General features: G+C 36.7%; 2 protein-coding genes and 1 pseudogene across 4 annotated transcripts in view; 1 reads left to right on the forward strand and 2 right to left on the reverse strand.

The window, feature by feature from the left end:
• Positions 1 to 5,785: 5,785 nt before the first annotated feature.
• Positions 5,786 to 5,904, reverse strand: LOC114581174 (annotated as a pseudogene).
• Positions 5,905 to 20,339: 14,435 nt separating this feature from the next.
• Positions 20,340 to 112,621, reverse strand: LOC110108183 (ubiquitin carboxyl-terminal hydrolase 12). 3 transcript variants are annotated; one of them, XM_020838714.2, is made up of 32 exons: positions 112,450 to 112,621; positions 112,142 to 112,205; positions 111,857 to 111,995; positions 111,594 to 111,751; positions 110,195 to 110,460; positions 109,892 to 110,110; positions 109,713 to 109,821; positions 109,474 to 109,589; positions 107,725 to 107,823; positions 107,024 to 107,133; positions 82,369 to 82,443; positions 67,344 to 67,422; positions 67,112 to 67,258; positions 66,947 to 67,027; positions 66,723 to 66,842; positions 50,231 to 50,353; positions 49,700 to 49,774; positions 49,431 to 49,519; positions 49,248 to 49,356; positions 49,052 to 49,120; positions 48,859 to 48,966; positions 41,634 to 41,689; positions 41,362 to 41,539; positions 41,185 to 41,286; positions 41,030 to 41,101; positions 40,738 to 40,803; positions 31,154 to 31,219; positions 30,939 to 31,025; positions 30,188 to 30,304; positions 21,521 to 21,595; positions 21,351 to 21,437; positions 20,340 to 20,950 (listed from the first exon to the last, which is right to left on the reverse strand). In XM_020838714.2, the coding sequence occupies exons 1-32, from the start codon at positions 112,477 to 112,479 to the stop codon at positions 20,906 to 20,908; spliced, it is 3,336 nt and encodes a 1,111-aa protein (XP_020694373.1). In that variant the 5' UTR covers positions 112,480 to 112,621; the 3' UTR covers positions 20,340 to 20,905. The 3 variants fall into 3 exon arrangements, with proteins under 3 accessions (XP_020694373.1, XP_028556527.1, XP_020694372.1); XM_028700694.1 differs by having other exon boundaries at positions 107,024 to 107,103; positions 111,857 to 112,004; XM_020838713.2 differs by having other exon boundaries at positions 111,857 to 112,004.
• Positions 112,622 to 132,733: 20,112 nt separating this feature from the next.
• The window catches only part of LOC110108211, a 33,411-nt gene continuing 21,965 nt past the window's right edge, over positions 132,734 to 144,179 (forward strand). The window contains exons 1-4 of the mRNA XM_028700690.1: positions 132,734 to 133,075; positions 140,034 to 140,150; positions 140,229 to 141,409; positions 143,903 to 144,179. The exon at positions 143,903 to 144,179 is cut by the window's right edge and continues 39 nt beyond it. Coding sequence (XP_028556523.1) covers positions 140,104 to 140,150; positions 140,229 to 141,409; positions 143,903 to 144,179 — 1,505 coding nt within the window. The 5' untranslated portion in view covers positions 132,734 to 133,075; positions 140,034 to 140,103. The remainder of the gene's footprint in view (positions 133,076 to 140,033; positions 140,151 to 140,228; positions 141,410 to 143,902) is intronic.

The following is a 144,179-nucleotide window of genomic DNA, read 5'->3' on the forward strand; positions in this document are numbered from 1 at the left end:
AATGAGTTGGAGAGATAACATCTTGTGAAAGAACTCATTTGAAGGTAGTTTGTAATGGTGATAAAGGCGTGGAGTTAATAGTGACATCTTATAGTTCTAATTTTTTTAATAAATAAATGAAAAAAATAATTTTTAAATAAATAATATTTGATTAATTGGTCACTTTTGATCTTTAATAATAATAATAATAATAGTAATAGGGAGAAATCTATTACAAAAAAGCTAACGTTGACAATGGCTTGATTTGCTGAATAATACTAATAGACATCCTGATTAGACATTGGAAGAAGAAATGTGGCAACAAAGATGCCACCTTCTGATGAGAAAGTTATGCCTTGGATTCGTTTCTTCACATCAACACCAAACCAAGAAAGTAAGAAAGACTTTGGCTTTTTTATCATAAATTCATCACATTGAAGTTTAAAAGCATTGATTAGATTCCAACACAATGGACAATAATCATAAGTAGTTTATGTTGAAAATGAGCAAAAATAGCACTGCTTCTACAATCATAAAGGTAGTAGAATGCTACCTCTTTGTTGGATCCAAAAATATTTTTAGGGGACATCATGTTTTGAGAGAGATCAATTCGGGTTTGAGAGTTGGGTTTAGGTCGAACTTTGAAATGAATTTAGTTAGCCCAAACCCGTTAATTTCAACCCAAATGAGCTCAAATCAAACACTTGAAGCGTAATTATAAACATTGAGATATTGATTGGAGGACCAAATTATCTTGAAATCTCGTATGCTTATTGTCAAATCAACAGTTTAGATGAGAAGAATCACACAAACCCAAAATCAAGTCCGACATTATGAAGGGGTTTAAATGCTAAAAAAAAACTCTATGATCAACATAACTAATATGAGCCATCTGATAGTGTTCAAGCTTTTAACTATATTTATAGGGTATACTACTATAAAAATTTATAAATATGCCCCCATTCTCAACATGAAGTGAGTTGTGACCTTGCTTGAGATTTAAGAAAGCTTAAAGACTTGTAGAGTTTTGAAGCTTCAACTGTACCCCAACACTGGACCATCATTTGATAGTCGCCATCGAACCATCGTCTGACTACAACCATCAAACAACCTCTCAATCATCGCAAACAGTTCACTGCTTGACCACTATGGTTTGACCATGGTCCTCTGCCCATCATTGTCAAACTATGTTCCTCTGACCATAGTGGCAAAATTAGTCTTTTGATCATCATACCCCAACTATAATCCTCTGAATATTGCCAACCACAATTACCTGATTACAATTAGTTGATCATTATTCTTCAACTATGATCATCTGACTACCATCACCTAATTACAATCCTCTAATCACATTACCTGACAGTGGTTCTTCAACCAACTTTGCTCGACTATGATCCTATGACCACCATTGCTTAACTTTAATTCTTCGACCATCATAGCTTGACTAGATGCCTCAATTAACATTGCATGACTATTTTCTTCAACGACCATCGCTTGTCTATGACCTTTATATAAAGAGTGCTTGTATAGTAATTGAACATTCCTATAGTGACTTGATAAAGATCTAGTAAGACTGGCATGTTCATTTAGCATTTAGTGAATTTCTACAAAATATTAGAGCTATTTTATGAGCAATTTGTTGCCAAAGACTTGGTTATTTGAATTGGAAAAGAAAAGTATTTGAGTGGAAAAGTTCTTTGGGAGTGTTGTGGCACTGTCATATTGGCACTACGACGCTCATTTCTATTTTGAGTAGAAGAAATTCATTAAGGATGTTGCGACATTACCATTATGGCATAGTGATGCTCGCCTCTATGTTTTTAGGAATTGATAAGCGGAAAGAGTCTCTTGGGAGTGTTGCTGCTCTGTCGTATTAGGCATTTCAGTGCTAGTTTTCTATTTTTCAGAACAGTAGTCATCCGTTGGGGGCACTGTTGTGCTAAAAGTATTGATGCCGCAACGCCAAGAAATATATTTTCCTATAAATATCCAAATCCACCATTGCATGCCAAAAATTTCCATTTCCAAATTGAGAGGCAATGGCTAGAGAGAGAGGAAAAGAGAAGTTTAGAGAGAGAAAGTTAGTTTTACAAGTCTTTGGGCCATTTTTGTTCGATAAAGTTATTCAACTTGAGATAGATTACTTTACCCAGCCTTGATTTTTAATATTTTGTGGTTTGTGGAAGTTTTTTATTTAATTTGGAAAAATTTCACAAAAACCGTGATATCTCAATATCGCAGCAAATTTAACTTCGCAACTTTTGCTATATGGACACCCTAATTATTCTGCACAAATATGCATATTTATTTTAAATTTTAAAAAAATGTGATAAAAAATTGCATGAAATTGCTCAAGTCACAACCTATTTACATAATGAATCTTGAATAATTAATCATAATGTTGAGCTATATCTTTTACATGTAGATTTTTTTTTAAATAATTCCCCACATTTGCATAAAAATTTATTTTTACTTTTTATCAAAAATTTTGAAAATGTATTTTTTAGATAATAAATTATAAATTATAAGATATATGACTAAAATTCTGAATCCATAATTTTAATAAAAGTTACCTTCTCTTTTAACCAAGCTTTTAAAAACTAGACCGATCGATTCAACTGTGAACCGATCATAAGGCTGGTTTGATATATTATTAAAACCAGTTTCAAATTCAGCCTGACTAAATCAATCAAAACTGCCCGTTCAAACAGTTCATATTCCTTTGAACTAGGTAGTTTAGTTAATTATTTAAATAAATTAATTTAATCTATTTATAAGAAATATTAACTTAATTTTAATTTTTTAAATTTTCTTAAAATTTTTATTTATTTATAAATGAAAATTTCACTCAAGCATTTTATATGGATCCATCAATATGAGTTCTTACCTCACACAAACTCAATAACTTAATATAAACATTATCAAGTGAAAGTTCCCATGTGATGTAAAACTATATAAATTAAAATTCTTATGTCCTTAGTTTACAACATATACTATATATTTTAAAATAGTTTTTTTAATAATTTTTTATGATATAAATAGCATTTATTTTTAATTAATAATGATAATTTAATTATATATTTCATTTATTATTAATGCACTATAAAATAAATAAATAATCTTTGGCAAATTAAATGATAGTTACAATATATATAAAATGTCCTAAAAAAGTATTTGAAAAAAAACCCCTAAAAGTCTGATATTTTCCCAACAGTGGGACCTTCTTAATTAGAAATCTGTGACAAGGATGACCACCAATCAATAACATTACTACACGAATCTCAAAGATAATTCTAAGGCAAAAGTTTCCTGATGCCTAACTTTACGCTGCAGCTTGCTACAGCGATGAAACGGGGTCGGTCGGATGGCCGGTGCCGCCCTCATTAAGTAGGGCGGACAGTGGGTCCCACCATGATAACGGAATGCAGATTTTGCAGATCGGGTTGGCGACGGTCCTATCCGTGGTCCGACTACCTTCTGTACTGCCACGTGTACGGTCGATTCGTGACGTTACATAGAGCAGGTGCGGACGAAAATGCCACGCCTGTCCTTTTGGTGGACTAACGTGTCCGACACACATAGGCGCATCGTATATTTGTTTTTGGGCCCGAATATTCGGTTTTTAAGAATTTTTTTTTATAGAGAAATAAGATGAAGATATTTTAATGAAAATTGGACCATTGACATGGAGAAATTATTCTGTGCGAAGACAGGATACAGAACGTCATTCGAAGATTAACTAGAATGTATCATGGCAGCAGCACCGAGCGGTGGTACCGAGCGGAACGGAGCAATACTGAGCGCAGTACCGAGCGAAGGGGTGATGTGGCGCATTCTGGCATGTATTCGGACGACGTTCGGCATCACACAGAATAATTAATCCTTAATATTACACAATGGAGAAAAAAATATTATGTAGCCAACCCCACATAGTTGGATAAAGGCTTGTTGTTGTTATAGAAATAAGATAAAAATTTTCCTTTTTTTGTCAATACAATTTCTTTTAAAAATTAGATAATTCTAATAAAATTACAAAATGGGCCGACTAACAATCTAAGTTACCAACCCTTATTTTGATGGGAACTTTCCCAATTAGTCCCCATTAGATTCAAAGTTTCATGAGTGCCCCCAAATTGCATAAAATTTAATCATTATTTAGAGGTTATTTGATTTGAAATCAAATGGTCATAACATATACTACATGCAAGAGTTTTGATAATATTGATGTAAATTTTGATTTATTTGTAATTCACTTAATTTGAGGGATTTTTAAATACACTATAAATTCATCATCACCATCTGCCACCACCGCCTTCACTACTGTTGCAGCCACCGCTCTCCGCCAGCTGCTGCTGTCGATCACCACCACCATTTTTAAACTTTACAATGCAATTATTTTACTTCATGCCAAACAGAAAAGAAAAATAATCACTTGCATTAATTTTATGCTCTTTCAAACAATTTCTAAGCATTTCAAATACAATATATTTCTTTTTTCAACAAACTAAATAACCCCTTAATAAATAACTATGGCTTTTAGTTCCAATTTAGTAAGTTCTCAAAATCATCAATGTGTCATTACATACATATTATGGTGTTAAATATGAAAATAATTTAAAATATTACTCTGCTTAAATTCATGAACAAAATCCATTCACAATATTGAGATCCAATTAGCAAGCAAGAATATTTTGAAGTCTTCTCTTGTTCTTATGTGATTCACTTTAGATACATAGAGCATAGACATATCATGACACATTTTCATGATAAACGTTCAAACAAAGATGATTCATACTGATACATACAACTTAGGCATTCAACACAAAATTATTTCAAATTCTTATATCAAATTTACAGTAACATAGAGAGAGAGGGGTACAAGTGTTATAAGAGACACTAAAATTTTTACGTGAAAATCCTTAAATGGGGAAAAGCCATGGGACCTTACTCAGTTGAAATGAATCCAATAGTGTTTATTGTTTATTAAAAATAATGCGGCGGTAGATAAAGAACTTAGTATCTTAGCTTTGAATAAAAATCCATCACATATGCAGATAAAGAGAGATGCAAGAGTCATAAGAGACACCAAGAAATATAATAATTTTCTAACTCAAATTGAACAATCAATGCGTCAAGGGCTCGAGCCTCTTCAATTCCCAAATACTGCATTAGATTGTTGCTTGTTTGGTCGGCGATATCTGTGATGATATTAGGTTTCATTATTATATATTTTATACTAATAATTTATTAAAAAAATTACAATCATGCTCTTTTGTGTTCTATTTTTTATAATTATATCATTTATGTTGTTAATGCCCGTGTTTCATGGATAGGATGCGCACAATTATGCATGAGAACTTCAATAAGAATGCCTTGCAATCATTTTGCATAAATGAAAGCATTTTTATGGATAAATTTTTGATTAAATTTTAATTAAAACTAGTGCTCGAGTCATTACAAGAATAATTAATCATAATTTATATTACACATGTTAAAAATAAATCCAACAAAATATTAGCATTCATTCTTACAAAAAAAAATTGATAAGAAAATCTAAAGCTAATTCTTACTTACTTTTTTTTTTTGAACTGTTTCAGCTGGCCTTGTGCCTTTTTGGCCATTTTTGCTCATAAATTTTTTGAGATCGCTCTTTGCAACCTTAAGTTTTTCTTATTTTAGTCATTTCTATGTTTTTCTTTTTTCCTACCTTGTTTAAAGTCATTTTCGTACTACTTCTTTTTAGTTGAATGAAAGTGGAAATAATTTTTCCCCCCAAAAAACTGAAAGCAAGGGAGTCTTTTTTTTAGGGGAGCAGCACGAGGACTTCCCAGGAGGTCATCCATCCTAGTACTATTCTCGTCTAAGCATGCTTAACTGTAGAGTTCTAATGGGATCTGATGCACTGATGCCGGTATGATCGCACCCAAAGCTTTCATGTGCATTCAATCAAACATTATGCTTAATATTACTCTTTATTAACACCAACACAAACACTAAAGCTGAACAATGCTAAGCAAAATACTAAATATGAAAGGAATTTTAAAAAAGTGACAATGATAATAACAAGGATAAGGGACAACATGGTAGGAAAAGTCAGTTAATGCTAGAAGAAAAATATAATACTAATTCTGGACTCGTTTTTGTGAACTGTCAAACTAGATTTAAGTTGAAGAAAACAAAAAATATTGAAAAGATTCAGCATAAATAACTACTTATTCACAAAGGTCCTCAGTTTTTATTTAGAACAGTTTTTTTATCGCTTCTTAAAACAGTTTTTTAATAAACTTTTTATTAAAATATTATTTTAAAAAATAGTAAAAAAATCATCCTAAATAAAATCTAACATGATTTTAATCATTTCATTATGACAGGAAAGTGACAAATGGCGTGGAGAAATGATCAGTCATTTATAAAAATAGAAATCTTGCTGCAGGTTTCTGTTTTGCAGATTGTTGCTTTGCTATTTTCCGTGTGAATTCTGGATATGCCTATCGGTCTGCTTACTGATTTGAGATTGATGGGTTTTTCGTGAAAATGGACAATGATGACTGGATTGCCATTTTCTCCTTAGGGATGGCAGGAACTCTGTGCTTCATTTTTGCAACCAGGTTGAGAGAGTGGCAATTCCTGAGCCCGTGGCTTTATTGATCTCCTCTTCCTATTGCTTACCTTTTTGTTATGTATTTCATTTTGTCTTTGTTTACTTTGGCTTATAGTTTTGTTGTGGGGATTTTGTACTTTTCCCCTTTTTGGATCTTGTAAGCTTTGGCAAGATCTCATATTTACTGTATTTTTCTTTCTTCATTACATGTAATAATTTTATATTAATGAAAAGGGCTAAGTTCATAATTTTACCCAAAAAAAAAAAGATCAGTCATAAAGGCCTGCAGATCCAGAACTTGTAGCACTACTTGTACTAAGGATTTACCTTTTCAGCAAACATTATGAGATGATCACCGGAAGTGAATTACAGGCTTCAGCTGAAATGACATGAAGTCAGACTTCAGTACAAGTATAAATTGCATTATGCAGAAAGCGTAGGCTGAACAGATAAATAAAATATAGAGAAAGACATTATTTTCCTTAAAGTTCTTTAACTATAGTTTTATCAATATTAATACGTCAATAAAAATAAAAATAATAAAAATATCTATTTTTGTTTAGAATGCTAAAGTCACTAAAGTCAATTGTATTTTTACAATCTTCATTGAAAAGCTTAGCAAAATATCAGATCCACTTTGTTGAATATCCTCTTATTAAAAAAACTTATTTTGATCTTCATCATAAACCAATTATTATAATAAAACTTCTTATTTTTTATTTTTTCTTGTACATTTTGATTCCACCATCAACTTTTTTTATTATTATGAGTTTTTTTTCTTTTGAAACTTCAAGCACATCATTTACAACATTCTTAATATTACTAGCTACTTTTTTCTACATAACATTCAATTCCTCATGCACAAACAAAATCTTAAGATCTCGAATCTTACTCTTAAAAATATTTTTATTAATGTTCTTTAAGGTCTCCATTCTAATCTTATATTAACGATTTACCATATTTTTCATATTCTGCTCCATCATAAACTTTCACTCAGAATAACTTTACAATCTTTGCAATTTAAATGAACTAATTTTCTTATAAGAAAATAATTAATTTGAATTTTACTATATCTATTCTTATAAGTGATGAGATGCTCAGCACTTTTCTTAAATAAAGTATTAATAATTACAAAATCATAAGCTAAAGTAAAATCTAATATAGTTATACAAATCTTCATTAGTCGCTCCAAATTCAAAGTTACCATGAATGCTTTTAAAATCCTATACCTCTCTACCAACATGTCCATTTAAATCCCCTCCAATAAAAACTTTCTTCAATATATTTTAAATTAATTCTTCTAAGTCATTTCAAAATTTTAATTTTAAACATATATAAAAATCTATTTGAGGAGCATAAGCACTTATAATATTAAAATCATAACATCAACCATAATCTTCAAATCTATAGTTCTATCTCTAATTATATCCATTTTTATAATATTATACTTTAAACTCTTATCTGTAATCAGACCTATATCATTTCTAATACGACTTTTATCAGAATACTAAAATTTAAATCCTAAACTATCAATCTCCTTAACCTTGTCTCAAACCCATTTAGTTTTCTGTATGCATATAATATTTCATCCTATGAATCATAATATTAATTAATTCTATTAATTTGTTTGTAAGAAAACATATATTCCAAGATCTTATCCAAATTCTAGTTTCATAGAATACATACTTTGCCCACATCTATCTATGATGTGGGAACCCTTGACTATTTAACACTGCACCCAGACGCCGATACAGCAGCCCTTGCACACTTCTCGCTGTATTCAGGCCATACAACATGTCGCTTCCAAAGAACACCTTAGCATTAATACGATGTATTAAATGATTTATGTAATGATTATTCGACAAGTTTCATGCAGGTTGTCGTCTATTTAACATAACCTTCCACTTTTCTCATCTAGGACTTGGGACCTGACAATGACATGCTAAAAGAACATAATTTTTTTCTTTCCGAATACACCTTACTTTAAAATTGCAAATATAAGGAAACCTTTGGACTTCCACACTAACGAAATTATAGCTAAATTTTCAAAGAAAAGTTGGTTTTTATCTCTTATTACATCAAGATGACGGCAATACAAGCTCATCAAATAGTATAAGAAATTATGAAACTACAATTCAAGTTGGGGACCAGGACAGTTGTGGGACAATGACATTAACCAATAAATTATCTCTGGGTCCATAGTAGTACGCAAACAAATTGGTACAGACAATTGAGGGTTCCCAAATAAAACAGGCAAGTCTCTATAGAGAATATATGAAAAGTTTACTCCAGATACAGTCAATAACATTATGTGGGTGCCGTTCATTTGAATGAAATGACAAAGAATGACTTTTAGCAACAGAATTGATTATGAAATGCATAGAAACAAATGTCATAACAACAGCAGTACAAAGTCTATTTTGCTTTTATTTGAGCATTGAGGTTTTGGATGCAGCTCCTGTTATTATCTTCGATCAATCTTTTGAGATGTATAAACGGGTTTTTTAACCCTTTTGTAACTGTTTCAATAAGTAATGGAAAATGGCTAATTCCTCATTTTACCAACAAGAAAATATCATGATATGTTTATATCTTAATTACAAAAGCAATAGAGAACAAAAACCCATCTCCAGTACATATACAAAGCCTAAGTTTAGGTTTTTAAATTTAACTGTAGATATTTGCTGACAAAGAATACAGAACTTCATGCATGCCAGTCGTTAATTTGAAAAGTTGTGGATCTAGAAATAGTTTTGCTGTTACAAAATGCACCACTATATATTTTTCTGTTACAAACTTGCACATTGTATACACAGTGTATACAAGTCCACGTGTCATGATTTCATTGGAGTCCGGATGTAGCTACGTTCGCACTCCGCACGTAATAATTTCTCCTAAAGAGGAGCTTGTGGGATGATATTGTGTGGATGCTGAGCTTGTGGGATGATATTGTGAGGATGCTGAGCAAAAATGTTGAACTTCCCAACTAGGGTAGAGGGCACAAATGAAGAGTGTCTTCTTCTTGCGGGCTCTAAAAATTCACATTTCTGCCTTTGCTGAGAGAATTTTGGTTCGTTTGGGTTAAATTTCAGAAGAAATTGGGTTTAAGATAAATTACTACAGAAATTTCGCCCTTATTTCACGAGGACTTTTTGATATGATTCCAGGTTTTCTATAGGACTAAGCTCCTATGATTAATTACTCGTCCTGATAACAAGAGAGGACTTTCAATTAAGTTTTTTTTTTAATCTTCTTTTTTATTTTTCCTACTTATGATATTCTTTTGGCAAGACTTTCAATTAAGGTTGATCAATAGCTAAGACAAGAAATACATAGTATTTTGTAGCAGTAAATTTATATAGATGATATACCACTTTCAACTTAAAGCGGATGGTGGGAAAATGATAACGAACAGGGGCATAACCAACCCTAATTTTTAGGGGGGCAAACATATAAGGCATATATGTCGGGGGTCCAAGGGGGCAGCGCCTCTTGGCGGGGTTCGACCTGCCCGGTCAGGGGCAACGCCCCTGCGGGCCTTTTCAGGGGCAGCGCCTCTGGAACAAATTTTGGTTTGAAGGATATTTATGGAATTCAATGATGAATTCTCTATACTATTTGTTGGGGGCAATTACCTAAAGACCATAGTATTTTAAAATTTTTAGGGGGCAATTGCCTAAAAACCCTTGTAATAAAAACTAAAAAAATAATGATAGGGATAAAATACCTAAAAAATCATATAAATTTTTTTTAGGGGGGACAATTGCCCCCCCTGACCCCAATGGGGTTCCGCCCCTGATAACGAATCATATCAAGATCCAATGATTCAATTGTCTTGGGTTGTCATTGTCCTAGTATCGATAACAATGGTTGCTTTGTCCAAGGAAATATTGTAGATTGAAAATGGAAGTTTATCTAAGAGGATAAATTTAAGTTGACCATAGCTACTAAAAGGCTTTGTGTCATATCAGATGCACCTAATGATTCATCAATGAGGGTTTTTAATTATTAATAAACTTGCAGGCTCTAGCCATTGTGGAAAAACTACCAAATCAAAGGACATTGATTATAATTGCTTATAATTTTGCAGCAAAATTATCACTTAGAAGACACATACCATTTAATAACCCAAAATTCTAATTAACTAATGAACAACTAATTTCCTGATCTGAAATTGATTAGAAAACTTTGTATGCATGAAAATCTGGTTGAAAGCATTATTGTGTTGTGTTGGCAAGCATAATGGTGCTTTCCTCTCTATTTGGACGGTTCTAGTTGATTGAGCTGCGAGCTAGCTTCTTTGGTCTATAGTATTTTGGGCTAGCACTGCAGCGCTAGGCCACTAAAAATTTATATTTTTTAATATCTCATTCTACTACCCTAATTTAAGTACCCTAAGCCACCCACTAAGTCCCCACTTTTGTTGCTTGACTGGAAAGAGTGAGAAGAGAGAGAAAATCTACCGTGGGACATTTACGTATGTCGTTCTAGTTGGCAAATTAAGTTGTTTTGATCATGATAGGTAACCTTAACCATACTTTTATTTTTAATGAATTTGATTTCAAAATTTTTCTCTCTATAATGTGATAAAAATGAATTATCTTCCTATCGAGTAAACTTTCACCATTTAAATTTTGATATGCCATAGATATCTTTATTCTAAACGTTTTAATATAATCATGTTGAGATTTCATAAAGTAGTTTTGTATGCATGATATTTTATTTAAAATGATAAAAATAAAGGCATGTTGGAAATGACTTAGGAGTCCTATCTTTTTTTATTAGGTTTGATATGATATGCGTCATGTTATAGTTCATCTGACATGAGTATATTGGTAGGACGTGCATATTGACAAGCATTCTGAATATATCTGTTATAGTTCATAGAACTAATATGATTTGCATCTATTATACATGATAAGTGCATAAAATGGCATAGGTATTTATTTGCAAGAAAGGTTGGCTACAGATATGACTGATTTAGATTGGTCGAATACATTTTATCTTGTATAGGAGGCTAGGATGGATCGATGTGATTCCTTTAAATAAAGGTTTGCGATTTTATCCTCAAACATATGAAAAGTGAGCATAAGGACATTGGCTGATATGATATGTCTGATAAGGATTAATGACTCTTATGTGAATTCACCTGACTTAGTGACTTATGAATGACGAGACTTATGATTGATTCCTATAGTTTTGATCCGTCGGACATGATATGACTGATATAAAAAAATACCCCTTCATGTTTTGAATTCTTAGACGATAGTATTTGAGCATCCTTATAAGAATTATCTACACATATTCGTTGAGTACAGTAAGTCAATCAAAATTGTTATCCTAACACTTGCCAGATTTGAAAACTAGCTCCCTAGTACATATGTTATTCATCATATCATCATTAAATCGGACTTTACAAAAACTTCGTGACCATGCTACACCTCTAAATATGATAGATAATTACTTGAAAGTTTGAGTTAGTGAAAGCTAGTTTAAATGTTTATTTATATATTTATAATTGTGCCCTCTTCATTTGTATGAATAAGGTGGCGTCCCGGCCTCTTCATTAATCAAAGAAGATCTTTCTTTGAAAGATTCTCATCCCATTTTCATTTTCTATTTCCCATCTTATCAGGAATTCCCATTTCCTACATAGCATTAGCCATTTTTAAACCATCCAATACTAGTAACAAAGCCTCCCTTTTATAGTAAATGTCTTATGAGGAATGGCAATGCCATCTTTTCAAAAATGGTCGACTCTGCCACCTTAATTTCATTAAAACTGAGCTTACTTGCCTCAACTTTAATTATGATCGACTATATTGCCAGCATGAACATTATTCTAGAGACAAGTGAGATTTAGGGCATATCAAAATACGAATCATGCTCTAGCGGATGATGAGAACTAACATTTTATGAAAGAAAAGGAGAATCTCAAAGCCAATATTATGAAGGATGTAAGAGCATCATATATGATTCAATTGAAAATTTTAGAAAATATATTCCCAACAAGTATGGGTACAACAAATTTTGTTGAGGAAACACGAGATAATGCAGATGTTTTCATCCCTCAAACTCTGGAGCCTCAACCAAGTTTTTTTATTTGTAAAAAAACTGAACATGTAGAGAAAAATTATGCCCTGAAGAATAACAACAATGAAGCAAACTTCTCAGAACAAAGAAAATAAGAGGGAAACACAGTACATGTATTTTATTAATGCCCAATTTGGAGCAAAACTTGTAAGTGCAGGGTAATCAGTACAAAAGGTACTGATCTATCAAATAATGTTGTATGTACCAGAATGAAGAACACAGCTGAGATGTGATATGAGAAACCTAACTTACCGACAAAGGAAGAGAACACCGGCTTCAGAAATTTGGAAACAAAACCCGTTTGCTTTTAGAAGAAGCACACGAATGCGGTTGGGAAGCTCAGTGCGATTAGAGGAATCGACCGTTGCAGAAGGAAGCCCGAGGCTTGTTTATGTATTTGGTTACATTTGTATAATTTTTGGTGAAGATAAACAGTTAAACTTACAATGAATAAGGCTAGTTTGGGACGGTTTTTTTAACGAAAAAGCTGAAAGCCATCCTAAACGGGCAAATTATTGCATCAGGTCACCTGACGGTTCGGATTTCTCTCTGTCTACAGTAAAGCGCATGTAAAGAGCAAGTATGCTACAGTAGCTGCGCTTTTACTGTAGACAGAGAGATCCGAACGGATCTCTCTGTCAGGTGACCGGATGCAATAATTTGCCCCTAAACGCGCTCTGTTTAGTTGGCCAAATAATTAGGTCCGGTTATCGGACCTAAAACTCTATATATTCAATTAAAACTAGTCACGCCACCTGCGTTTTGGTTGCGCTTTTTGATTGCGCTTTGACTGTGCTTTAGGAGCGCTTTGATTGCGCTTTGCCTGCGCTTTGCCTGCTCTTTACTTGCGCTTTTAACACGCTTGATTTAAAACAATATTTTATTAATATCCAGACTTATCTCCGCATCTGATGACTGGATGTAATAATTTTCCGTTTAGTTGGGTTATTGCTTATTTAAAATGAAATTTTAGAAATAGATGTTGGAAAAAAGGGGTTGCTAAAATAAAGTTTTAATAATGAAATGTTGTTTGAGTAATATTTTTTAAATGCTTATTAAAATCTGAAAGCATATATTACTTGTTTGTTTAGGTGTTCAACTTTAACAATTTTGTTATAAAAGACTAAATTATTCATCTCTGAAATTTAAGAATATGTAATTATTTTTTTAGTAAAATTTACATATTTAAAAATTTATATTTTGAATATTGAAAATAAAAAAGACAGTCAATAATACAAATATACAATAAAAATTATGAAAATCAATAACTTTCTAACTTTGCAATAAGCCAAAAATTAAAATTTGTTTTTATTGAATTTAATTGTAAACTTTTACACAAATTTATTTATTGTTTGAATATTAATATTTGAAAAGTAATATTAGTTTTACTTGAATTTTGATTTATGCAGGCGTCTCTACAAAAGAAAAAGTTGCAGACATGCCTACTTCGGTGGAGGTAATTTGGACATTTTATTTTTAGAAATTGAGTCTTTGTTTGAGACGTCATAATTTTGTCTTTTTAATTTTGAAATGGCAGAATTTTTTTTAATTGTTCTTTGTATGTATCACTTTTGTAAATAATTATATTTTTGTACTATTTTCAGAAGTGTTATGATATTATAATTTCTCCGATAAAATAGTCCGCTATCTCAAATAATAATTTTAAAACTATCTTTTTATGAAATATACAAAATAATCAAACGAAGCCTAAGTTTGAGGTGGAATAAACATAAATCAAATAACTTTTATGACTGACAAAAAAATTGAGGAATTATATGAAAGTTGTTCTTCCTAACAATTAAAAGTAGCTTATTTCGACTTCTTGAAATTAAAAATGGAGGAATTAAGCCTAATCAAATGAGGCTGGAGCCTAATGTTTTTGTACGGCTTTCTTGATGTTTTAAAGTAATTTATTGGTATGAAAATTTTTAAATTAGAAATTTTTATATTACAAAATATTTTAAAAATTCCAATAGAAACCTAGGATGCAGTTTTTTTTTTTTTTTTAAGTTTTTCAACGAGCTTGAGTAAAAAAAAAAATAGAACGCTAAACCCTAATAAACAATTGTTTGTAGCCAATATACTGTTTTTAATAAATAAACAAAATGAAATATTTATTGAATAATATATATTGACGACGCAGAGCCTTTTCTATATTTAGTATTGATACACCATCACAAAATTATCTTGATCGGGCACGAATCTCGAGGCAAAAAACTAGTTGAAAACTTTAAAAATAAAATCCAAGAGCACCTGAACTCCGATTTTTCAGCGAGCTTACAGTAAAACTGAGCGTCTCGGAAATAGGAACCCAATGACACCAAATTCAACCCAATCCGAGCCCAAATGGGTCCGAATCAAGGACCCGAAGCGCTGTTGGAAGGTTCAAACCACAATCCGAGTTACCAAACGGTCTCCGATTTTAACTTGCTTATAATCGAATCGAGCAGCTCGACGAGACGAATCCAACGAGCTCAAGATTGCCGAATTCCGACATCACTAAGGCCTTCAAATGTTCAACGAACAGTACACGATCGTAGGATTCAATCTCGGCCGTCCATTCAACCACTCCCTATTCGCCCCTGATCTCGAGACTATTTACGAGCTATGCCACTCTAGAAAAACTATAAATAGAGCCCTCATTCTTCACAAGGGGGACTCAAGTGAAGAGAGAGAAGAAGAAGAGAAGAAGAGAAGAAAGGGGAAAAGGAGAATCCTCTCCTCGACCACCGCCAGAGCTCTTCCTGCCGCCTGAATATGCCGAAACTCTGCCGGATTTTCGGAAAACGACGGGATTATGCAAAACTTTGTAAATCTGCTTCAAGTTGTAATATGATCGTCCCGATTTGTGGAAGGAATCAGTTTCTTGTAATTTACAAAAACACTAGTGAAACTTTTCAGCTGGGCGTGGCCCCGTGTTTTTTCCCTCTTCTGGGTTTTCCACGTAAAAATACTGGTGTTCATTTTCTTTTCTGTTTGCGTGCTGAATATTCGTGCAACGCTCGGACGTGAATTTCTAAACTCTACCGCCGCGTATATTCTAGCCCGCAACAAGTATATTTAACGCCCCTTAACTTTTGAAATGAGTACAAACTATAATCTTGGTATATATGAAAATATTTCTTTTCTTTATATTTATTAGTGCAATATTTTATTTTTTAAATGAATTGATTAGTGTGTTTGGAGCTTTTGTTGTGCTAAGAAATATGAATTTTTTTAAAGCAATATAGCATAAAGACTTCAAAAATAAATAAATAAATAAATAAATAAAGACATTGCAATTTGCTTGAGGTATTCGGTGTGGATTTAAGCTTTTTCAAATCACTAAAGTTGACGCGATTCAAACCTCATGGAAGGCGGGCGCATACACGCGCGGGGGCTCTGGCGCCGCGCCGCAGCGGGAGTTTGTCACCGGCAGCCCGAGCGCGGGAGCGGGATCGCACACGCGGTGCCGGGAGGCGGGGATTCGTCGCCGGCAGCTCGAGCGCGGGAGCGAGTGCGTTGCCGGCAGACCGAGCGCGGGAGAGATGTAATATAAAGAACATCGGCATTGATGCGACGCAAGGGAGGCAGGAGTGATTTTCATTTTTAAAGAAGAGAGTATTTTTGAGAATATTTAACAAAAGTAAAATACATACTTTATATAATTTAAATATGTTTTCTAAAAATAATAATAAAAAAAAGGATTTCAAATAACCCCCAAGTAAGCACATACTTTGCTAAAAAGATATTTAGGCTTATTGATTTCTACATCGACTTTCTTGTACAAAAAATATATTGAAAGCAGTGACAATAAAGTAGCCAAAAGCTATCCCAAACTAAGCCTTAATTTGGAGAAATTACTCTGTGTATAATCCAGATGGGAAGAACCGTCCGAATTGTCAATATACACAATATATAAAAAGTGGGTACAAAAAATTAATACATATTATGTACAAATTTGTAAACAATGTGTTCACTCACATGTCTGGACGATTCTTCCCATCCGGACTTTGCACGGAATAATTTCTCCTTAATTCTTTATGTTCGTAGAAATGACTCCTTCTCATGTATAATTAATATTGACAAATTTATGCAATTCAAAATATATTTGATTAAAAATCTTTCTCAACCTATAATACTTAGTGGTCAGCACTTAACAAAAATAATGGTGCCATAATAAATATTTACCAATAATTTATTATTATCTTTTAAAACTTTAAATAGTTGGATGTCAAGAATTAGATGTTGATGAAAGGTAGTAATAAGATGTCAGTTAATCTTAACTAGATTGAAAATGTTCAATGATGTTAATAAGTGAATGTTTGATATCTAAACAATGACCATTATGAGGCATTAAGCTTAAGTGTTCTCCTTCAAGGAAGTAGATAAGGAAATTTGATAGGCGCATATCAAACACAAATGATTCACATATTTTAAAAACATGTTAATTAGCGGATGTCGAACATTATCGAAGATCAAACATTAAAAGTTGGACATCAATTAATAATGAAATCGAGGATAATTTTGCAACAAATGTTTAATGGTTCATGATCATCAAGTGATGATTACTCCCAATTTAGGATGTATATATATATATATATATATATATATATATATATACATATATAATTTCATCAAAATGTTCTTATCAATTTATCTTTGTAAATATCAATTCATCACAGCACAACAGCCGGCCTCATATAGGAAGGGAGAGGATAATATGGTACTTAATCTAAATTAATCCAGCACATTTCTTTTTATTACCAGTAATGTATGCCCTAAATAATTCCCATAATTGAGTAAAAATTGGTTGAACAATCCCAATGCTATGACACCATAACAATTCATCAATTGGATGATTATCCAAATAAAATAACTTCAAAATGTTAAGATTTTTTTTTTTGGCATGATAAAAACAATCTTAAGGAAAAATTCTATATAAAAGTCCCCTTCAAATTTAAGTAAAAATTCTTCAATGCTTTATGGTGTAGAATGTTGGCCATTAAAAGAGAAGCATAATGTTAAAGTAAGTATTGCAGAGATGAGGATGCTTAGGTGAATGAGTGACTTTACTCTTGGAGATAGGACATGAAATGAGAATATAAGTTAAAAGGTTTGGGTAGCTCCAGTGGAAGATAAGATTGGAGAGAGTCGCCTAAAATGGTTTGGTCACATAAAACGACGACCTTCTGATGCCTCATTTGAGAAACTAGATGTATTAGTGTGTTACATAAAACAAGCTTTTGATTTCTAGTCATACAAAATCTTTGCAAAAATTTCATGTCTTTTAAGCTAACAAGAACAAAATTGCACAAGATTGATGTCAATGAAACTTGAACATAGACCCTAACAAAAGAGATTTGTGATTTAGAAACAGTAGGATTATCTTAAGAAACCTAATCTAATTCCAACATGTTAGATAGAAGTTGGAGAATTTGATCCAAAGGGAAATCTCATAAAAAATCTTGGCTGATAGGCTTGAAGTTTTTTAACAAAGCAAGATCCCCCGTCTCCAAACATATCTTAATATTTTTTGCTAGAAAAGTTAGGTAAATAGAAGTCACCTGCGTGAAGAGCACAAAACTTTCCAAAAAAATTTCTTCCTACTCTTATTATTCATCAATGTCAATGTTATCATCGGCTAAAAACACAACTTCATCTCCTCGAGACATAAAAGAGGGAGCCCAATATTCATACAAGGTAATAAATTTGGGATGTCAAATTTTCTTGCAAAACAAATCATGTGGAGAAAGAAATTATTACGTGCGGAGTCCAGACGTATCTTGCGTTGTCTGGAGTCCTATTAAAATAGGCTACGTCGCCTGTACACAGCATATGTATAACTTTATATACATAGTGTGTATAATACACACCATGTGTACAGGCGATGTCTATTTTGACTGGAGTCCGAACACATCCAGTTGTTGAGAAGGGGGGTTAAGAGATAGGTTTTAGAAAGTAGGATAGAGGATAAAGTATGCATGCATGCCCTCTGATGAAAAGCCTCGGACATAAAATGCCTAAAAAGAACCTTAAGAGGGTGAAGATGTTTATTAGAGAAGTTGTGATTTCATTAGATATTTGCGTGCCGAAACAAACATGAATTATCACAATATTCAACTTTTTGAAATCATCTTAGCTACATTGACTTGAGAGCATGAAATGAATAAAAGTTTCATTCTAGCGAAAGCACTTGGGCTTCACATTCTTCTTGGATCAAGGGTTTGTCAAAAGAGTTTTCCCCCTTTCCCCTTTGATTGAAGGACGATGATAAGGAAATCTACTCTTCATGTAAGCATATTAACTTTTCTCGCATCTACTTCTATAATTTTGATTAAGGCTTAGATAAACTTGAATAACAATGTTAAAATCTTAAATTGTGAGCTCATAATTATTTATTTTTGCCTCTTGTAGAACCTCAATTTGATGGCATCGAGCGAACCAAAATCGATTTGAGAATTGGTGCCAACTATAATAAGTAGCTATTATTTATTAAAGAACAAACATGTCTTCTTAATTAGAGGAGTTATCCTTCTCAATCATACAAGGCTCCTTGATATATTAGGTTCTCAATTTTACTTTCAACTTCATTTATTATTTTGCATATGCTTCATTTGTTATTTTGCATATGCTATAGATCTTATTATTGCTCATAATGAAGGCATCATGTAATAGATGCAATCTCACTTTGATTTATTGATGTAAAATCTCTTATTTGTTTAACATGTTTACTGTCATAGATAATTTTTTGTATAAATCATTGTTCTATTAAATGCAATAAATGATACTCTTGTTATAAATTATATTGATTATATAATACATATTGGAAATTTACTTGTAAAAACATAGACATTATATGTTTTATATATAAGTTGATAGAACCCGATTGAATATTTAGCTAGCTGGGCCGAAAGACCCTCAAAGAGACGACTTTATAAAAAATCATTGCACTTCATTGGATTAATGTTTACCTTCCTAATGCATAGTATTTGACAAAATTAACTATAATTATATACATATAAATGTCAAGATATATAATTAAACATGAATCGAATACAATGAATAATTAATAAATTATTTACAAGAATGATAATATTATGTGCATAAACTTAAGTTTCATTACATTAATAACAAATTAACATGAACATTTACATTAACAGTATATTAGAACCATTTTAGGAACAAATCATAACATACAACATTATCATATTGATGCATTAATCATCACTCATCACTCCTATTCCTACAATTAGCGATGTTGCATGTTATATTCCTTTGTCGTTTATACTTAAATAAATAAGAATTACTTATTCAGTTTAACGTATCAAACTCACTCGTTGTTCTCTTTTCATAATAGATTATGTCAGAATGCTTAGCGAATTATCACCGCAAGAGTAGATCTATCAACCATAGCTACTTGATATTTTTAGGTTAAGTCTCCTATCATTATTTAAGTTATATTACTTACGTACACACTTTTCTTGTGAGTATAAAATAAATCTTTCTATCCCTTCATTGTATCTCATATTGTTGAGATGTACAATCTTCCGAGCTCAGGCTGTGACATTTTATTTTTGTGCTTATTATCATTTGAACATATAAATAAATTTATGAAATAACTGCACAATCATTATTGCATACACCAACAACAAATTAATGGACCTACAAAACTGTTCAAAGAAAATAAAAAAATAAAAAAAATTGTACTTCAGAAAGAGAAGAAATAAACGAGGTTAGAGACATATATCTTTTACACAAATCAACAGCTCAATTATTCGATAACAATCACCAGAATTATACAACCCTCTTTAACAAAGAAAAAGCAAAAATGGGCAAACAAATGCAAGAATTAAAAATAGAATATCCTCGTCCGAACGAGCTATATACCTATTTATACATCTCCTAAACCAAAAAAAAAAAAAAAAAACTTTCTTATGTACTAAAGTACGGTGAAAACGAAAGCCATTATGGTGATGTGAAGCCTTGGAAATTAATCAGAAAACTTATACTGCCTCTGCTAAATAATACGCAGGAAACCGAGAACAAAGCCATTCCAGCCTCAAAACAAAATGGCCTGGCCCTCCAGCGACAACAACATTAATAAACTGGGACTAAAGACGAGTCTTTCTCAGAGAAGCTATTTTTGTATTTTAGGATCTAAATTTCCCATCCCACGCTAGATTGCACTAATTTAATTAAGTATTTTAGTAGAAGGGGCGAATGAATGATCCTGGGAAATCACATTTTTACCTAGTTGTAAATTTTCACAGGCTTCTCGTATGTGCTGTGACGGTTCTGCAGAGAAACAAGTAGAAAAGCCAGTGAGAAGTAAGGATAAAAGATTGTTCTATCAAAAGCATGAATAAAACCACGAGCATTTTTTGTTCTGGATGGCACGAGTGCAGGGAAAATTATTAGGTACAGTCACCGGACGTAGAGATAGGTCCGGACACCAATAAAATACTGATATGTGAAATGTACACGTATCCGCGGAATTTTAAGTCAAACACGCAGGTAAAGCGTAGGTAAAGTGCAGGTAAAACGCAGTCAAAGCGCACCTAAAGCGCGGTCAAAGCGCAGTCCGCGTGGCAAGTTTTAATTGGATGTTCGGACCTATTTTTAGATCCGGTGACCGGACCTAATAATGTGCCCGAGTGAAGACGGACTATATGCAATAGAAAAGTGGTTGTGTTACCTGATTTACTTGATAAGCTTTTTTTGGAGCAGTATCTGAATGTTCCAATCCAAGGCATTGCTCCCAAGCCCCATAAACATCTCTTCTCTGAAAATAAATACCAAAGAAATTGTTAAAATATAAATAATTGTGCAAGAACAAAAGTAAATATAACTATGTGACATGTATACCTGAAAGCGAACAGAAACTACATCAGAATCTTGAAGATATTCATGCCGGCCAAGTACTAAGCATGCAAATTTCCACTGATGAAAAAACTAAAATTAGCTTTAACTACACAATAGTACGAAGAAACAATCCTCAAATAACAAGCCGAGTAAAATCAAGTAGTACTTAAGAAAATTATGAAACTCTTGAAAAAATTCAGTCTGGTAGACCTCGATAAAACATGAGGAGAAGAAAACAGAGTCGTTGCATTCTCGGAGTTTTGGTCACCGAGAATGCATCAGGACTATAAGAAATGGTAATATTTGTGGCCTATAGGGACAGAAAGAGAAGGAAATATGAACGAAGATGTACGTGAAGTGAGAAGAGCGGAGAAGAAAAACAAGGCTGGATAGTGAAAACAAGAAGTAGGGGAGATAACCCTGAGGAAAGCAGGGAACAGAAACGGAAAAAAAGAAAACGACAAATAACAGCATGCATGATGCAGGACATCTAAGTCTAGAAATATTTTCTAATACAAATTCAAGATAGGATGCACAAAAACATGTTAAAAACATCAAAATTCATAACCCATCAACTCTTGGGCAAAATTTTCATCTCTTTTGACGCAAATCAGAAAACATGTAAAACTCGTTCAAAACAATAATTTAAAGGTAAAATTGAAATTATGCAAAATTTATACATTGAAATAAAACTAAATAATAAATAAGATTCATATCACACAAAAGAAAATCAGATTACAACATGCTTAATCAAATCTCAATCAACGTAATAACCTATTTCAAAGTATGTAGATGGAATATAAAGAATAAAAATCACTAATAAAATAAAATAAAAATAAAAGAATAAAAATCACTAGAGAAGATGGGAGGCCTAATTGTCATCATAAAGGCTTGCATCATTCTCGAAGAATTCACATTCAACAACACATAAAAGTAAGGAAATCTGAATATAACATGCCAAAAGACCCATTTATAATTAAAACTAAGGAGCTGTTTGGTTGGCTAAAAAAAGATTGCAATGTAAAATGAATACATGATAAAAGAATGCAATATAAAAGAAATACAGTGAAGTTGTTTGAATGAGTGTAAAGTAAATTCAAGTGATTTTTTTAAGCAAAATGAATGCAGTGTAAAGTCTAAAGATTGTGGGGACTGACCGGTGGCGATGGTGGCGGTGGTAGGAGTGTTAAGATATGTTTTTAGGTCGGGTTCGGGTCCAACTTGAAATTGACCAGCCTTCAACTAATCCAACCCGAACCTGATCCGATTAGACAAACAAGTCAGAAATTCAAATCCAGACCCGACCTAACTCGCTACCCATGGGTGCGAGTAGGCGAGTGTCAAGCACAACTTTGAAAGCATTGGTGCTAGTGAGGGCGTGCGTAACCGTGAGCGGGCGAGGGAGAGAGCATGATTGCATGAGCGGGGGTGCGAGGCTGTGAGCACAAGCACGTGGAGCAGGGGCGAGGAAGGAAAGCGTGACGAAGGTGCGAGTTTCTTTCACGACTCGGTACAGGAGGGCAATGCGGGTCAAACTCGAGTCGATTTCAAGTAAGCAGGTTCACCTGAACACGATCCGATTTCTAAAATGGGTTAAGAATTAGGACATGAACCTGACCATTTGTTAAATGGGTCGACCTTAACCCGAATTGTCAGGACTAGTTTGTTAAACACATCAGCCCGAACTCAAAATTTTTGAGTTGAGTCATTAATTGACACTCCTAGGCAGCAGGTAGCAGTATTGACCAACAACAGGTGGTGGCAGTGTCCTGCAACTAGTGGACTGCTGGTAGTCGACGGTAGGTGGATGGAGGAGGTGAAGGCCGTGGCCTGCGATGATGGTGGTGGCATGCAACGGCCGACGACGGTGGTGGCCGACCGAAGCTGGCGGCGACGGTGGTGGTGACTGGCGACAATGATGGTTGCGGTCAGCGGGTGGCAGTTGTGGTAGCCGGAAGATGGTGGCGGTGGTGGTAGGTAGCATTGGCGGCAGTCAAGCAAGCTTGCTTACGGTGTAAACCATTCTCGCTCAAAATTGGGCAAGTTTGATTTATCTCAAAAATGAACTAGAATTGTTTATCCTGCATTTACTTTACATTCATTTTTCATTCAACCAAACACCAAAAATTTCAAAACTCTTGCATTTAATATACTTTACACCAATTGGGAATCCAAACAAACGGCCCCTAAATTAATAATTGGTAGTTTCACAAAAAGTCCATAATCTAGTTTTGTTGAATCACACAACGAGGGGGCCCACGACTTTGAGAGGTCAGCAATACGTGGGCTGCAGTTGGAGATTTCCTATTATGACACCAATATTCATGGGATATGATTCCAAGATTCGTGAGATATAATTCTTAGAATCAATTATATTAAATGTATTTTTTTTCTATTTATTCTCCTAGAGAGATAGTATATATATATATATATATATATATATATATATAATGATTCCAAGGAATAAAATTTGAATTCAATTTCCCCTAAACAATTTCTTCATGATATCCGAGCATAGGAAAATCCTAAGCCTTCTCTGAGTGCCAGCGGCAAACCTTCCTCCCTTTCTTCCAACCTTCAGCGGGCGATAACTCTCCATCATACTATCGTTAGAGCAATGGTAGCCCTTGCCCAAAATTCATTTTCTCTTTCAGCCGAGGAAACCTAACCAGGTCCATGGATAGCAAGATCTCATCCTCCTACCCAAATATTACCAATTTAAATGGAAACTCTAGACCTCCTCTCATCACAAACCATAGATTTAATGGGCAAATTTCTTTACAATGGTCTCAATCGGTGAGATTGTTTATTTGTGGGAGAGGGAAAGAGGACTACTCACTGGTGAAGCCCCAACTACCACTGCAAAACGATCCTCTCCATAGAAAATGGTAAATAGAGAATCATCAGATCATGTCTTGGCTCATCAACTCCATGAATATATAAATCAGTGAAAACTTTCTTCTTTATGAAACAACCCAAGAAATATGGAAGGCCGTTAAAGAGACCTACTCCAATTTTGACAAGACTTCCGAGCTATTTGCAATTGAGACCATCCTTCACGACTGCCAACAATAAGACCTGATAGTAACTCAATATTTTAATACTCTAGTCCATTATTGGCAATAATTAGATATGTTTGAATAGTATCAATAGAAATGACCAAAAGATTGTTGAGACAAAAAAAATATTCAAATTCTTGATGGGTTTGAACAAGAACTTGGATGGTGTTAGAGGACGGATCACGGGAACCAAACCTCTTCCAAATCTCCGGGAGGCCTTTGCTGAAGTTCGAAGGGAAGAGAGCAGAAGAAAGGTCATGTTAGGAGGCCTACAAGGATCTCCAAAGGTTGAAAAAGGAAATGCTCTTATTGTCCGCAATAATTGAAACTCCTCACATGTTGAAAATCGACATCAAAAGAAGGGAGGAAAACCATGGTGTAGCCCTTGTGCGAAAAGAGGAAATAAAAGAAGACGTGTTGGAAGATTCATGGAAAAGCAGCTGATTGGAAGGCAAACAAATCAGCACAAGAAAGCAAGGCGAACTCTGTTAATATCACGCAAGATCAATCCATCAAAGCTGAATCCATTCATTTCACCAAGGATCATTTAGAGATGTTGAAGTTGTTGCTTAACAACATTACGAATCAACAGTCTTCAGAACCTGCTACCAACCTACAGGCTCACTCAGGTATAAAACAGTCAAACAACCCATACTTCACTAGTTCTGAAATTCATGGGGAGATTGAAGGTGAATTTCAAAATTGGGAGTGGAATTTCTTATTATACAACCAAATAGAGTCCAATCAAAATCAACAAATATCACAAGAAATCCGAACAACGAGTATTTCCCAAAGTATATGATGGGGAAATCAGAGTATGGAAAGTTTATCAGAGGCGTGGCCGCCGATCTACGGCCACGATCACGCCGATATATTTTTAAGTCCTCATATATACTTATTTTTATTCACTTGTTTTTCTATTTGTTTTAGTTATTTTTCCCTTTTTATCCCTTACTAAATGGTGGTCATGTGTAAGCCCAAAGGGCTAAGTCGTCTTTTATGTTTTCGTCTATTGTATGAGGCTATATATAGCCCTTATGTTTTCTTTTGAAAAAAGGAATGAATGATAAATTTTTTGCGTTTTGAATTCTTGTGAGAGCTTGAGAGAGTTTGGAGAGAGACCCCTTGAAGAGGGGATCAGATCACCCACAAACCTTGGAAGAGTCCGGGTTCATGGCTAGTTTTTTCTTTTTTTTTTTTCTCATCTTCCTCTCTTCTCTTCTATCCCACGGTCCACCCCACCCTAAGCCGCTGGCCACCTCCACAAAACCCCACCACCGGCCAACGACTAATTCCCCCACCCTTTCTCTTTGGCTAGCACTCAAATCTTCTACCTCCACCCGACCCTATCTCCCTTCACCCCACCCACGGCCAAGCCACCTAGCCGCCGACCCCCCCCCACCCCCCCTTTGGCTTTCCCTCCATCAATGCTTGCAATTACATTCTTCCTAATTAGACCTTTATATTTTATATAACTCAATTAATTTGCAAATTCAAATCTCTTTGAATTTGAAATTGTTGCCTAAAATACAAATTCTATTTTAGGAAAGTTGCCAAATTTTAGCTCTTTGAATTTTTAAATTAATTGGGAATTAATTAAGCCCTTCCTAATTTAATAATCCAAATCAAGAAAGCTTGCTTTATTTCCCAAATCCCTCCCTCTCTCTCCCCATGCTGCAGGCCCCCTTGGGTCCCCACCTCCTAAATACTTTCCAACTTCAAGCCCTCCCCCTTAGGAAAGATTTCAAAGCCTCTTTCCTTCTCTCCTATATCCCCCCCCCACCCTCTCTAATCCTTTTCCCTTTTAATTCTTTCCAAGTTTAAGAATTAAATAGGGAAACAAATTCTCTAATTTCCCTCCTCATTGCCTCCCAAAATCTGAACTAATAATTTCCCTCCCTATTCTCCACCTCAAGCCGTGAGAGAAACTTCTTTCTCTCAGGAGGAGTCTTTAAGGGAAGCAACGACCATCATCTTCAACACTTCAACCCTTCAAAACCGATAAATGGCCGATTCCGACCTTTACTCCGGATTCGTCTACAACGACATTCTCCGGTTAACATTCTTTGATGTCAACCCAGAAGTAGACAACTTCGCCGATGAATACCTGAATCGCATCATCTTCACACTATCTAAAGCAATCGAAGAACAACTTGCTAACGTTCAGTGACAAATTACTTCCGGTCCTCGACGAGGGTGAACTTCTTCCCCTTTTCAAAATATCTTCTAATCCTCTGATCTTATAGGTGGTGATTCAAGCACAAGGACTCGTGCCAAGCTCTCTGCTTTCGCTTAGTAAACGTAGTATTTGAGTTTTTAGTTTTCTATGTTCTAATCTCAATATTAACTTAGGAATTTTATTGAATAACTATTTAAATTGCATTCTGTTGAAATTCTAAATTACTTTGGTGATTCTAGTTCTTAGCATGTGATTTAGCCTAAGCGTAGCCACCCCTCTTTAGTTTTCTATCATCGTTTTATGGCTAACATTCATAATTATTAATTGCTCTTATTCAAAACGTGCAAGTTCTTATCGCATTCATCTAAATCATACTTAGTCCTGCATCATTATATCTCTTATGTCTTAAACTCCACCTTTAGACATATTACCTCCACCCATAAGTCCTAATCAATCCCTGCAAAGAGAAGCAATTAAGGAACAACAATATGCATACTCAAGGAAAAGAAAGAAAAATTAATATATGGATCAAGCAACTGTAGAGATTCATACATAGGAGAAAAATGAGGAAGTTTAAAAGGAGATAGAGTCATCAAATGGCTAGAAAGAATCGTGCACCAAGCATCCAATCGAAAACTTCTCCTATAGCAGAGTACCAGAAACTTATCAAGCCTTCCTTTCCAAGTTTGATGGTGTGTAGATTCCAACCAATATTCATGTGAGCTCCGAAAATTCGCAGCCCCGGCCTCCCTCCTTTCGAGGAGTTTTAACGAATTAAGTTATGAGATAAATTTTCAGAAGGCATATTGGGATTGTAGATAAGTCACTACCCAAAGATTTCAGCCCCATTTTGCAAGAACCTTATAATTTGAGTTATGATTTCCTATAGGTACAAGCCCCTATAGTTAATTACCCCCCCCCCCCCCCCCCCCCCCGGCGCATCTAGCAATTTCAATTAATATCAGATTCGGATTAAGGCTAGTCATCAAATGAATACATCATACCAGTAGAGACGTGAAATCCGCCATATAGTAGCACATGGGTTTGGCAGTTTAAATATTTCATATTTAAAATTTTAAAATTTCACCATCTCGCACTTAAAGCGAATGGTGGGGGAATAGATGACGGACCCGATCAAGATCCCATGGTTCTACCATCCCGGGCCATCGTGGTCCTTGGTCAACTTAGTCAGAGGAGGTAGTCGACCCAACCTGACAGAACGATCCTTATCGGCATTAATGGGTTGTGTCGTCCAAGGGTAACTCATAGACCTGGGGTGAATATTTGTCTAAGGGGACAAATTTGAATCCACCTTAGCTAACAGAGGGCTTTGTGCCCTATCGATTATATCCTATTAATTCATATCTTAAGGATTTAATTTCATAGGGGGGAAAACCGGCTTTGGCCATGACCGCAATTTAGTGGTGCTATTTGACGGCAAACCACCCGGTTCAGAGGGCCCCGGTCATAACCGTTTACCTGTGGTGCCATTTGACGGCAAAACCACCAGTTAGAAGGCACATGCCATGTCCTTGCTGACAACAGACTGTTTGAGAATGAATCATAGTGATATTCTCGAACAGAAATTAGCTCTTTGTAAACTGAAGTGATATTTGAATTTGTCCACCTTGGCAAACTGTTGTGAAGGGTGGATAAATATTTTTTTACTTTAAGCGTTTGATGGTTCATTTCAATTTTAAATATTTTGGATTTGATTTTTTTTTTGGATTTTGAGCTTTCACGGGTATTTGGATGGAATTTAAAATATTTGGAATTAACCCATCCGATTGAGATTTTTTGTCAACACGACCATCTTCGGGGTGTTAATGGAGAATTTCATCTTGTTGGTTGAACCTTGTCAACCCTGTTCATTTGCTGACAGAGGATCGGGTTTGTCGTTGGCTTTATGCTATTATTGATGAATTTTCTTTATTATAGATCTTGAAGGCCTAATATGAATAAATAGAACAAAAAATATTGGCTGATACAATGACCGTATATTCATTCATTGGTTTAAGTCGTGTCAACTCCCATCCTATCAAAGGAGAAGGATTGGACATGAACTTAAGTTCATTTCTTGACTCGCGCAACATCCTCAGACGTCACGCGTGTAAATATAACACGCTCGTGAGCGCCCATGCGGGTGTTTAGGTGGTACTTTATAATTATTTGTTGAACCTTGTTGACTCTATCTAATTATTGACAAAGAATCGGGTTTGTTGCCAGTTTGTGCTTTTATTAGTGAATTTCATTGTTGTAGGATTTGAAAGTCTAATATCAACGTATAGAACCAAATATACCAGCCGATACCGCGACCGTATATTCGTTCATTAGTTCAAGTCGTGTCAACTCCCATCCTATCAAAGGAGAAGGATTTGAATTGAACCTAAGTTTATTTCATTACCCGTGCAGCATCCTCAGACATCACGCGTGTAAATACAACATGCTCATTGGGTCCCATGCAGATGTTTGGGGGGCATTTTGTAATTATCTATTAAACCTTATCAACTCTATCTAATTTTTGATAGAGGATCGGGTTCATTATCAGCTTTGTGTTTTTCTCAATGAATTTTCTTTCTTATAGACCTTAAAGGCCTAATATGAACACAAAAAAATATCTCAGTCAACTTTATGGTTGTATATTAGTTTCAGCCGTGTCAACTCATATCTACTCGCATAGAAGGATCGGACTCAAACTTGGATTTATCAATTGACCCACACAATATTCTCAAACGTCACATGTACCCGTTTGGAGAAAATGTAGATTGTGAGAATATCGTTGACTTTAATGACCTTAAAACCCTAAATGAAATAAAGATTTTTTATTTTATCGTAGTATTAGTAAAACTGAAGTTATAGAAGCTTAAATAAAATGAAGTATGGGGAAAATGTTGGACATTATGATATTTCAATAGATTGTGGAAATGCTTAGGAGATGGTGGTGAGACCTACTGTGCTTTATGGCATAGAATGTTGGCCATTAAAAGAGAAGCATAAAATTAAGTGTTGCAGAGATATTATGCTTAGGTGGATGAGTGGCTTTACTCTTAGAGACGGAATGTGAAATGAGTATATACATGAAAAGGTTGGAGTAGCCCCAATGGACGATAAGATTAGAGAGAGTCCTCTTAGATGATTTGATCACATAAAATGTCAACCTTCCAATGACCAGATAAGGAGAGTAGATGTATTATATTTTGCCTATGTTTAAAAAGGTAGAGGTAGACCTAAAAATACTTAGAAAGTATTAGAAATGGATTTTTTTCTATTAGATTAACATAAGAATTTGACTCTTAACATAATACAATAGAGAGAAAAAAAATTCATGTACCCGACCCCACATAATGGGATAAAGGCTTCATGTTGTTGTTGTCATTGTTGTATCATACACAAACTCCTGGTGATATAAGATTTCTGTTTAAAAAAATTTACCTTGGAAAACTCCTCATCAGGAATTTGCAGTTTCTTCTGGATTCGAACCTTCACTTCAGCCAAAGTTTCTCCATCATGGAGAACAAAGAAGAAAGGCTCGCCAAAATTCTGAACTTGCTGTCAAAAGAGAAGAGGAAAGGACCTTCAGCCAACTAGATGATCCTAGTTTGTAAGCAATACATACAAAATGCACTTTAAATTGCATAAGACACTAAAAATGGGAAAAATAGGAAACTGAGCTCCAAGTAGTCTGCTTTTAAAACAATGGCATACTTCAAAAAGGACTGGACCTTAAACCTAGTTCAATCTTGATGGCAGTATGAACCAGATTTTCCTTTTTTTAAGGGAAAAAAGAAGATTAAACTCAAATAGAATCTAATCAAATTGAAGAAAAGGTTTATCCTTCCTTGAAGCCCATGACCTACACAAAAGGGCACAAAGACACCTACCAATACCACCTGCAGAAATATGCAGGTCAACAAAAAGATCTGCATATTCCTGCTATAAGCAGGATAGCAAGGACAAACAGGTACTTACCAAATGCAAATCATAGTTTCTAAATGTCAATTAGGAGATAGAAGTTGTTAAACATTATTCGACAATTTTCTAAAAGATAGATACTTAGCAGGAACTTCTGTCATATTCTCTGCTCTTTTATCAACGGAAATATCAATCTAGAGTACAAGGGAAACAAATTTATTTTCAACAGCAATCGTTATGTTTTCTACAATACTTCCAATTGCTCCCTTACCATTTGATTTTGATTCTGATCTTTCATGAAGTGGTAGACATGAATTAAACGATCTTGTGGCCCAAGATTTTTCTCTTCCTCGAGTATCTGCACAGCAGACAGAAGCTTATTACAAAACCATATTAATTTACAAAATATATGGCCAAATATCTAATGCATATAAACAAAAAAGACAACTAAAATCAAAGTATATGAACCAACCAGATCACCCTTACCTCTTCTGCACGCAGAGTCCAGTATTGATCATTTATATTTTCTATCTTCTCATTAAGCGGAAAGATCTGCAACAAGTACAAAGAATTTGAAGAACAAAAAAGGTGTCATGAAAAAGGGCAGTTGACAGAAGGAAGTAAGTAGCAGAAAACTTTAATAATGCTATTAATTATAATATTTAGCATTATTCAGATACATATCCAACTCAAGTCATAGATCAGAAATTATCGATATTGACAATATATTTCCCAGCATTATGCCATACATTATGCATGAAAATGTGTAAATATAGTAAGCATCAGTCCATGGTAGGCAAAAGGTGACAATCGGTGATGAATGTCAGGAGTTGGGCATTGACAAGGAACGGATGTTGGGCATCAGACAACAAGTTGTTCTGATACTAAAAGAGGCTATTAAATAACCAAAGAGGCAGATAAAAAGCCTAGATGGGCAAAACACCAGAGACAACGGATTGGAGGTTCCAAAAAATGGTCTCATAGAATTGAAATTCTATATAAATCTGAGACTCATCTCTATTGAAATATGTCCATAATTGATAGAAAATTAGGCCATTTATAGATTTTGGGACAAACGTTTTGACCTTTTAAATAGAAATCAATTAGATCATTGCTTTGAATCAGACAACTCAAATCAATCTCTCATTAACTTGAAAGTGAGAAGATGATCTTGCCACTAGGATAGCCTGATAGACTCCCAAGTGGTCATTAGTATCTGTTGAGAACCGATGACAATGATGTCTCTGATTGACAAGAAAATGGTATTGTTTCAAATATCTCAATGCCACGAGTTCACGAGAGTTGACATATCTAAATTCCAAGGTAAATTGGTTGTCGGTAAGGAATTCCAACACATAATTGGCAAAGAAAGCTTTTCACTCACAATCTTTCATTGACATTTCATATCAAGGGCAATAACAACAGAAAATCCTTCTCAACCTCCTATGTAATTATTGGGTGGGGGGAGGGGGCGGAATTCCATAAATGGCCCATTTTTTATGGCTCTTTTTATATGAACATGGTCAAAGGAAGGCACGAAATGTAACGGTAGACTGAGATTTACATCCACACAATCAAGTTATGTGATATTTTCTATCCATGAGGAGAGGTGTAAGCTGATAGGCCGGTTTAGTGTACAAGAGGCGGACATGCTTGGTTTGCCCCCTATGTTTGCCGCCCAAACCTAATGGACCCCATAACTCAAATGACTAATAAAAAAGGCTTGAACTTAAATAAATGAAATTGAAATAAGAGCTTGATGTAGAACGAAGGGGGGGGGGGGGATTTGAAATTTGAATTTCAAATTAAATGGAAAAAGGAGGGAAGGGGTAGTTTGATTAGAGGAACTAAGGGCTTGATTGGGGTGATATTAATGAGCTAATTAATTAAATGGGAAAGGGGGAGGGGGCCGGCCAAAGAGGGGAGAGAGGGTGTCTACTACTGTCTAGGTTCAATGTATGTGGACCCATGACTTTAATTATTGATTGGAAATCAAGTTTAAAATCTGATTTTAGATTTTATTCAAAGGAAAGAAATTTCCTAAACTGATTCATCAATTAAGAAAGTATTTAAATCCAAATAATGATTTGAATTTAATTAGGAAACTTTCCTAATCAATAAGAAACTATTTTAGGAAAGCGATTAAGAGTTTGACGTTTGAAATTTAAAATTCATGGGAAGTTGGAGGGATGGCCGAATTCACTTTCCTCATTGGGATTTACTAATTAGGATGGGATTTAATGTCCAATCCAAATCAAATTAATTTTAATTTAATTTTAGAAATTTTCTTAAAATAGGATTCTATTTTAGGAAAGGTTTCAAATTTCAAATTTGAATTAATTGAATTTAAAATTAAATGACTTTCCCAAAGAAGTTAAGCAAGAAAAGAAATTATTCAAGTGGAGATTGGAGAATTGGAGGCAAGGGAGGGGGATGGCAATTTGGCGGCTTGGCTAGGTGATGCTATCAAATATTCTGTATTTTTATATTGAACATTAGTATGTTTTTTTTATGTTCTTTTCATTTTTTAGCTATCCAATGATGGGAAAGCATCCAATGATCATGGTAGGTTGTGCTTAGGGCTTGGTAGACCTTTGGTTTGCTGACTGGATTGGTCCTTGGCTGCTGCTGGATCACGGGTTGTCTTATCGTCCACGATTTTGGAGCCTATGGTGATGTGTGGAAGAGGATGGTACTTATTTTCTTAGTTGCTAGCTCATTAATGATGAGCTGAAGTTTAGTAGCTCATTAATGTTCTAAGGTAAGCTCATAAGTTGAATTCATTATTGCAGTGGTCTTGTCCCTTCTCCTCCCCTTTCTTCTTTAAAATTTGTCCTTATCCCATGGGATTCCGAGGCTGCCTTTTGGGCTTCCTGTGCTGGTTGTTTTCCGTGCCATGGCTCCTTGGTTTCCTCGATTGGCTGCTGGTTTTCCGTGCTGGGTGGCTTTTCCGAGTCTTTTGGCGCCTCGGTTCTGTGCGGGCCTCTTTGGTTCCATGGCTGCTTCTTCGGGTCCCTGGTTGGGCTGTTTCCCGTGAAGTGTTGGGGGGATTTCCGTGGTTTGTGATGCTCGGATTCTTGTGGGAATTTAATAAATTGACTGTTTGGTTTCTCTTCTCTTGCCTATTTATAAGATGTTTTGAGATGGAATAGTAGTTGAATATTGAGAGCAAATTTGCTATAAACCTGCGGGTTCTTGGAAAAGCTTGCGAGCTTGTTCCATTCTCCTTCTCTTCTTCTAGGAAAGACTTGCGAGTTCTTTCCACCCTTCTTCTCGGCTTCTAATCTCTTTCGTCTCTCCGCAAGTTCCACTCCATCTGTATCCTTCTTCTTGAGCTTTAGTGATGTTTGTTGGCTGATTTGGGAGCATTTGTTGGACGAGTTTGGATCGTACAATTGGACTATCTTGCAATGGTGGACCATCGGTTTGCTAGCCCTAAGCACTTATTTTACTTAACATACATTTCGATGAATGTGAGGAACCCGCTCTGACGGTTGTCTGAGGATAGCGTTGTTTTATTTTTCTTTGTTTCTTTGAATTCTCTTCTAGTTTTCTTCGACGGATCTTGGATGTCATAGATGATTGCTACTATTTGAATCAAGTTTGGTTTAGTTTCGCCCTTTGTCTCCTTGTTTGTTTTTTTTTATCTACTGTGCTTACATCACTAGGGGTGGTGGAGATGTGGTGGTATGTTAAGGTTGGTGGGTGTGGGAGGATTAGGTGGTCGACGGTAAGGAATTTGGTGACGCATTAGGCCGGCGGCTTGGGGTGGAGAGAGGGGAGGAGGAGAAAAAGGTTTTAGGGAAAGAAAGATACAACCGTGAGTCCGGACACATCCTGCAGTTGACGGATAATACATTGCCCTTCTCCAAGAGACTTCACGCCACGAGCCCGGACCCATCTTGCGGCTGGTGGAAACTCCACTTCCCTCCCATAGGAATCTCACCCAAGTTCTCTCCAAAGAACACAAGTGCAAACAAAATTTCTTTTCTTAATAATTCATCCTTCCATTACAAAAGCAATGGCCTCTATATATAAGCCTAAGAAACTAAAAAAAGACACATATGCCCCTAGGACTAACATAGGATGACCCTCTTAAGGGTAAAAATGGAAAATTCATAATAAAAATAAAAATTATAAATAACAAATTAAGATAAGGTGGAATGGTCTTGGCCATCGATCGTCGTCTCCTCCTCTAGAACCATAATTTGAATGAACATAAAGAACTTGAATTCAAATGAACTTGGTACAAGGAGTTTTGACTTGAACTTGAACAATACAAAGGACCTGATTTGGACTCAAGTGAACTTGCATGATTTGAACTCAAGCAAGGATTTGATTCATAACCATAGTAGACACGAACTCGAGCTGAACTCATGTCTATGAACTTGAACTAAAATGAACTTGAATGAATTAAACCCGAACTTGAACGAAATGCAAAATAATAACAAGGACTTGTGAACTTAGACTCGAATGAGCAAGTTTTAGAAATGAACAAGACTACTTGGATTTGAACTTGAATGTGTCATACTTAGACTTGAGCTCAAAAGAATAATGCAATGAGTATGAACCTAATTCGAACTTTAACCTAACATGAGTTTGAATATAATTGAAATGAATGAGTTGTAAAGAGTTTCAATTTAACAATAACGCAATATCGTCAATAGAATATTGAGAAATTGTCACCTCAATTGAGATGTAAATGAACACATAAATAAAACTCATGAACAAGAGGGTTTACAGTATGACAATATATTCATTGCTACCACAAAGAACTTTCAATCGGCACATGAGTAACATGATAATTGTAGTGCCTACATTAGTTGGTCCACAAGTTCATGTAAAGGAGCTTAATGTTGTTAATGAAACAAGCTCCTAATGAGAAGAGCCACTGTTAGAGATGATGAAGAATTTGCAAATACAATCTGCTCACAAACAACAGTCTCTTGCCAACATGTTCATTGTAATATACAATGAATATCAGGACATTCCTACGATCAGCAATAATCCAATGCTAAGAAAACACACAACCCCATTTGCAAATCGAGTGGTGATCAATTGGTGATAGACACAAGTTTCTACAAGCTGCCATAAGAGACTCACTCTACGCACTATATAGCAGTTGAAGGTAGAAATGAAAGAGAGGCAATATACAACATCTTGCCTACGAGTGGAAGGAAGAATTTGTTGTGGCTACCAAAAATATATAAGGAACATCAAAATGTTTCTCCAATCAATGATGGCCCATTCATAGTTGAATGTAGTTAGTTCCCTATAAACATTAGAAGGCTACATATAACAAGTGTAAAGGGCATATGTTGATAACGTTAATGTTTTGTGGACAATATCAAAATAAAGGCAAATGTGTTCAGCCCCTACAAATCAGTGTAAGAGATCTCTCCATACATACAAGTGACAGAACTCCAAATGCACAAAATGACTTATCCATGAGTGGTGTGTGATAGGTGTTGAGTTTTGTAATTAGGTTGTTAAGCCTAAGTGAATGTCCCAAGGCTACCAAGAGGGGGGTGAATTGGTAGTTTAAAAAACAAAGTTAAAATTTAAGACCCCTTTTTGAAAATTATTGAACCGAAATAAAATCTCTTTTAAATTTTGTAGAAAAAGGTTTTTCAACCACAGAGTTTTTAAAACTGAAATAGAAAGTGCGGAAACAAAAAAAGTAAAGTAAATGACACCAGATTTATAGTGGTTCGGTCTATAACCAGACCTACATCCACTCCCCAGAGGCACCCTCTGAGTATTGCACTAATACCAATAGTGACTCTCCTTTTGCACCCACAGCAAGGTGGAGAAATCTTTACAACACACTCTTTTCACCACTCCTCGGTGCGGCAGAGAACCGTCCGTCCTTTTACACAATTCTAAGTGTTGGCAGAGAACCGTCTGTCCTTTCACACTATCCCCAGTGTTGGCAGAGAACCGTACGTCCTTTCACACTCTCCTAGTGTGGGCAGAGAACCCTTCCGTCCTTTCACACTCTCCTAGTGTGGGCAGAGAACCCTTCCGTCCTTTCACACTCTCCTAGTGTGGGCAGAGAACCCTTCCATCCTTTCACACTCTCCTAGTGTGGGCAGAGAACCCTTCCGTCCTTTCACACTCTCCTAGTGTGGGCAGAGAACCCTTCCGTCCTTTCACACTCTCCTAGTGTCGGCAGATTCTAAGTCGGTGTATCGTTTGGACGAAAATTTTATTCGTCTGGACGAAATTTTTACAGAGGACCGATCGTCCTGGACGATAATTTATTTCGTCTGGACGAAAATTTTCCAGAGAGCCAATCGCCACGGACGATAATTTAATTTCGTCTGGACGAAAATTTTCCAGAGACCCGATCGTCCTGGACGATATTTAATTTCGTCTGGACGAAAATTTTCCAGAGGACCGGTCGCCACGGACGATAATTTAATTTCGTTTGGACGAAAATTTTCCAGAGAGCCAATCGTCCTGGACGATAATTTATTTCGTCCTGGACGAATAGGACTTAGAAAAAAATTTCGAGCAAGTTCCTATTCGTTCCATATGCTCTATAGGAGATAACTGTCTGATCGTCCAGTACGAACTGGAAATCGTCCTGTACGATCAGTATAAATTTATATGATCTCCTTATGTGTGTGTATGTTTTTATTCACTCAAAATACAATCACTCCCTTTCAATTTGATTTCTAAGAAAAGTGCAAGCTTCAAATTATACAAAATATCGCATGCTGATTTTAATTTGAAGTCTTCGTAGTCTGGAGTTTGTTTTTCCTGAAATGTCAGTACACACAAGAGCAAATACAATTCTTCTAAAAAATGTTAGGAGATAACTACACATTTGAACAATAATGTTTGGAATCATCAAAACTTCATAAGTTGCAAAAATGTAAAGCATGCAAATAGCAACTATCTTAACAATAGGCTTGTTAGTAAAGTTTAGAGATCTAACAGCGGCTCTATAACGGATATGGTGAGCACGGAAGTCTACAATAGTTGTTCACACCGCCTGCGATGATGTTATAGCATGTATACATGTTTATCCCTTACAAGTGCAAAGGTAAGATATACAATATACATGACAACTCAATATACACAATGAAGCTTGAAGTGTATGCAAGAAGTCTGTCACAAATGTAATAACATACTTACAAGTGCTGGGCGTCGGCAGATAGTTAATGTTATAGTATTTTAGAGCCAACACGGATCAACTTATGCGTAACTAGAACAATCTTCAACAAACACTGGAAGATACACAAGTAAATGCAGTGGTTCATCAATCAACATATACAGGAAAATTAAGAGCAAATACAGACACCTATGAGCAGTAAAGGTCCATCATACATAATAAATACTTCCTCGTAGCAGATAAGAAGATCAGCAACACATACGAGTGCTCTAGGAATACAGGTGTATGCACTACCTCTCACCTATAGTAGCGGATGTACCGCAAGGATCAAAGACCACAGCAAAATGCACAAGGAATGCAATAAATGCAAATACCTATGGGTCATCGCAGAAGACACATCGTAGGAGACCTACAACGCATCAAGTGCTATATACGAACAAATATTGAAGCACTACGACATACGCAAATTCCTACGAGCTGTTGTAGAAGACCCGTCAAATGTCCAAAATCCCCCTGCACATGCACTGTAATATGTATACACATAGGCACACAAAAAGGGGGAAGTGTAATCATAAAACCTGCATGGGCCCCGGCGAGCGTGTTGCAGGAACACACGTGACGTCTAAGGATGCTGCGCGGATCAGTAAATAAACCCAAGTTCGAGCATAATCCTTCTATGCAGGTAGATATGAGTCGACATGGCTCAAACCATTAAATAAATATGCGGTCGTGAGGTCGACCGAGATATTTATTTTATACATTTATATTAGGCCTTAAAGGCCTTCAATAAAAAAAACTCATTCACAAAAGTATAAAGCCTATGAAACCTGATCCTCTGTCGACAACTTGATATAGTCGACAAGTTTTATCCATAAAATGCAAATATTTTCAAATGCAAGTGACCCCAAACACTCCTTGTTGAATGCAAATCTCAACCGGAGGGGTTAATTCTAAAAATTTCAAATGCCATCCCAAATACCATAAAATCCAAAAATTTCAAAAAAAAAATGTAAACCAAAATCTCAAAATCATCCAAGTCCAGAATATTTAAAGTTAAAACGATCCATCAAATCACTTAAAGCAAAGCTCATCCACCCTCGGCAAAAGTTTGCCAGGGTGGACAAATTGAAGTTTACTTCAACTCACATAGAACTAATCCCTGGTCAAAAATATCACTAGGATATATTCTCAAATAATCCCCTGCCAATAAAGACGTGGTACGTGTCCTCTAACCGGCAGTTTTACCGCCAAATTACACGGCAGGATAAATAATTATGACTCGAAGCCCTCTGAACCGAGTGGTTTTGCCGTCAAATGGAACCACAAGATAGCAGTTATGGTAAGAGCCAATACGTTCCTTAGCGGCATCAAATCCTTGAGATATGAATCGATAGGATATGATCGATAGGGCACGGGTACAAAGTCCTCTGTTAGCTAAGATGGATTCAAATTTGTCCCCTTAGACAAACATCCACCCCAGGTCTACAAGGTCCCCTTGGACGAAACAACCCATGGGTGCTGACAAGGATCATTTTGTCGGGTTGGGTCGACTACCTCCTCTGACTAAGTATACTAAGGACCATGATGTCCTGGGACGACGGAACCATGAGATCTTGATCGGGTCTATCATCCATTCCTCCACCATCCGCTTTAAGTGCTAGATGGTAAAATTCCCAATTTTAAATATCAATTTTTCGATACCTAAGCCTAATACTACTACTATATGCCAGATAACACGTATCTTTAAATATTTGATTGACGACTAGCCTTAATCGAAAGTTTTCTCTTGTTATCGGGAGGAATAATTAACTATAGGGGCTTGCGCCTATAGGAAACCAGAACTCAGATCATAATGTCCTCGCAAAATGAGGGTGAAATCTCTGGGTAGTGTCTTATCTACAAACTCATGTGCCTTCCCAAAATTTACCCCGGAACTTAATCCGTTAACACTCCCTCGATAAAACCAACGGGCGGAGGCCGGTGCCGAATTTTCGGAGCCCACACCTCCCAAAAAGAAAAGAGTATTTTGTGATGAAACATTTTCCTAGCAACTTCAACACCTCAAAGGACCATGTCCTCAATTAAGATAGGAATGGCATTATCCTCATATTGAAGTGATGGGTAATTCTTTGGAATTAAGAGTTTCCGTAGAGCATGCCTATCTCTCCCTTTTTTTAGAGGAGTTCTAAGTCATAGCACAATATATATGTGATCAGAGCATGTATGGTCCCAATTTTAATTTTTCAAGTTTATGAATTAAAATTTTGACCATTTTTGTGTTTGAAAATTCCGCCAAATTCCATATGTGATCAAATGATGGAATATGAATCATATCAAGTAAGAAAATTAAATTTCTAGTTGGGATAGATATCACAAATAAATTTCCCTGACGCCAAATCACCACTTGAAGCACTGTTAGCAGCAGCTGGACTTCAGGCAACACAGAATACTGAAATACACTTAGGCTTCGTTTGGGATGGCTTTCTTACTACTTAAAGCTGCTTTCTAGCATAAAAACTAAAAAGTTGTTTTAAAAAGCAATAAGAAAGCCGTCCCAAATGAAACCTTAATATAGGAATTCACAGCAGATCATAGAAGAAGATAACTGGGCGTATTCCTAACATACACCATAATCATTCTCACCCAGTAAAAACCGAGAAACTATCTAAAGCACAATCCAAAAGTTCAATAAGGATGGTAATTCAGTAGTCAAACTAGAGCACAGGAGAAAGCGGCCCATGCAGGTACCCTTTTATTTTCCACCCCGGACTATATAACTACATATCAGAGAACAATTTCAACTGATTTATAGCAATATCAAATACTGTAAAGATATTCCACGTTGTCAAGCATAATCTAGTCTTAACATACATGCAGAGAAAGGCTATGCACTTGCATAATAAAAAAAAATAATAGAACAAAGGACTTGCGGCAGAATCAAGTATGCTACCTTGTAGATCTTGTGATAAAAGACCTCCAGTAACCGGAGTTCAGCATTGGGATGAGATAATTCAACCTACACCAAGATTAAAACAGAAAAAATTTAAAGGGGAACACAGTTGCTAGCATGGACAAATAGTTGGCCTTTAAAATCTGAATAATGTTGCAGCAAAAAAAGATTTCTCAACTCCTTTCAAATATGATCTGAATCATATATTAAGGAATCAAATAAGACACATTCCTGTTCCAGTTCAAGAATATACTTCTAGAGTAATTTTGCAGAAAAAGCTTGAAAGATTCACCTTAGTTTTGAGGTCATTGATAACATCAGCGACAACGCTGTTTTTGGGCAGTCTAACACTATGAACTACGATCTAAAAAATGAGGCAAAAATGTCATAAGAATCACCAAAAATTTTAGAAAAGAAACAAAAACAGTAAGGGACCAAAAATCACACTTCATCTTTTGTGGCAACGTGGAATGCAACTTTAAGAGTTTTCAACCCTTGTAATTCAGGCAGAGGAATGTCCAGAACTTCGTAATATAGTATGTCAGAAATCTACATCAAAGAATAAATAAATAAATAAATCATCAAAACCTTGAAAATTTTAATGAAGTAAAAAACAAGTACAACCTGATTATAATGGACCAACATGTCTAACAGGTGCTCTACACCGCGATACTTGATCGGCTGGGGTTTTGGCTGCTGAGAATAGCAATTATGGGATGTAAGACGAATTTTTGATGCATCATCCAAACCAAGATGACGAGCAACTCTTTCAACGACATCATCATATGTATAAGACTTTGACCTTTCAAGCAAGTAAAAAAAAGAATCAGGGAATGAATTAATAAAATAAACAAGAAATTAGTGCTTGATATGATTTACAGATTTCAAAAACTAACAGTTCTAAGTAAAAATCATCCTCTTTTGGCTTCTCCAGTGATCTGAAATGAACAACCTAAAACATAATTGGGAAATAAAAATAGTATCAGTTTAACCATTGGGGTGAACCAATAAATATAATATACAAGATAAGGTATTCAATGATTTGTTTCTCATGACGCAAGACATTATAGATTTTATAACACAATGGCGCAAATGAAAACAAAATGTTTGAGGTAAAATTTACTTGGCACATCCAATGGAAGAAAAGAGTAACTTGAAAACAGATACAAAATACAACCTCGACCGACTAAGCTTTATTTTCCATCATTTGTTTAACAGCACAAACAACACTCAACACTGCTCTTTTGACACGATTCATTAGTCCAAAATTCATAGTCTGCCGATTAATAAAGCTAATCCCAAATTGCGACTTTTCAATGTACTCTTTTTATTGTATTCCAAATTGAAGTCATGTTTAAATATTAATTAAATATAATGAGGTTTGTTTCAGACCAAGATCCGAAGTAAAACAAAACCTTCTGCCCAAATTACATGCTATACAATTGATAAATGATGCTCATAATGGAAGAAAAAGTACTGTCATCTTATCATCATATCACTGTCATCAAATATATCCCAACTATTTTTGTAGTTGGCCTTCTATGCTATTCAATTGAGTGCAACAAGAGGTATTATTTCAGTTTATGCAGGTATTTTCTCAACACCTACAACCATATTAAATTAAATATCAAATTTTCTATCTTATTCCTTCACATTAGTTTGATCAACTTGCCTTACTAGTGCATCATTTTTCCTTGTGATACATACAAAAACATTAAAAAAAGGTTCCCACTAATTTTCATGGAGTTGAGCTAGATAATTGAGGAGAAGATGTCAACATTATATGTTCCATATAGTTGTGAACCTAACAACCAGCCGAATTTTGCACCAATATATCAAACCACCAAAATGAGATTTGACAATGACCACGCATAAGCATGCAATTGTATTTTAACCCCAAAAGAAGGAACAAATAATTTCGTGAATGAAGACCGAGTAAAGCACTCATCTCAAAATTCACTATAAGTTTTTAAAGAGGACTCTATGGTGCTTCTGAAGATGCCTTGGGAATAGATACAAATGATATAGACAAGGCAAACATATGAAAGGAAGAAGATAAATGATTAGACAATATATAAGAATGAGTAGGATCAACAATACATTGCATTTTACTATTTCATAAATTGATAAATATAGATCAGATAGTTCATTAGCAAGTGGATGCTTAGTTGAACCTTCCAATTTGAATAGAAAGGTTGGAGTAGAGGGTAGTAGAGATCGTTGAAAGTAAATCTTTAGAGGGGTGAAGGTAGGTATAAGAGTTTTTGCAGGAAGAGGAATATGTGAATATATCTCAAAGAAAGAAGAAGAAATGAAAATTGTGATCATAAGAACTAACATTGATTAAAATGTATGTGTCAATCAAAAGAATCATAACATCCATACACTTTGTGAGTGTCAGAATATCTGGGAAATATACATTGAATGAAACTAATAAAAAATATTTATTACAAGCAAAACAAACATGAACAAAATAGATGTAAGAGAAAAAAGTAGATCTACCTAGATATAGAGTGCAAATTGTGGGCTCCGAAAATTCGCGCCCCGACCTCCCCTGTTGCTTTCGGGGGGAGTTTTAATGGATTAAGTTCCGGGGTAAATTTTGGGAAGGCATATGAGTTTGTAGATAAACACTACCCAGAGATTTCGCCCTCATTTTGCGAGGACTTTATGATCTGAGTTCTGGTTTCCTATAGGCGCAAACCTCTATAGGTAATTACCCCTCTCGATAACGAGAGAGAACTTTTCATTAAGGCTAGTCGTCAATCAGATACGTAGAAAATACATGTTATATGACATATAGTAGCAGCATGGGTTTAGGCATAGGAAAACTGATACTTAAAATTGAAAATTTCACCATCTTGCACTTAAAGAGGATAGTGGTGGGGGAATGGATGATGAACTCGATCAAGATCCCATGGTTCCATCGTTCCAGATCATCATGGTCCCTGGTCTACTTACTCAGAGGAGGTAGTCGACCCAAGCTGACACAAGGATCCTTGTAGGCAGCCATTTTGCTTCGTCTAAGGGTACCTTATAAACCTGGATGGATGTTTATCTAAGGGGACAAATTTGAATCTACCTTAGCTAACAGAGGGTTGTGTGCCCTATCGATTATATGCTATTGATTCATATCTCAAGAATTTAGTGTTATTGGGGAGCATATGAGCTCTAGCCAGGACCGTAATTTAGCGGTGTCATTTGGCGACAAACCACCCAGTTTAGAGGGCCCTGATCATAACTATTTACCTGCAGCGTCATTTGGCGGCAAAATCGCCAATTAGAGGACACGTCTCACGACCTTGCTGGCAAGAGATGGTTTAACAATGAATCCCAGTTATATTCTCGACCAGACAATAATTTTTTGTGAGCTAAAGTTATTTTCAAATTTATCCACCTCGACAAACTGTTACGAAGGATGGATGGATTTTTCTTTAAGCATTTCGATGGTTTATCTCAATTTTAAATATTTGGAATTTTGGAATTTTATGGGCATTTGGGTGGCACTTTGGATATTTGAAATTGACCCATTCGATTGAGATTTTCTGTCAGGACAGTCATCATCGGGGTATATGGGGTCACTTGGGTAGCATTTCTTTGAAAATTAACACCTTCGATTGAGATTTACGTTCAACACGGCCATTATCAGGATATATGAAATCACTTGGGTGGCATCTCTTTGGATGTTTGAAATTAAACCCTCCGATTTATATCTACGTTCAACACGGCCATCAACAGGGTATATGGGGTCATTTGTATTTTTATTGACTGAACCCTGCCAACTCTGTTAGACGCCGACAAAGGATCGGGTTCAAGTCAGTTGTATACTTTTGTTCGTGAATTTTTTTTGTAATAGACCGTGAATGTCTAATATGAATGTTTAAAACAAACATCTTGGTTAACGACGTGATCGTATATTTGTTTAATAATTTGAGTCGTGTCGACCTCTATCTACCCTCATAGAAGGGTCGGGTTCAAACTTGGGTTTATTATCTGAACCGCGCAACATTCCTAGATGTCATGTATGTGCCCATAACACGCTCGTCGGGACTCATGCAAGTGTATACTCTTGTATATGCATTTATTCGTGTTTGTGTGTATACATGTTAAGGTGCATGAGTGGGGGATTTTGGAATATTTTAGTTTTCTCGGTTGTGCGGGCAAATATCATTTGAATGCAGCATTTAATTTAGGGGTTTATGCAGGCCTTCTATCCGTTTATATGAGTGTTGTAGATCCAGTGGCGTGGCGTCGTATTGTGATTATTTGCTCATTTTGTATAGGTAAACTGTTGTGCACAACTTGTCATTTTCTCCAAGTAGATTATTGTGCACTAACGAATCTCCTGCTTCACCTCATAGTAGCTTGCACTTGTTGTAGTTCTATTACATTTGCCTGTGGACAACATATTGGATGTATAATGGGTCTTTGAAAATTTGTATTTGCTATGTATCCTCTTCTTTTGCTGGTAGAGGATCAGTGTGTTTGTCTGTGACTGAACAATATTAATTGCATGAGAGATGTATTCTTTTCGAACAATTCAAAGATGTCATGTCTTTCAGTTCATCGCATGTTGAATTCCCCCTGCTTGTTCCCAGGTATATGCATTTATCACTACTCTTCTATATTCGTGTATAGTAGTTTCTCACAGCAACTCATAGGCACTTGCATTCACTGTAGTCATTTGTCCTTTTGGTTCGTAAATGACATTTTACATATATAACGGGTGTCCTACAACGCTGCAAACATTTGCATTTATTGTCGAGATGGTTGTTGATCGATCCCCTTTTGCTTACAAGGGATCTGTATATTTGTCTTCCCCTTGATGGTTGTTGACTATAGGAGCATTACAGCATTCTCTACTTGATACTGATCACCACCCGTAAGTTATTATTTGTTGGAGAATTTTTGTATCCTCAAACGGATTGCATATTTTATTATCGAGCACGGCATAAGAATGATGATATATTACCCCGAAGGGTAAAAATATCATTTCCTTATGGACTCAACTAAAAAATTTACAATTATTTAACAGAGATTCCCCCACTCAATGTTTGATTGAGTAGGGTTTATTTATTTCTGGGGTACAGACATCCCATAGGGGCAAGCTCCTATGGTTAATTACATCCCAAGTTTTGTCTTGGGAATACTTTTGATTAAACTAGTAGTTTTCTTTCTTTGGAAGTCATTTAAATATTGGTTAAAATTGATTTTTGTTGTTTTAAAATTCATGAAAGTCTTGCTTAAAGGTTTGGCCTTTAGGAATTTAAAGGAAGAGGTTTGATCAACTTAGAATCAGATTTTTGGAGTGAAGTCCAAGAGAAGGTGAAGTAGGAGCACTTGATTCTGAGGGAAACTCAGAGGTGCTCGGACTATCCTATGTTGGGCTTTACATTTTTTAATCTAAATTTGGTTTAAGTTAAAATTTTATTAGAAGATTGGGGCTTACATCCCAACAACACTTGTTGGAGGAATTGCCCGAAGGATGAGGGCTTATAGGGTGATTTGGAATCAACCCGTGCCTCTGACCCTAGGACTACCGATAGGTAGTGCCTCGAACCTAGATCTAACGAGTGCAAAGAGGGACTTACAAGCTACACCTCACAAGAGGTCATAACCCGCCCGACCCCTGGATTTATTGTCCCGCCTGAAAGGGACTACCAGCTAAACTCCCCCTAATCGCTTTTAAAACCATGTTATTTGGTCTCAATGCAAATGTAGAGTGGTAGGGTTGTTTTTATTTAGAAAGTAAGTCTTATAGCTTGGCTTTGAGGCCAAGATGCCTTAGCATGTAGGTATGCAAATGCTGACTCACAAAGAAAATGACTTTTGTTATCTAATCCTTATATGGAGGCATTCTATATGCAACATGCTTGGGCTATACATGATTATTTTCAATTTTGAAAACTTGGCTCCTTGAAGGGGGCCATGCAATTTTTCTTACTTGAAAGACATGGAGCCTAATTCGATTTTATTTTTAGATTGCTTACATGTTAAGGGGTAGAAAACTTAGTTTTTATCCTAAGAGCCTAACGTGATCAAGTCCAGGCCACACCCACAAAAACAAGAGAAGAAACCTAGGAAAGACATGCATTTCTATTGCGCACCCAATAAACACTTCAACACATGCTTTTGTATATAAAGATAGAAATGTAAATAATGTCCCAGTTATTACAAACATGTTTGGCAGCTGAGTTGCCTGCCATTATACAACCCAGTTATATTTACAGACTCTACTTGTGGGGGTCTTCAAGCTTTAACCTTCAAAATTGTACATTCTTCTTCAATCCTCCCATCTTTTCAATCAAACCCAACAAGTTTTACATCCTAGATCTAATCAAATACATGATATGAAATAGAAAAAGACTCAAATCTGCATAACAAAGTTAGGAGGTAGTTTATATAATTAAGCATGTAATCATCTCAAAATTGGCCTAACACTTAGAGTGCTAAGTGTTAGGCCCCTGCTTCTACCCTATTGGCCATGTCTCCTTGAGGGTTTTAAGCAGCGCCTGCAAGCAAACAGCATTAATAAAATCATGACATTTACCCCCTTCTTGGACATGACTTTTGAGTTGTAGAAAGGAAGGAACTTCTCTACAATTTTGACTCGTAGGAAAGAATGGAGAAATGCAAATTTTAGACATTGCAAATCAATGAAAATTCTTTGAACATTTGTTGTCCAAAGAAGGAAATGCACTCTCCTAGCTTGGGCTCAGGAGAACGAGGGATTTATACGAGGATATCCTGTTTAACAACATATAAATTGGAGACAACACACTATAATACTAGCTTATTTCCCAAGAAAATCAAAGCTTTAGATACAAATTAATCGCTTAGTCAAATCCCAGCCCTCATAATCAGGAAGTAAAACATAATAGTACTAAGTTGTGTTCTTTAATTACTTAACCCTTTCCATATTTATCCAATCTCACCTCTCAACCCTAATGAAATAAATAAATAAATAACCACACTGATTTGGCCCCTTTCTTCCTTTTTTTTCTTCAAACCGATTCAGTCACTAGAAAATTACGAACCAAAACTATTCCTCCACCACATAAAAAGAAACAATATAACAAAAATTATATGATTAATATTTAGCAATTAAAACAGTTCAACAAGTAGAATTATATTGCACAACAGCAACAGATAGTGTACAGTTAGACAAGATAAAAGCAGAAATAACATTGCACATAGTAACATATGATAATAATAGCAGACATGTAGTCAACATTATTAAGGAAATTGTTCAAATAGTAGAATAAATCTAGGTTACGAGTATCTGTGCATTGTAAACATCAATTGTTTTGTTCAAAAATAGTTGCTAAACTAAGATTAAGATATTAAAATAACAGCATTTTCATGGAGGCAAGCAGCAATTAATCAAGTTCAACTAAGCCTCTTGAGATTTTCTAGATCACTAGAAATCAAGTGAACCATCCTCCAGTTGAATTTTCTCAGGTCAACATAAAAGTATATGATGAAGCCTAATGCACTAGCCCAAGGTTCTTCAAAACATAACAACCGATTCCCAACATACATGCTTTTTCAAACTAAGAAAACAACTGAAATATTTTTGGCCAATGATGGGTCTTAAAGTCATTAGGATTACTTTGAGAAGAGATCAATAAATGTGAAATCAATCAAAATTTATATTGCACTCATCTTAAAGCAAATATAATGGCTTTGAGATCCATCCTCACCAAAATTTGGTCAGGATATCCTGAATTTATTTAAAAATATCCTCAAAATTAGTTTATCCCCACTATTGGGTGTCATCCTCACAAATCTTTCTAGCTACTCTATCCTACACATTGCAATATGTGGATTGTGGTGTATGGAGAAACAGAAATTATGAAATAAAAACAGTACCTACATGGCTTAAGCTTTTCCATTCATCAAGATAAATATTTTGAATGTAGTGTGATCAGAAAAAATCAGTAAATTTAAAATGCTACAAAATTATGTGGGATTATCATCACAAACAACGTCAAATTCAGCATTTTAAGATTCGATATTGCACTTCAGAGAATGCTTCCAATAACTGAGAACAAGTAGAAAAAGGCAGAAAGGAGACTGGAGACATGCAGTCCCATCATAAGAAGTTGCAACCAACAATACCTGCCGACTAAGAACATATCGCAAAAAGGATGGGATATCCGGATAGCGACACTGATCATCGTTGTCACGCCGACATTTCTGATAACAAACTATATCACCATCCTCAAGCTGTAAATTAAGGGGAAAAAACAATTAAAGTGGCATATTTTGCTAAAGAAATATTTATGCCGAAAACATCCTTCAAACTTTAAACCTGGCTGGATTTAAAATTGAGCTTCTTGTCAATGCGCTCACACATAACGGTTGGTTCAAACTTTATTTCCTGAACACTTCAACCAAAAAACAATCACAGACAAGCATATAGAAAAAAAATCGTATAATATTGCTAGTAAATAGGTGCGAAATGACGAACACATTTTCTTTAAATGAATATTTAATGATAGCCTGACCTCGTACAATTCAATTTCTTCATTTGGTGAAAAACCAGCCATTTCATTGAGTTTTGTTAGAATTTCAGCAGGTTTCCCAAGTGCTTTGACAAAGAGCCGACCCATGTACCTGAGTTTATAAATGAAAAATCATCAGTAAAAATAATCATATCAAGACATACACAAAAACAAATATGCAATTACCTTAGCTCTTCCTTCACAGGGTCGTAAAGCTTGAAAAAAAGTAATATGTCTTCCTTAGTCTTGTCAGGAAGAGGAACAGGACGTGAGTCCTGAATAATCAGAACAAATAAAGGATTGAGTAAATTAGATAAGCACGCACCATGCCCAAAAGCAAGTATAGAGTAAAATTACCAAAAAAAAAAAACATCAGATGGTGGTAGGAGAAATAAAGAAAAATGTGGAAATAATTTACGAATTAATTTTATGCAAATTGATGGATGTTTACTCACAACAAGCTCCAATTCCAAAAATAGGCGAAGTTCAGCAGTCTGTCCTTTAGTTGACACCTCCCTCAATTGTCCAACCTACATAGAGAGGTGAGAATCAAAATTAGTTCCACTTGCTAACTGGAAATTCACGAGGCCAACAAGGCTAGTCAAAGTCTAACAGAACATCAATCTAACAATAGACACTAATAGATAACACAAATATGAATGGACTACACAGAACTGAAGCTTACGATTGAAATATATAAACACATCACTTCCACGAAGTCCAGTTCAGACAAGGTAAAACAATTGTGGTATATACTACACTCAGATTTTTCAACCCACATCTGACTGAAAACTATAAGGAGCAACTTCCTCATCAGGCTTGTGAGTGTGTGGTGGAGGATCTAGGTGGGATTGAAGAGAGTATGGCATCAGACAAACATTAGTAATAGATGGAGCCTAAGCAGCTCTCCATCAGCCCAAAGTTTGTTCTGCGCCCAAAAAATAAATAAATGCTCTTTTGCTAAAACTCATCTAACAAATACTTACAGATTGTGCTTCTTCTATCAAGGTTAAAGGTCTATTGGGGCGGTATGTATGGTTTTGCCTCTTGGCCCATAGCCAAAAACGCTGGAATTGTACTGGAATTCCCAATTCTTTGGCTACCTCCTCCTGCATGTTATAAAAAATATAAATAATTGAAATACAACCAATGGTAAGCGCAAAAGCTATGCAAAATAGCCAAAATTATAGACATAATTAAGAGCTATACCACAACTGAATGGTAAATCCAGGCAACACTAGCTAGAGTAATAGAATAATTATTAAAAGAGAAAATCAAAGGTCCAAATTTAAGCACTAAGGTTTCACCGGGTTACATTTTGTGTTGTGTTCAACAAATAAAGTCACCACTATTCTTGCAAAAATTGACAAACAGTTCTACAAGTACATTTTCTATGGATGAGAAGTCATGGAGGGGCATATGCATAAGATAAATTCTCCCTTGAGAGTTTTCCACTTAAATCAAAATTATAATTTAGCAGTTATTGCACTATGCCGTTCAAATGCAGTGCTAAATGAAGCCTAAGCATTATTATAGAAAGGGTATCCGGTGAAACACTAAAACCCAAACGATATGAGAATCATTTCCTTCCTTTATTTTTTTTTGTTCTTCTTTTAACATAGAACACATATTTCAACCACCTGAATGACTGAGCCATAACTGCACTTTCCAACTGGGTTCAAATCTCCTAAAAAGATTTTGTTAGTGGACCCAGAAATAAAAGAACAAAGCAATAAAGGACATCAATTACAAAAGTAAAATGTAAATGTAAGCACCAAGCATTACAAGAACATTGAGCGAAAGCATTAAAAAATGATAATTTGCCCCCTGTTTTACCATGTATACTAGAGGTAATCGTCTTTCCTTTCAAAGAAATCAAGAATAAAATATCATTAAGAATATCAATTTCACCACGATGGAACAGGAACAATTTATCAATTTCATCGTCTTGCCATTCACCCAAGTTCTAGATGAGAAAAGTAGAGAGTTGCGTTAGGTAGTCGACAACCAGCGTAAAACTTGTCGAATAATAATGACATGAATCCTTTAAGAAATTGTGTTAATGTTAGGGCATCCCCTGGAAGCGACGCATTGTATGGCCTGAATACAGTGACAAATGTGCAAGGGCCGCTGCACCGGCGCCCGGGTGCAATGTTAAATAGTCAAAGGTTCCCACATCAAGGACGGATGTGGGCAAAGAAGCTAGTCCATGAAATTAAAATTAGGATAGGAACTTGGAATATAGGTTCCCTTACTGAAAATTAATGGAATTAATAGATATTATGATTCATAGGAAGATAAATATTTTGTGCATTCAGGAAACTAAATAGGTTGGAGAGAAGGCTAAGAAAATTGATAGTTTAGGATTTAAACTTTGGTATTCGGGTAGGAGTCGTACTAGAAATGGTGTAGGTGTTATTATAGATAAGAGTTTGAAGGATAATGTTATAAAATTTAATAGGATTTGAGATAAAATTATAGCTTTAAATATTGTTGTTGATGATAATATTGTTAATATTATAAGTGCTTATGCTCCTCAAGTAGGTTTGGATATGAGTTCTAAATTAAATTTTTGGAATGACTTATAAGAATTATTATAAAAGATACCTCTAGAAGAAAGTTTTTATTGGAGGAGATTTAAATGGACATGTTGATAGAGATGTAGATGATTTTAAAAGTATTCATGGTGGCTATAATTTTGGAACAACAAATGAAGGTGACAATACCATTTTAGATTTTTGTTTAGCTTATGATTTCTCAATTGCTAATACCTTATTTAAGAAAAGGAATGAGCATCTCATCACTTATAAAAATGGATATAGTACAACCCAGATTGACTATTTTCTTATAAGAAAATTAGATCGGTTAGATTCCAAAGATTGTAAAGTTATTCCAAGTGAAAATTTATGTACCCAACATCGATTATTAGTTTTTGACTTTAAGATAAAGGGGGCAGATAATAAAAAATAAAGTAAAACGATATTCTAGGATTAGATGGGGCATTTAAAGAATATTAACAAAAATATTTTTGAGAGTAAGATTTTAGATCTTAAGATTTTATCTGTGCATGAGGATGCTAATATTATGTGGGATAAAGTGGCTAGTGATATTAAGAATATTACAAAAGATGTGCTTGGAGTATCAGGGAAAAGCTCCTAATAGTAAAAATAGTTGGTGGTGGAATCCAAATGTGCAATAAAAGATTAAGAATAAGAAGATTTGTTATAAAAATTGGTATAATTTTAAAAATTCTGATAATTAGGAAAGATATAAAGAGGCTCATAAGGAATCTAAGAAAGCAATATATGATGTAAAGAACTTAACTTTTAGTGATTTATATAAAAAATTAGATACTAAGGAGGGAGAATGATATATGTATAAATTAGTCAAACAAAGAGATAGGAGTAGTAAGGATTTAATTCAAGTGAAGTGTATTAAGGATGAAGATCAAAAAATACTTTTCTTCGAAGATAATATTCAACAAAGGTGGATGAGATATTTTGCTAAATTTTTTAATGAAATTTGTGAAAATAAGATTGACTATAGTGACCTTAGCATCCTAAATGAAAATAAATATTTCTGTTTTTATAGGCATATTAGTAAAATCGAAGTTAGAGAGGCTTTAAAAAAACTGAAGGGTGGAAAAGTTGTTGGACCTGATGATATTCCAATAGAGGTGTGGAAATGCTTAGGGGATAAAGGTATTTCTTGGCTTACTAAACTTTTTAATACTATTTTGAAGACTAAAAAGATGCCAGATGAGTGGAGAATGAGTGTGTTAATTCATATTTTTAAGAATAAAGATGATGCATAAGATTGTGCGAATTATAAAGGAATTAAGTTAATGTGTCATACTTTAAAACTATGGGAGCGAGTTTTGGAGCATAAGTTGCAGCATGATACTATTGTTTCTCAAAATAAATTTGGATTCATGCCGTGTAGGTCGACTATGGAAGACACATTTATTAAGAGGTTTGATGGAGAAATATAGAGAAAATAAGGATGATCTACATATGATATTTATTGATTTAGAAAAAGCATATGATAGTTGCAAGAGAAGTACTATGGAGACTTCATGAAAAGAAAGGAGTTAATAATGCTTATATTCAAATCATTAAAATTAAAGATATGTATGCAGGAGCGATTACTTGTGTTCAAACACAAGGTGGTTTGACCAAGTATTTCCCTATTTCGGTTGGGTTACATCAAGGATCAGCCTTAAGCCCATATCGTTTTGCTTTAGTCATGGATGTTCTCACTAAACATTTGCAAGAGGATGTACCTTGGTGTATGCTTTTTGCTGATGATATTCTTCTTGTTGATAAGACTAGAGAGGGAGTTGAAAGTAAACTTGAATTATGGAGGTCAACATTAGACTAAAGGTTTTCGCTTGAGTAGATCTAAAACGGAAAATATGGAGTGTAATTTTAGTAGAATAGACCTAGTGAAGGGATTGTGACTTTGAGCGATCAAGCCATAAATAAGAGCACGTTTTAGATATCTTGGATCTATTGTTCAGAGTGATGGTAAAATAGATAGGGATATTATCAGCAGAATTCAAGTTGGATGGTTGAAGTGGAGGAATGCATCAGGCTTGTTGTGTGATAGAAAAGTACCCCTTCAAACTTAAGGAAAAATTCTATAAGATGGTAGTGAGGCCTGCAATGCTTTATGGTACTGAATGTTGGACATTAAAAGAGAAGCATAATATTAAGTTAAGTGTGGCAAAGATGAGGATGCTCAGGTGGATGAGTGGCTTTACCCTTAAAGATAGGATACGAAATGAGCATATACGTGAAAAGGTTGGAGTAGCTCCAGTAGAAGATAAGATTAGAGAGAGTCGCCTTAGATGGTTTGGTCACATAAAATGGCGGCCTTCCAATGACCCGGTTAGGAGAGTAGAGGTATTAGATTTGACTTATATTAAGAAAGGTAGAGGCAGACCTAAAAAGACCTGGTTAGAAACTATTAGGAATGACCTTTCTTTATTAGATTTAAACGAGAATTTGACCATTAATAGGACACAATGGAGAAAAAGGATTCATGTAGCCGACCCCACGTAGTGGGATAAAGGCTTGATATTGTTGTTGTTGTTGTATCTTGATTAAATTCATTACAAGATTTTTACTTTCATATTCCAATTAGAAAAAAAAAACACCCCTTCTCCAGCAAGGCCCCATGATATCTACACGATGAGAGAGGACTCCAGAGTTATTTTTCATGAGATAATTTTAATGCCGGACAAGCAAGGAGGTTCATCACTAGATCAATTATTAAAACCCGATTTCATGACAATTAATCATAATATATTTTTTTCTTTAGAATTTGAAATGCCAACCATGTGAGTTTTGAGGGAATATTTAAATATTAAAAAATATTTAGAAGTAATATCAATCACCAAAAATTAAATATTCAAGAAAAGCAATGATATGTTTAATTGAATACTTCAAATTAGAGTGGTATTGCTAGTTTCCAAATAAGAAAAGATCTTGAGCAACTGGCCAATAAATCCCCAGGATATATTTTTATAGAGGATATATTGGCCTATTTCCTCACCAAAAAAAAAAAATTGGTCTATTTCCTTGTGTTTCACTCATTTTCTACAGCACTTAGGGCTTGTTTCTGCTGTATATAAAATGCATGCATTTTATATTTTAAGTTGTTTGGTTTGAACCAAAGTAAATACAAAGTATTTTTCCATGCAGTTTGGAATGCAACTAGTACTACATTTTCTAAAGAATTTAGAAATCGTTCAATTTGAGCGAATTACAGATGCAATGCCGCAAACCTTTCCATTTGTGGTGCTGATGACTCTCAAGCTTGTAACACCCATCCTGTGACACCCAAGACGCTCCAACCTTTGAAGCTGACAATTACATTGTCCTAAGGAGCTTCAACATAATCACTAGTGGTTCCTCATTGGACACTCCAGCCGCAACAGCTGTGAACCTCTCCATCCAGAGCTGCAATGCCCATGACGCTTAAGGTTGCAACTTGCAAGGCTTCATTCTAAGTTAGCTTTTCTATTGATATTAAATTCACAATGTTATTAGTTCAACCACACACTCAAAAAATCACCTGCATTTCAAATACAATCTATTTTGTGTACATTATATTAAAAATACACCTAAATTCTAACAACTTGCAGCCAAACAGCCCCTAAATATATTATTTATACCCCATTGTTTCAATGAAAAATAAACTTGCATCTCTTGCAAAGTTTTGTCTACAAGGTGATGGTGAGCTGCCAGCTTTCAAATTGATTTGTAATTCAACCACAAGTAAAGGTTTGTTAATCTTAATATATCCCTCTCCCTTTCATCAACTATTTTCTCATATCCCCACCATTTTCCAAGACATAAAACCCCTCTTCTTCAAAATTCATGCCATATTTCCCTCACAAAAACAAAACTCCTATTGCTCACCTATTTAGACCAATCCACAGAAAATTTATAACTTTATAATCATACATCCAATTAACCTAAAATCATTGTTCTTAGGTAGCCAACTTCGTAAACTTCAGATCTAGAGTTACTAATAATTTTCAACTTAAGAAAACCAATTAAGCTACTACCATAATTTTTCAACTAAAAATATATCCCAAAATCTTAAAACTAGTCACTACATTCATCAACCTTCCATTTATCCTAAACTTTTCACAACTATTCCAACAACTCTTGAAGCCTCCTAGCAACCTCAACATTATTTAGCATCAAAGCTAAAAAAACCCAAAACCCCATAGCCTTTGTCCAAAAAGAGAGGGAAATTTAAAAAAAAAAAAAAAATCAACCAGGCATCACCACCACCAATAGCGTCAACCCAACCATATAACTTCTTTATCAAGATTTTCTTCCACAAAAACACTGTAATTTCAGGAAATGGAGATCGCTTACTTCATCAAAAACAAATCTTCAAAACAAGCGATAACATTTGCTTTTCCATTACAATTAATTTTTTATTATTTTTGGAAGAAACAAGGAAGAAACATGTGCTTAAGAAATCTAGGATATTAGCATTGTAAGTTAGTCGTTATAAGTTCAATTTGCTAGTCATCCAAAGTAGTGAATATGATATAAAATCCAAGCATATCTTAAAACCCACCCACTCCTTTGAAAGTAAAAGTATTATGCAATGCAAAAGTATGATCCATAAAGAAATATTCCACATAAAATATTGAATGTATTTTTAAAACATGAAAATTGAAGTTATACTTTATTGATGTTTACTCTTGATTAAATAATTTTATACATGCTTGTCTCAATTTAAGAAAACAAGTTGTTAACAAAAATCTTAAAGACTCCAATTTTTTTATGCACTAGCATTTTATTATAGCATAAGCATCATCTTCTCTAATTTTGCATCATATGTATGTATATATATATATATATATATAGTTTGTGCATTTTTAAGACAAAAAAGGCATTACAAGAAAATCAAAACTATCAAAAGAGAAATTGAGACTTAAATGGTTCATTGTCGCCGCCCTCCTCACTCGAAAATTATTTAAATAATCAAACATTTTTTCTTCCAACTTTTCAACTTAATGTTATCATATTTTTTAAAAGTATTTCAGAACATACTTTGAGGTTGTAATCATTATACAAAGCTCTAACTTGAAATTTATACATTTTATGTTTTGTACATCATTAATAATTTTTTTTACTAACTCAATTAATTGGATGATTTCTTTATTTAATATGGCATAGATGACCCTCACAGAACTAATTTTGCAAAATTGAAATTAATAGAAAATAGCAAAATAAATTGGAATGACTTATGGAAAAAGAATAACGACATGGAAGAAAAAATCTAATATGAACATAAAAGAAAAAAGTTTTAAAACTGAAATACAAATTACCAAGATAACCTAAACCCCATAACTATAGGATAGTATCCTTACCTATTAGGAGCAAGGTTTAAAATTGAGTAAATAAGCTTCGAGGCGTTTTTCGTCTGTGAGGCGAGGTGTAAGCCTTGAGGTGGTGTGAGGCGTAAGCCTCACCGACGAAGAATTGCGTAAATGAGAATTTAAGGGTTTTAGCAAGTAAAAAATAGTAATATTCTATCATACAATAAAAACATCTAAATGACAATTAAAATTAGGGGAAAGTAAGAAAATAGATGCAATAAAATCATGTATAAAAGTACAAAACTACAAAATATTAGTCTATCAAAACTCTCAAAGTACAATTAAGAAAGAACATATATAATCCAATCATGTCCCATCACTAAATGGGTCTTCAAGGGAATCTTCTCACCCCTTCCTCCTCTCCTATAGAGTCCAATGTCTTCCAATTAAAACATGCACTCATGAAGAAGTAGACTAACACTAACAACTATTACTAAAGATGATGAATAGAACAATATGCCGGACTGCCGGGGGTCCAAGGGGGCATTGCCCCCTGGCGGGGTCGACCTGAGCATGTACCTAGCAGTACCGAGCATGTACCTAGCAGAACTGAGCGGTACCGAGCATGTACCTAGCAGTACCGAGCAAATACCTAGCTGTACCGAGCATATACTGAGCGGTACCGAGCATGTACCTAGCAGTACCGAGCAAATACCTAACTGTACCGAGCAAATTTACACAGCTCACCTTGTCTTGTTGGTTGAAAGCTTAGGCTTCCAACTAAGAGGTCTTGGGTTCGAGTCTTTGTGTATGCATTGTGTGTGTGAGTTTGCCTTAAATGGCCTAAATGTCCCCCTAGCTATACCGAGCAAATACCTAGCTGTACCGAGCATGTACCTAGCAGTACCGAGCAAATACCTAGCTGTACCGAGCATATACTGAGCAGTGACCACCCCACCTGTATCTTGGGTTGTTACCTCTTTCTTCTCTCCCAAGTGACCACCCCACCTGTATCTTTCTTCTCGACGAAGGAAAGCAACTTTAGGAATTTTTATTTTAAGTTTGTAAGCATCGTTTTTAAATTTAAGTTTGTAAGTGTCCTTTTTATATTATAAAGTTGTATTTTGTCTATTTTCGTGGAATTTTCTGTATTTTCTTATTTTTCTAGGAAGTGTTATTTTTGCTTGCAAAAATTAGGGGTTTTCCTAATTTCTTGATTGCATCAGTCATAAATAAATGTATGATAGAATGATCAATGCCAAACCACATTTATTTAATGGTCCGAGTTGTGTCGACTCCTATCTGTCCACATAGAATGATCGGGCTCGAACTTGGGTTTATTGTCTAACCCGCGTAGTATCCCTAGACATCACATGTATACCTGCAACACACTCGTCGAGGCCCATGAATGTGTTTGATTGCATGTGCATTCACTTGTATTTATGTGTATGCATATTATAGTGCAAATGTAAGGGTAGGGGTGTCAATTTTTGACACGACACGAAACACGACCCGAACCCGACCCGAAAAAATCCGGGTTCGGGTCAACCCAAACCCGAAACGGGACGGGTTCGGGTTGAAGAAATCAACCCATTTTAAAAAATCGGGTCGGGTTCGGGTTGACACGGAAACACGAAATTGACCCGAAAGTGACACGAAAGTGACACCAAAACTCATATTTGACCCGAAAATCCGAGTTTGACCCGTTTTTTACCCGATTTTGACCCGAAAAACGAAGATTGACCCGAAAACTAGCAATTTTGGGTCAATTCCGTGTCATTCGTGTCGGGTCGGGTTGACCCGGACCCGAATCGAGTCGAGTTCGGGTCCGGAAACCTGACCCGTTTTTAAAAACGGGTCGGGTTCGGGTTGACCGGAACAGTACCGGGTCAGTTCCTGGTTCGACTCGAACCCGACCCGTTGACCCGAATTGACACCCCTATGTAAGGGCATTTTGGCATATTTGACGTTGCTTGGTCGTGCAGGCCACCATTATTTGAATGTGATATTCTATTTGGAAGCTTATGTATGCCTTCTATTTGCTTGTATGAGTGTTGCGAATCCGGTGGTATTACATAGCACCACAGTTATTTGCCTGTCTCGTCAAGGTAGACTATCATGCGCTACTTGTAACTTTCTGCAAGTAGTTTGTTGTGCACTAACAAATCTCCTATCATGCATTTGTAGATACTTGCGTCTATCGCAGTTCTTTCATGTTTACCCACAGACAGCATGTTGAATGTATAACAGGTTTCTTTCAGTGGCCCATAGACATTTACATTTGATGTAATCATTTGGCACTTTATTCGTAGAGAACATTTTGTGTGTATAATGAGTCTCCTACAAGGGCCTGTAAGTATTTGTGTTTGCTACATCATCTGCTTTAGCTTGTAGATAACCAGCACATTTGTTAGCCATTGCATGCTTCTTGACTGTAGAGGGTACAATAACATTCATTGCCTATTGTTGATTAGCACTCATAAGCTTACTGTGTGTATTGAAAATCCTCTATCATTACCAGCAAGTGTTAGCATTTATTGCTATTACACTATATGTATTTGCAGGGAATTTCTTATGTTGGTTGCAAGCAAATTTACATTTTCATCTGTATGTTAATTAGTATTGATCATAAGGGTGCCGCAACATTCACCACTTGTTTTTGATTATCACCCATGGGCATGTCATTGTTCGTATAACATATCTTTCGTTGTTACCAGCAGGTGCTAGCACTCACCACATACTGCATTATATGTCTGCAAGAGGTTGCATTGTATACAGGTGAATTGATGCATTCATTGCACTTTGATCTTTAGCATTTGTAGGAAACAGGTATGTTCGATATTGTTGCAAGTTAACTAAATTGATTTACAAGTTTCATGTCGTGGCTTGCAATTGAGTCATATCTTTTGTAACCCCCTCATTGATTGTAGACAAGCTATGCTTGCAAGTTGACTTTATGGAAAGTGTTGTTACAAACAACTATTGCTTCTTGGCATTCACGTGTTGATACAGGTTGTCAATGAATTATGTTCATTGTCGATTTGACTACATGCTCCAAGATGCCTTAGTTTCATTGTTCATCATCGATGTGCATTGAAGTTTATTTCCATGAGTCACCCTACAGTGGCTTATAGGAATTCATATGTATTGTAGATTTGTCGTGTCTATATGTACACAATATACTGCATGTGTGTTATGCATGCAAAGGGGTCATCATACACCACCCTTTATTGCTTGTGGTGACCCACTGTATTTGCTTGCAAGTTAATATCGACTGTAGTCGAATTATATTCATTGCAGTACCTCCTAGCATTGGCTATTAGTAATGCTACTATGTGTAATTCCAGTCTTCTTTCATTGCTTGTAAGGGCCCACATCCATTACAGTTCATTGCATTGGATTATAAACAATGCATCGCATGCATCATATACATGTGGACTCATCATATTTATTGCACGTTGGCCCTTTGCTCTTGAAAGAATTGATGTATTTACTTGCCACTGAACCCTTGTACATTGTATGGATATCCCAGCATTTGTTTCATGAATGATATGAGTGTAATCTATTCTCCTTTAGGAATTGATGTGATCAAATTTTCAAATCATATCTCCTACAACTTTTTGTTTCTTTTAAACCTGATGCGCTCACAAATTCTTTGTTCTCAAAGATGGATTGCAATATGTATGATGAGCTTAAGATCATATTCATCAATGTCCTCATTCCGATTGAAATGATTATTACAAGTTAATTGTTATTGTCCAAAAATTCCATGTTGAAGCTTGTAATCAAATTATACATGAATCTTTCTTCATTCATTTCTTTGACTTTCATCATTCTTACAATTCATAAATCTCATCATTTTTTTTAAATGTTAAGCTTTTAGTCCAAGTTCTTATTAATCATTTAAAGTTTTGTTTCAGCCTTCTTCCGTATGAATTTATTTAGGCTCCCTATTCTACAATCAAGTTTGCATCAAGTCCAAGCTCATGTCTCTTGCACTCATTCAAGTCCCATGTTGTCCTTTTGAGCTCAAATTATGTTCAAACAAGGTCCCCTGTCAGTACAAATTTCGGCAACCTCACGGCGTCTCCCCCGTTTAGGGGAAAACCCAACAGACATAGCCTTCCCCTCCACGCCATGTGGGCGCTTCACGTAGGTGTCGGATGACGCCTCGGCCACAATTATTCAATCCCCACTACGCTACATGAGCACTTAAGGGTCTTCAGATACCTGCTTAAAATAGCACAATTTTCTTTCCCCTGCTACGCTACACGAGCGTTTAAGGTACTTAATTTTTGCTCCTGTTACACTACGTGAGCGCTCCGAGGCTTACCCGCCTCGTCACAAACGTCGTGCTGGTTTCCCTCCTATCGTGCTACGTGAGCGCAAAGAGAGGTTTTTTGGCTCGATGCAAGTATCAAGTGTGAGATTTAAGTTAGAAATTTATACCTTTGTATCGATGTTGACGAGGTGGTGATGAATGTACAAACAATTCTCTTTTTTATTTTCTTTTTTTTTCACCATTTTCTTTTCCCTTTTTGTTTTTTTTTATATTCTTCTCCTTTTTTTTGCTTTCTTTTCTTTTTTTTTCTCTCCACCTTTTTATACAAATATATATATATATATATATCTATATATATATAGTAATAATCATCATCATTAATAATAATTACTAATTAAAAAATACAAAACAAAATAAAATAAATATACATAAGGGGGCTGGCTAGAGGGGAGATCGGGTAGAGCAAAGAAGGTCTCAGTTGGGATGGGGTTCGGTTTGGATTGTAGTTAAGGGTCGGCTTCAGACAAAGGTTCAAGTGGCTTTAGAAGTCGGAGGCAACGACGGGAGGCGTGAGGTAGGGCGCGGTCAAGAGGGAAGGTCGAATGGAAGAGGAGGTTGTCAGGTTGGAGGCGACTAGGGTGGAGATTAGATGGAGGAAGATGTCAAGATGGATCGTATGCAGGAGCTAAGGCCGATAGGATCAGGGAAAGGCTTGGGGTTCGGCTAGATGCAAGGGCTTGTGACTTGGGTTTGGTCGACTTCGGAGCTTGAGGAGGACACACGACTTGCTGTGGGATTTCAGGTATGCGATTAGGGCAGAGAGAGAGGTTGGGATGAGAGTTGATAGAGGCTTTAGCGTCGGAAGTTGAGATGAGGTCTGGTCAGAGGTGTGGATTCAGGTATGGTGTTCAACAGGATAGAGGATTTCAGGCACTGGGGTCATATGAGAAGTCGGGTGGCTTCATGGGTTTGGAAGATTGGAGGAAGAACGAGAAGAGGTCGGTTTGCGAGGGAGGGTTCGGCAGTGGAAGAAAGTAGCGAATGAAGAAGAAGAGCCAAAGGCTCGTTCTCGACTTACTTTTATCGACCAAGTATAGTAGCGTCGAGGCGACTGAATCGCGGGTTTTACAGGAGAAGCGACTTGAGCGATGCCATATACAGTGGTTTCAACGAGATTTCAGGGACTTCAACAAAATTTTGAAGACATGCGAGGTATTATAGTGGGATTTTGGCGGAAACTCTGTGATTTCGTGGGTTCGACAGGTACGAGGTATGATTTTAAGTCTCTTTTTTTTTTGTTCCTTTGGGTATAGCATGGAGGTCAACATGTAAGTTCGGAGAGAGCATCTTAAATATTAAAACTTATCGTATGACCATATCAATAGTCCAAATTAAGAATTTAAGAGATGCAATTAAAAATTTAAAAGATTCCTTCAAATTAGAGTGGTATTATTAGTTTTCAAATATGAAGAATCTTAAAAGGCACGGCTAATGTAGCCCTTGGACAAATTTTTATTGCGGGGTGGGTTTTTTTTTCTAGATTTCCTCCTTTTCTACAACATTTTATGTATTATTTATACCACATTATTCCTATGAAGTAATAGATTTCAATCTCTTGCAAACTTGTGTTTAGACGGCATTGTAGTAATGTCAACTTTCAGATTGATGCGTGAATCAACTATAAATAAGGTTTGCGACCCAAATACATTTCTCTCCCCCTTTAAACTTTTTCTTCCACATCCCCACCATATTCCCAAAGCTAAAAACCCTTTTCAAACATTATATCATACTTCCCCCCTCAAAAACACATTTTGTCGTCCACCTAATGCGACCAATACACAACAAAATTAATAACTGCACAGTAGTAAGTCCAATTAATCAAAAATCACCATTATTAATTAACTAACATCCAAAACTTTAGATTTGGAGTTCCTCATAATTTTTTACCACAAAATATCCAATCATTCACTACCATAAATTTTTTACCAAAAATACATCTCAACTGCCTAAAACTAATTGTTACCTTCTGGTGCAACCAAAAAAAAATTCAAACAATAGGAACACCTAGAAAACTGCAGCAAACAGGGACCAAAGGGACAACCACCAAAGGGAAACTGAAGCATCAAGGGGAAGAACAAAGCATCAAAACATTATTTAATAAGCAGGGAAACCGAAATCTATTAGGGAAACCAACAATCCACCTTTCGGGAATTAAAATCGGCATGGGGAACTCCAATAGGCCGGCTCTGCCTACATCACCTTCGCTAGCATTCCAACAACAATAAACCTTCCGCCACTCTAACAACCATAAAAACCAAGTTATACATATGTTTCAAATTCTCTAACCTAGTTCGCCATTAGGCTTTGTCCTCCACTTTGCCCATTGTTCCCCACAACCATATGCAAGGTGCACCTCTTCTCACTTGCAGCCACAAGAGCCACAAACTTCCACACTACTCCATATATTATGCTCAAGGTACGTGCCTCACAATTATCTTGCGCCAACTCACAGCATCAACAACCCATTCTACATGCATACGATTTGGGCTCTCTTAATTCCTTCAATGGTTTGGACGGCCCTCTCGCTATCTTCTTTCACCATTCACTCTCCAATTGTGAATTTTTGTTATTTTTCTCATGTCTGACATTATGCTAGATCGCTTCTTTTTGTTCAATATTGTGTTATGGTTTCCATTCCATCTTTGTTTTTTTTTACTCAAAACTTTCTTTCTTCGCTTCTCCTCTATTAGCAGCTTTTTAGGTGATTTCATCATCTCCCATCATTTTTTTCCCCATTCTTACCTACCTGCCGACTTCGGATGATCCAAGGGTTGGTGATGGTCCTCCAACTTATTCAAGTCGAATCTCTGTGAAAGTTGGTGCTTAACCGCCTAGGCCCTTTATTCCCTCCTTCACTAACATTGCTAGGGAAATGACTCTTCAAAATCGATCCTACTTACCAGCTTCTATTTATTCTTTCAACATAACATATTCTATTTGGCATAATCCAATCACAACCCTACATGGTAAAATCATTCTTTTTTTGTTGGAAGATATTTTTTATTTGGAAGCTTCATTTTCCTATAATTCAATTGAAAATTTTTCATTGAGCTCGAGCTTGAAGATTATTTGATCCTTAAGTCTGATCTTCATCTGCCATGTAACTACTCCGTTGGATCATGAAAGGTGACATATGCTTATCAAACTATAATTGGATGCAATATTATTCTAGAATTTTCTTTAGGTTTGGATACTATGTGGGGGGTCTACAAATGTATATCTCATTCCGGGTTGTTTTCCCTCGTCCATGGGCCCAACATATCATCAAATCTATACTATATTCTTCGGATTCAATTTTTGAAAAACCAATACAAGAGGGAAGTAGCTACCACTCGACTCTCTTAATCATTTGTGGCAAGTGTTCTTATTTAGATGGAATTTTTTGCCCCTTTAGTTCAAGAGACGTAGATTGGAAACTTCAAATAGCTATTGAAAAAAAAAATTTGAAGGTTTGTCCTCATATTGAAAGCCTTGAAAAATTTTACACATGATTTTATCAATTGCTTCAAGGCCCATCCAGAAAGGAAATCATTATATATTTGTCATAATAATTACTTAGGAAGTATTAAGGGTCATTTGCAACTGAGGAAATCATCCTTTTATTAATCATAAAACTTAGGATTAAAAGGGAAAATAAATCTGATTAAAATCTACCAACAAATAAAGTTGTAGTAGTTTCGTTTACTTCCATGCACTTCAAAGCTTGCTTGTATGCAAAATTTGGAACCAACAATCTTATCGAGGAATCAAAGCTTTTCATTATTGTCCTAATATACATGGAAGGAAGTGGTTAGCACCTCATCTGCATGCAAGTTTATTGATATATATCCACCAAATGTGTTCGCCCCTCAACACCATCTTGTTGTTGAAGATGTTGGCGACCTATATTCTGAGGAGCCTTACGATTCTGATGATAGCACTTTGAGTATCGAAGTAAAAGTGGATAGAAATGCTTCAAATCCTATTAGTCATGTGAGGTAGAAATATAAAGAAAATGTATTGGGGGGGCCCATAAGGCATGGCTTTCATATCCTTTTCAAACGTGAAAACCACTTATTGGAACGAGCGACCTCCTCCAAGCCATTAGGGATATTGAAGCTCACGTCGTACAACCAAGTAGAAAACGAAAGAGTTGTCGCCCACCAAGATTCACCAAACTTCAAGCTAGGTGCAATAAATGATAACTTTTTGAGATCGCTTCATCCTTTAGATGTATATTTTATTCTTTGTCATCAAGTTATCTTTAATTGATAATTAACTTTTTAATCTAATAATTCTTAATAATTACTTCATGTCATACTCATTTCATTGACTGGATATATAAATAAATTTGCTTAAAAAAAAAAAGAACTAGCCTTCTCTTGTTTGACTAGTAACCCTAACCCACATATCATACCCTTTTGCCACTCTCCCACCTTCCCTAATTGGATATATAAAAAAATTTGCTTTAAAGAAAAAGAGCTAACCTTCTCATGTTTGACTACTAACCCTAACCCACATATCTTACCCTTTTTCCACTCTCCCACCTTCCCTACAATCCTCCTAAAACCATAATAAACCCTGAATCCTCTCAACCAAACCTTAAACATCTATTCATAAGCCCATAACAAAACCTATCTCCACCAAATAAATCTCCTAACAGTGAAAGCTCTCACCCATCCCATAAATCAACCTTATAATCAAACCCAGCGACATAACCCAAGCCATCGTCAAGCATTCAAGATGCCTTCACCACCAAGATCCTACAACCTACCTCTATCACTAGGGAGTCCATATTTTTTTTCTTGATAAATACATATACTCCAACTTGAGAGGAATTATTATCGTATTAGGGTGTATAAGAAAAATATGTAAAGAAGGTGATTATATGTTTTAATATCCTCATAATTAAGGTATTATTTTCTTATTTATTTCCTTATTATGTTTTCATGTATGCTTATTTACAAGCCTACAATATTCAATAAAAAACACAATAATTGATTTCCTCTCAACACACTCCAAATGTCACAAATATAATTTAGCAAAACATAGCTACTATACTTTTCAAACAAATAAGTAAAATCAACATCAACCTCAGCAAACTAAAAATAAGGAAAATTAAAAAAAAAAATACCAATAAAACTATAACAAAAATGCTAAATCTATACTAGCGGGAAAAAACTTGCAAACCAACCTACGCAATAATGAGTGAAAATTAAGGTCCCAATTCATAAGTACTTATATACAAGAATGGCACGGTGCAGCTTTATTAACTTTCCATCAATGGAGCAGCAAATAAAGACATTACCTTGAAAGCTTTGAAAGGCATTTGTTTTTGAATACGGAAGCTGCGAACCTTGTCATGGTCTACCAAATCAAAATAAATACCCCTTCCTATCTGCTCAGTTAAGTCTTCATCTCGGGCAACCTGGATGTGCATTAAGAGAAAGAGAAGGTAAAAGAAATATATTATAGCTTAAAGTAAACATAATAGATCAGCGACACCAACTGATATCAAAATCATACAAATACCTTTATGATAGTATAAAGGTGAGCCTCTGCTTTTTCCTTCTTCTTGTGTTCTTTCTCTTCCTGTTCTTTCTTCAATCTAATCTGGAAAACCGTGACGAAAACTAATAACCATTTCTTCTACAAGAAAAGAATAGAGATCTCTTAGAAACTTTACAACTGGCCTACTCTAAGGTGTTCTGCGATGTCTTTTTCATCCACACTGCAGATTATCTTATCCTTGTCACTCTCACGAATGTAGACAAGCATGTAAGCATTTGAATACTTTGTAAACTTAAATGGTGTGTTGTTGAAGCCAGGATTCGTCTGTGGCAACTTTTGGAGAAAAAACAACAAAAGAATGAGGATAAAGTAAAAAACAAAATGGGCTACCAAAAAAAGGGCAGGTAAAATGGATCACCTCTTCCTCACCACCATACTGCTCTTCCAGAGCCCTCTTCATTTCTTCTTTTGTCACTCGTTCATCATCAAACTTAAACCTGCATGATATTTCCATTAAATTAAAGCTCAGTTGTCATGGGAATTCCACTATAGACTAAGGAACACCTGGAATCAAAATGCCAACATCACTTGATATGTTTGAAGGCAACTAAAAGCAAAATAAACAGAAAAAATAAAGGTAGGGTTATTACAAGAGCAATTGCAAACTATTATCAAGTTTTTGCTGATCATTCAATAAGATTCACATGGAAATGACATACTTAGAATTCTTATTGCTATTTTGGTCATGTAAGAAAATGATATTCCTCTTTGGTTTAAAAAACAGGAACTAAATGAAAAAACACATTAACATTTTCATATTTCCTGAAATTGTTAAACCAAACGGAAGGGTATGGAACATCTTAATAAGGGTGTTTTCACATGTTTTCTGAAAAAATCCCAAGTGGATGCTTGAATTAATTAGGATAGTTAAAATAAATTAGTTCTGACAAAGATAAATGTTTTATTATAACTTAATAATAAAAAGAAGTCTGGAAATTTTAATTAATTGATTAATTAAAAATAATTAGTGATTAACTATCTATAAAAGTTTATTAGGAATTTTTAGACTTTAATTAAGATCATTAAGTTTCTTACTGAAGAACTATGGCAATAAGTCATGTGATAATTAACTGATTAATAATTAGCTAAATTATAAATTAAATATTTGGTAATGCTACTAAAAGGGTATAAAATTTAATTAAAACATTTTTAGTTTATTAATAGGCCTGCGAGAATTAACTAATTGATTAACTAGCCACAAAAGCAGGTAAAGAATTATTTATTTAGACTAATAAAATGATTAATTAGGGTTTTAATTAAGATCATTAAAGTTGTTGTATCACATAATTGTGATAACAAAAGCTGGAATAATTAATTAATTGACTAAGTACACTAAGCAATAGGTAATAAATCATTTAGTTTTTGCTGATTAGGAATAAATTAGAGTTTTAATTAAATAAGATTGATCTATTAAATATTAACTTATCCAGGATATTATAAATTGAATTGTGATTATGATTCTAGCTTAGTTTACTAATGGCTTAATTAAGATAATTAGTGCTTAAATGAGGCTATTAATGAACTTGATAGACGTAAATAGACTTGCATGCATGTTGATGTGGTCCATGTGAATCAAGAAAATCCATTGAAGTGCATATTAATTTGGGGGCATAGCTTTATTCTTGAAAGAAGAAATAGGCAAATTGTTCTATAATATCTTTTTGTTTTTTGTGAAAGCAAAAGCGAAAAATACAAAATGAAAACAAAATAAATTTAAACATCTAAATAAAATATTTAAGATAAGTCATTGATGAGGACATCCGGCCATGAAAAGTTTATCAGAGGAAGGGCCGGAGATCTACGGCTATGATCGGATTACTCTATTTCTGAGCATTTATTTGTATTTGATATATTATGTGTAATTTTCCGTTTTTACCCTCACTTGAGAAAGTAGGTTTATGTGACCCTAAGGGGCACTTTTTTCATTTGACGTTTTATTGTATTTTGTCTATTTATAGGCCTCCCCTCCTCCTTTGGAGGATGATGATTATTATGAATGAAAATTTATGTACTTTATGTCTAGGTGTGTTTGACAGACTTGAGAGTTCTTGTGAGAGCATATGTGAAGTCCCTAGGTGAGGGAAAAACAAGACCCGTTAGCAGCAAGAACCGTCCGGGCTCAAGGTTTATCTCCGCCTCCACCCCCATTGAGCTTGCCGCCACCGTCATCTCCTCCCAAAGCTCCAACCGACCACCTCCTTTCTCCTCCTAGCCTTGACCGTGCAAAGCCTCTCCTTTCCCCCTCCTTCATAGTCGTCAACCACCTCCTTGTTCCCATGGCCAAAACCATCATGACACCCCTCTTCCCTTTCCCCCAAAAATTTCAAATTGATCCTCTAACATTTTCCTAAATTAACCTAGCTTAACATTTTCCTAAATTAACCTAGCTTAATTTCGGAAAAATCTGATATTCAAATTTGAAATCTCCTAAAAAGACTTAAAATACTTTCCCAAATTGTCGGGTTATGTTTGGAAAGATATCTCAATTAATCAATTTGAATATTAATTGGAGATCCCAATTAATTCCCCTTCCTAAATTAGCCTAGTGTTAATTTTGAACAATCTAAAATTCAAATTCGAAATCTCCTAGAGACTTGAAATCATTTCCGAAATGTTTGGGTTATGTTTGAAAATATATCCCAATCAATCAATTTGAATATTAATTGAAGATCCCAGTTAATTCCCCTTCCTAAATTAGCGTAGTGTTAATTTTGGAAAATCTAAAATTCAAATTTGAAATCTCCTAAAGCCTTGAAATCCTTTCTCAAATTGTTGGGTTATGTTTGGAAAGATATCAAAATCAATCAATTTGAATATTAATTAGATATCCCAATTAATTTCCCTTCCTAAATTAGGCTAGTGTTAATTTTGGGAATTTGAATTCAAATTCGAATTCTCCTACAAGCCTTGAATTCCTTTCTTAAATTATTGGGCTATGTTTGGAAGGATATCCCCATCAGCAAATTTGAGCGTTGATTGAAAATCTGAATTGTTGGCAACTCCACTAAGGCCCCAAATCAGCCCCCTAATAATTTAGTGTCTGTCGCCCCCCAATTTCATGCCAGAAGCTTGTTGTTTACCTCCCAAATCATCCCAAAGACAGTCGTTTGCTGCTGAAATACATGATCATCCCATTTTCCATCCCCACTACCATTGGTTCCAGGATTTGGTGCCCACATAGTTGTTGTCCAGAATTTTCGAAGATGTTAGAGTGTTTTTCGAGCGTGCAAGAGGGTTCGTATTGTTGTCATTTCCACATAGACAGTCAAACGACTTCATTGTGGCTTTGTATCTTCTTCCATGCGGGTAAACTCTTCCCCGCTTGTATCTTTTTTATCCCTCCTCAATCGTAACAACGTTTTATAGTGAAAGCTTTGTTCGAGAATTTTTGTTGTCCTCAAACGAATTGCATACTTTATGATCGAGTATGACATAAGAATGATGATATATTACCCCGACGGATAAAAATGTCATTTTCTTATGGACACAATGATAAATTTTACAATTTAACGGAAATTGCCCCATTTAATGTTTGGTTGAATGGGGTTTATTTTATCCTGTGGTAAAGACATCCCATAGGGGCCTATTGTTAATTATATCTCAAACTTTTGACACTTGAAAATATTTTTGATTAACCTAGTGGTTTTCTTGCTTTTGAAAGTCATTTAGATATTGGCAAAATTTTGATTTTGAAAATCCATGAAAATCTTATTTAAAGGGTTTTGGCTTTTAAGAATTTCAAGAAAGAGAAGGGATTAACTTGAAATTAATTTTTTGAATGAAGGCCAAAGGAAAGAAGTGTAGAAGTACTTGATTCTGAGGTAAACTCAGAAGTACTCAAACTATTCTATATTGAACTTTACATTTTAGAAATTTAATTTTTGTTTAAGTTGATATTTTCATTAGAAGGTTGGGGCTTACATTCCAATAACATATGTTCGAGGAACTGTCTAGAATGTGAGGATTTGTATGGTGATCAAAATCAACCATTGCCTCGGATCTTAAAACTAAGGTGAAGACTATCGAGAGGTAATGTCTCGAACCTATGTCTAACGAAATGCAAAGGGACTTACAAACTATACCTCACATGAGGTATGGGCTATGAGGTATAGTTAGCCCGACCCTAAATTTATTGCCCTGCCAGGAAAGGGCTACCAGCTAAACCCACATAATCGCTTTTAAACTTGTGATTTTAGTTTCAATGCATATGAAGAGTGAAAGGATGTTTTTGTTTAAGAAGTAGGGCTTACAACTTGACTTTGAGGTCAAGATTTCTAATTATGATAGTATGCATATGCTGACGCACAAAGAAAATAGATTTTTTGTTATCTAGTCCTTAAGTGAGGGCTTTCTATATGTGACATATGTCACGATCCGGCCCGGTTAGCTCGCAAGTGCAAGGCGGGAACGAAAGTCGGACAGTAGGAATTAATAAAACCTTCACATTACTCTATTAACATGTCTCCAAACATACACAAAACATTCTTAACATAATGAAAGAGCCACTAAAGAACTCCAAGTAAAATTTTTCATTTCTTTCATCAACACATCAACATAATAATTCAACATAAAATTTACAAAAATATGAAAGGTGCCCAAAAATCATTTTCTTACATTTCATCTCTAATACTTCTATTCAAAACATCAAAAATAACAAAACAAAACCTGCTGCCTGTCGTCTCCCTACGACGGTATGTAAGGGGAGGTCTACCTGTCATTATCCTTTACCAAATCCACCTTAAAAGTGTCTCACAACATGGTTGAGTCACAACTCAATAGGTGTAAATGGCATTCAAATAAATTTAGGTTCAAGGGAAGAAAACTACAACATGCTTTGCTATTTTAATAAAATAATAATCAATATATTATCACATTTGTCTAAGGTGATATATGTCTTTACTATAACCTTTAAGTTCTTATTCATTTCATAATCTTTCAATTCTTCCTCTTAAAGCATTCATGCTTCAAATAATAGCCTCAAATGCATATAACATAAAAATGCAATGTTCATAATATTTTAATATATATAACAACCATCTCAGAATTATCATTTGTACTGATCAGGTACATAAAATTGGTCATTCCTTTACCATTTAGTTCAAAAGAACCTCCTTTACCATTTGGCTCATAAGAGCCCCATTACCATTGCTCAAAAGAGCTCCTTTACCATTTGATACTTCCGCATCAACATGCACATGCACATAATTCTTACATAATCATAAGAGAGGCTTATGTAAACTACTCAAGTGTATGTTTTCATAAGGATATACATGTTTGCTATACTCATATGTTTATTTGCATGAAAATGGAAGACATGTGTAGTACATGTAAAGAAAGAAGCATGAGATTCATTCATTGAGTTCTAATATTGCATAAAAAGGATTTTTACTTTTACATCAAGTGATCATAAGCTTATATAAGGAAACATGCTAGTCATAATGATGTCATAAAGAGCATAAAAAGAAAAATGTCATTTCTATGCATTTGCATGTAAAAAGATTTTCTAAATTTAAAAAGAAATCCATTTCACCTACCTCGTCACAATGCGATCCGTCAAAAGTCCATATGACCCCCTTTTCTTTTATGCAATCAAAATCTAAAAGAGACAAACATAGGGTGTAAACATAAATTTTCTCCCTCTTAAACTTTTAAAAAGCCCTAGGTTATAAATATGTAAATATTATATTCTCCATACATCAATTTTTTTCTAAATAACCCATCTCTCAAACCATGTTAATCTCATTTTATTTTTCACTAGAACTAGGATTTCAACATAGTTCTAGGTTTTTGGAAAGTCTCAAACAATCTTTGCTCACCTCAAACATACAAATCTATGGACTTTGGTTTAAGTTTTATAAGAATAAATTGTGTTTTGTAAATTAGGTTTTTGAAGAAATGAGATATTTCTTTGAGAAAAGTTTAGGGAATGGTTAAGGGAAGTTTTTAAACCATAATGTGTGATGTTTGTATGAAAAATATGAATTTTTGGAAGTTAGGGTTTCACTCAAAAATTGTTTTCTTTGAAAATGCCTTCGCAAAAGAAGTTCCTATTAACCTAAGAAAGCTTCTAATGGGAAAATAATGTAGGGTTGCGGAAAGTTTTGATTTTTGAAAATTAGGACTTTTTTCCTAATCATAGAATTTTGATCCCAATAGTTCTAATGACTCATATTCCCTTGTATAGGTTCATGCAAATGTAAAGGTTTCTTTTATGCAATTGTACAACTTATGAATGAATCCCATGCCCTTTTCTTTACTTGTACTACACATGTTTTTCTCTTTACATGCAACTGAATACATGAGCATAGCAAGCATGCATATCCCTATGGAAACATATGCTTGAATAGTTTATGAATAGTTTACATAAAGCATCCCTTATGATTATGTAAGTATTAAGTGTATGTGCATGTTGACGTGGAAGTATCACATGGTAAAGGAGTTCTTTAAGCAATGGTAAAGGAGGCTCTTATGAGCCATGGTAAAGGATGGTTCTTATGAACCAATAGTAAAGGAATGGTCAATTTCATGTACCTGATCAGTACAAGGGATACTTCTGAGACGGGTGTTATATTTATATATTAAGCTACTATGAACATTTCATATTCATGTTATACACATTTAAGATTATCATTTGAAGCATAATGTTTTAAAAGGAATAATGGAAATATTATGAAAGGAATAAGAACTTGAAGATTGAGATAAAGGCATACATCTCCTTAAAACAAAAGTTACTACATGTTGATGATTCTTTTGTTAAAATACCAAAGCATGCTATAATTTTCTTCTCTTGACTCTAAAATTAATTGAATTTCATTTGCACCTATTGAGTTGTGACTCCCCATGTTGTCGGATACTTTTCAGGAGGATCTAGTAAATGATAGATGGCGGATAGACCTCCCCTCACGTACCGTCATAGGGAGACGACGGGCGACAGGTTTTGTTTTGTTATTTTGATGTTTTGAATAGAAGGATTAGAGATGAAAAGTAAGAAAATGATTTTTTGGACGCCCTTCTACATTTTGTAAACTTAATGTTAAATCTTTATGTTGATGTGATCGAATGGAAGAAATGAAAGTTTTTATTTAGAAACTCATTAGTGACTCTTTCATTATGTTTGGTTCATGTTTGGAGATATGTTAATTGAGTAATGTGAGGGTTTTTATTAATTTTGATTGTCTGACTTTCGTTCCCGCCTCGCACTTGCGAGCTAACCTGGCCGGGTCGTGACAGGCAAATAAAGATAATTTAGAGGTTTCCTACAATTTAGGCTCGTAGGAAAAGAAGTGGTCAAAAATGCAACTTAAAGATTACAAATTAGAAGAGTTTCCTTGAACATTTGGTGTCCAAAGAAAGGAATTTTATTCATCTAATTTATTTAGGTAAATGAGATGATTTTCCTACAACTCTTGAGTTGCAGAAGGGAGAAGCAACAAGTAACTTATGGGTTAAAAGTTGAGGGAAATCCCTTGAACATTTGGTGTTCAAGGAGAAGATATCGTTCACTTAGTTGGGGTTGAGTGAATGGAGAAGGGGGACTTGGATTTGAATTTTAAGTCTAAGAGATTATTCATTGGTTTTATGTTCCAACGAATAGATGATTTGATAAACTCCCTACAACTTTGGGGTTGAAGAAAGTGGATGTACCTTAAAAGTTACAAAATTTCATGAATGTTTTTTGAATATTTGGTATTCAAAGAGAGATGATCATTCACCTAATTTAGGTTTAGTGAATGGAGAAGAAAGACTAGGATTTAGGTCCTAAGTCTAAGCGGGATGTTCAATTATTAACCTTAGGTTCAAACAAATTGAAAGAAAGAGCTTAGAGGAAAAATTCTTTAAACATTTGAAGTCCAAAGAGGAATATACATTTGCCTAAATGAGTCTAGGCAAATGAGGGGAGAATTCATAAGTTGGTTTCTTGCTCGAACAAATGGGATGAGGGAAACTCAGAATTTGCTTCAAGTTCAAGAATTTAGGACATGATGTATTTAGGATTTAGAAAAATCTATAACGCAATACATGATGAAAATTGGTGATAGCTCCTAAGATAGGCTACGAGTCATGCAATGAAGTATTTGAAGCCTTGAAGAAGCTTCAAAGTTCATGCATGAAAGGGGAAGATAATTGTTTGTTGATTTTGTCTCAACAAACAAGAGGTTGATGACTTAGAAATTTGTTTTTAAGGTCCAGATATTGGTTGAAGCCTTTGAAGGCTCCAAATTATCATACATGAGAGGATGTGTTGGTTTTATGTTCCAACAATAAGAGACGAAAGAACTTGGAAGTTGATTCCAAGTTTTAAATGATTCATGCACTCTAACACTTGAAGTTTTGAGAATGCTCCATGCATTATTGATGTAGACAAAGGGGGGGTCAACTCATGTCCAAAATAAATCAATTTTGGCCTCCCTCGAGTTTACAAGCTCAATCAAAATTGAGCTGAAATTTTAGCTTATTTATGAGCTGGTCTTTAGTTCACTTATTGAACTAAGTGTTAGCTCATTATTAGCTAACATTTTAGTTCATATTTATCATTTTATTAAATGTTATTTCTATAGTTTTTTTATTGTTTTTATTTATGATGTCTGTTGGGTTTCAAAAAGGGCTTTTGAAATCCCAAGAAATTTGTTTCGTTTTCCCATGTCGTGGCTCCTTGGCTTCCATCATGGGATGCTGTTTTCCATGCCTTTGCTCCTTGGATTTCCGGCCAGCTGCTGGTTTTCCGAGCCTGGGAGTTTTCCCGTGGCTTTGGTGCCTTGGTTCCGTGCGGCCTCTTTGGTTCCCGTGGTTGCTCCTTCGGTTTCCTGAGCTGGGCTGTTTTTCCGTGAAAAAAGCAATAGGTTTTGTATGGCTTGTAATGATTGGAATTCCTATGTGGATTCAATGTTTTGTCTTTTGGTATTCTCCTTTCATACCTATAAATATGAGGTGTTATGTATTGTTTTAAAAAGTGAATGAAATGTTATTTTTGGAAAAGCTATAACCTGCGGGTTTGCTTGGAAAAGCTTGTGAGCTTTGTCCGTCTTCTTTCTCATCCCCTCTGGAAATCTTGCGAGCTCTTTACAACCTTTCTTCTCGGCTTCTAATCTCTTTCGTCTCTCCACAAGTGCCACTCCACCTGTATCGCTCTTCTAATTGCGAAGCAATTTTAGGGTGTCATTTTGTTTGCTAGTCGTTTAAATTTTAAAGAATTGTAAGTCTTTTATTTCTAAATTTATTTTAGGTTTGAAATGTAAGAGTTTGTTCTAATATCTCTAAATGATTCCCTTCTATCTTGGTGCTTCGATTCCTCTTCTTTTGTGGGTTCAAGAGATATAGGCTCCCCTATATTTTTTGCCCGCATCAATTATGCATGAAAGAGGATTGTTCATTTGTTAATTTCATGTCTTAACGAATAAAGGTTTGGACTTAGGATTTGGCCCTAAGGTCTTGAAGAATTCATGTGATAGACTAATTTAGAGCTTTGAGGATGCTCCAAAATATCACACATGAAAAGAATATTTGTTGCTTTTATGCTCCAACAAACAAGGTGGAAGAACTTGAAAGTTGGTACCAAGTTTTAAAGAATTCATGCAATGATGTATTTGAAGCTTTGAGGTGCTCCAGATATGCATAAGAGATACAATTTATAGTTTTGAAACTACAAATCAAGAGGCAATCATCAAGTTTTGTGCTCAATGATGCAAGATCATCTACCTGTATAGATTAGGCAAATGAGATAGGCTAAGATAAGAATCCTAAGCCTAAGGAGGATATTCATTCGTTTATTTTTGTGTTTCAAATGAATGAAAAAGTGAGATTAGAATTTGGCTCTAAGCTCTAAAATCTTCATATAATGATGTGTTGGAACTTTAAAGAATTCCAAATCATCATATATGATGAAAGGGGGATTTAGGATTTGTTCTTAAAGCCTTAATGATTAATGTAATGCAACATTTGGAGCTTGGAGAGGCTCCAAAATATCACACATGGAGGTGTATATGTTTGTTGATTTTTTTTTTTTTTCAATAGAAGTAGTGACTTAGGATTTGATCCTAAAATCTTGATGTTTCATGTAATGCAATATTTAGAGCCCTGAGGAGGCTCCAAAGTATTACAAATGAAGGGAAAAGAGTGCTTGAAAGCAAGCTCTTTATATTTGTTAGCACTCATGCAACATAAAACTTGGAGCTTTAAGGAAGCTCGAAGCACCAAATTTGAAGGAGGATATGCATGAGAAAGAGAATTCCCCATTTCTTCATAAATGTTTTGGACTCATGGAAAGAGAATATGCGCACTTGAAAGGAATTTTCCTGTCTTTAGAGTATTTTGGACTCAATTCGGAGAGAGAAGAATTGATTTCCTAAGGCTTTGGAGAGGTTTCTAAACTAATTTTGGCATGATTTAGAAAATTTTGATAGAAGAGATTTATCCCTATAACTGCTAGGAGATTTAAGATCAAATTTGGTATGATCTAAGAAAAACCTAGGAGTGCATGCATGTGATGGTCTTCCAAATTCAAGAATTTTGATAATTAAGAGCAATCGAGAGTTTGTTTTGTAAAATGTCGTACATAAACTTAATCAACAACATATTTTGTGGGATCTACAACATAGGCTTTGGAGAGTCTATGTGAGACCTTACAATGATTTGATATTTCCAATAGTTGATTAAATTCATATCAAGCACTCACGAAATCTCACTAGAGTTCACAAACTTCAACATATGCACACTTCTTGCAACTCGTAAGTCCTGCTCTATCTTTCTTGTGCACGTCCAACTGAAGGGAAGAAGAGGGTTGGTCGACCCTCAGCATGTGTAGGAGACCCGATCGCGAGGAAAGAAGCAACAAAGCCTTTCAGCTTTGTCCGTGCGTGCGCCTGCGTCTGATCGGGTGAGTGGGGAGCTTCATTCTCAACCGGCTGGGTGTTTGCTCCAATCGAACAAGGAAGTCGAGTAAAGCTAGGTGCCGATCCAAGAGTTTGCTGCTGTCTTTCTCCTCCCTTTCTCAAAATCAGGAGCAAAGGGGCTGCTGTAGTGAGTTTCTATTGAACTAGGGAAGGTAGGAAGCCTCTATTTCCTTCCAAATCATCTCCGGCTGCCTCTTGACAGCAAAGTCAACATCCTAAACTCTCCAAACAGCCAAGGCAGCATTTGAGGACATCATGACACCAAATTCAGGGTTCTTCCTCTTCTATCCAGGATACATACCAACATCGGCAAGGAGTTGGCAGTGAAAACTGCTGCTTGGAGCGTTCTTGGACAGCAAATTCACCCTCCGGAGCATTTTGGACGGCAAACTCACCATCCGGAGTGGTCTGGACAGCAGCGACGATGTTTGGAACATCTTGGACAGCAGCTACGCAGCATCCGGGAGCCTTCAAACGTTAAGGACAGCTGTTTGGAGCGCTTTGGATAGCAAATTCACCTATGATGCACCGACACTTCTCCTCAAAGAGGCGTGCAGTGTTCACGTCGAAAACGTGTCCGATTAAAAAAATATTAAAAATTAATTGGACACGCGTGTCCGACACGCGTATCTTAAATATTTTATAATTTTTTTAAAAATATAATTTCTTATGTTTGGCGAGATTTAAACTAAATTTCTTATTTCATATCCACAATACCAAATCAACGTCTGCATTTAATACCCATTCATCGAATATTTTCATTTTCATTTCTTTGGCAGTGAAGGTATTTTCATCTCCTCTCTTTTTGTACAATTACAAATCTTTCTCTTGTTGAATCAAAGTTGAAAGCAATGATATTCAATGATGATGATATTGAAGGCCAAAAACAACACTCTAAAGCTAATCCTAGTACTTGAAGCTTGAATGCTTGATATTGTAGTAAGTGATTATTTGCTTATATTTTTGTGGTTGTATTAGATATTTTATACTAAATATTTTATATTATAAGCTAGACAAGTTATCATGTCATTCATTTATAATTATTTGTCATTTTTAATATGATATTACATTAATATATATACACTATATAAAAAATGTATTGCCGTGTCCGCGCCGTACCCGTGTCCTATATTTAAAAAAAAAACACTACAAGGTTTGTGAGCTCATGCCATTTCCTGTCAAGAAGAATATTAGAGAAATTTCTATCCTTATAAATTACCCTCTTTATAATAAAAGGGCATTACTTTTAAGAATTGATAGTCAAATCCTCGTTGTTTTTATTTCTTCTTAAATTAAGGACTGGAAAAATACAACAACAACATCAAGTCTTTATCCCACTATGTGGGGTCGGTTACATGAATCCTTTTTCTTCATTGTGTCCTATTAAAAGTCAAATTCTTGTTTAAATCTAATAAAGAAAGGTCATTCCTAATATTTTCTAACCAAGTCTTTTTAGGTCTACCCCTACCTTTCTTAACATAAGTCAAATCTAATACCTCTACTCTCCTAACCGGGTCATCGAAAGGCCGTCGTTTTATGTGGCCAAACCATCTAAGGCGACTCTCTCTAATTTTATCTTCTACTGGAGCTACTCCAACCTTTTCACGTATATGCTCATTTCGTATCTTATCTCTAAGGGTAAAGCCACTCATCCACCTGAGCATCCTCATCTCTGCCACACTTAACTTAGTATTATGCTTCTCTTTTAATGGCCAACATTCGGCACCATAAAGCATTGCAGGCCTCACTACCATCTTATAGAATTTTCCCTTAAGTTTGAGGGGTACTTTTCTATCACATAACAAGCCCGATGCATTCCTCCACTTCATTTGAATTCTGCTGATAATATCCCCATCTATTTCACCATCACTCTGAACAATAGATCCAAGATATCTAAAACGTGTACTCTTATTAATGACTTGATCGCCCAAAGTCACAATCCCTTCAGTAGGTCTATTACTACTAAAATTACACTCCATATATTCTGTTTTAGATCTACTCAAGCGAAAACCTTTAGACTCTAAGGTTGACCTCCATAATTCAAGTTTACCTTCAACTCCCTCTCTAGTCTTATCAACTAGAAGAATATCATCAGCAAAAAGCATACACCAAGGTACATCCTCTTGCAAATGTCTAGTGAGAACATCCATTACTAAAGCAAAAAGATATGGGCTTAAGGCTGATCCTGTATGTAACAATAGGGAAATACTTGGTCAATCCACCTTGTGTTTGAACACAAGTAATAGCTCCTGCATACATATCTTTAATGATTTGAATATAAGTATTATTGACTCCTTTATTTTCAAGAACTCTCCATAGCACTTCTCTTGGAACTTTATCATATGCTTTTTCTAAATCAATAAATATCATATGTAGATCCTCCTTATTTTCTCTATATTTCCCCATCAAACCTCTCAATAAATGTATGGCTTCCATAGTCGACCTACCCGACATGAATCCAAATTGATTTTGAGAAACATTAGTATCACGCCGCAACCTATGCTCCATAACTCGCTCCCATAGTTTTAAAGTATGACACATTAACTTAATACCTCTATAATTCGCACAATCTTGTGCATCACCTTTATTCTTAAAAATAGGAATTAACACACTCATTCTCCATTCATCTGGCATCTTTTTAGTCTTCAAAATAGTATTAAAAAGTTTAGTAAGCCATGAAATTCCTTCATCTCCTAAGCATTTCCACACCTCTATTGTATGATACAAGATATAAATTTAATTGATTCTTTATGTTGTGAGATTTGTTACATAGACCCTTGAAAGTTTGTCTCACAACGACTAGAAAGCCCAAATCAATTAAATTCAATACATACATTAAACAAAACTCTAGAGATTATCAATTTCAATGCATGCAAACTCTTCTAAATTTGGGTGTCAATTTTGTCATGACAATGCATTTAAATGAGAAGTGCATGCGACTAATGACAATCCAAAACATATGCATCATCATTGACTTTAAGATCAAATGATAGCATCTATCCTACGGCATGATTGTAGGTGATGGATTGGACACAACATAAGTGCATGAACATGCATTGGGAGGTTGCCGAACACAAATCCGACAATCCTACGCGTATCGTCGTCCCCTATGGGCTCTCACATGAGAGCAATCCATGAAAAATCACAAGACTCTCACATGTTTACATAGTGGACAGCAAACATGAGTTTTGGGGATCATAAATTAAGCTACTACGAGGTCCTAAGGTTTTGGGAGCGTGACGTGCACAAGAAAGATAGAGCAGCTCGGCCCTCTCTTCCTCCCTCTCCTCCGCCTGGTGTGGGACGGACAAAGACACGCATGAGAAGCCACAAGGCTTCAGTTCCGCCTCCTTTTTGTTTCGCTAAGTCGGATGCTAGAGATCCCCTGGGAGAGCTGAACTCTCCCCTTTCGTTCGCCTGGAGAAGCACGCAAGCCAGCAGACGGCCACCCAAATGGCCCAATCCTGCTCCTTTGTTGTGTGAATCAAACCTTGATTGGAAATTTTGATTTGAAAATTTACTTTAACCCAATTGATCAATTAGGGCTGAAATTGAGCCCGAACCTGATTCGACTCAAACCGATTTGGGTAGGTTTGGGTCTGATCAAGTTAATTTTGCGAAATTAAACTTAAATCAACGCCAAATTGCATCGAATTTAGTTCGACGAGGCTCGGCAAGGTTTGATTGGGTTCAATTCGAATCGATTTGATTTTAATTTAATTAAATTTAATTTAATTTAATTTAATTTTGGTCCAATTTGAGTTAATTGACGCTCGACGACGATCAATTTAGTTGATCGAGCGCGATCAAACCCGGTCCGGCTCAATCGGCTCGATCAGGGTCGAGTTGACATGAAAATATACGTCAACAAGCTTATCTGCTTAGCCCACGACAAGAGCATTGTGTGAGTGGGCCTTTATAGTGACTAATTTGTTAACTTAGAGATTGTCTCTGAAACACCACGTGAGCATTTTATTAATTAATCTGTTATTTAATGGTCCTCCCATTAGCATGTGATTGTTTAAGTTCATTATGAGTTAATAAATTGTCAAGCTCTCTTCAAGCATGCGTAATTCCAAATCAAAATTCACTTGCATGTATAGTTCTACATCAGTCATATTTTCATATGTTCCGATATCAAGATAAATTCATCAGTTTCAATTCGTGTTCTTGTGAACCACCTCCAACACAGAAATAATTAGAAAGTAGGCATGTGACATATCACTCTGATATAGGCAATTATAGGAACAATGGTTCAAATAAAAACCATGGGGTAAAGGAAAAAAAAAAAGAGAAACACTCCATGAGATTAAGCATGAATCCTGGCTCACACGACATGGTCAAATATATATTGTTAAACTACATCAAGCAATGCAAACATGCAACATTCTGAGAAGCTATGAAGAAATCTAAATAAGGCCAAATGGAAAGAAAATGGACTACTTTTGCAGGTTAAATCAGCAAAAGATAAGAACAAAACCATTAGCTGCCTACCACTGATCAGAAAGAATTGGTCTAATAAAAGCATAGTAATGTCCACCATGCACACCGCCGCTGTGGACAAGAACGCTGCAGCATAAGCAAAAGAAAAGTGAGGAAGCCTTCTTAAGTACTATACAAAAAACTGGTATATAAAAAAGCTGCATGCCTCGGAAATGTAAAGTGAAGTTGCTGTCTAAGAATAAGGTGCGATCAAACATGTACGTTTTTTACAAATATCAATATGGAAGATTTAAATGTGCCACCGAAATTCACACAATCTATAAAACTAACAGCCATCAAATAACTACCAATCATCAAAAAGAATAAAAAAGAAACGAAACATTTAACAATTCACAACTTGTACTTTATCAAAATTATCTAATGTAATATGCAGTATGTTCAAACAGATGTAATCTGGATAGATAAAATTTTATTGTATATTTGATTTTTAAATTTGTTAAGGAATTAGCAATTTTGTTTATCATAACTTATTTCTTGATGTCTAACTTGTAATTACCCTGAGGGGATAGATAAGGTTTTAATTTTTAGGTTATTTCCATAAATAGTCTTCTAATTCCTTAAAAATACATTTTTATTAAAAATTCAATGAAATTTCAAAAAGCCCTTAACTTGGCTTTGAACTTTTCTTGCCTTGAGGTTTTAGCAACCTAAAATCTAGAGGATTTGATATCAATAGCTCGAAGACCAGTTGTTTCTGTAAATTTTATTTTGTTTTTTTCTATGTCCTATATTTAACATAATTTCAACACGTATCTTTCATTAATTTGGTATCAGAGTTATTTTGCTCTAATATTTGTCAATTTTTTGATATTTTGCACTTGAATATATTCAAGCGTTTTTTCATCTACCATGCTTTCACTTCCCCGCACTCTCTTCTCCACCCATGAGTCCAAAAGAACTAGAAAATCAAAATGCCATCAAAACACATATTGACACAACCTGCTTACCCTCCTTTATTTGTTGTATATTTCTTCCTCATCCACCCCCTCGCCTTTTGTTTCTTTCTCTTCCACTCATCTTCTAGATTCTCTTAATCATTCCTACAAAATCATCAAAAATCTAAATTAAATTTGTGAAAACCTCATCACTACTAATATTTCTTTGAAATCAACACTTCTGCTAAAAGACATTACATGAACACTAGAGTACGATCCAACTGTGACAATATAGAGTCTGGTCGGACTATCTAACAATATCTACTAAACTGCTGGATGAATTTGATTGGGTTCTTCTATAAGCACTATGCATAATTTGCAAGTCTAGTGTCATGCATAGCTCTTTGCTTTAGGAAAGTCCACGTTATCATGATCCTGAGTTAAAGAAATTCTAAATTTGTCTATCATTAATACATGAATTATTCTATTTATTGATTCTAATTCTATTGTGGCAAACTTGATGTCTTTATGTTTGGATTTTTTATATAATTGAAATTCAAAACCAATAAGTAATTCTACATTGTATGCAAAACTGCTCCAATAGCTGAATTTCATATAATAATTATTCTTGCTTTTGCATTCAATTCACCATAAGTTTTAATGCATTAAGATATGAATATGAAAGATTATTTAAAAGAGTAGAAATAACTTGAGCGCAAGGTATAAAACATAGAAAGCTTGTTGACTATAAATTTCTAAAAATTTGGAAATAAATTTGACAAAACAAATGGGTAAGTTAGATGAAATGTCAAGGCAAATGAAAGTCGTAATATTTCAAAAGAACCAACATAGAAACATGAGCAAAAATAGACCTTGCTGGGAACCCACCAAATAATAGACCTTCACCGCGTTCTGTTAGGAAACAAGTGAAAAAATTGATGGCTGAAATTAAAATTTCAGCAATATAGAATCAGAGATAGAGAAGAATGATGTGGCCAAAATACCTAAATAGCCTTTAGATTGATGAAATACGGAAGAAGATAAATAAGATACAATGGATCTTCTATTGGAGAGGAAGATCCAGCTCTCCCAAATCTCTAGATGCCCCTAGAACCCAAACAAGAACTAAGAAACAAAAAATTTTAGTAAAAACGGACATAAAAACCTAACCCTAGCCACCAAAACATACTTAAGCATACAATAATTAAGTAAATCTCAAAACAGCCCCTTCTATTTGAATCCCCCCCCCCCAAACCCCTAATTCCCCCCCCCCCAAACCCCTAATTCCCCTTTAATTTCCCCTAGTTAAGCTTGTGGACCCCACTATCAAGGGGAAGCAGAGATGGGGGCGGAACTTCCACTGTTCCGCCTCCAGTAAATCTAGATCGATCCTAGTTGGACCGGTCAATGACTGATCTATCAATACTCCCCTCCCAAAGCGCCACTTTATCCTCAAGGTGGAAGGAGGAAAACTGATGTTTCACCCTCTCATATGGCTCCCAAGTGGCATCATAATCATGTAAGTTCTTCAACTTAATCAACACTTCTTTAGACTCTCCCTCTCCCTAGCGTACCTTTTTAAGCTTCAGTGGTTCCAAAACCACCTCCAGATTCTGTGCTAGTGTCCCTGATAATTCTGAACTAGCTGCATGGTCCCCCACGGCTTTCCTCAACTGTGATACGTGGAACACTGGGTGCATGGAAGCAGTCAGAAGTAACTTCAAGCGATAAACCACTGCTCCAATCCTCTCCAATATCTCATAAGGGCCAAAGTACCTCGGGACTAGTTTTCCATTACTTTTGTTGGCTATTATCCTCTGTCTGCAGGGTCGCAGCTTTAAGAATACCCTATACCCAACGGCAAATTGGATGTTCTTCATGTGTCCATCCACATGTTTCTTCATAATTTATTGAGCCCTTAAGAGGTGGATTTTTAATTCCTCCAACACCTTATCCCTTTCCTCTAAGTACTGCTCTACTGAAGATACTGGTGTGCGACTCTGCCCAAAATATACCAAGTAGGGAGGGTCTCTTCCGTACGGCACCTTGAAGGGACTTATTTGGGAGGTCGAGTGGTACAAAGTGTTGTACTAGTATTCTACCCAAGCCAACAACTTGGCCCATACCCTAGGTGTTTCTGAAGCAAACACCATATGTATTTCTCTAAGCTCCTATTCACCACTTTTTTCTGTCCGACGTTGTGCTCCTCTTCAACACTATCCCTTGTAGCCATAACAGCTCTCTCCAAAAATAGATGAGAAATAACTTATCTCTGTCGGACAGACGGACACTATAGATTTTGGTATTCCATAAAGCCTAACCACCTCCCTGATGAATGCGACCTCTACTATCACTGTCATGTAAGGATGTCGTAGGAGGATGAAGTGAGCATACTTTCTCAAACTGTCAACTACCACCAAAATCATTGTGAACCCTTCAGAGCAAGGAAACCCGTCAATAAAGTTCATGGTGACCTCCCACACTCTGTTCGGTAGAGCTAGGGTTGCAATAACCCCCCAAGAGCCATGGCAATGTATTTGTTCCGCTGGCACAGCTCACATCGAACCACCATCTCTTCCACATCCTTGTTCATCCCCTTCCAATATAGCTCTGTTTCCAGCCTCATGTATGCCTTCTGCACACCCGAGTGGCCCCCAACCGCGCTCCCGTGGAACTCTTTCAGCATATGTGGGATATGAACTGAGGTCCAAGACATCACAAAACTCCCCTAATACAGCAGTCTCTCCACCTCTAGAGAGTTATTCGGGTGACTGTTCTCTTCCTTCAGAAGATCAGCTCTAATTTTTCCCAACTCCTCATCCTGCATACTCTCCTCTTTGATGGCTCCCAAACCCAACATCAGTGATATCGACATAGCCAACTCCTAGAGCTCTCTCATGCATCTGGGTAGCCAACTCCTAGAGCTCTCTCATGCATCTGGGCAAGGCATATGTCGCCTTGTTCTCCAATCTTGGCCTATAATGAATCTTGAAATCATAGCCTAATAGCTTTGACAACCATTTATGATGCTCCTCCGTCATCATTCTCTGATCCAAAAGGAACTTAAAGCTCCTTTGGTATGTCCTGACAATGAAATATCAACCCAACAAGTATGGTCGTCATTTATGAAAGACTAACACAATGGCCATCAATTCCCTCTCATGGACTGACTTCAATCTAGCTCTGGCTGCCAACACCTGGCTTAAGTAGGCTATGGGTTTGTGATTCTACATGAGCAGAGCCCCCAACCCATATCCTGATGCAATCGTCTCCACTAGAAAAACCTGATTGAAATCTAATAGGGCCAAAACCGGTATTGTGTTCATGGCTTTCTTCAGTCTTTCAAAGGCTTGTGTAGCTGCCTCTCCCCACAAGTTGTCCTTCTTTAGTTGTTTTATTAAGGGTCAGACTATGGTGTTGTATCCTCTCACAAATCTCCTGTAGTTCCCCGTTAAACCTAGGAAGCCCCTCAGCTCGCTCAGATTCTTAGGTAGAGACCAATTTTGCATTGCCTAAATCTTAGCCTGATCTATAACCACCCCCTCCTGAGAAACCACGTGCCCCAAGTACTTCATACTAGTCCATGGAAAACAACGCTTCTTCAAATTGGCCCAAAGCTAATGCTCCTGTAATACTTCCAAGACCACCCTTTCATGCATCAAGTGCTCCCTATCAACTTGGTGTACACCAATATGTCATCAAAGAAAAACAATACAAACATTCAGAGATATGGTTTGAACACCTGTTAATGAGCAACTGGAAAGTGGCAGGGCATTTGTGAATATGAACGACATCACTAAGAACTCGTAATGCCCCTCACATGTCCTGAAAGAAGTCTTCGGGACATCCTCCTCCCTTATCCTGATATGATGGTAGCCATACTTCAGGTCCACCTTGGTGAACGCCACTGCTGCACACAACTCATTCAGTAGCTCATCTATCATCGGTATGGGAAACTTTTCCACTACAGTTTCTTTATTCAGGGCCCGGTAATCCGCACAAAATCTCTAGCTCTTGTCCATCTTCTTAACGAGCAAGACTAGGCTAGAAAAGGGACTCGCACTCATCCTGATGATCCCAGCCTCCAACATCTCCCGAATCAGCTTCTCAATCTCATCCTTCGGAATCTAAGTGTAACAGTATGGTCGCCCACAAATCGGTGACGCCCCCTCCCTTAGGGTGATGGCATGCTTCTATTCCATCAATGGTGGTAAGCCTTGAGGTAGCTGGAAGACCTCACTAGTGTTGTATGAATGGTTCTATAAAAAGAGGAATGTCCCCCCTTCCTCAAATCTAATCTTCTCTAAGCTCTACAGTTCCACTAGAAATTCTCCTCCCACCTCCTATATAGCCTTAACCGGTATCTCCCAAGGTCCACAACCACTTCATCCCCAAATGTTTGCATGTCAGTTATTACCACACATAGCACACTATAACAAACATTGAATATACAATCATTATTCTAAATTCTCAAGTTGGTTGATATTCTAAAAAATTGTCAAATCATGTGCTTATCATATTATCTATGGAAGCAAATCACCATAGACTTTTTCTCTCTGTGCACATATTATGTGAATTGCCTATAAATGTGTATGCTAAAGTGGTCTCCTTACTTTAATACTTTTGAGATTGCCCCCGTACCTTTGGGATTGTTTTCCCTAATCTTTGAGTTCACTACATCACTCAATCAACATTATATTTTATTGATATATTTTTTGGCAAACCAATGCATGCGGATCCTGCTACCAAAGCAAACTCTTCAGACGGTCTAGTGTTCATGTTAAGATGGACATTTCTATACCTTCGGCTCATGAGGTATGGATTGCAACTTCCTCAAATAGTCATTAACAAAAAGTAAAATTTAAAAGTTTGCCCACATGTTAAAAGTCTAGTAAAATTTTTGGGCATGACTATGTTGATTGCTTTAAGGCCCATCCAGAATTCAAAAAATCACCCACTAGGGGTCCTAATGCTGGAGCTAGCTAGTTGGCACGTACGATCATAGTATAGGCATGCAAGATTTTAGAGATAGAACCTATAAGCTTGTTTGGTGATTTTATTACATACAGAGCTATGTTAAGGAACCCACCACAATACTCCCAAATGCTTACTTCTTTTGACTACACTTAGAAATATGTATGTTTACTTAATATGATACTCTGATATGTTTCTTAAAATGTATTTCAAAATTATTTTGATCTTAGGATAATTTTATAAATGATTTGATAAGGAATAATATTACAATCTCTTGAAATTCTATAAGATGAAGTTTAGCCTATGTTATACAAACTAATTTTCGAAAGTTCTTTTACATTTAATTTATAAACCATCTTAAATACATTGTAGGGCATTATATACTCTATTTTTTAAAAATATTTTTTCCTTATTTTTTTTAATATTGTATTTATGAAAATAAAAAGTTGATTTTTCAATTAAAACTCTTTAAAAAATTAACATGTACCAGCATATGTGAGTTTTATGGAGCCATTCAGAGTTTGTTTAGTCAACCATTTTCACCAAAGTATTCTACACATATTTTATTATTTATTAACTATTTTTTCATAATTTTTGGAGTTACAGATTTCAAGATATAAGAGAGTTTACCTAAACACAATTTAAATTTAACCTTTATGCATTACATATATACGGTTAACCTTAATTTGGTATATAAGTTATATATACATCCAAAATCTTCACCTAGGCCATGAGTTCGAGTGAGGGAAAGAGGTAGAGAGAGAGAGAGAGAGAGAGAGAGAGTTAGAATTTAAAATTCTTAGGATTGTTTTTGTGAGGCGGACCAGTTGAGAAAATCATCTAGCTGAGGTAGGATACTAATACCCAACCTCTATTTTTAGTGGTTTTGGTTCTTGTGTAATTTATTATCAAATTTTATAAAAACTTTGTTATTTTGAATATTTTCACTAGCTTTTAGTTTGTCATTGTGATGGACTATGATTCTTGCAATGAATTTATTAAGATCTTGCACAACTTATTAATTAGAGAAATACCAAATAGACCTATTAGCAAATAAAACGAAGAATCAAAACGTAAGAGCAGTCACTGTCGTTTAGGCTAAGTTGCACGTCAAGAGAGTTGAATCATCAAATAACGTAAGAAAATAATATCATGTAGAAGTAGTAGCTTTCAACGAGAATCTCTAATCTAACAAAGAGATTAGAAAGCAAATGAATACACTCAAATCCCTACGTTTATTAAGCTTAGCAAAAGTAGGCAAATGCAACATTCGAGATTAAAATCAATATCACAAAGAAAAGATTAGATTTAAGAAATACAAGAAAATGGTAAATTAGAAAACCTTCGTCAAGGATTGGTTGCAATCCTCCACTCGACGATCTCAAGTTGCTCTTCAATCACCTCAACCAAGGTGTCCAAGATGTGTTATAGGCAGTCCTCAACCGTATGGTCGATCCTCGGGTTGACGTCAAAGAAGGTTGAATGGAGAATGTGCACGAAGCCGTGTTCGTCGTAGGCAAGTCCGTAGTCGGTATCAGGATCGGCCATTCATGAATGCTAGGTGACAATTTCTCTCGAAGATTGCTCGTAATCTTGAACTCCGTTGAAGAGAAAGAAGTTTCTCTCAACTTGACGTTGGTGAAGAGGTGTGACCGGCCAAAGGATGAGGGCTTTGGGTAGAAGTAGGTATTTAAATTCAAAATTTGAAATAAATTTCAGATTTTTGAAATTAAGAGAGAAGGCGCTTAGGAGGCAAGTTAATTTCCCTAAATTGGGGGAGGGGAAATTAATGAGAGAGAGAGAGGGAGTGGAGAGAGAGGGAGTGGAGAGAGAGAGAGAGAGGGGACGGGGAGAAAGAGGGGCGGCGGCATAATGAAGGGGAGATGGGGATTTATTTCATATTTCGATTGTTTGAGCTTGGGAAATAAATTAAGAGTTGGGGGCTTAAGAAAATTCGGCCAGGGATGAGTGGGAAGATTTGAAAATCTTTTCAAGAGAGAAGAGGGAGCTTTAGGAAACAAATCCAAGGGGTTTAATGAGGGGGGGGGGTCGGCGGCATGATAGGGCTAGGGGAATTAAATGCTAGGTGTCATGCTTGCCTAACTTAGGTTTAGGAATTAGAAAAGTAATTAAATAAATCCAATTTGAATTTGAAATTCAAATAGATTTAATTTATGAACTTTCCTATATTAGGTTTGGTAATTTAGGAAATATTTTAAATTTCAAATTGTTTGAATTTAAATTCCAAAATCTGTCCAAATTATGCCAATCCAAATTAGGTAAAGGAAAACAATGGGGAGGGGACCTAGGGCCGGCAGGATGAAGGGATCTCGGGTATGGGGCCGGCGGCTAGGTGGGAATTATGTGGAGTTTGGTGGAGAGGGGGGAAAGGGCTTAGGGAAGGGAGGAACCATGGGTGTGGTGTTGGCCGGTGGTGGTGGAAAGAGAAAAGAAAGAATACAAAATAGAACCACGAACCCGACTTATCTACGTTGGTGGGTGATGCGTTGTTCTCCCTCTCCTAGGGATCTCTCTCCGATTTCTCAAGCTCTCACAAGAACTCATGCAAGGGAAAGAAATATTTTAATCAATCATTCATTAACTTTCAAAGAGAAACATAGGGGCTATAAATAGCCTCGTACATAAAACTCATAAATAAGAAAGACGACAATGCCCTCGGGGCTTATATATGAGATCCCTTAATAAAAGGGTACAATTAAAAACTAAATAAAACAAATACAATACGACATCATAAATAAGAAAATACATAAAACAAATCAAAAATACAATGACTCAATCGTGGCCGTAGATCGGCGGCCACGTTTCTGATAAACCTTCCATGATCTGATGTCCCCATCACATTGTCCTATTTATTATGCATGTGTCATCATAATCATATTAATTTTTTACCAAGTATTTCTTATTTTTTGAGGCATATGACCTATTTATTTTTCATTAGTTAACTTAATCATATTAATTCTTGTTAAACCTTTATCACATGATACTAGCATAAATAAGCATCATACATGCTTCTTATAGTTTCTCTGTTATGATTTAAACATGTTGATATGAGCAAATTGATTAATCTTATGAACCCCGCTATTTTTTATTTACTTGCAATTTTATTTATAACAAAAAAGATATGATGCGATAAAGATTGTATGATTTCGAAAATGTCAATTATAGCACATATAATGTAAAATGTGCATTTGCAAGAATGGTTGATTATTATGATTCAAGTTGGAGGAGAAATGATGTCCTGTGCAAGAGAGTTAGTCATTGAGTTTTCCTTTAAATTTGGGTTAGTGGTGTCAACCCGATATAGAATGGGAGATATAAGGCTATGGCATGATTTGGCTTAAGTGTCGCGTTAACTCACCTAACTATTCTCACTTATATGACTTGACATGATATTGTACCTAACATAATTTGATTGATATTAAGAAAAACATCACATAATATAGAATGATTAGCCAAAACACTTATTTTACAAAGTATATGCGTGGTGGTAGATACCTCTTATCACATTATATATAATAATATGAATTGCATAGAATATTTTTAATATTGCACGATACCTAAAACAATATATAACACTAAGATGATTTACTTTAATCATGATTTGCATTCTATATACAATATTTGCACTTGAGTACTAGTGTAGAGATTTATTTAATAAGCACATGTTTATTGTTATTGATATAATGGATATTGTCATACAACTTGTTTTTTATCTTTTGTATACTTAATATAGTTATAGTTTTACTATAATCTACTAAGTTATTTGCTCACTACTATCACATTTATATATTTTCAAAAAAAAAAGGTAAGGCTTCAATGTAGTAAGGTTGTTACTCTGTTGATATGGGTACACTTTCGTTATTTATAGATTTATTTTATAATCACGAGGTAAATGCAGTTTGTTGAAAATATATTAGAGCATAATGATTATATATATATATATATATATGATAATTTAAGTATTATTATTATATTTTGATAATTTAGTAGCTCTATGTTGTGTAACTAAGATAATATAAGAAATTCATTTCAAATGGATCTTGGATACTTTCATAACACACTCAATCTTATGTAACCTATTGTTGTAATATGGGTTATGTCAGGCTAGGTCGTGGCAATGATACTCACTATGCCTTGGCCCCTTGGGTGATTCTCATGCTCTAGATGTTACTTTAGATTCATCTTTTGAGTTAGTGCCTTCACTTGTCATTCATGGTTTGTTGGATAATCATTTTGCCTCTACTGCATCCCTGATATCAATAATATTTTGGATGTTGGGACTTTTGCAACCTCAAGAGTTATGCCTATGTTAGATAGATGTCAACCAAGTGAGGGTCCTTCTGTTAGACATTATTTCTTCTCCTTGAAAAATTATAATTGCGTTCACCAATGCTACATTTGAGTGCTCTAAAGTGGAGATGTTGATAGTTCAAGCTCGACCCAATCTCAAGATTATATCATAAAGTTATTTAGTTTAACAACTAAAAGGTTTGAGCAAGTATTTTCGCATCATAACACTAATTAAAAATAAAAATAAAAAAATCTTTCTTCATGATGAGGACATCCAACTGTGAAAAGTTTATCAAAGAAGAGGCCAAAGATCTACGACCATGATTGGACCACTTTATTTTTGAGTTATAATTTGTATTTGATTTATTTATGCATTTTTTTTCATTTTTACCCTCACTTGAGAGAGTAAGCTCATGTAACTCCATGGGGGCGCTTTCGTCTTTAGAGTTGTTATTGTATTTTGGCTAATTTATAACCCCTCCTCTTTGGAGGATGATGATTATGAAAATAAAATTCTGCACTTTGTATTTTGAGAGCTTGAGAGTTCTTTGAGAGTTGAAGGCCCTAGGTGAGGGCAACGTAATACTCATCAGCCGTAGGAAGCATCCGGGCTCGTGGCTCGACTCCACCGCATTATCTTGCTCATTCTTCTCCTAGGCCCCAAGTCCCCCCACCCCTCCCCATGGAAGGTCAATTAATTCAAATTTGAATTTATTTGAATTTGAAATTCCTTCTTTAAATAAGATGAGTTATATCAGGAAAGTTCCTCCAATCAAAGCCTTTTAAATTTGAATTTAAATTAGAGAGATAATTATATTAAAATCTCTTGACAACTCATTTAAGCCCCTTATTTCCCTCAAATCTTCATTAAAGCATGTGGGCCCCTCCCCTTCACCTCTTGGCCACCCCCTCCTCTCTCTCTCTCATCTAATTATTAGGCCCATTAAAGCTCCCCAATCAATCCATCAATTCCCCATCTAATTGCCCCCCCCTTTTTTTGGGAAATTCAATTTTCCCAATCACTTCCACCCTTTTAAAGCTGGAATTAAATTTCAGAATTTGGAGTTGATTTCCCTCCCTTAATCAACACACAAAATGATGAGGACATCGACGATCTACGGCTACGATCGTGTCTAGTTATTTTTGATATATTTTATGTATTAGATTTGTTTGTTATTTTTTCCTTTCTACCCTCACTCGAGGGCTTTGTCTTATATATGCCATAGGGGCAATTGTGTCTTTTTATTTCCCTTCTTGTATGTGGCTATTTAAGCCTTTTCCCTTCTCCTGGAGAGGGCAATGATGATAATGAATAAAAATTCCAGCTTTTGTTTACTATATCTCTTTGTGAGTTCTTAAGGAGGAGAAACCCTAGGAGAGGGCCAAACATCACCCGTCAGCCGCCGGTGGATTTCAAGACTCGCGGTTTGTAACCTTTGTTATTTTATTTCTTTGTCTTTATTCCCCTCCTTTCCCTACTTCCACCTCCGGCCACCATCGCCAAGCCAACCAAAACCACCGGCCACCCATACACCACCTTCCTTTTTCACCTCCACACCACCAAAACATCCTCCTCCCAATCCTTGCCATCGGCCCCTGACCACCTCCCCAACCACCGGCCTCCCCTACGTTCCCTCACCACCGGCCTCCCCTAGCCTCCACTAGCCGCCGGACCCTCCACTCAATTACGTTTGAATTTTAAATTTCCAAATTCAAATCTATATTAATTACTTTCCTAATTTATACCACTACTAATTTGGAAAGTATTAACATTTGAATTCAAATCTATATTTGAATTTCAAAAGCTTTAACTAATAGTAAACTCAAATTAGAAAACCTTTAAATTATATTAAATCTGAAATCAATCTCAGATTTAATGATAATCACTCATTAAATTCTTCCCGGACCAACATACATTGAACCTAGACTCTTTCCTCCCTTCTCTCTCCTGGCTGAAATCTCCCCGTAGACCCACCCCATTAATTGTCCCTAGATTAATTCTCCAATCAAACACCTAATCTCCCTCAGCCTTAGCTGCCTTCTCCAAGCCCCGTCCTCATGGTTTTCCCCCATTCCTAAAGTTTTGTCCGAATCCCTGGACACAACATGCATGTTGTCCAAAAATCCTAGACAACTCCATTGATGTCCAGGAAAAGTTCAGCTGTTGTCCTGGACTAATTACAAAATTCTGGAAAGATTCTAGTGGCTGTCCCGAACTTCTGAACCAGGAAAAATGCTCTCCTGCCCATTCGAAATAGGTCCATTGCTGCCCAGAATATCCCCAGTCACTGTCCAGAAGTATCTCAAGTGCCAAAATGTTGTCCCGGCCTTCATTGTTGCAGTCTAGACGTCCTTAGTTGATGTCCAGTCATTTTGGGTGACCTTCTATGGCTTTCCCTCTGTCCAGAAGGTCTCCAATCGCCATCCGTAAGGCTTCCAATCCTGAAGTTGGTGTCCACTCTTCCGCAAGCACATAATCGACCACACCGGAGCATCGTAACTCCTCTTCTTTGGGGTAAACTCTTCCTCCAATTCTCTTATCATCCTAGTTTATTTCTCAATCACGGTTATATTTTGATTCACAACGATCATGCTAATTCTTCCCCGCTAAAGCTTAGAAGAACTAGATAGTTGAGTGAGGGATTCTTGCATAGTGTCTAATCTCATTGTTAGTTTAGGAATTAACGTTGAAAACCACCCATGTATGCAATGTTAGATTAATTGACTATTTTACGATCTTAACTCCTACGTATGTGATTTAGTCTAAACTTGTTTTATCGTTTTATTGTTTTATCCTAGCGTTTAAATCGGCATAAGTTTTATTTAATATTGTTCACGAAATATAATGCATGCAAATTTCCTTAAGCAACTCATTTTCACATGATTGTTCTACATCATCTTGGTATCAGAGCATAGTTAGCATGTATTGCATGTGCTAGAAGTTCCTAGGAGTCTAGTTAACCTTTCCAAAACTCGTTTGCATGCATACCATTGCCTAATTAATTTAATTCAATGTTTTTCCTTGCTGCCCATTAAATTCCTGCACTGTTTACATCACTTTAAGTAAGTCTATTTCATTGTTTAAGTGTTGTCCTTGTCACAATAACATCCCTAGTTGTTTAGGTTACTTAAACAATCATTATAGCTTGCTGTCCAGAAATTTTCTGCAGCCTTTAGAGGACTTTTGGTGACCCTAACCTAGTGTTTAGGTGATGTCCACTTCCCAAAACCCATCCTAAACACCTAGGCATCTTCACCAACTACTGTGGTTTGTTGTCCACACAAAATCTGCGCCATTTAGTTGCATTAGGAGCATTTCATTTAGTGTCTTAGTGCTGTCCAAGCCTTAGCAACCTTCCTAAGTGACTAGGTTACTTAAACCACTAGTGTAGCTTGCTGTCCAAACAATTTATGCACCCTTTAGTGAGTTTAAGTGAGCCTAACTTAGTGCCTAAATAATGTCCCTTACACCCACTCTTCATTAAGCTTCACTTAACACTTTCCAATGGACCCAATCGGATTTCAAAAGAAGTTAGATGACCTCGTTAAACTAGTGGGTTCTATAACTAAAACTATGAATGATAAACATGATAACTCTCCCCACTCTAGGTACGTGCCCCATTCGTTCAATCATGCTAGCCGGAAGATGCCCCACACTGCTTATCAACCTAGACTTGAGCATAAGCCACAACAACCTCACTTAGAGTCACATTACCGTCTACCCACCTTTGATGGTTCCTCGGATCCTTTCTACTTTAGGGAATGGGTTACACAATTAGAGGACTATTTTGAATCACATGATATCCCTAAGTCCCACCAGGTTAGCATTGATGAGTCTCACTTGAAGGGTAGTGCTCGCCAATTTTGGATGAGGTTGGAAGATCATAAAGAGTCTCGTGGCGAATACACTACTTCAGATTGGAAAAATATGAGACGAGAACTTGGAGTAAAATATATTTCCCCTACTTGTGGTCAATCATTTGATTTTAAGATTAGGTCACCCCCTGTTCATGAAACTTTTGGGCACTACACTCTCAAGAACCCTACACGTGAAAGACAGTCTTACTCACATGTTACACTCCAATATGATATCGTGACTCTAGTCCTTACCAAGTGGCAGTTACTCAAGTCCCTACCTATTCAGTTACCCCTAAACCTGTTCGCCATACCACTCCCACTCATGTACCTAATCAGGGAGTGACCTCAACACCTAGTGACCTTCACCTTGAACACCACCCTGCCTCTTTTTTTGGGACAACCCGTGGACATCACTGTGGTCGAGCCCATCCCTTAGTAACATCATGGTTGTTTCCCCACCTTGTAGGTCTTCACTTAGCCTTGATGGCCGACCCTCTATTGGGTCTTCTGTTGGATCGATCCCATATGATTCCCCGCTTGGTCCGACTTCTAGCCATCCCAATCAACCTTTAGCCTCCCCAATACTTGACCCTGCAAGTGTAATTTTAATAAAGAAACGCATTAAAAAGAACAGGTTCCCTGAACCTGAGACTGAGTGCATCCATTTCGTGGATGCTAATGATATCACTGATAACGAAGAATTCTTTGAGGATGAGACTGAAGTATTACATTAGACTCCCTACATGATTTAAATCCTGATTTAGGAGAGCTAGAACCTTTAAACCTTGATACCTTAGCCCATCCTGATCCTAATCACATCAAGGATATCCCTTTGGATAAGGTCTGCATGAAGGATATTAATTTGATCTCGAACGAAACTGATATGACCTTGAACCCTTTGGAAATAAATTTAGAAGATTATGATGTAATTGACCCTGAACTTGATCCTACTGAGATTATTAATATGAATTCGGAAGACAGTAATTCGAATCTGAATAATTCTAAGCCTATTTTAAAAATTGAGCATCCTCGTGTTTTATTGGAGTCAATTTTAGGAGTTTCCCCTTTAGATTTGCATTTGAAAGAGTGTGTTTTTCTTGATTTGACTTATCTCACCACTCCTCGTACCGACTTTAATGTTAGAGAGAGTCTTAGCCCATACTTTCATGTCACCACTCTAACTATTATGCCCACTTCTGTTATGGATACCCTACCCCATTTCTTGAGTCTCATACCTGATGTTGACTCTTTAGGCCATCCCATTATAGTTGTGAGCCAGGACCCATCGTCTTATCACATTCCTGATTTCTCCATCATGCCCTCTATAGTCTTGTCCTCCCCTGTTAAGGACCATCACTCTCTTAGTTGGATACATTTGCTAGATTACCTTGTTGCCCCTAGGAGACTACCTGTGACCCTAGCTAAAACTCCCTATAGAAATGCCCTTTTAGCGAAGGATGTTTTCATTGCCCCTCCTACACTAGTTCCCTTAAACATGAAAATTTTACATCCTCTCCTTTTGTGACTGGTCAATCTTTAGTCCTATATATGTGTGCTTGTGAGTTAGTATGTTGTGTGTGTTTTTGTACTCTGTTGTCTTCCAAAATTTTCCTCTGTTTAAAATTTGTGTGTAAGTCCACATTTCATTTCATTCATCTTGCATATCAAATCTCTTACATCACATCATTCCCATATTATTTATCTTGTTGAGTCTTGAATTTTAGACATATAAAGTCGCATAGCACATGCCGCATTTACATCACATCCGATGACCTACTCAAGGAAATTGCACGCCTAATTGAACAAAACGATAATAATTACAGACTTCATGTTGAATTTAAACGGCAAGTTAAAACTTTTGAGGTTGGTGATTCAATGATGGTGCAGATTCGTCCGGCGCGGTTCCCACAAGGAACTGTAAAGGAAGTACATGCTAGAAGTGCGCGATTAGTTAAAATAGTCAATAAAATCAATGACAACGCTTACGTGGTGGATATGCTTGCAGAGTTTAAACTCCAAATCCACTTCAAATTAAACCTTGTGTGACTCCACCTTGTGAGAACCATAAAGCCTACCTCCACTCCCAAAAACATTCCCAAAATGCCTATAGCGGAGAAGGTTGACATGATTCCTAGTGATGACATTATTTTCACAAATGAGGGTGGACGAAGAACATATCTAATAAGGTGGAGAGGTACATCAGAGTTGGAGAATATATGGTCAGAGCGCGAGAAGATACAGCAGATCGACCCAGATACATGAGAGTTCTTGAGACACCCACTCGACGGAGTCGAGTTCTCTCCCACCTGGGGAGAATGATGAGGACATCGACGATCTACGTCTACGATCGTGTCTATTTCTTTTTGATATATTTTATGTATTAGATTTGTTTGTTCTTTTTCTCTTTCTACCCTCACTTGAGGGCTTTGTCTTATGTATGCCCTAGGGGCAATTGTGTCTTTTAATTTCCCTTCTTGTATGTGGCTATTTAAGCCTTTTCCCTTATCTTGGAGAGGGCAATGATGACAATGAATGAAAATTCCAGCTTTTGTTTACTAGATCTCTTTGTGAGTTCTTGAGGAGGGAAACCCTAGGAGAGGGCCAAGCATCACCCGTCAACGGCCGGTGGATTCCGGGACTCTCGGTTTGTAACCTTTGTTATTTTATTCCTTTGTCTTTATTCCTCTCATTTCCCTACTTCCACCTCCGGCAACCATCACCGAGCCAACCAAAACCACCGGCCACCCATACACCACCTTCCCTTTTTCACCTCCACACCACCAAAACATCCCCTTCCCAATCCTTGCCGCCGGCCCCTTACTACCTCCCCAACCACCGGCCTCCCCTAGCCTCCACTAGCCGCCGGACCCTCCACCCAATTACGTTTGAATTTTAAATTTTAAAATTCAAATCTACATTAATTACTTTCCTAATTTATCCCACTACTAATTTGGAAAGTATTAACATTTGAATTAATATCTATATTTGAATTTCAAAAGCTTTCCCTAATAGTAAACTCAAATTAAGAAACCTTTACATTATATTAAATCTGAAATCAAATTCAGATTTAATGATAATCACTCATTAAATTCTTCCCGGACCCACATACATTGAACCTAGACTCTTTCCTCCCTTCTCTCTCCTAGCTGAAATCTCCTCGTAGCCCCACCCCATTAATTGTCCCCAAATTAATTCTCCAATCAAACACCTAATCACCCTCAGCCTTAGCTGCCTTCTCCAAGCCTCATCACCATGGTTTTCCCCCATTCCTAAAGTTCTATCCAAATCCCTGGACACAACATGCATGCTGTCCAGAAATCCTAGACAACTCCATTGCTGTCCAGGAAAAGTTCAGCTGTTGTCCTGGACTAATTCCAGAATTCTGGAAAGATTCTAGTGGCTGTCCCAAACTTCTGAACCTGGAAAACTGCTGTCCTTCTCATTCGGAATTGGTCCATTACTGCCCATAATATCTCCAGTCACTGTCCAGAAGTATCTCAAGTGCCAAAATGTTGTCCCGGTCTTCATTGTTGCGGTCTAGACGTCCTTAGTTGTTGTCCAGTCATTTTGGGTGACCTTCTATGGCTTTCCCGCTGTCCAGAAGGTCTCTGATCGCCATCCGTAAGGCTTCCAATCTTGAAGTTGCTGTCCACTCTTCCGCAAGCACATAATCGACCACACCGGAGCATCGTAACTCCTCTTCTTTGGGGTAAACTCTTCCTCCAATTCTTTTATCATCCTAGTTTATTTTTCAATCGTGGTTATATTTTGATTCACAACGATCATGCTAATTCTTCCCCGCTAAAACTTAGAAAAACTAGAGAGTTGAGTGAGTGATTCTTGCATAGTGTCTAATCTCATTGATAGTTTAGGAATTCACGTTGAAAACCACCCATGTATGCAATGTTAGATTAATTTACTGCTTTACGATCTTAACTCTTTCGTATGTGATTTAGCCTAAACTTGTTTTATCCTAGCGTTTAAATCGGTATAAGTTTTATTTAATATTGTTCTCGAAATATTAGGCATGCAAATTTCCTTAAGCAACTCATCTTCACATGATTATTCTACATCACAAAATCCAAAATCAATTTCCCCTTTCCCTCCTAGCTTGGGCCACCCACTTAGCCCCATCACCTTCTCTATACTTCTCATATGCTTGATATTTCACCTACGGAGGAAGAAATAGATCCTCCTCCCTTGACAACTACATTCAAACTCCTCGAGCATTGTAACCCTTTAACGACGACAGGGAGTGTTTGTTCCAAAGCAAACCATAGATGAACATCGCCCCGATCTTGAAGAACATCGGAGCACAAGTTCAGAAACTTGATGGAGTTCCACATCAAGATTAGAAACTTGACGAAGGTGAACTGTCTTCCAACCCTTTTTCCTTTTAACTTCTTCTCGATCGTGGCATCATTATATGAAAGCTTCTCCGCTTAGCCGTTATGATGAGTATGTGTGAAGGATCTTAATAGTGACTAGTTTTATTGTTAATCGAGGAATTTCTTGAAACCCCCATGCTAAGCAAAGTTGGATTTACTTTGATTATTTTGTGCACCAAATTTATCTTGTAACCAATTTCCTACGCCTAATCATTGCTTTCTTGTTTTCCATCTATTGTTTAATCCGTAGGAAGTTTAATAACTATTATTGCTCCGTCACAAAGCGTGTAATTTCAAAGTTAATGCACTTGCCTATGTATGTAGTTCTACTTCACTTCATCTTCTCATATTTACTAAAGACGAAGCTAAACTTAAAATTTTCCCTAACAATTTTGATATTTTGGACTTAGCATGTGTCTAAATGTCAACATGCTTCCTAATTTTTGAACAGACGTTACTCGCTATGCTTTATGTTATCCAAATTCAATGCATTTTATTTTTCTTTTTATGATGGAGGTCCCTGTTACGCCTGGACCAGTCACAGTTAGACCGGTCCGATTCTACACCCGGCGGCCCAATGTTGAGCGGAACCAAGCAGAGGGAGGGGTGGAAGATGAGGTTTGCCCATGCATGCATTAAACAATTCGTTTGGAGGGAATTTTTGAATTAGAATGGTGTTTAGGGAATTTGTATCATTCATTCATCTTTAATTAGGGAGTAATGAGGGAATTAGGAATTATCTTGAATTTGAATGTATTTTTGAGATTTAGGGTTTGTAGTTTGGGCTCTTGGCGTTGTCGGAGATTTGGAGAGTTATTCCTTCCTCTCGAATTGAAGGAAATTGTATCTTTGTTTATTTTTTTGAATCTACTTGTGAAATAGAATCGCTCTAGTGGTTTTCCTACAAGTTTTCTCTCTTTTTCCACTGTTTCTAGCTGTTTTACAGTGGTGAACAGCAATTTTACTTGTTGTGATACTTGATTTTGGTTAGGTTTGCTTGTGGACACAAGTATTTCCTATGAAATTGGTATCAGAGCATCGATTTGGGACCTTAGGCGGCTGAAATCCTGATTTTTCAGCGAGCTTTTGGCTTCCGGAAGTGAGTTACTAGAGATCCGTGGGGAAGAACGATGGTCGGAAAGAAGGTAGAAGTCTTAGAAAGCGAAGTCGGACAATTGAAATCCGATTGGGAGGGAAGATTTTTCTATTTTCAAAATCAAATCACCTCCAACAATGAAAGGCTGGAGGGGAAGTTCACCGTGATGGAAGAAATGCTAAAAAAAATTACTTGAGATGAAGACAAATCCAACGACATCGGAAGCAAGAGAGATCACCGGAGGCCATGGCGTAGGAGGGAATTCGAACCCGTTTAGGGGGAGGAGAAATCCGGAAGTGGAGATCCATGAGGGAGAGGACGACATGCCAACTCTAGAGCCACTTTCTAGAGAGAACATGAGTCTAGGAAATGACCGAAGGGATGCTGATTTCCGAGCGAGGAGGGATGATTTTCATCGCCGAGTGGCTGATTTTGAAGGGAGAAGAGGGGAATATGATGAAGGGTTCGGGTATAACCGTCGGAGGGAAGATCGTGACAGTTGGGGAGCGCCACCTTTCCGAGGAATGGGAGGTTATGGAGGATTCAGAGGAAATGGGGGAGACCCACGGGTGAGGAAGCTGAAGATGCCCGTCTTTGAGGGGGAAGACGGCCATAGTTGGATCTACAAGGTGGAGCGTTACTTCGCTGTCAATGGGTTGACAAAGGAAGAAAAGCTGACGGCGGCAAGATTGTGTTTGGAAGGAAAAACCTTGGCCTGGTATCAGTGGCGTGATAGGAGGGAGCCCATCCGGAGCTAGAGAAAGTTCAAGGATTACTTATTGAAGCGTTTCCGAGCCCATGTGGGAGGAGACTTCTACGAACAATTCTTTGCTCTGACTCAGGAGGGGACCGTGGCAAACTACCGGGACAAGTTCGAGTACTTGGCTAGTAGATTGGATCACATTTCAGAGTCAGCCCTGGAAGGGAACTTCATGAAGGGGCTAAAACCGGAGATCCAAACAGCAGTTAGGGTGCTTGAGGGAACTATTCTGGGGGATCATGCAAGATGACTACTACCTTATTACCATCGAAAGGGGCAGTGCCAGGAAGTCTGAAGGAAGCAGCAAAGGAGAAAACTGGAGGGGGGAATGAGGGACAATTCAAAAAGCTGACAGAGAAGGAGATGCATGATAAGAAAGCAAAGGGGTTGTGCTTCAGATGTGATGAGAAATACATGCCGGGGCATAGGTGCAAGAACCGAACTCTTCAGGTTCTCCTTGTCTGTGAAGACAGGGAGGGAGGTGGGAGCAGATCTGAAGAAGAGGAGGAGAAGCTACACCTGGATGTGACAGAAGTCTCTCTAAACTATGTAGTGGGATTCACCCCGAGTCACACTATAAAAGTGAGAGGAGAGATAGCTGACCGCGAGGTGGTGGTGTTGATTGACAGTGGGGCAACCCACAATTTCATTTCCAAACAAATCGTTGAGCTGTTGGGAATGGAGTTAGTGGATACCAGAGGCTATGGGGTGATGATGGGCACGGGAAAAGTGAAAATGGGTAGAGGAGTTTGTAGAGAGGTTGTGCTGAAGATTCAAAGAATCCAAGTGAAGGAGGACTTCCTTCCTTTGGAATTGGGGAGCACTGACGTCATCATGGGGATGAAGTGGTTGCAAACATTGGGGGAGACCAAGATCAATTGGGGGACACTGAGGATGGAGCTGGTGGTGGGGGGGGAGAAGAAGGATGATCCAGGGTGATGCCGAGTTGATCAAGGTAGGGGTTTCTTTCAAATCCCTGATCAGAACCCTTCAAGAGGAGAGAGGAGGCTACTTAGTGGAGTTGCACCACCTGGAAGGGATCAGATTATCAGATTAAAGGAAGAAGGCAATGTTCCACCTACAATGCAGCTGCTCATACACCAGTTCAGCGAGGTCTTTCAACCTCCCCAAGGTTTACCTCCTCAGAGGGAGTTGGAACATGCAATTACTTTGAAAGAAGGGGAGACACCGATCAGCGTCCACCCTTACCGTTACCCATAGATTCAGAAAGATGAGATTTAGAAGTTGATCCGGGAAATGCTGGAGGCAGGGATCATTAGACCCAGCGTCAGCCCTTTTTCTAGTTCAGTTCTCCTGGTCAAGAAGAATGATGGGAGTTGGAGATTTTGTGTGGATTACAGGGGTCTGAAAAAGGGCACTGTACCAGACAAGTTCCCAATTCCGATGATTGATGAACTGCTGGACGAGCTGCATGGGGCAATGATGTTTTCCAAGCAGGACTTAAAATTCGGATACCACCAGATCAGAATGAGAGAGGCAGATGTTCCAAAGACAGCGTTCAGGACACATGAAGGATATTATGAATTCCTGGTAATGCCCTTTGGGTTAACCAACACTACTGCTACATTTCAGTCCTTGATGAACAAGGTGTTCAAGCAGTACCTCAAGAAGTTTGTCCTGATCTTCTTTGATGACATTCTGGTATACAGCAAGATTGGGGAGGAGCACTTGGAACAACTGAGGATGGCCTTAAAAGTACTACATGAGCATCAGCTGAGAGCCAACCTAAAGAAATGCAGTTTTGCTCAGCCCAGTGTAGAATATTTGGGACATGTGGTTTCCCAAGGAGTGGCGGCGGACCAAACCAAAATTGAGGCAATGCAGAAATGGCCACTACCTAGGAACCTAAGAGAGTTGAGGGGTTTCCTAGGATTGACTGGCTATTACAGTAAGTTCGTGAAGGGGTATGATACCATTGCATGGCCCTTGACTGAGCAATTGAAGAAAGACAACTTCTCCTGGGGAGATGCATCAATCCAAGCCTACGAGAGGTTCAAGAAAGCCATCACCACTATTCCTGTTCTAGCCCTTCCAGATTTCAGCCAGGCCTTTGTTGTAGAGATCGATGCGTCAGGATATGGGTTGGGAGCAGTGTTGATGCAGAATCACGGGCCTGTAGCATACTTCAGTCAAGTGCTATCAACCAGAGCAAGACTGAAGTCAGTGCACGAGAGGGAGCTGATGGCGATTGTCTTAGCCATTCAGAAGTGGAACCCCTATCTTTTGGGTCGACAGTTCATTGTCCGAACTGATCAGAGAAGTTTAAAGTACCTCTTGGATCAAAGGATGGTGACTGAGGAGCATCAGCGGTGGCTATCCAAACTTTTTGGCTACGATTTCGAGATCCAGTACAGGCCTGGTTTGAAAAATAAAACAGAAGGCGTCCTATCCAGATGTGTGGGGGAGCTCCAGGAGTTAGCTCTGTCTGTACCCTTGATAGCCGACTAGGGGGGGTGGGGGCCATCAAGGAAGAGAGCAGGTTGGATGAAAATTTGGGAAAGATCAAGGAGGATATGAGGAAAGACAAGAGTAGCCATCCTTATCACGGGAGGTTTGTGATGCCACGAACTTCCATACATATTCCCCACTTGTTGCAGGAGTTCCATGGCAGCGCAGTTAGAGGTCATTCAGGAGTGCAGAAGACATACAAGAGGTTAGCAACTGAACTCTACTGGAAGGGGATGCATAAGGATGTGGAGGATATGGTGGCAAGGTGTGAGGTGTGTCAGAGATGGTAAACCGGAGCTTGGAGACATATTTGAGGTGTTTTGCTTCGGAAACACCATGGAAGTGGGCTCAATGGTTACCATGGGCGAAGTACTGGTACAACACCTCATACCATTCTGCTTCTCAGATGACCTTGTTCAAAGTGTTGTATGGGAGGGACCCCCACACCTAGTGCACTATGGGAGAGGAAGTATACCTATCTCTTCAGTTGAACAATACCTAGAGGAAAGAGACTTGTGTTGGAGGAATTGAAGAAACATCTGAGAAGAGCACAACAAATCATGAAGAAGCCAGCAAATACACACAGGAGAGACATACAATATGAAGTAGGGGAGAAGGTGTACTTGAAGCTAAGGCCCTACATGCAAAAATCAGTGGCTAACAGGAGGAACGAGAAGTTGGCTTCGATGTACTTTGGTCCCTATGAGATCTTGGGGAAGATTGGAGCAATGGCGTATCGTCTGAAGTTACCCTACTTCGCTACCATACACCCGATGTTTCATATGTCACAGCTGAAAAGAGCACTTGGAGAGCATGCAGCTAGTGTGGAATTACCAACATCATTGACAGAGGATTTGGAGGTGGTCATGGAACCCGTGGAGCTGGAAGGGGTAAGGTTGGATAAAAAGGGAAACAAAGAGGTGTTGATCAAATGGAAGGATCTCCCCGACTACGATGCCACTTGGGAGCCCTATGAGATGGTGAAGCAGTAGTTCCCGTACTTTCACCTTGAGGACAAGGAGAATCTTTGGGAGGGGAGTAATGTTACGCCTGGACCGGTCCAGTTCTACACCCGGCAGCCCAATGTCGGGCGTAACCAAGTAGAGGGAGGGGCGGAAGATGAGGTGGGCCCAGGCATGCATTAAACAATTCATTTGGAGGGAATTTTTGAATTGGAAGGGTGTTTAGGGAATTTGTATCATTCATTTAGCTTTAATTAGGGAGTAATGAGGGAAATTAGGGATTATCTTGAATTTGAATGTATTTTTGAGATCTAGGGTTTGTAGTTTGGGCTCTTGGCGTTGCCGGAGATTTGGAGAGTTATTCCTTCCTCTCGAATTAAAGGAAATTGTATCTTTGCTTGTTTTCTTGAATCTACTAGTGAAATACAATCGCTCTAGTGGTTTTCCTACAAGTTTTCTCTCTGTTTTCCACTGTTTCGGGCTGTTTTACTGCTGTGAACAGCAGTTTTCCTTGTTGTGGTACTTGATTTTGGTTAGGTTTGCTTGTGGATACAAGTATTTCCTATCAGTCCCGGCAACTGTTAGATCTTGTAACATTTTTAATGGTTGGTTCTAAATTTTGTTAATTGAGAAAGAAAAAAGATGGCATGCAGTTAATCTCCTCTCTTACAAATTGAAGTAAGTTTCGAATATGAATATTGTACCATAGAATACTCAACTAAACTAGTTTATATCCATTTAACTTGAGGCCCAAATAAATTTTTACATATTAATATCCAAGCCGAAAAGTAACAATAATGTCTATAGAAAGCCGAGGAAGAATTTAATAGGTCTCAAAACAGATCATGCAAACACCAAGCATAACTAGATTGCAGACCATACAGTGCAACATATGCTCAATAATGAGAAAAAATAACATCAGCAAGAGATTACTTTGTAATGGCAATTCATACCTGTGCAGAGTGTAAAGGTTGCGAACACTTCTATCAGCATCAGGAGAAAGGTATTTTCCATCGTCCCTATCAAGGTCTAGCTGCAATGGGAACTCATATCTATCATTTATCTGCATAAGAATATCAATTTATTAACTAGTAAGAGTTCAATAATATATCACAAAAAATTTAGCAAAATATCTCTATGCAACAATCTATACCACATTACATGAAAAATATTGGAATTCATTATTGAAGAAAGGTAACCATGTATAACAGAGGATTGAAGATCATATCAATATGAAGGATAGATTAAACTAACATGAGAGAATTAAAAAAAAAAGGAATGTACCAAAGTTAACAAGGAAATAAGTGTTCAAAAAAGACATGCAAGTTAGATTTAACATCAAGCACCAGTCAACAGGAATAATTGAGAATGATATTCATAAAATTGAGAATGATGATTCATTAAACCGATCAGAAATAATTGGATAAGAATTTTGATGATGATGTATATTCCTTTTATTAGTTATTTTAATGTGAGCCTGAAATAAAGCCATTGCTCAGCAATTGGAATATCTTAAGCAAGTTCATCTGCATATATCATCCTGTCCCCTGATGCATTTTTTAGTTAATTAAATCTTAACGTAGACACACCAGAAAATTTGACAAAACTAAGCAAAAACATTATCAAGAAGAATAGCACTTATCAAAAAACACACCTTTACCATTGTATCCCTCATATAATCATACTCAAAGCGTTTTAGCTGGAGTTGCAAAACCGGAGGGAAGTCGATAAAGAGTACACCCTTCTTAGCATCCTGAAATTAATATGATGGCAGCTGACAAATTAAGTAATTAAGATAAACGTGGAAATATATATGAAGCAGAGTAGCACAAAGGCTATAAATATTATAAGCACAATGAGCATGCTTTATTTTCCATCAAATACAAATATAGGTATACTCGTTACCTTCACTATGTCATAGCTAATCTTATTTCAAAATGGGCATGTTTCAACGTTATGAACAATAGGGAAAATGTTGTGTTTGCTATATTAAGCAAAGGTTCGAGATCATAAAGACACAAAATTATACTTCATACAAATTTTCCAGCTATTTTGTGCATCAAGCATGTTCTTTTGAATATTTCATCATTACTACACATTATTTGTTTATAGCTGAACTAGTTTTTATTCAGAGTGAAAAAAGGGCAAAAAAATCAATATAGAAAACGCAGCATAAACCTATAATCTGTCATATACTGATTTGTAAACATCAAGGTGATGCAAGACTAAAATGTTTTAATTAAATGTGATAAGAATTTGCACGATCTCTTGAATAAAATAATTATGATTAAAACTTTTAGTGATCAAAACGACAAAAGAAAACAAGAGAGGAGTGCCTACATTTAGGCTAAGCTGCTTGTCAAATGCTTGATTTATCAAAATAACGTAGAATATCAATAACATGCAAATTAAGTAGCTTTCAAATAAAATCCCTATGCTAACAATAAGATTAGAAGCATATAGGCTAAACTCAATTCCTACAATTACTAAGCTTGGCAGAGACAGGCGAAAAAGACCTTCATGAATCAAATCAAACTACAAGAGAAAGTTAAACCACGAAAATACGAGTAGGAAGATTGGAAAACCTTTGTCACGGTTTGGATGTAATCCTCCACTGAGGTTGGTTATGAAGGCCGGCGGCTTGGGTGGTGAGGTGGGGTTAGGTGGCCAGCTGCTATGTGATGAAGGGAAAGGGAAAATAGATAAGAAGAAGAACTACGAACCCGGCCATCTTCAAGATTGGTAGGTGATCTAAATTCCCTCTCCAAGGGACCTCGCTCCAATCTCTCAAGCTCTCATAAGAACTCAAACAAGGGAAAAAAATTTTATGATTCAATCATTAACCTTAGAAGAGAAACATGAGGGCTATAAATAGCCTCATACAAAAGGACTCAAAATAAAAAAGGCCACAATGCCCTTAAGGCTTACATACGACCTCCCTTAAGTAAGGAGCAAAACGGAAAAACAAATACAACATAAATAATAAGAGCCAAATAACATAATAAAAGACAAATACATGAAATGACTCAAAAATACATCGACTCGATCGTGGCCGTAAATCGACGGCCACGCCTCTGATATACTTTCCATGCTCTGATGTCCCCATCACTAGGCTTCTTCATCCTTTTCAGTTATTGAATTTTGCACAACTCACAAACATCCACAACAATTTCAAAGTCGCGTGAATTACAATTTCAGCATGGGAAGTGAATTTCACATAAAAGTTAATTATATGGCATGATCGTTGCCTACGGAATTCTGATTGGGCCTTTCACAAAAAAAAAAATACATATTTCAGTTTAGAAATTCTAGAAAAGGATAATTTCCTCTGAGCTAAAAATCCCTCACAGAGAAAAGTTTATATAAAGGCTGAGATGAAATTTATGGCAAAGAAGTAACTGACCTGTAAACCATATTGTTCTGCCTGATACTTGTTGTCTCCTTCAAGACGCTCAACTTCAACATACTTATCAAAGGAAGCATAAACATCACGACAGCCTTTGACATCAAGTTGAAGGTCTAAAGAAGATTCAGAACAGCATTTAATGAAACAGTATAATCACATTATGATTCGGTTCAAAAACAAAAATCACAAATGTTTTTATAGTTCCAAAATATATGTATGAACTCAATTAAAATTACCATAGAATGACTCTTTCCGCCTTGATTTGTAATCGACATTAATACACTCAATATAGTTCATGTGGTGACCTTCGAATAATTGTTGTATAGTGCCCTCAACAACAGTTCCCTAAAATATGCAAATTAGCATGCAACTTCCAAAATCAAAGATAAATGTAAGTACATTATTGACCTCAAACCTTCATCTTATCTTCCAGCTTCTCACAAAGAACCCTATTAAGTTCTTGCACATCATGCTGCATGAATGAATCATATGTATCCCATCCAAATGATTTTGTCAACTCTTTCGTAGCAACACTACTATCACTGTACTGAAGCTTATAAAACAAACTCTGAAGAGCCAAAGGGATGCTTCCGGAAGGAATATCATTCTCAGTCGTAGGCATATGGTACACAGCCTAAGAAACATGTATTAAAGTGGTTTCTTTTCCGTTGAATAGGTATCACTTACAACAAAATCAATGTAAAATACAGAATTGTACCTTTCTGAAATATGGAATATGGTACAAAGTTTGGAGAAGAGAGTTCATATAACATGTGGCACCTTGATTCTTCAGACCAACGTAACCTGTTTCCTTTTTTGAGTCATAAGTCCAATAATCAACCACTTTGCGAACAACAACCTCAGCTTCAACCACCACTACATCATTTACAAGATAGCCTCTAAGTGGGTCATATAGATCACTAAGGGGCATAAATGAAGTAAATCCCCAATCACTTTCCCGTGAATTGAATTGGTGCTGAGTATCTGCCATATAAAAATGGGCACAAAGACAATGATAGCTGAATATATAAAGTAAGACAATTTCATCTACAGAGAGATAGTAGAAAAGCACGCCTTTAGATGATAACTTCTCAGTTAATGCCAAAAGATAATAACAAATCAAGTAAACGCTAAACCATAGTGCTGTCCCATGCCAGAGCAAACATGTGTGCGTAGGGTGGGAGGCCTGAGCGTGGCAAGCAAATGCTAATTGTTGTAAGGGATAAAATGAGTTAAATATAGTGATAAATTTTTCTAGAAAGTTACAACAGTAAGGTTAATTTAATTCCATATGCAAGTACACTCTTTGTACTTTGTCTTCATCATTTAAATGTTATTTGAAATCATCTAAATTACTAATTTTTTAACAGATTCAACTTGCATTTATATGGCTACTCGTTTAGATGGCCCCACCCTGAATGAATTTAATTTCGAGTCAACCTTAAACTGATATTTTCACTTTCAAGTTGGACCAAACTGGCTCTTACTCGACTTGATACCATCCTTATCATATTTTATAAATTAAAGCTAGAAAAATAAAAGTGTTTCCAGGGATTATGGATTTACACGGAGGAAGGTGAAGTATTGTTGTAGCTAGAGTAGTGGAGTGGTTTTAATCCTCTTTGTTAAAAGGTTAATCAAAGTAAAAACAGGAATAATTTGACCATAAAAATGATCTTTAATGAAATTTTGGCTGAGAAACTGCACCCACTTATTACTATGCAGGGCCACTTCTAGTACCATCAAAATGAAATATTGTGAACTGATGATAGCTCTGGACAAGCATAGTGCACCACCAATTTGTTTTTGCATATATGCATTTGCATTTCAGTTTCAACGTTTAATCCAAACAAACAAATGGGAAAATGTCCAACAAGTGCTTAACAATAGGGGTTCAATGTTCAACATGTTAAATTAGTTGTCATCCGCCACTCTATCAGCCTTGCTCCCAAAAAAACAAGTTGATTCAAAAAATTGCAGCGCATATTGGTGATAATGGGCACGATTCAAGTTTGGCATGTTTGAGAACACAGAATATACTTCTTCTGCAACCTTCTGGAATCCACTCAAAAACCTGCTTAAAAAAATCTGAACCTCCCCCCCACCTCCTTGCATACCTTTTCTTATAGTATACTTGATGTTCGGTTGATTGATCACAGCAAGACTAAACTGTGCATATCTACTCCACGCATATGGCAAATTAGCTGAATCAGCAACATCCAGGTACATAGACAGGTGATCTACATTGTTTCCCTTTGGAAATATCAAAATTCTCCTATCATTATAACCAATGCAAAAAAAAAATCAGAGTATTTTTTTCCTCTGCAACGAACAGTGAGAGCAACAAGAATAAAGCCAAAATACAAATAGAAGAAGATACCATTTATAGCCACCAACAATGAAAGTCTCGGAGTAATGTTTCTTAACGCTTAACCTTGAGAAATTCTCAATCGTCCACGTGAATCGAGATGACGGGGGGTCCTCCAACTGCTGATTCTCAGCAGTGCTGGCAGCTTCCGCTGGAACAACTAAAAACGGAAGAATAATGACAAGCAGCATAACCCAAATTAAAACAAAGGACAACGTCTTAAGCAACAAAATCATCAACTTCAATGATGCCGATCCATCAAGAGCTCAATTACCCATGACAGCAATTCCGACTCACCTTCCATGGGCTGGGGAGCTTCCGGGAACTCTGAGTGGGGAACTAGCATCTCTTCTTCTTCTTTCTGCAAGAAACCAAGGACTACTCAGTACTTAGATCCCGTAAAACCCCAACGCCCATAACCCAATCGAAGCCCTAAAACCCAAGCACGGACGAAATGGATATCAATCAATCAGATTCACCGGGATCCCCAACGCGCATGGAGAACGAGGGATTAAGGAGATAAGAAAGAGATCGCAGGGTGTAACGAACTAATGAGTGGAATGTTAATGAGGAGATGAAAGGCGAAAGGAGTTTAAGATAAGTACGTCAATGAGGGGTGGAGTCACCACAGTCATGGATGAGATGGGAGAGGCGGCTGCGAAGATTCCGATCTTGTGAAGGTGGTAGAGGAGGCGGTTAGCCGGAGAAGGAAGGGGCCGAGGGGTTCTGAGAAGCGAATGAAGGGACACCGGTCACGCCACCGAGAAAACTGAAAAGAATGAGGTTGTAGGAGTATGGGCCTTTTATATTGAGGGTAGTTTTGAGACTTCGTTCAGTAAAGCGCCAGACCAGTCGACTTGGTTAATGAACATTTGTTTCGAGAGATACACGTGTAAGGTTGAGCAGAGAGTGGGGCTATTTTTATGAGAATTTTGTTATAAGATTTTTTACTGATCCTAAAGTCCAGTTTTTATAATAAAAATAATTTATAAAAAAATATAATTTGAATTTATAATTTAAATAAATATTTTTTTATTTTAATTACTTTCTTCCAATCTTTATAAATTTATGTGATATTCAATTCTTATTTTTTTTTAAATATACATTTGATATAATAGTTAAAATTTAATAAAATTTTATAAAAATATAAATAACCTGATTTTTTGGTAAAAACAAATTCAATCCAATTCTTATATATATGATATTTATTCTTATTCCTAAACCTTTAAAATTATTAATATTTATTTAAAATATGAGGTTTTTATATGCTTAGCATATAATTTTTTGTTAAATATTTGCCCAAATATTTATTCTAAAATTATAAACGAGTCGAGCTAGCTCGCAATCCTATCATTATAGATGCTTTTTTTCATTAATATCACTATTTAAATGTAGAATTATTAATTTATTATTGATATTATTATCACTTACATGATTAAAGAGGAAAAGATTAATATTTTATTTTATACTTGGCAAGAATATATTTTAAAATTAATTTGCTAAGAATATTGATTATATTGGACTGTTTCCAAATAAAGAATCTCACTAGTAGATAGTAGAAGATAAATTGAACCTTATTTGGGAAGGTTGTCTTATTGCTCTATGTAGAAGGCCAATGAACCCAGAATAAGCAACACTAAGGGCTATGGATGGAAGCATGTTGCCATATGGAATGGGCTCTTACTGAATTGGGCTAGTGAGAATTGGCAGGAAATCTCCAGTACTGCTTCTACAATCCATCTTACTCTTACAAAGGTTCTATTATAAATCATTCAGGAGATTCCATCACTCCAGGTGAGCTTTTTAATTTTTTATGATAAAAATATATTATATCTTATTAACATACATCTTATACAATGCAGCGCATGATGAATAATTGAAGAGATTTGCTATAAAAATTGAGCTATTATGGGGGATACATAATAAAGGGGGTGGATAACTACATCAATCATCAATCATGTGTAGTTAGGGGTGTAAACGAGTAAAGTCGAGTCGAGGTTAGGCCCTTATCGAGCTTGACTTGTTAGATGGAAAGCGAGCTCGTCTCACTGTAAATGATCTCGAGCCGGCTCGCCAGCCATGCGAGGGAATTTTTAAATTTATGCGGGATTTTTAAAACTTAGACCAAATTTAAAAATATATCTATGAAATTTTTAACATTTAAATAAAATTTAGGTGATTTTATTATTATTATTTAATATTTAAATTTAATAAATTAAATAAAATTATTTTAAAAATATAAATATTTATTCGAGCCGGCTCAAGCTCGAACTCGAACTTGTTTACGATGTAGAGGATTATGATGATTACAATTTTACATTTGCCATTAACATTTTGACTTTCGATAAATATTCGATTGATGATGTTAAGTACAATGCTTAGTTTTAAGTTTTAATAAGTATATTCTTGACAACATTATATTTTGATTCCTAAAAAGAGTGTTTTATGCATATGTTATTTTACATGCTGATTGCATATTGGATTGTTTTATATATATAATTATTGCTTCAAATTTATGTTGTGTGGGTTGGTTGTATTGAAGCAATTCCAGCCTTTGGCTATCCAGCTTGGATTCTTTATGACGGCCTTGTGACTATCAACAAACTCGAAAAGACGGTTTATATCTATTATAGTGATGGTGGGAAGTCACTAATAAGTCACAAACATGTCAACCAATGAGTATTCATCGGATCATTGCAACCACATTTTCGTGACGAAATCATAATTGAATTTGTTATTACTAATTATATGTAGTCAAAAAAATAAGTTATAACTATTAAATTAACAATGTTTTTGAGTTGTTGCAAATATCTATTTTTTGTAAAAAAGTTTGACAATTTTAAAGTTGTTTAATGGATCTCAAAGCTACACTAATCTTATAGTGCATATCTGTATCTCATAGAACTTTCCATCTGATCTCTTGAAATTATTATATTGTCTAAACTCATTCTCACTATAATAATCATGTACATATCCACTAATATTAAATAAGAAAAGTACAATTAAAAATGAATTTAAGAAAAATTAGAAGAAAAAATCACCGAGCCATAACATAACAAATTCCTCATTTTTTAACAAAAACAACCACTCTACTCAGTAAAAAATAAAAACTGTCAAGAAATAAAAGCACAAAAAAAGACCTTGTTTGAGATGAATTTTTTGTTGTTTCTTAAAGTATATTTTTAGTACAAATATTTTAATTTTTATACTGAAAAAACTTATTTAAAAATCAGCAAAAAAGATGTCCCAAACGGCCTAAATAAAACACTTTTCCTATTGCACGGTAGGATCCCCTTAGCAACTTTGTTTTGTGTGAAAACTTATTCTGTACATTTTAGCACACATATCACATCTCTTAAGATGTGCAATTACTATTTACATCTTTACCCGTACATGTCTATGTTTCTTTTTGTACCCTCTTTGGCAATTCAATCAATTACATTTTCTTTCTCTCTAGCTCTCGGTTTGTCTTCGCCCAAGTCTCTCTTGGCTGCTCCTTCATGGTATCAATAGTCAACCATGGGGGACAAAGATTCATCTGCCTCCCTTTCTCCCTCTTCCTCTACTCTAGCCGCACCTCTGTTGATTTCTCCATCTCGGCACTGCTCAAATTCCTCATCTCCAACATCAAGATTCTCATCCCGCATCATCTCACCACCGACAACTATGCAATTTGGCGCATACAAATCCTTCAACAATTATCTGCAAATGGTTATGTCGACCACCTCACGGGAGCCACTCCTCTGCCTCCCAACCCAACGTCTCAAGATCCCAATCGATGGCATCGTGTGGACAACAACTTGATCTCCACCTTGTTCTCAACGATATCGCCTTCGATCCTTCCCTATGTCATCACGTCCACCACCGCTCAAGACGTCTGGATGGTTCTTGAGCGTCATCTTCAACCAACAAGTCGTTCTCGAGTAATCCAACTCAATAACGAACTACATCACATACAAATGAAGGATCTCACCATGCAACAATATCTTTCTCAAATAAAGAATATTGTTGAAAACATTGCTACATCCAGATAAAAAATCGATCCGAGAGATATTATTTTTCAAATTCTCAACGGACTCCCGTCAACCTATAATTCGTTCAAGACAGCCATACGCATCTCACCTCTTCCCACCGATCTTGACACACTATACTCACTACTCTACAGCGAGGAAATTCACATCCGCTGAGAACTTCTCAAAAACACGTCCACAAGATCGACTGCCATCGCCCTTTATGCCACCTCCTAGCACCAAACGCGTGGGCATAATCAAAAACATTTCTTCAAGAACAAGAAGTCAAGAACTCACCATCCAAACCTCACTCGCCCAGCAATCCGACCACGACTCCCACTAACACGAACACCTCGCATCCAACTTGCCAATATATGTGGTCAAACCGGCCCCATTGCCATAAATTACTGGCATATATGTAATTTTAAATATGATCATACCATATCCAATGGGCCACGAGCCAAGATAGCACAATCGACCCCTTATGCGACTCAAGATTGGATTCTTGACTCCGGCGCTTCCATATATTTGACTCTGGACATCTCTAACATCCAGCACCCGTTCGCTTATCAAGGGCATGAAATTATCTCCATTGCTAACATCTCTACATTACCCCAAACACAACTCCGGTCATGGTCTGCTTTCGTTATCGGACACTCCCCGTAAGCTTCGTCTGTGCAATCTACTTCATGTCACATCCCTTACTCACAATCTTTTATCTGTATCAAAATTAACTATCGATAACTTTGTTTCAATTTCTTTTTACGCTAATGGCTTTAAAATTAAGGATCTTCAGGACCATCGACCTCTTCTTCGTGGGCATCTTCTTAACGGCCTATATCAAATACGAATGGCTCCGGACAAACCTCCTAGAGCTCTTTGCACCGGCTTCACTCCTTCACAACTCTTGCATGCTCATCTTGGAAACCCGCACAAACCGTCTTCTTTCAATTCTTGCTAAGCACATTCTTGAATTTAGAAATGTATCTCTTTCATTTTTGTGTAACTCTTATAATGTGGCCAAGAGTCACAAGCTCTCTTTCAATAAAAAAGTGTTTTCATGTCCTCCTCTCCGTTCGAGCTCGTCGACTCGGACGTTTAGGGGCCGGCCCAACAACAATCTTTAGATGGGTTTCGTTACTACGTAGTTTTTTATTTTACACGTTTTCCTTGGATATATTTCATGCATTCCAAACAAGAGACATTCATGAAGTTTAAATTATTTTGCAGTCTCTTTCAAACACAATATTCCTCCACCCCCAAAATCTTTCGCTCCGACGGCGACGGCGAATTCACAAGCAACGCCTTCAAATCTTTTCTTCAAGAGCACGGTATCATCCAACAACTTAACTGTCCCCACACACCTGAACAAAAATGGTATAGCTGAGAGTAAACGCAAGCATCTCCTCGACCTCACTCGCACGCTCTTACACGCGTCCAATCTTCCAAATCAATTATAGGCCGAAGCTCTTTCAACATCTAACTACCTAATAAATCGGCTTCCTTCAAAATCTATCTCGCTGCAATCTACTTATAAAACCTTCATGACAAATTCCCCACCTATACTCACCTACGCACCTTCGGTTGCCTTTGCTACCCTTGGGTACAACCCTATACCTCTAACAAGTTCTCTCCTTGGTCTCACAAATGTATCTTCATAGGTTACTCCTCTAGCCACAAAGGATACAAATATTACAATCTTGACGCACACAAGATTCATATCGCTAGACACATTGTGTTTCATGAACACATTTTTTCCCTACAAATCTCCCCTTCCTACATCCACACCTACCACCCAATCCACTACCAACACCACTTCCCCTCTTCTCCTGGTTCCTACTTCAGTAGCCTCACACTCGGCCCCCTCATAAAACTCATCACCGAACACTCACCCTCCTACCCGTGAAACTCAACTTACCACATCCCTACCTATTCCCAGTCTTCCATCCCCTATGAGTCATGTGCCTCTATCCACTTCGTCTCTTCCTACCAATCCAATTCACCATATGCAAACTATATTGAAATCAGGAATTTCAAAACCTAAACACATTTTTACTCTTATCATCAACACTGCTCCTCAGTCTACTCAAACAATATATAATCAAGCGGCTAAATTCGAACACTGGTGTACTGCCATGGCAGAAGAATTCAACGCCCTTCAGAAAAAAGGGGCCTGGTCTCTTATTCCCACCCCTCCAAACAAGCATATTATTGGTTGCAAATGGACATTTAAAACCAAGCTGCTTCGGTGCTTCCTACAGGTCAAGTGGAACGCCACAAAGCTCGAAATTGTCATTTTAGGCTATGATAAAAAATTTGGAGGGAATTACAATGAAACTTTCATCCCGGTTGCAAAAATGCCAACCATCTGCATTCTTCTTATGATTACCCTCAATCGTCACTGGCTAATGCTTCAACTCGACGTCTCCAATGCCTTTATGCACGATAATCTTCCAGATGACATATACATGCGTCAACCTCCAGGCTTCGGGGACCCTCACTCACCAAACTCCATGTGCAAATTACATAAATAGCTCTACGATCTAAAGCAGACCCCTTGATAATGGTTCCAAAAAGCTCACTACTCATTTTTAATCAAAAATCATATTCAGATTTACCTACTAATATATGTGGATGATATCCTTGTCACAGGAAATGATCCATCTACTATTCAGTCACTTCTTAAGAAACCACACTCCTAATTAGCTCTCAAACAACTTGGCCAGATCTCCCTTTTTTTTCGGTATACATGTTCTTCAAACCACCGCGGGCTATTTTCTCATACAACAATATTACACATCCAAGCTGCTCCATGAGGTTGGCTTCGACGAGTGCAAGGAAACACCTACAACAATCGCTCCAATATCAAAACACAAATTCATCAACAATAAATTATTTCAAGATCCAACTCTTTATCGACGTCTTGTCGGATCTCTCCAATATCTCTTAATAACTCGCTTGGACATAGCCTTCGCTACAAATTGCCATGCTAGCATATGCAGCACCCCATAATTCAAGACTTCCAAGCTCTAAAATGTCTCCTACGCTACATAAAAGGCACTATGTCTTTCGGTCTACCCATCACCACGGGTGACTTACAACTCCAGACTTACACCGACGCATACTAGGCTTCAGATACTATTAATCGAAAGTTCATCTTTGGATTATGTATCTTCTTGGGCCCCAATCTCATTTATTGGTCAGTAAGGAAACAAGTCGTCGTCACTAAATCCTCAATAGAAGCTTAGTACAGGTCTCTATCCGTAGCTACCTCAAATGTCATCTAGCTCCGTCGCTTAGCTGCCGAACTACATTTAGAGCAATGGTCTCCGACAACTGTTCATTACAACAACATATCAGCTATAGCTCTCACCAAGAATCCTGTCTTCCATGCACAAACAAAACACATTGAGATCGACTACCACTTCATTCATCAACACATCTCCTCTGACGACATCTCTCTCACTCACATTCCGTCCAAAGATCAGATTGCAGACATTTTGACTAAGCCGTTTTCTTCTGCTTGCGTTAATGACCTTCATTCCAAATTAACCTTTCACTCCTCGAATGATTGAGTGAATTGTTAATTTGAGGGAGGGTGTTAGCACACGAATCACATCAATCTCTTAAGATGTGTCTTTACTATTTACATCTTTACATGTACAAGTCTATTTATTATTGTTCTAACCTCTTTGGCAATTCAATCAATTACATTTTCTTTCTCTCTCACTCTCGGTTTCGTCTCCGCACAAGTCTCTCTTGGCTGCTCCTTCAATGCGGACAACGGACGCCGTCTAGAGTCTAATTAGAGCGCGCCATGTCACCCTTTTGTTGTATATTGCAGCTGTGTACCGGGTGACGTGGCCCGTACTGATTCATCTCCGGACGGTCCGGTGTCCTCATAGAATAATCTCTCGTTTTGTGTATTCGTAGAAAACACTTATTCAATTAACAAAATAAAATAATAATTGAAGACATAATTATGATTTGGGAGATACATTTGTACAATAAAGGCAGTAAACAAGAAAATCATTCGCTTGAGGGCCTTAAAATTGATTTGGAAAATCACATAAGGCCTCTCATGAAGCTTAAGACATCTCCTCGTATAATTTACTAAATAGCAATGGCTCCAAAGCTTATAAAGTTGGATTTTCTGATATTACTATTTTATATGAACTTCAAAGAGTATAGCGTGGGCAGCATGATCAATTAAGAGAATGTTTGTAACTGCTGTAATTTTTTATAAAGTTTATTGTAAAATTATTGTGAAAAAAATAACTTAATTATTATGATTAAAAAATATTTTTTATAGCAAAAATTTATGAAAAATTGTGAGAAAATAATAATAAAGCACCAACCAAACCATATTATTGTTGCTATCGGAGAAGCAAAATAATGAGAAAATTATCCCTAATTAAAGTTGAAATTATAATGTTAAAATAAAGATTTATGTGCATATCAATTATGATATTCATATTAATGAGTATTGTCGCGGACTAGAATATACGCGGCGATAGAGTTAAAATACTTTCGTCTTAGCGTTGTACGAATATTCAGAACACAAACAGGAAAAGAAAAAAAACACCAAGATTTTTACATGGAAAATCAGAAAGAGGAAAAAAATCACGGGGCCATGCGCAGTTGAAGTAATTCCACTAGTGTTTGTTTGAAATACAGAGGCTGATTCGTCACACAAGTTATGACGATCAGATTACAAAGAGTTTCTTCTGAATTGAAATTCAGTTACAAAGTTATACAGAATTCCGGCGTCTCCCAAATATCCGGCAGAATTCCGGCGTATTCAGACTGTGGAAAGAACTCCGGCGGTGGTCAAGGAGGAGCTGATTATCCTCCTTCTCTTCTTCTCTTCTTCTCTTCTCTTTGCTTCCCTCCCCTCCTATGAGAAATGAGGGGTCTATTTATAGTTTTTCTGGAGTGACATAGCTTGTAAATAGGTGTGAGATCAGGGGCAAATAGGGAGTGGTCGAATGGACGGCCGATATTGAATCTTTCGATCGTGCATCGTTCGTTGGATATTTGAAGGCCTTAGTGATGTCGGAATTCGGCGATCTTGAGTTCGTTGGACTCGTCTAGTCGAGCCGCTCGATTCGACTATAAGCTCGTTAAAATCGGAGACTGTTTGGTAACTCAAATTGTGGTACGAGCTTTCCAACAGCACTTCGGGGGCTTGATTTGGGCTCAGATTGAGTTAAATTTTGTGTCGTTGGGTTTGTATTTCTGAGACGCTCAGTTTGACTATAAGCTCGTTGAAATCGGAGTTCAGGTGCTCTTGGATTTAATTTTTGAAGTTTTCGGGTTGGCTTTTGCCTCGAGATTCGTGCCCTATCAAGATAATTTCATGATGACGTATCAAGTATATAAATTATTTTATTTTAAATTATTAGCATCAGTCAAAGCATTTAATTCTTATTAATATGACATTTTCTAATTACTTTTTCAGTATATATAAGTGAATAATAGAGTCCAAATTTATCACTAGCATGAATTTATGCCTACATGCTATTATCTTTAATATTTTAATTAATATTATAGGGTTAACAATTATTAGTGAATCATCTTTAATTATAGGATATTAATGGGAGAATATGTGTGTAGAAATTTTTTAGAAGCGTTAAATTTGGTAAAAATTTTATTATGGTAAATTTTAAATATATTTAATTTGATTTGAGAGGAGTGGAAGATATGAAGAATAAATTAAAATTTATATTACAATTTATTAAAACAAATTTAAAAAAACTTCAAGATCTATTATAATAAAAAATTTTATCAATATATAAAAATATTAAAATAGCGTTTGGGATTGTCTACGCCATCGACGCCTACATTGTTAAAGCAGCTTCACGACCATTTCTTCATTTGCTTCTCACTCGCGGCATCGCTGAAGAAGCTTCTTCTCCTACGACGTTGTTCCTCTCCGATCGGAAGTCGCGATGGCAGTTCGGAGCGAATGCTTCTTTGCTTCTCGCTCGCGGTGTCGCTGAAGAAGCTTCTTCGGCTATGACGTTGTCCCTGTTAGATCGGAAGTCCCGATGGGAGTTCGCTGCGAAGGTAACAATATTTTTCTCCAATTCTCCTTGCGGGATTCTTCGACTACTTTCACCTTGCGCATTTTCTCAACTTACTCCATTTTCTTGTCTGTCGAAAGAGTTTTGAAAGAGTCGCGCCGCGTACGAGCTTTGGACAGAATTATGTTGAGATTCTTCGACTTCTTCCTTCTTGTAAGCATTATAATTTAATTTATTTCTTTTTGAAAAAAAGTGGGATAACAAAATTTTCGAGAACTACTTGTTAAAAGTTGATTTTCATCTCAAAAATTCTAAAAAATATTAAGAAATCACCGGCATAATAATACAATTGTTGCCAGCTAGAATATATGCGGCGATAGAATTAGAATTTTTCGTGTCAGTGTTATACGGATATCCAGCATACAAACATAAGAGAAATAAAACACCATGATTTTACGTGGAAAACCCTCGAAATGGAAAACCACGGGGTCACGCCCAATTCAAAGAATTCAACTAGTATTTGCTTAAATTACAAGAGATTGACTCGTCATTAAAATTTAGAAAGATCATATTACAATAATCAATTCTCAGGTTGAAATTTAGTTTCAACAGATATCATAATGTTGGCGTCAGTTGACAATCATATAGAAAATTGGTGTTTGTCGATTGTCGGACAGAGTTCTAGTGTTACTTGGAAGTTGAGCGGAACTCTGGCGTCACTTGGAGGTCGGCCGTAACTTCAGTGTCACTTGATGGTCGGACGGAACTCCAGCGTCACTTGGAGTTCGGGTGGAACTCCAGTGTCATTTGAAGGTCAGACGGAACTCAGGCGTCACTTGGAGTTCGGGTTGAACTCCAGCATCACTTGAAGGTTGGATGGAACTCTGACTCTTGGAGTTCGGGTGGAACTCCAACAGTGGTCGAGGAGTAGCTTCATCCTTTTCTTCTTCATTCTCTTCTCTTCTTCTTCTTCATTGGTCCCCCTCTTAAGGGAAATAAGGGGTTATTTGTAATTTTCTGAGAATGACATGATCAGTAAATAGGAGGAAGATCAGGGATAAGTTGGGAGTGAATTGAATGGACGACCGATGTTGAATCCCATGATCGTAGACTGTTTATCAGTCATTTGAAGGCTCTAATGATATCAGAATTCGACGATCTTGTGCTCATTGGATTCGTTTCGCCGAGCTGCTTGATTTGACTATAAGCATGGCATATTTGGAAACTATTTGGTAATCCAAATTATGGATTGAACCTTACAAATGCGCTTCGGATCTTTGATTTGAACTATTTTGGTCTCAAATTAAGTTGAATATAATTGGTGTCGTTGGGTTTATATTTTCGAAACGTTCAGTTCAACTATAAGTTTGCTAAAATTTGATTTCAGATGGTCCCAATTTTAATTTTTGAAGCTTCCAACTTGTTTTTTGCCTCGAGATTCGTGCCCAATCAGAAATTTTTTTTGATAATATATCATGAATGATTGCGATCTAAAAGCAAATTAAGCAATAGAGGGTGTTCTCTTTTTTATTCATCAAGCTAGAAGACTACTAATCATCTAATTAACAAAGAAAATTGTATGTTAGAAGTCAATTAGAATGACGTAAAAAACTTGAAAATTTGAGTATAAAATAAATAAAATTAGCTAGTAAAAGTAAAATATTTTCTTGCGTGGAATAAACTGGGGTGTGCATTATCATGATAAAATAAAAAAATTGAAACAAATCTTTCTTATTTGATTAATTTGCTTCGATTTTTTAAAGTATGATTTCAATAGTTCAATTGTTGTAAATTTTTTTTTTCTTTTGCAAATTGAACAAATAAGAAATTAAATCATATTAATTTCTTCAAATATTAAATTAATAAGACCATGTAAATAAACTATTGGGAAAATTAAGGCTTGGTTCGCTTCAGTGGTCATTATTGCACCAAAAGATAAAATACTTTTAGGATATTCCATTACATATTCGTCGTGATATGAGATAAATTTCATATTTTAAACATTGTTTCATGGCAACTGATGGAGCTCACATTGATGAATGCATCTCTGTGAAAGATCAAGTTGCTTTCATATGCCGACATTATAAACCTACTTGGAATATAATGATTGCATGTGATTTTGATATGTGCTTCATATTTGTCGTAATAAGATGTAAAGGTTCAGCTCATGATGCTCGTATTTTTCAATGCGTTGTGGTAGATCATAGATGTCATTTTCCTGCACCTTCACTAGGTAAGTTTTCTTAATACATGAATATTATATTATTGACATAATTTATATTGTCGTATGTAACAGAAATAGTAAAATTGTTAATAGTGAAATATTACTTAGTTGATGCCGCTATTTTGATTTGTACTTTGGAGTGAAATATTTAAGACACTTAAAATGTTAATAGTAACGACACATCAACTACCATACTATCATTCAAGTGGAAAGCATTTATTACAGTACATTGATACGTCGTAAAAAAATTATCTTAATTGGGCGCGAATCTCGATGCAAAATCAAGTTGGAAACTTCAAAATTTAATTCGGAGACCATACGGACTCCGATTTCAGCAAACTTATAGTTAAACTGAGCGTCTCAGAAATACGAACCCAACGACACCAAATTCGACTCAATCCGAGCCCAAATGGATCCAAATCAAGGACCCGAAGAACTATTGGAAGGTTCAAACGACAAATTGGATTACCAAACGGTTTCAAAACATAGCAAGTTTATAATCGAATCGAGCGGCTCGACGAGACGAATCCAACGAGCCCAAAATCACTGAATTCCGACATCATTAAGGCTTTCAAATGTCTAATGAACAGTGCATGATCAAGGGATTCAAACCCGGCCATTCATCCGACCACCACTCCCCATTTACCCTTGATCTCTCACCATTTACGGGCCATGCCACTCCAGAAATCTATAAATAGAGCTCCCTCTCCTCTTGAAAAGGGACCCCCGAAGCCTAAGGAAAAGAGAGAGAGATCGGAGATCGCTCTTTCTTCTTTGCCTCCTCGACCACCACCGACGCCCTGTGCTCCACCGGACCACCACTTGAGGCCCTCACCTTCGCCGGACCACCGCCTGCCGCCGTTGCTCCGCCGGACCACCACTTGAGGCCCTCACCTCCACCGGACCACCGCCTGACGCCGTTGCTCCGCCGGACCACCACTCCCTCACCTACGCCGGACCACCGCCTGACACCGTTGCTCCGTCGGACCACCACCTGAGGCCCGATCTTCTTCCGGACCACCACTTGTGGCCCTCAGCTCCGCCGGACCACCGCCTGACGCCGTTGCTCCACCGGACAACCATCTGAGGCCCTGACTTTTGCCGGACCACCACTTAAGGCCCGGACTCCGCCCGACCTCCATCACAAGAGAATGGTCTTTCAGACATCGGTCTCCTTCCAACAACAGTCTTTTAGACCCTGGTCTCCTGCCAACAACGGTCTTTCAGACCCTAGTCTCCTGCCGACTACGGTCCTCCCGACCTCCGTCGCCTACTACGATCACTCTGACCTCCATCACAGGACAACAGTCTTTCTGACCCCAGTCTCCTACCGACTACGATTCTCCCGACCTCCGTCACCTACTACGGTCACTCCGACCTCCATCAAAAGACAAATGGTCTTTCAGACCTCGGTCTCCTTCCAACAACGATCTTTCAGACTCGGGTCTCCTGCCAACAACGGTCTTTCAAACCCTGGTCTCCTGCCGACTACGGTCCTCCCGACCTCCATCACATGACAACAATTTTTTTGATCCCAGTCTCCTGCCGACTACGGTCCTCCCAACCTCCGTCGCCTATTACGGTCACTCCGACCTCCATCAAAAGGCAACGATCTTTCAGACCCCAGTCTCCTGCTGACTACGGTCCTTCTGACCTCTGTCCCTTGCCAACAATGACCCTTCCAACCAAACAAACTTGTCTATGTTGATTATTGTAACTCCCATAATGTAATATGTTCTATATGACGTACATTTGTAACATCAAGCTAAGGCCTTCTCCCTAAGAAGGGCCTCATTTGTAATCAACTACAAATACTAGTGGATTCATTCAAACTGGGCCAGGCCCCGTGTTTTTTTCCCCTTTTCAGTGGTTTTTCACGTAAAAACTCCGGTGTCTCTTATGAACGCTACACCCTTTCACTTATCTGATTGTGTGCTGGATCTTCGTACAATGCTAAGACGTTAAACTATATATTTATCTACCGCCGCGAATATTCCAGGACGCAACACACATAATTCTAATTTTCCAAAAATTATGAGGAAATTATTGCTCCCTTCGATCCATAGATTTGTAAGACTTGCTGAAATTTATGAGGAGCCTCTAGTGAAAGTTATTCTTTTACAGACACGTGAAAATTTTCTGCATCATTCCTCGTTGATTGGTATGAAATTAATATTGTTGAAAGTTAAACAGTCAATGAAACATTCGAGAAGCTCCGGGACATTGCTAAGGCATCAAATCTATTTGTTACCGTGCTGCAACGGTCCTTAATGTTTTTAATGAAACTACAAGTCTGGGCTACTGTCCTTGGCGACTTTATCTCCGAGGCCTTCTTAGAGCATCTTCAACCAAAAATCTCATTTTCCACTCCAAAATGCAATGAAATCAAAAAGTGCAATGATTCATCTCCAATCGAATGCCATTTTGCCCCCTAACCGGCGCTCTCTTCTTTCGCGCCTTTCTTCCGCAAGTTCGGTAGAGATCAAAAAATGACGCAGATGAATAGTGCGACGCCAATATCCCCGATCAAATGGCGGAGGAAAAGGCTTTCAGTTGCGACATTTGAGGGCTTCCATTCGGTTGTTTGCCAAACGGTTGGAGATGGTGTTAGGACGCTACAAAACCTGTAGAATTGAAATTTTTTTCGCTTCGACTTCATATAAAAATTAATAATTTTGCTTCTCCTAATATTTGATTTTCAACATATGAAATTGTTCGATGAATTATACTTTAAATATGATACAAGCATTCGGTCTAATAAGTTTTTCACTCTAAATTTTTATATTAATGTATATTAATATGTAAAATTTTCATCTATGACGCCTCATCGCCTCGCGTAACTTCAACGCCCGACAAAATTCTATTTCTTTACATTTTTGTTTGTTTTTCAACGCCTTCCAAACCGATGAAGATCCTGTAATTTAAAATTCATGGAGATTTTATTATCTTCAATGAAAGTTAATCAATATTTAAATTTTTTTTATATATATTTTGTTATTTTGTAAATTATATATGCTAAATCTTGATTCATGATTTATAATTTTAAATGAAAACAAATTCTGATTCTTAAATCTTAATACACGGATATGATATTATAAAGGAGAGTGTTTAAAAAAGGTATATATTCGTTAATTTGTCTATAGGAATTTAGAGAAATAAGTAATATATACTTAATTTCAGTATAAGAGCAATTTAGTTTTTTATGATTAAAATGTTAAAGATGATAACACAATCAAATCATTTATATCCATTTTTAAGTTTGCATAAGCATGCAAAAAATAATAAAACCAAATAACCAACAATTTATTTAAACAATATTTTCTAAAACTCTATTTTATCATTCACCACTTTTAAAATAATTTCTAAAAAAAGAATAGAGCAACTGAACAAGTCTGAATCGTGGACGAAAGCTAAATTCGTGAAAAGAGATACTTCAAGTTTATTTAGGAAGTAACGGATATGCCAAAAATTATGGTAAAGGGGGGGAAAAGAAAAAAAAAATTTTTTTGGAGAAATTAGGGGCCAAAGCCCATTTTATAGATTATAAAAAGCAGAAAGAATTACAGTAAAGAAAAGACTCCAGCAACTACCCTGACAAAACGGTAGGGGCAAGAGTAAAAGGAAAAACTTGTAAAGAGAAAAATAACTAGGATAAAATCCAAATAAAAAGTAAGGGGCTAAGGCCAAAAACTGGACTAAGAATGCTCAAAAAAGAAACGAGATTATCAGCAAGTGAATAGAACATCAATACTTTTGGTTGTTGCAGAAGACCGTCCAAGAAGAAGTTGGGATAGCCATTATTCATCATCATCTCAGCAAAATTGTTCGGGCGAGTAAAATTTGCAGCATAAGTTCCCTGGTTGCCAGCCAGAGCCATCCAGAGAGAACAAGGAAGACATAACCAAATCCAATAACCCCAACCAGTGAGGCAGAGAGACAAAGAACAAAAATTCCCCTTAAAAATCCCCCTCGACCCAGTTTTGCTAGGTATTGCTCGGTATTGGTAGATATTACTTGGGATTGCTCGGTATTAGTCTTGAAAGAGCGGTATTTCTCGTTATTGTCAAGCAATACCTAGCAATACACAAACATAGCAATCCGGGTTACGGTCCGGATCGGGTCGTCGGGCTGCGAGGGAAAGAGTAAAGGCAGGTAGAGATATTTTATTGACGTTCGGATGTAGAGCTACGACAAGTGACCTGAACTAAAAAAAGTTCATTTCTCTCCATCTTTCTTTCTCCTGTTTATCTCTATTTCCCATCTCTCTCTGCCGTCTTGCGGGAGAGTAATTATTATGTATGGACAAAAAACTGAAAATCCGGATATGTATGAGCAATACCAAATTTCAGATGACTTGACGGGTGATTATTAATCTGTGGTAGCGTCAGTTGACTTGACGTAATAATTGCTCCTGGCGGGATGGTATCGCGCTAAAGATTTTGGCGGTTTCCTTCGTTCACTGTTTCGTCCATGCTCCGTCTTAAAATTTCCCGCACACACGAAGTTTCTAGCGGCTTTGTAGTCGGACTGATGGACCGTTTACGATCTCTTTTTCATTCCTGCGTATTAAGTGTATAAAGATAATAAACAGATAAATAATTATCTCTTGCTTAGGTGGCGTTAGCTTATTGGTTCTTATACTTTCTACTGGCTTTATAATAACTTGTAATCCTCTGATATAGAGATTCAGAATAATAATATACAACTTCTTCTTCTTCCTCTTATTTCCACTCTCTTCTTGATCTGAGATCACTATTCTTGTTTCCTCATGGTATCAAGAGCTAGGCAATAAGAGACGGTTCAGAAATGAGCTCCGCTACATCAGATCCCGGAGAAAAATCAGAGATGGAGGAAATGGAAGACTCAACGATTCCATCCGCACTGAAGTTCGTCGTATCGAACTTGAAGACGATCGTCTCCATCCAGCTAGATGCCGACAACTATCCCGTATGGAAAGCACAAATTGAAAAAAAATTTCGTGCAAATGGGTTTGATCGATTTCTTTCTTCTTCTTTCTCGTCTCCGATCACGATTCCCTCTCAATCTGAAGGAACTTCCACTCAAACTCGCCAGCACAATCAATGGCTCCTAACGGACCAAAATCTTGTCGCTGCCCTCTGTTCTACGATATCTTCTAACAGTTTACCATATGTAGTTCATCTCGACTATACGACTGCAATATGGTCTATGCTTGAAACAATATTTCAATCTACAAATAGATCAAAAGTTATCCAGCTCAAGAATTCTCTTCACAATATGTCGCTCAAGAATCAATCCATAAGCCAATATCTATTTGAGATCAAGAAAATTGTTGATCAAATTTCGGCATCAGGCGCCACGGTGGATCATGAAGACATTATCCTATACATTCTCAACGGTCTACCACCGGCGTACCAGTCGTTCAAGACATCGATCCGTACGATGTTAACGCCTATCTCTCTGGATCAGCTCTATCCCCTGCTTCTTAGCGAAGAAGTGAACATTGCCTCTAACACTGCTCGTGCTGCCTCATTTCCGGATCCTCATTCGGCGCTATTCACTACTCGCGGCAGAGGCAGGAGGTCTCGAGGCAGAGCATCGACGAACAATACAACGACGTCTCGCTCCTCATCCAACTCTCAGGTGATATGTCAAATATGTGAAAAGAGGGGTCATTTGGCATCCAGTTGCTGGCACCGAGCAAACCTTGACTATGTCCCTAAACAACAACAATCGCAACCCAGAACCTTGGCGGCAAACTCAGAAAACTCCTACTCGGAATGGTTTCTTGACTCGGGTGCTACCAATCATCTCACCAACTCACTGGACAACTTGTCCATTGCCACACCGTATCAAGGCTCCGATACAGTGACTGTAGGTGATGGGAGATCGGTGAACATTGCTAACACCGGCAATGGACGCTTACCGTGTAAACAATCCAAATGTCATAAAATAGTTTTTGAAAATTCTAATAACCGTAGCAATGCTCTGTTATCGCTTATTCACTTTGATGTTTGGGGACTTGCTCCGGTCATCTCCAATCAAGGGTACCGATATTATGTGCTATTCGTGGATGATTTTTCAAGATTTTCTTGGATATTTCCTATGAAAGAAAAATCTGAAGTATTTGAGATCTTTGTTGATTTTAAAATAAAACTTGAAAAGAATACCATGCATACCATTAAAACCTTCAGGTCTGATGGTGGGACTGAGTTCGTCAATCACAAGTTCAATCAGTTCTTGGACAAGCACGGTATAGCTCGGCAACTCTCGTGCCCTTACACCCCAGAACAGAATGGGGTGGCAGAACGCAAGCACCGACATTTGATTGAAACAACAAGAACTCTCCTACAAACTGCTTCGGTCCCGTTCCAATACTGGTCAGATGCTGTTCTCACGACAACTTACTTAATAAATCGGTTACCTTCTTTCACTACCTCTCAAGTAACTCCGTTTGAATTATTTTTTAATTTCAAACCTATTTACAGTCACCTAAGAGTTTTTGGATGCGCATGTTTTCCATTATCTCCGAAACATAGCGTTCATAAACTCCAACCAAAGGCTCCTGTATGTGTGCTTCTTGGTTACTTTGATGTTTATAAAGGCTATAAATGTTTAGATATTTCAAACAACAAAATTACATTCTCTAGGCATATTTCTTTTGATGAAACTTTATTTCCGTTTCATAAACCGTTGGTGGCTAGCAATGAACACAGCTCTCCTACTTCACCCATAAATCCGAATTTGTTGCTTCTGCTCTCGGCATCTCAAGTAAGTCAGATTAATCATCCAACTCATACCTCTTGTAAGGATTCGTGTTACAGGGTCTGTCCTTCTCCTACACGGGCGACATCTCCTGCTCCACCACCCGTGCCTGAAGTAGTAAAACAGCCTACTCATCATATGGTAACAAGAAAGCAGACTGGTCATCTAAAACCCCCAGATCGTTTAAACCTGCTCCATTCTGTTACTTCCCCTCCAGAACTGGACACACCAACTTCATTTGCTCAAGCCTGCAAATCACCATAATGGAGAAATGCGATGGCTCAAGAGTTTCTAGCTCTCCAACGTCAGGGCACGTGGAGTCTTGTAGAACCAAAACCTGATTACTCCGATCCATTGTTGGCTGCAAGTGGACGTATCGCACAAAAGTTCGTGCAGATGGCTCAATCGAGAAATACAAAGCAAGGCTGGTAGCACTCAGAAACCATCAAGAGTTCGGACTGGACTATAACGAGACGTTTAGTCCGGTAGCCAAGGTAGCCAAACTACCAACCATACGCATTCTCCTGGCTGTAGCTCTTTACAACAACTGGACGGTAGATCAATTGGATGTCGCCAATGCGTTCCTCCACGGTACCTTAACCGAAGAGGTTTTCATGAGGCAGCCCCGCGAGTTTGAAGACTCCATGGCTCCTAATCATGTATGTAAACTTCACAAGGCCATCTATGGTCTCAAACAAGCGCCTCGCCAATGGTATAACATGTTTACTTCGTTCTTAACTTCAATTGGATTCTCCCATAGTAAATCGGATCCCTCCCTTCTTACTCTTAGAAATCAGCAAACAACTATATTTTTACTTGTTTATGTTGATGATATATTGATTACATGGAACAACAAAATTGCAATCAATTCGGTCATTAATCAACTCAGCATCCGATTCTCTATGAAGCATCTTGGTCCAGTTCATGATTTCCTTGGCATCCAAATAACTAAAACCAAGGACACCTACTTCTTATTTCAGCGGCAGTATGCCACATCTATACTTCAGCAAATGAACCTTGTTGACTGCAAACTGCTAGCCAACCCCACCTGCACCAAATTCCCGCCCTCATATCCTTCGAATTCATCACTGGATTCTCAGCTATATAGACGATCCACAGGATCGTTACAATATTTAACACTCACGCGACCGAACATTACGTATAGCGTAAATCAACTATCTCAACACATGCATGACCCTCAACCACAACACTTCTTCATGCTCAAACGTCTACTACGTTACATCAAAGGTACGCTTGCTTTTGGAATTCCCATTACAAAAACTAATCTCCATCTTAAATCATTTTCAGACGCTGATTGGGCCGGAGATCCGGATACAAGAAGATCGACGTCTGGATATTGTTCATTTCTTAGAGACACCATCATCTCTTGGACGGTCAAGAAACAACACACGGTTGCTCGGTCCTCCACAGAATCATAATATCGAGCGCTTGCTGCACTTACAACGGACATTATTTGGCTCCGAAGACTCCTATCTGAATTCAGGATTGATCAAACGGAACCCACAGAAATATTCTGTGATAACACATCAGCAATCGCTCTAGCAAACAATCCCGTTTTTCATGCAATAACAAAACACATAGAAATTGATCAGAAATACATTAGGGAACATCTTCAGCAAAACAACATTCGGCTTATTCCTATCAGCACTATTGATCAAACGGCGGACATCTTTACTAAAGCTCTATCAACACCAAGATTTATTACACTAAGGAACAAGCTAACTGTCTCTACCAACCCTTTAGCTTGCGGGGAAATATTAAGTGTATAAAGATAATAAATAAACAATTATCTCTTGCTTAGGTGACGTTAGCTTATTAGTTCTTATACTTTCCCTGGCTATATAATAACTTGTAATCCTCATATATAGAGATTCAGAATAATAGTATACAACTTCTTCTTCTTCCTCTTATTTCCGCTCTCTTCTTGATCTGAGATCACTGTTCTTGTTTCCACACTGCGTGAGGCGGACCTCTTCGTTCCTGTGAGGTAGAGCTTCCCTATTCGGAATCGCTGGTTCGCGTAGAGTAGAGCTTCGAGCGAGTCAATTGTCATTGCCTGTCTAGGGTTTGCTTTTCCTCTTCTGCATTTATTCGTTGCTGTTCTGCTTCTCGTGAAGTAGAGTTCTGAAAGAGTCCAAGCTTCTCCGCCTCCTCCTTCAACTTTGTTTCTGTCGGACGGAAGTGGCGCCGGGAGCTCGCCGCGAAGGTAACGGGATTTCTCCCCCTTTCACGCGCTTATTGGTCGGAATTCTTTTTCCCTCGCGCCAAGAATGCCTTGAATCCGCCTCACCGAAGGATTTCGTAAATCCGGGATTTACCAGAAAAGAGGGAAATTTCTTTCAACCGCAGCTTAGATTTACCGTGAGATTTGATTTTGCATTTCTAGCCGTTTGGCTGGATTTAGCTCAAATCCGCCACAAATCCAGCTTAAATCCTGCATCCAAACAGCCCCTCGGGGTTTTGATAGGATGGTGGAGGTACCCATTGTTGATTAAACAGGGGTGTAAGAGGAAGACTTTGAGCGATCTTAGTGGATTGAGATGCTATTGGAAGCTGATTGGTGCTTTGCAATTACTGTTGTTATTATTTTCATCTGGATGGGGAGGGCGTGATTTCAATTAATGGTGGAATTTCTTTGTTTGTTTTTGTTTTAACGAAATACAGAAGGGATTGGGATATGTCGATTAGAAGAATTTGGAGGAATTATTGTTTGATATTTTTATTGAAGTTCATTCCTGCCTTGCTACTTGATAATTAGTTCTCATATACGGATTGGAAGTCAAGGGAAGAAAAGAAAATCATGGATTTATACTTTTTGATTGGGATGTATAATAAAGAAAAGAAAATTGTTATTCCATTATTGATTAGTAGTTAAATAAAATGAACATTACCATTAATTGGACGCATATATCATTTTCCTTTAATTAGCAATGATCATTTGGCTGTTATTAAAAATATAATTGTATGAATTTCTCTCTCCACTTGCCTCTCTTTTTTGAAAAAAAAAAAACCAAATCCTTAACCTTGCCATGATTGCCCTCATCACTCTGCTTCTTCAATGATGTTTACATGGGAAATTGATATGCCAGGGAGGCCCACAGCTACGCTGGGTGCTATTATTTATTATGTAAGGAATTAAAGGGGAGCTATTTAGGAATGTTTCTAATCAAGAGAGAGTTATTTAGGGAGGTTCCTAATTAATCTGTAATTGTTTAGGAAGGTTTCTAATCAAGGAGGAGTTGTTTAGAAAGGATCCTAATTAAGGGGGAATTGTTTAGGAAGATTTTTAATCAAGGGAGAGTTGTTTAGGAAGGTTTCTAATCAAGGGGAGCTGTTTAGAAAGGTTTTATAATTGTGTTTATGCTGTTTAGGAAGGGTTTAATTGATTAGGAATGTTTTCTAAATTATGTTTAATTGTTTAGGAATGTTTCCTAGATCATGTTTAATTATTTAGGAATATTTCATAAATCATGTCTAATTGTTTAAGAAGATTTCTTAAATTATGTTTAATTATTTAGGAAGGTTCTTCTATTTGTGTTATTGTGGCTAGGAATATTTAAGGGGCAGTTTTGATTAAGGTTACGAGGATTATATTGCTGAGTTTATTTTTCGTGTGTTTGTTGTGAGTTCCTAATGGTGTCTAAGGTTTGTGGTAGAGATGATCTACCTCTCAAATAGTGAATCAATTGTATCTTGCTTTATTATTGAAGTAGAAATAAGAAAATTAGCCTTATCGTTGATTTCTTACGCTATTATTCTCTTTTACTTGTTGTTTTCGCTTCTAAGGCTTCGTTTGGGACGGCTTTTTTTTTCTGCTTTTTAAAACCGCTTTCTAGTATAAGTAATTTTTAATTTTATAATAGAAAGCGGTTTTAAAAACCAATAAAAAAGCCGTCTCAAAAGAAGCCTAAGTCGCATCAAATTAGAATCAGAGCGAAGTTTTTGGAGAGATGATAATAAAGAAAGTGGATGTGTTGAAAGGAAAAATAGAGCAATTCAAATCCGGCATAGAGAAGTTTTTAACTATGGAGAATTGGATAGAGGGATGATTTGAAAGGATAGAAGAGATGTTAAGGAAGCTCATAAAGATGCAATACAAAACTCCACCAGTGGTTCCAATTGCTAACCCCCAGGATTCCCTTTGCTGAATCTAAGGGAAAAGAAATCGAACGGTAAGAGTTCGATAATGAGAGTTTCTTTCATCAAGAACTACCTACTAGGGCTTCGATAAGGGGTAGATTAGGGGTTTCAGATAGGGGGACACTACGAAGATAGTTTTATGATGAAGCTGGTGCAGTGGCCGACCACTATGGGATGCCTTTTAAACAAGGGGAGGGGACGATCAGAGAAGGAGGGGGACGGGCCGAACCATGGAGATCAGGTCATGTGAGGCAAGAAAGGCGGGATTCTCACCCTCGATACACAGGGGAAACATGGAGAGATCACGATAATCGTTACACTAGAGGATGAAGAAGCTATTAGGGTGGTGACGATTCTAGGGTCACTGCTTCCTAGTCTTAATGTTAAACAAACTGAATATATTGCAGCAAGAGTTGCACCTATTCATCCTGGTTCTCAAGATTTTAGTTCGTATGGTAGAGGAATGGATGTAGATCCACATGCTTTACCCATTCTTGGAAGTTCTCAGTATGACACACCACATTCAACTTCAATTTTAGGGGCTCCAAGGCAGAATATTGATGATATCATCTATACTCAAGGGTCAAGTACTGCTTATTGCATGAGTTTACCCCTAGGGCGTGATTATATGCCAGGGAAAGGCCTTCATGGTCATCTTGGAAATGACTAACAAGGGAGTATTTTTCCACATGACCATGTAAATCTTGGTGTCCCAACAATTGTTGAACGGAAGGATGATAGAGATGTTTTTTGATATATGCGAAGAGGAGCGCCATCGAGATATGTTGCGGGAGAGGGAACTAGAGAAGAACGTGAAAGGGATTATTTGTCCATAAATAAGAGATATCCTATGTTATCACTATCTCCTGAATTTACCCTAAAAAATGAATTGTTGCAGGCTATGGACTGAGGCGTGCAATAAGATATCACACACAGTCTTCACTTCCCTTGATTTTGATAGAGGACATGGTGGCCATTTTGGAGCCCCTAGAAGTAAAAGAGGCGCGCCGAGGGGAAATATGAACGTAAAAGTTACTTATCAAGCAAAAGTATTTGCCAGTGTATGTTGCCACATGGGAGCAATATAAGATGATTCGGAGACAGTCTCAGAAGCTATTTATGAATGTTCCTAATCAAGAGTGAGCTATTTATGAATGTTCCTAATTAAGGGGGAATTGATTAGGAAGATTCCTAATCAAAGGGCAGTTGTTTAGGAAGGATCCTAATTAAGGGGGAATTGTTCAGGAAGGTTTCTAATCAATGTGGTGTTGTTTAGGAAGGTTCTCTGATGCGGACATCGGTACGAAGATTTGGCGTATCTATCACAAGTAAATCGACGGGCATTATTTAAATTTTCATTTATGTATTATTTTCTGAATTTTAGCTCTTGTTTTATGTATTTTCCTATTTTACCCCTAGGATAGTTTATGTGAGTGTCTTGGCCCAAGGGGCATTTTTGTAATTTTGATTTTCTCATGTTATGGCATATATATAAGGCCTTAATCTATTGTAATGGGATGGTTGATTAATATAAAAAAAATTTGTTTTCCACAATGTGTTCTTTTCTTCTTGAGAGAGGACAAGAGTGAGATTCCATTGGAGAGGAATCAAAGTTGTCATCAGCCGCAGGATGGGTCCGGGCTCGTGAATTGAGATCCCTTGGAGAGGGAAATCGTATCACCCACCAACCTTGGAGACGGTCGGGTTCGTGGTTTTATTCTTTTCGTTATCTTTTCGTTTTCTCCTTGTCGACATCCCCATCCTCCACCCAAGCCACCGGCCAAGGGTTCGTGGTTTTCTCTTTGCATTGTTTTATCTTCTATCTTTTGTTTTGTTCCATCTTTCTCCTCCCCACTCTTCGTTTGACCACCGGATTCATCTTCACTCGATCCCACCCCCTCTTGGCCGCCGGCCACCTTCTCCCATTAGCTCCTCCACCGCAGGCCACCATTGTTTGTCTCCATGAATGAGGAGTCAATGCCACCTTAATGCTTACCTAAAGAGTTCAAATAATTTAGGAAATTATTTTTATCATTTGAAATTCAAATTTTGAATTTCAAATAGTTTCCTAAATTAGAAAGCTATTTTAGAAAAGTATTGAATCTCATTCATGATATATTTCAAATTTAATTTGGGTGATTTAATTTTAGGGCGGTTTTCAATTTTCAAATTCCACTAATTTAAAATTTGAAATCCTTTCTAATTTATCACTCTATTTTAGGAAAGTCTATAATTAAATCAATTTGGATTTTCAAATTCAAATGGATTTTTAATTAATTGATTTCCTATCTTTCCAAACATATATGATTCCCCAAATTCTCTCCATAACTCCCTCTTGGCCTCACTAGCTGCCGGCCCAGTAAACAATTCCAGGGAATTGTTTCCTAAACCACATCCCACCCTTTTGGAAACAATTTGAAACCCCCCTCTCATGGCCGAATTTTCCTTCCTGCATTGGTTTTAATTATTTCCTAATACTAAAGTTTTGATTTAGGAAACAAGGCCCCACTCCCTCTCTATCCCGCCAATTCCCTCTCCCTGTCACCGCCCCTCATCTCTCCTAATTGCACTGAATAAATCCTCTCTTCCAAAACCTGTAACGGAGGTTTGCTCTCAGCTTTCTTTTCACAACTAAGGCTAGATTCTCCTTCAAGTTCTCCACATCCTAGCCCAATTAAATCTGAGAAATCCTCTCAGATTTTCTTTGTTAAAAATCTGAGATTGTTCTCAGATTGTAATAGAAGAGTTTTGAGAGCGTGCATTCTCTCCTTTCAAAGGAAACTTCTCTCTCCCAATTCTTTCACGCCAAGGCTGGACAATTGCTGGAATCCTCTCCCAACTTCCTTTACTCCTCTTTCTCCCATAGGAAATTCTGAAAATTTCAGATTTTCTGAAGGGACATTTCAACTTTTGTGAGGAGACAATTGGAGATTGTCCACCTTCCCGAGCATCAAAATCTGAACTATTTTCTCTTTCCTTCCCATAGAAATAGTTTAGGCCTTTCGTTCTACATCATTCTCACTCAAGGGGAGTTGTTTAGAAAGGTTTTCTAATTGTGTTTATGCTATTTAGGAAGAGTTTAATTGATTAGGAAGATTTCCTAAATCATATTTAATTATTTAGGGATGTTTTTAAATCATGTTTAATTGTTTATGGATGTTTCCTAAATCATGTTTAATTATTTAAAAATATTTTATTTGTGTTATTGTGGATAGAGCTATTTAGGGAGTTTTGATTAATGTTACGAGCATGAGATTGCTGAGTTTATTTTTTTTGTATTTGTTGTGAATTCCTAGAGGCGTCTAGGATTTGTGGGAGAGATGATCTACCTATTAAATAATAGATCAATTGTATCTTGCTTTTTTATTGAATGAGAAATAAGAAAATCAGTCATATTAATGTGTTCCTACATTATTATTCTCTTTTACTTGCTGTTTTCGCTTTCATGTCAGCATCAGAAATCTAAGAGGAGAGGCACAATTTTTCAATCCCCGATTATAATAGAACAAAGATTATTTATATTAGAGCAAATATGTTTACAATTTAACTTGAACCCTCTATATTTTGCTTCCAAAAATTTGGTAATTATTTGGTATATTCATATGCGACTATGTGAATTAGATGACATTCTTGACCCATGCAAGATGCAAGTTCATACCTCTAGCTTCTTTATCATATTAGGTTATAAGCCCCATATTGAGTATTGTCTCCATCACATAGAGAAGATACTCTCATTTCCTATACATCAATCTTAGAGCCTAAGTAGTTTTGTTAGCTTTGGCCTGCACCATCACACAGTACAATAAATCCAATTTAGATTTCTCCCTCATATGGTAGTGGATTATAATTCTCCTTTGTTAGCTTAGAACTAGATCCACACCCTTGATCTACGAGGTCCCTTGGATGAGGTAACACATGATTGTTAATACGGATTCTCAAGTCGACACATGACTAAGGAGATTAAGGGCACTAACAAACTTGGAATGATAAAATCATGGGATCTTGACTGTGGGTGTTATGCCCACTTGGTAGATTAGTCCTTACTTTCCTATACTAGCTCAATTATTTTCCGCTGGACGGGTGCTACCACATGGCATTTTATGTACAATCTTGGGCATCTTATGGTCAATGTGGAGTTATAAGTTCCTTTTTTGGGTCCTTTTTAGGTCTTCGAAGTTTGTGTTTCTTGATTCCTTGGACATTCCTCCCATCATCCTCTATAAAGTCCTATAGGACCCATTATGACTTTGTCCCAACCATATTCACATCAATCATAATTGGTTCGAACACAAGTATTAACTCCTTAATCGAGAGTATTCTCAGATGTTTCCAGAGCAATATATAAATTTTCGATAGTTTCAAGGAATTAACTGAGATCAGTGAGATCTTGCGATGAAACAATTGTTGACGATATTGGAATATAATCAGCTCTTATTCTGTTTGTAAATAACATAGTTTTGACTGGATTGTTGTTGGGCATTTATCAATGGGATGATGATTATGATTTTTAATGTCCGTTAAATTACATTAAAATTACGGAAATCTATAGTGGTATTCTTATTTTACTGTTATATTTTAAGAATTATTTCTTAAAAAAAATATTTTGGCCTGAGAATGACAAAGCAACCTGCCCAATATAACTAATATTTTTATTTTTTGATAACGGTAGTGTTATTTGTTTTGTCAAGAATTTAAGCATTTAAATTGCATTTTTTTGGGGTCAGTCCAAGCAATTTGAAAAGCGTAGTTGTCACACCATTAGGTGAGTTTATTTTTATTTATTTATTTTTTAAATTATTTCGTTTTTATTTATTTATTTATTTATTTTTTATTTATTTATTTCTTTGTCATGTATCAAATTTATGCATGTATGTACATGTTTTTTTGCACACCATTTTTCTTAGAATGCAGTAACATGCACTACTTGTTGAAATTTGTTTGTAAAATAATATTTTTTGTATTCCCTGATAATTTTTCTTCTTTTTGTGGTTTTGGGTTGACTCCGGTGATATAATATACTATAGTTGTTACCATAAATTTGCTGGGCATCTTAATCAGTTCAACCTGAACTTTTCATCTGAAAAAATTGTGTTGATGGGTGATAATATGCATATAGAAGCTCAAGGGATGAAGAAGAGGAGGTGAAACACTTTCAGAAGCCTCTTCTAGTTTGAGTTATGAAATTGAACATGTGATGATGTTTGTAAACGTATCAAAAGCTTTTCAGATGGAAAACTCAGCCCTTCATCTCCAAGACTCAAGGAGAAGACGAATATCTATTGCCAAGAATCTGTAAATGAGGCGGAGGAGGCTGAGGAAAAGATAATGCAATTTGATGATGCCGCTGGGAAATCAATCAAACAGCTACAAATGTTGACTTCCATTAAAGATTTTTCTGCTGTGAATGGAAGTGATGGTGCTGGTGTTCCTTCAAAGAAAAATGTGCTTGATGCGACTTCCAATCAAGAAAACATCAATGAGCGTATTGTGGATGATAATGATGATGCTATTTGCAGGCGTACTAGGGCTCGACACTCACTTGCAAACTACACACTTGAAGAACTAGAGACATTCCTTCAAGAGTCAGATGATGATGATGACCTTCGTAATGTTGACGAGGAAGAAGAATACCACAAATTTCTTGCTGCTGTTCTTATGGAAGGAGATGGAAATGAGCAAGCAGGTCAAGGAGAGAGAACTTTTGATGAAGATGAAGAAAATGATGCTGACTTTGAAGTTGAACTTGAAGAAGCACTTGAGAGTGATGTTGAGGAAACCACTGGCTGCAACACAGAACATAGCGAAAAGCAGTATGGAGGGGCTCATGTACCAGAGACCAGGCAAAAGAAACGGCTAAAGGAGTTTGCAAAAAGCAAGAAGTTTCTGTTGGGACAATCTAAGGCCACATTACGTCCTATATTGCCATATGTTTCCAATTTACAGAGACCTCATTTTCCTTCTTTTGCATGGAAAATGTCTTCACCTAATTCTTTTTCTCATTGCTCTGCATCTGTTTCTGGTACTGAACTTATCAATGGGTTTACAGCTTGCCAAATCGGACAGCTTTACTGTTTAATACATGAACATGTTCAACTTCTTCTCCAAGTTTTCTCCGTTTGTGTTCTTGATCCTTCCAGACAGCAAGTTGCCAATGACTTGCGGAGGTTGATATCAGAAATGATTGAAAGACATGAAATGTCACGGTCCTGGAGGAAGATTTCTTATCCTCCGTTATGTTTTCATCCTTCAAATTTTCATTCATCCGTACAAGTTGATTCAAACCAAAGTGCTAGTTGTTACTGGACACCTGTAATTGATAATAACACTGTTTTATCGATTCTTGATCTAGCTCCACTTCGGCTTGCTAAGAATTACTTGGCCGATGTTAAAGAAAGTTGGTGACTAGTTTGATTCCCAACTGTTTTAATTTTAGGGAAATTTACCTACATATTACTTTATTTCATGCTATTTATATTTCTAACACCCAAAACATTAATATTACATGCTTACCACCCATATACAACTTTAATATCAAATATATAACTTCTATAATTCATTTCTACCATTCATACCATCTTATAAACTTTAATATTTCATTTCATGCATCTAAATTTGTTCTATGGTGTTGACCCCTATAACTCAAACTACGTGAAAAAAGTACAAAATGAAAAATCAAGCAGCGCATGGGTTGGCATGACGCACCACTTAAAGGGTCAAATGACATCCGAATGGCAAACAGACAGCGACATTGTGGTCGCACATCGAATTCTGTTAGGTCGAGGCCTCTCACAATCGAATCAAATGAGATCAATCAAAAGGGATGGCCGACACCCGAAATTAAGGCGCGAAGCTGATCAAACGACGTTGGATTGACGAACAGACTTCGTCGTTGTGTCCGGAACGTCATCAACCTGTAATAACTACATTTTGTTTATTCAATTCGAAGCATTCAGATTGATGGCACGGATCTCGAGGCAAAACACAAATTTTGAGGAAGATCAGAATCTTTGCTATCCAAATGATGTCCGTTCGCAAAATGGATTTTTCCATTATGACCGGAATATTGCGAATACTCAAAAACTACGTCTTATGTGTTCAATTTGGATCATCCAGATTGGTGGCACAAGTTTTGACAAAGCACACATATCGAGGAGAATAAGCCTTGGCACTACCCAAATGAAATCCGATCACAAAACGAACTTCACCACTACGTTCAGAACATCTCAAATACTTAAGAATGATAACAAAATTATGCAACTTAAAACATGCAAGGAGATCGACACGAATCCCGATGTAAGCGCGAATTTCAAGAAAAAAGTTCGCTTGGCGCTGCCCAGACAACGTTTGATTGACAAACGGACTTCGTCGTTGTGTCCGGAACATCGTTAATGCCTTAAATGCATTGTCAATTTATTTAATTGAGGTTGTGCACGCAAATTGAGGCGACCCCATGTCTGAATACATTCATATTAGGTCTTCAAGGCCTTTAACAGAGAAAATTCGCAAACAAAGGCATGAAGCCCGAGAAACCTGATCCTCTGTCGACAGCTCGATAGAGTTGATAATGTTCAATCCACAAGTGGAAATAACCCCAAGTACACCCCGATGATGACCATGTTCAATGTAAATATCAACCTGAGGGGTTAATTCAAAATGTTTAGAGCTCTACCCAAATGTTCATTCAAAATCCAAAACTCCACGAAGTCCAAAATCCAAAAAAAATCCCAAATTCAAAAAATATTTAAAATTGAAATAATCCATCAAACCACTTAAAGCAAAACCCATCAACTCTCAACAACAGTTTGCCGGGGTGGACAAATTAAAATTTACTTCAGCTTATACTGAGCTAATGCATAGTAAAAAATATTACTAGGATCCATTCTCAAACAATCTTCTACCAGTAAGGAGGTGGTACGTGTCCTCTGACCGGAGGTTTTGCCTCAAAATGACACCGCAGGATAAATGGTTATGACCCGGGGCTCTCTGAATCGAGTGGTTTTGTCGCCAAATGGCACCACGAAATACCGGTTATGATCAGAGCCAATATGTTACTTAGTGGCATCAAATCCTTGATATATGAATCAATAGGATATGATCGATAGGACACAAAGCCCTATGTTAGCTAAGGTGGATTCAAATTTGTCCCCTTAGATAAATATTCACTTCAGGTCTACAAGGTTCCCTTGGAAGAATCAACCCATGGCTGCCGACAAGGATCATTCTATCAGGTTGGGTCGACTACCTCCTCTGACTAAGTAGATCAGGGACCACGATGGCCTGGGACGACGGAACCATGAGATCTTGATTGGGTCTATTATTCACTCCCCCACCATCCGCTTTAAGTGCAAGATGGTGCAATTTTCAATTTTAAATATCAAATCTCAAAATCTCCCACTCTTCCAAATTTCCAAATTCTCCAACCATCTCAAATATCCATGCTGCTACTATATGCCAGATAACACATATTTTCTACGTATCTGATTGACGACTAGCCTTAATCGAAAGTTCTCTATCATGATCGAGAGGGGTAATTAATTATAGGGGCTTGCGCTTACTGGAAACCCGAACTCAGATCATAAAGTCCTCGCAAAATGAGGGCGAAATCTCTGGGTAGTGTCTTATCTACAAACCCACCTGCCTTCCAAAATTTACCCCGGAATTTATTCTGTTAAAACTCCATCGCCGCCGAAGAAAATCAAGGCGGGCGGAGGCCGGGGCCGAATTTTCGGAGCCCACATATGGTTGGTAGGCATGTAATATTAATATTTTAGGCACAATGCTTCTTATTTATACAATGTGTTTACTAATAATATTTAATGACTTGGCAGCTATATCAATGCTTAGACAGAGTTTATTGGAACATGGTCTTGTAAAGAGTCATTCGTGTAAAGAGCCTCTTTTTTCCCTACCAATGCAGCCTCTCTAGTAGATAATGCAGGCAGCAACTTTCCAGGAGAATCTACTTCAACATTGACATCCGTTTTATCTAGTTCATCTTGTCCACTCCAATCTGGTCAACAGCAGCCTAAGAAATCACTGGCTGCTACGCTTATGGAGAGTACCATGAAACAGTCGGTTGCTCTTGTTCCTGCTGATATTGCTAAGTTGGCACAGAGGTTTCTTCATTTATTTAATGCAGCACTTTTTCCTCATAAGCCTCCAACACCAGC

This window comes from Dendrobium catenatum, unplaced genomic scaffold, assembly GCF_001605985.2.
Source record: "Dendrobium catenatum unplaced genomic scaffold, ASM160598v2 fragScaff_scaffold_1574, whole genome shotgun sequence".
NCBI classification, from domain to species: Eukaryota; Viridiplantae; Streptophyta; class Magnoliopsida; order Asparagales; family Orchidaceae; genus Dendrobium; species Dendrobium catenatum.

Coding starts and splice junctions, on each gene's coding strand:
- LOC110108183 (XM_020838713.2), bottom strand. CDS start 112,479: ATGACTGTGGTGACTCCACCCCTCATTGAC. Junction 82,444..107,023: donor AACCTTTACACTCTGCACAG/GTATGAATTGCC, acceptor CTTATGCTGCAG/CGTTCTTGTCCACAGCGGCG. Junction 49,357..49,430: donor CCTGTGAAGGAAGAGCTAAG/GTAATTGCATAT, acceptor TTATAAACTCAG/GTACATGGGTCGGCTCTTTG.